At 37.3% G+C, this 144,179-nt stretch overlaps 4 protein-coding genes across 4 annotated transcripts; all 4 read right to left on the bottom strand.

The window, feature by feature from the left end:
* Positions 1-14,954: 14,954 nt before the first annotated feature.
* On the bottom strand, positions 14,955-24,926 carry LOC139729244 (N-acetylglucosamine-6-phosphate deacetylase-like). The gene is made up of 9 exons (XM_071640174.1): positions 24,845-24,926; positions 23,894-24,180; positions 23,014-23,153; positions 21,823-21,877; positions 20,919-21,128; positions 19,180-19,268; positions 17,431-17,575; positions 16,016-16,145; positions 14,955-15,204 (listed from the first exon to the last, which is right to left on the bottom strand). The coding sequence occupies exons 2-9, from the start codon at positions 24,111-24,113 to the stop codon at positions 14,955-14,957; spliced, it is 1,239 nt and encodes a 412-aa protein (XP_071496275.1). The 5' UTR covers positions 24,114-24,180; positions 24,845-24,926.
* A 5,862-nt stretch (positions 24,927-30,788) lies between these two features.
* Positions 30,789-41,692, bottom strand: LOC139729251 (short coiled-coil protein B-like). The gene is made up of 4 exons (XM_071640182.1): positions 41,234-41,692; positions 39,679-39,801; positions 35,069-35,207; positions 30,789-33,062 (listed from the first exon to the last, which is right to left on the bottom strand). Exons 1-4 carry the CDS (start codon positions 41,259-41,261, stop codon positions 33,029-33,031), a joined length of 324 nt encoding a protein of 107 aa, XP_071496283.1. The 5' UTR covers positions 41,262-41,692; the 3' UTR covers positions 30,789-33,028.
* Positions 41,693-45,911: 4,219 nt separating this feature from the next.
* LOC139729236 (steroid receptor RNA activator 1-like) lies at positions 45,912-56,040 on the bottom strand. Its single transcript, XM_071640167.1, has 6 exons — positions 55,958-56,040; positions 51,506-51,646; positions 50,108-50,442; positions 49,556-49,664; positions 47,621-47,691; positions 45,912-46,934 (listed from the first exon to the last, which is right to left on the bottom strand). Exons 1-6 carry the CDS (start codon positions 55,977-55,979, stop codon positions 46,626-46,628), a joined length of 987 nt encoding a protein of 328 aa, XP_071496268.1. The 5' UTR covers positions 55,980-56,040; the 3' UTR covers positions 45,912-46,625.
* Positions 56,041-114,719: 58,679 nt separating this feature from the next.
* LOC139729246 (solute carrier family 35 member G1-like) lies at positions 114,720-115,838 on the bottom strand. Its single transcript, XM_071640176.1, has one exon. It carries the CDS (start codon positions 115,836-115,838, stop codon positions 114,720-114,722), a length of 1,119 nt encoding a protein of 372 aa, XP_071496277.1.
* Between the last annotated feature and the right edge of the window lie 28,341 nt (positions 115,839-144,179).

Raw genomic sequence — 144,179 nt, forward strand, 5'->3', positions numbered from 1 at the left:
TTGTCAAAAGTCAAAAGTCAAAGGCCAAAAGGTCAAAGGTCAAGTGAAAGTGTTAAATTTCACTTCTGCTTTAAACTTATAAAAGGGTCAAAAGTTGGGTACAAATCCTCAGATACCTGCACTCTTATTAGACAGTATAGCCATTAATCCAAATAAACCTAGTTCAAGGAAAGCGAACATTCAATGCATGTGTGACAAACCTGTCATTTTAATATTTTGCCAGTTATGTGAAACTGTCATCACACATTGTCAAGACATTGTGCTTTAGACCTATTTGGAAAACCATGCATTATGGCGGAGGCATACCAGTCGCCATAGCGACATTTCTAGTTCTTTTTCTAACTCACGGTCAAACACGTAAACATCCAGATCAGATCTGTAAGTCCCATTCGCCTGTATATTATTTCTCCCTATCTTTTTCTCAATCTCTTCGTATCTATATAATCAGTTGAACAATTCTCGTATTGTTCTTTTTTTGAGGTACATGTAGATTCAAATATGAAGAAAATGATTAAGAACTTACACTGTTGGTTGACTATCAATAGGTCTTTTATCCTTCTTATTTCTTCGCGGATTTTGCTTGAATGCTCAGATAAACAAGCAACACACACACACACACACACACACACACACACACACACACACACACACACTCACACACACACACACCCTACATTATTCCTTTTTATGAGTACATTCTGCACAATCACATGAATGCATTGTATATAAACATCTTTCTCGCAAGCTATCCCTCAGGAAATTAACGCTAAAGACCACCGGAAACAACAGTTAGATTATCCCTAAAGTGTTTGTGTCTTGAACGCGATGCAGTATAATTATAATGCACCACAAAACCATCACCATGTTTGAATAATCACCGCAAGACTCAGGTGGAAGGGCTTACACTGACACTTAAAGGGAAGGTACAGTTTTGGTTGAGATGGGGCTTCATGTTTTCAACATTTGAGGATAATTTATTGACATAATGACAAACCTCTTATGAAATACGAAAGAGCTTATAACTCTGAGAGGAATTCAAAGTTCATTTGATAAAAATTGGTTTTCAAATGACTTACTGTAGATATCCAAAACAAATCAATCCTAATGAAAGGTAGGACCAGCTCTTATTAGGATCGCTATGTTCTACTTTGTTTTTGGATATCTCAACCATTTCAAACCCGATTTCTATCAAATAAACTTGGAGTTCTTCTCAGAATTGTATATCCTTTAACATTTCACGATGTGGTTTCTCAGTAGGCCTATCTCGCAAAAAGTTAAAAGCTGAATCTTCACCTCAATCGCCATCCCTTTAAGTCAGTCGACAATAACAAAAATACCAGATATAGGGGATATAAATGCTTGATCGACCGACAGGACCATGGTAAAGTGTTTTGCTTCAGGACGTATAGAGTTGATGATATCGATAATCTAAGCGTGGTTACAATCGCACGTGCGTCTGCATATCGTGGCAGCGGAAATGATCTAGACGTGAATCGTCAAGTCGGGCGCGCCCTCCCGTGTTTGCCAATTACATCATCGTAATTCCATTGAAGTGCACTCTCGATGGGTGTGGGGGGGGGGGGCATTGGTTGCTAGGATCAGACTTCAGAGTTTAGGGAACTATCCTTGTCAGTCTCTAATGTAAAAAAAAAAGAAGAAAAAGCCCACACAGAATCTAATCAAGGTGCATGAAGAAGAGAAAATTGCTACCCTATACAGCGCAGTCGAGATGCACTATCTGTTATATGTTTCATGGCTGTATGGTTGTGTTTGGTTGCATCGTTACATCAAGAACACGGTTCACTTGATTTTGAGGTGTGATCATAATCAAATAACTAACCAAGACAACCTGTGATGTTGGCCACACGCAGTGACTTTCATACTTGCTTGGGATTCCGTTATCAGGTTATGATGATCCAATGATTTCAAAGACAGTGGAAGGGAATTAGCATCATGAAATCATGTTGCTTAGTATGAAAACAGAAAAAAAATGTAGAGAAGAAGATCTGTAAAAATTTCCGAACCCCCCCCCCCCCGAAAACATTACAAGATTTATGATTTTGATTTGATTTGATTTGATTTGATTTGATTGATTGGTTCCTGTATCATCATTGTACATGCACACTCATGTACATACAGAAACATAAATTGTTCACATAATATTTTTCTTCATCGCCTTTACACAATGTACATCAAAAACGTATAAGTAATACAACAATAAATAATACAGTGGGGCTACAGCATAAGCGTGGCTTAATTTAAGTGCAGCCCCCGTACATAATAGACATCGGAAAGAGAATAGGAGGGAGGGATGACTTGCGTAGAGATAGGATAGTACAAAGGAGAAAGGTAAAGGAGAGGTTTGTCTGTTCTCACTAAAGGCCTACACAAAGTAAGTTCACCTGTATCACTGATCAGCAAGGCATGACAAAATATTTTCTCACCGAAGTACAGGTGAACAGTTAATACAGTTCATGGTCGGTTACATGATAACGTAATAGATTAAATGCGTCAATATTTCTGAAAATTTCGTGTATAATACACTAACAATGACAATGAAATTACTGATATCCAGAAAGCAACATTGTTTTTACAGCTTTCCTAAAAGAGTACATGACTTTAAACTTCGAATTTCAGAAGGAAGAGAATTCCAAACATCGGGTCCGGTGTGTCTGACAGATTTCAGAGCCATTAATTGAAATAGTGAGAAGAAAGAAGATGGCAACTGACCGTTATGTAAGCGAAACACAAAGAGTGAGTTTTGCAAAAAAGTAATGTCATTTAATTTTCAGTTTTTAATTCTGCGAATAAAGGATCCGAATGGTCTCGATAACCTGAGTTGGTGCATAGACGTATAGCTTTCTATTGTAGAAGTAATATACTATGTGACTTTTTGAAGTTGCCCATACAATTTTAAAAGTTTATGGAATGATACAAATTGGCAATCCTCTGTAATTGAGGAATCAAGCCCATTTTTCTTTCGACTCGAACACAAAAATTAACAGATTTTCATTTTCTTGCGGAGAGCATTTTTCATCAGACCTGTTTTTGGTATAGATTGATGCTTTTCTGAGTGTCCTCCTCTGGGGAAAATGTACGTGCCCTAATTCTTGAGAAAAATAAGAATTAGTGAAAGTTTGCATACAAAAAAGAAAATGGAGAGTTCTTCAACAACTAGATTACACACATTTTCATGTTTTCACTCAAGTCAACATTTTCATAAGGCAACATGATATCAGCTTGGGCTTTAACACGCTTTTAGAGTTACGAAACAAGAGACAAAAAGGTCCTCACTGAAATGTACGCCTATGCCAACACAGTATTGTTTGTCATGAAATCCAGCTAAAGAGCAGATTAATATATCATTAACGGCGTAATAATATAAGTGATAATAATGACAGTATTATTGTTATTATTATTATTACTATTATTATTATTATTATTATTATTATTATTATTATTATCATTATTATTATTATTGTTATCATTATTATTGTTGTTGTTATTATTATGATGATGATGATGAAAATGATGATTATGCTAATGATTATTATCATTATCATTGTCCTTGATAAGGATGAAAATGATAGTACTGATAGTAACAACAGCAATGGTAATCAAACTACTAGTCAAAGACTGAAATACTGGTAAAAACTAGAATTACATTGTAAACTACAGCAATGATGGGAGCAAAAGAGAAAAGTAAAGAGAAGGGGGGAAAGAGGAAGAATGAAGAAGGAAAGGAATATGATGGTGATGCAATACCAGAATTTGCGATTACAATGATAGGATTATGATGTAATTATGATACCTTCGACAATTATAAAGAATCATTCAATCAACAAGGTTGTGTATGTGTGTGTGTGTGTTTTGTATTACAGTTTCGTTCATTTCAGCTCCCCTCTCATTTTTATTGCTGAACTGAAATGTTCTATGCATGGTGGGACCAGATATCCGCGAAACGCATGATTCGAGACACACATATATCCACACACACACGCAAACACACACACACACACACACACACGCACACACGCACACACACGATGCACACTCTCTCCCTCTCTCTTTTTCTTTCACACACAGGTACATAAACACACAGACAAAAAGGAAAAAAAAACCATTAGTAACAAGAACGTACAGGAAAAAAACCAACAAAGGTAATGGGCGAGAGTTTATTCGTCTAGACTGTTATCAACATCATGTCAAACGCCACCACTGATGCCATGGAAACAGATTTGAGTTCAGTTTTGACGTGTTTGATAACTGAGAGAAGGTTGATGACTGATGACCCCCCCCCCCCCCAAAAAAAAAAAAAAAGAGAGAAAAGAAAAAGAAAAAGACAATTACATCATATGCTGTCGTTTTCTCTAGTTAAACACAAGACATTAGTTGAACGAAAGATGACACCATTCTGGCGCCTTAGTTCAAGCAGAGGCTGAAACGCAATTATTGCTATGTCGCAAAACGTTGCTGTACGCAAAGTAAGATCTGCAAAAATTAATGTTTGAAGAAGGCAGAACGGCGCCGAGATCGTCCCGTTTCCGAAACGTGACGGCTTTGCGTGAAAAGTGCTGTGGCGCATTAAAAGAAAATGCAATTCAAAGGCTTGCATGCCATCCAGTGCTCCACTATAACATGCAATGCACATAAGATCCCAACTCGACAAGATTTGACCAACACGGATATGGATGCTTTCAGTGGTCAAACATGAATTAATGATGACAAAATACATGCAGAATCACGAGTTTACAGAGCGGTACACCGGTCTTACTCCGTGCGGAAGCATGCTGATTTCGAGCAATACCAACGAACAGGTTTTTGACGAAACCAAGTGTTATGTCGCTTGCAAAGAGATAGAATGAGCATTTGTGGAACAAAACCATGCCGTCGGCCGTGTATGCGTTTATATCTGCCTCCAGTAGTTATGAAAAGTTCTTTTTTATGTTTCATTAGAGATTCTGGTTGGATTTGTCATGAGAATTGAATATTACCACTATGTGATTTTCTACAGTCATGCACTGACAATATAGAGTAAATCACTTACATAATGAAACCGAGTAGTTTCTTGTCACGAAGACTGAAAATGTCTAAGATTATATTAGGAGATGAGGGGAAAATAAATAATATGAATCACTGCTTCTTTCTACTTCAGGACTTATATCGATGCAGAATTCAACATATGCTTTTGGGAATTCTACATTCCCAAAATAATTCGCACAATATCATGTTTGTTAAGACGGATTATATAAGAAGATGTGATGCGAGATTGTTTATTTCAATCTCTTTTGTTTTGTTTTGTTTTGTGTTGTTTGTTTAGATTTTTTTTTTCGTTTTCCCTTGTATCATTTTGCTTTGCAAGCAAGCACAACGTCTTGCTGCGATACGCAGGGAACTCAATGGGCTTATTATCTTGATTACATGATACCGACAGTGCCGAAAGAGCATTCACTCCACTTGTCGATGAGTTCACATTCTTCATCTGTCTTTGCTGTTGATGCTTGTTATTATTTTACACCCTTTTCCATCTTCTCTTTTCCCTTTTGTTCCACCTCATTCTCGTCTTCCTCTTCTCCCTCTTCTTCACTCTTTCTTCTCTTGTTTCTTCTTCGTCTAATTATGTTCCTTTCTTTCTATAATCTCTCTCCCTCTCTTTCTTGGTGTCTTGTCTACCCAGGGACCCTCATTTGTTCCTCTCTTGTTCAATTAGCTGTTTCATAACACCAAAGATAGTATAAACATGTCAAATGGTTATGTTTGCAGCAGTTGGTGAACAATGACATCTATATACCTCATTTACCCATAGGGCTACATCCCACGAAATTGTGAGCAAAATAATGTTCTCTCATGGAATTTAAGATCTTTCTAATCGCACTAAATAGATATTGGCACACGTTTCACTGTCCGTTGATGGCAGTCATGTCAACATTCCATTTGGTACAACTGATTACAAAATTACGCAACACGACACAGCATCATAAAGACGTAACTCTTGATTAACAAATTGCTATAAATGGTGGAAACTAATCAAATTAATGCGACTTGAATAGTAACCTATACTCGAGGCACTATTTGTTCATTTTCAGGGACTGCATTTAAGCCATTAACGTGCATAAACAACGTTGATACTGCACACAATCCGTGTTCAGAACAATTAGGTCTTACTAGGACCAGCACTCACATAGCTTTCTCATAATTAGCTCCGGAGAACTATAGCATTATCGCCCGCATACAATCTACTTTTCCTAAGGACTACAAAAATGTCTAACTCGAATGCATTTCTTTTTAAATGAATAACATGCGCTCGTTTCAAAGATCTGGATATGATTGGATTAGACACGTTAATATAATCATTATGTATTATTATGTAATGTATATCAGCACTCACCAGCACTCACCTCATTCTCTGTACATAATTGTCTATTCAATTTTTGTTGTCGCAATGTGATGCCAGAATGACTCTGTTTTTTTTCTTTTCTTTTGTTTTCGATAAGTCTACATGATGTATGTTTTGCCCATTTTCTTCTTTTTTTCCGTTCTTTTAAGGCTGTCGTGTCTTCAAGCTATATGCTTATTTGACGACAGTCTTCAGTATTCACACTCCCAATACATGCGCCATAATTCAGTCAGATCATTTGATTCACTATATCCCGAATGGTTCCCGTTTGACGTGTTTTCTTACACTTTTCTTCAATTTATCTGCGCACGTTTATCTCAGTTATGTTTGGGTGTACACACTGTGTGATTTACTGTCTTGAAAATAAAAAGAAATTACTGTATTTCATTTGTAATTCATTCAATGCAGAAAACTCTTCATGAATTCCTTTGAACTGAATTGAATTGAATTGAATTGAATTGAATTGGATTGAATTGAACTGAATTGACTTGAATTGAATTGAATTGATATGAATTAGTGTTCATTTTAGGAAATGGTGATTATCATACGAACAAACAGACTAACAAAAACAGGGTGACTGTATACATTACCACGACAACACCTATATGCTTAGAAGAATCATAGAGGGGGAGGAGGTAGATGACGCACTCATTCATATGGCAACTTTTCCTTTTGAGTAGCTGTTGTAATCGATTCGCCAGTCTCCTTGACAATAGGGAAAAATGTTATATCTATTTATTCATTAGTCATGTTTTTACTGGGTGGCTCCATCAGTTTGTTGCACACTGTAAAAGTCCTGCATATATTGGACAATACACACATGTATTCGCATAAACATCAAAACAGCATAATATCAACAAAAACAATCATAGAACATGAGTGTAACATACATAACATGTAGAATGAAACAGTAGTTCTGAAGAATACATGACTGCAAAACGTGTGTATAAATAATTCAATATTTCTGGTTCCTGATACGCCACGCTATCATGATACCTCCCTCCTCTAAGAGAAAAAAAAATCCTACGAACTATCATTATTCTTGAGCAGAATGAAGGAAGTGCATGCTCTCCAGAATTGTACTAAACAGAACTGTTTTAGTGATGAAGCATGCCTGGTATTCTTCGGTAAGATTTTATATTTGGAAAACGATTGTCTTTGAGAGTAGGGGTGATTTTTTTTAAGCAAACATAAGATTATAAGAATAAACAACTTGTTTCTGTATAATACAGGAAGAGATCTCTAATGTTGGGTTGCTTGTTCATGATGCTCGTTTCAGGTGACTTCCGTTTCACGAAACGTGTAACAAAAGCGAAAAAAAAATTTCATTCACCTAAAGCCATAGAACAACAGACGATGGGACTAGAAGACAGAATAAACACACAGAAAACACACGCGCACACACACACACACAAACACCTACACACGTCACGAACATTCACACGAGAGACACGCGGTCAACTGCCTCGTGTTCATGGTCACTGGTAGCAGAAAAAATCCTAACAAAACAACAAATGAAGCTCGTGGGCGGATGGGAAAATATCATTCTGCCATCTTACACCTGCTGCAAAGTGCCTGCAGGCTTTCACGGTAAACCTACCGGACCGCATCCTCGTTTCAGACGACACCGTGTGGCGGCTAGAAGCGCCTCTCAGCGGCCTTCGATTCCACTTTCTCCATGGCGATACCATTATCGGCTGCCTTGCAGTCACCAATCGGTATCGTTGGGATGAACACGTTTCATGATAATAGGCCACTGCCGTCGCCAAGGTAACAGAAAACGCTCCCTCCCATCTCTCCGCATTTACATAAGGATCACGGCCTTATGGACACGTACTCTCCTTATCTTTCTCTCTCTCCCACTCAATTAAACGTTGCTGCATAAGCTACTGCAACGAACGTTTTCTCCGTTCTCAAAATGGATTAACTGTAGCTACAGTAATGAGTTGTCATTAATCCACCTTAAATACAAATTTGTGTAGATGTCTTTTTTTTTTTAGTCAGTATGTCACATACATACAATCTGATAAATTGTTTATGTCTCGTCTCTTAAAAAGCCATTTCGTAAGGAATTCGTGGCTCTGATCTATACACAATAGTTTATTTACAATAATAAGATGACTGCTTTTGAACATTATTGACACCAATGATCACATATTACCACTAAGGCTACCTGTATTTCATTTTTATTACGTCCACTGGCAAAGGACGCTGCCAGGCGCAACTTCCAGTCGTTCAGACATCCCCTCGAATTTGAAGAATTTCGTATCCTTTCTGCATCTGTTGTCCTTATGGCCATGACTTTTTCAGTTTTATTCCTAGGCTAAATTTACTAAAACTTCTATGCACAAGGTAAATTTTATACCTGTTTGCTGACCCAACCAATGTCCTATTTTATGAGACTGAGAGTAATCCCAGGTCATTTTGAGCCACGAGCCAGTTCGAAAGTACATTCTGTGCATGAGCAGATCGTAATGTCAAGTGAGAAAAATAACAAGAGACACAATGTTGCTGTGAGCAATGTCATGGACAGCACCTAAATTTCCTCACGTTGCTGCGAAAGAACACTGATTTGTTTTTCTAAATATTCAAGGAGCTTGTTAACATAAAATGTTGGATAATTCAAAGTATCTGGATATCTAGCTTTACGACATTTCGTCTCGGCAGTTTTAAATATTTGCGGTCATTCGAACCATTGCCAACTATCCTGTCTTCGCAATTACTGCATCATCAAATATTGACATACAGCTTCATGAAATAGGCAATTCATATGTTCCCATTATGATACTGCTTACAACAGATATATCTTCCAGGGTTGATAAGATCGCATTATGATCCATAATTGTAACAATAATTACTGCTAGGCCTATTACCATTATTTGATTGCTATGATCATTATCAATGTCTTTATCAATACGTCATTTGCATCGTTAGGTTATGAGTCTTATCATTATGATTACACGTAGAATTGTTGATTCTCATAACATCACTACTGGTATGTGGTGTTTTTGTTTATCACTTCAAAACGTGTAATACCATTGTTTGGCAGCTGTTTTACTGCGTTGTTGTGATTTTATCTTCTCGATCTCTCCCTGTTGATCTCCTACTCCTATTTCTCCCTTGCATTCTTTAAACTGGATGAGCTCTCGCGGGATATCAGCCGAAACAGACGAGAGGTAAGCCGTGATCGAAGCCTCGAAACTGTCGATCGATTTTTGGCGCGATATCCATTACAAAAGAGAGATCTACGCCGAATGTTTCTACTGGGGGTCCTGCGTAACATGGAGAGCTCCACTTCAAGTGCTTGCAATGAAGTTGTGTGACCAAAAAAAAAAAAAAAGAAAAAAAAAGAAAAAAAAGAAAAAAAAGAAAAAAAAAGGATATTCGAGCGCGAAGAGGGAATATCGGAGGAAGAATTAAAAAGATCAAAACAGGTGCGGCGAAAATAAGATGGAGGGAAGAGTACTGGAGTGCTCACAGGGAGTGAAAATGTTGACGTCATCGGAGTTTTAGCAAAAGAATGGTGCAAAGTGATAATACATACCGATACAAAAGAAAATGATTTGAATTACCGTAATATCAGAAACTAGATATATCGCTACGGCGACTGATATGCCTCCTCCATAATGCATGGTTCTCCTAATAGGGCTATAGTACAATGTCTTGACAATGTGTGATGACAGTTTCAAACAATTGGCAAAATATTAAAATGACAGGTTTGACACAAATGTGCTGAATGTTCACTTTCGTAGAACTAGGTTCAATTGGATGAATGATTAAAATGTCAGAGTGCAGGTATTTGGGGAACTGATGATTTTTACTTGACTTTTGACCCTTTTATAAGTTTATGCATAGAGTATTTTTTCAAGGTATTGAGAAAAAGTATAATTTCAGTATCAAATGGGAAAATAGCATTATCTAAACCTGGCCTTTGACCTTTGACCTCACAGTTCCAAAGAGAATCACTGTTAGGTTGAACATGCATAAATATGTAAGTTTCATGATGATACCTTGAGTTACTTTTGAGATATGGAGGAAAAAGTGCAATTCAGCACTTTCACTTGACCTTTGACCTTTGACCTTTTGGCAAGAAACTTCCCACAGAATATATATTGAGTAATACATGTATACATCAAGTTTAAAAAAAAACCTTCATTCATTGCATAAATGTAAGGAAAGTAGTGATATTTTGAGGAGTTGACCTTGACCTTTGACCCCTGACCTTTTGACCCATGACCCCCCAACTTCCCTAGATAATCACTGCCCATCGGTACAAGCATATATACTAAATTCCATGAAGATACCTTGAACCATTTGCGAGATATGGAGAAAAACATGAAATTTCATTTTTTTTTCACAAAATAACCTGTGACCTTTGACCTTTGACCCTGTGACCCTAAAATCCACACAAAGTATTATCCCCCAAGGATATACCCTCATACCAAGTTTGATGTAAAACCACCTGACGGTTCTTGAGATATCGACAAAAACAAAACGGGACGGACGGACGTACAGACGGACGGACGGACGACCCGAAAACATAATGCCTCCGGCCACTTCGTTGCGGAGGCATAAAAATTAACGAGATTTCACTGCTTTGAGGCCTAATTCTGTCCGAGACTCATCATTACCTTCGTCAAAAAGGTTGATTTTGCAGACGTTGGTTCGTTTTGCTAAACAAATCAAATATTTATGGTTGGACTGCGATAAGGATTTCATGAAAAGTTGATACATGTTATGACACAAGGAAGAGATAATCAATATTTTGTAGTGCTCCAGATCACCATCTAGATCCGGGATTTTTTAAAAGGATTCTTCACCACTGGGGAATAGGGTCACATTGTGCGGAGGAAGTTCTCTGAGTGCTTGTCTATTTTTCAAAGTCGTGATTAATGTCTTTCCGTCATGCGTTTTAATCTCTCCCTCTCTCGATCTCTCTCCCTCTCTTTTCCTCACTGTCGATGTGATTTTCACACTCCACGAGCACTTTATTGCGTCTGAGTTTACAACCGTGAAATTGATTCCCTTTCTCACTTCGTTGAAGACATGGATGGGAAGCAGTGTATAATACAAGTAGTGTTTACACGTACATAGTGATAACAACAAGATTTCAAACGACTACATACATGCAGGCCCACTCGATGCAAGAGGTCCTTGAAATTTGTGTGTAGTGTCTTTGACACTGCCTAGTCCATGTATTTCATAATCTCCCTACTCAGCAGGGTTCCATTCGTGGTAATGCCTTTTGTTTCAGCTCACAATCAAAATGTGTCATTAACATTACGTGGTATTAAAGCCCACGCATAGTTTCATGACGTAATGCTATTATTACTCTGAGGTGTGTTCCGCCTTATTGCTATTGTACTTGTATATGGATCCGTTATGGATGACGAGGGTATGTTTATTAGAAAAACAACAAAATACATACATGTAGTATACCCCTTTAGTAAAAGCCCACATAAAATGACTAATATCTTTGAGCTTTTCAATTATGGTTAGTTGTTTCAAATCAAGGGCCAACGGGAAATCATGTATCTAGATTTTCAATTGGGCGTGTTTTGTTTTGTTTTGTTTTGTTTTGTTTTTATTTCAAAGTCATTTCACAAGTTTCACCTTTCAAATTCTATCTTTCCTAGCATGATCTATGATACAGCTATAAACTAGGCGAGGAAACATTTTCGCTTACTTTCTAGAAAACTGAATGACTGATAAAAGGTATAGAAAGTGAGAAACAGAAAAGCTAAGAAAAGTCAAATTTTGCGTTATAACTTACTTCATTAATTTAACAAACCTGCATTTTATATTCATGGTATTGAAGAATAACTAGTACCGGCCTCGATCTTTTTGCTTTTTTGGTCAAACTAAAATGCCTTGAAACAAAATTTTAGACGGTTAAAGCATGTCCCGTCACTGTGTTTTCATGCAAACAGAAAAGTGTGTTAACATCATTCCAGTCGACTCTGTGACAATGAATATTCATCATTTTTGTTTTTGTTTGGTCTGATGAAGTGTCATGTTTGTATTACATTTCAACGACTATTTTATGTGTGATCTATTCAAATGTATTTTTCTGTGTGCATTCATTTCATTATTTTGATCTGTCTCCTTGACAGTTCAGTAAAAAATTGCCAGATGGAAGCAGTCTTTGACTTCAGGAATAATAAAACAAGCCCTAATTAACACAAAACAAATGCGTTTTATATACAAACATACTGATTTTGCAATTGTGCTGCTAGCATAAACTGTGTACAGCTGTATCAACCTGTTGATGAGCTGATTTTGTTATAACATGTATTCCCATAGACACCTACCGGAGCATACTCGGGACTTGAGTAGTCAAGAAAAGGTTATCTTTAGTCATTACTTTTGTGCTGCATGGTATGCTTTACAGACCATCAATTGCTGAATTCTACACTTACTAGAAGATGAGTGTTCCCAATTTTCTTGTTTAATGCAAAAACATGAATGCATGTTCCAGAACACAGGGAAATCTCCTTTAAAAAACGTAACGTAAAAATATTACAAAAACATCTTTATACAAGCATGCTGACACTACACTGTCTGAGGTCCACTGCAGAGGGCTTTATATTGCACTTTTATTTGTTCTCTGGCATAGCATGCTTTACAGTATATTTCTATTGACCCTTATTGTGAATTGTTTGCCAATTGACACAAGTGACGGAGTGCCTTTTTCACCTATAAGCAAGTTCGGGGTTCCAGTCTGGGTATGAGCAGAAAAAGGTCATTTTGTACTGAGAGACAGGTTGGTTTTTATATTCACTGAGATAAGCATCTGTGATGTTATAATTATTCATGTAATCCCTATGGATGGTGCTTGCCAGTACATCCAACTGACGGCAAGCCTGGTATTTGGCAATGTTAAAAGAAAAAGTTTGTTAATGCACTTAATATAAAACAATGAAATGACTGCTCCCCTGAGTATTGATCGACAAACCATTCTGGTCACCTGGTCGATGCAGGTCCATTCTTTGTTTGAATACGAATTCCATGAATTGCTATGTTGAGCAAAGCTGAAAAATCATGTCGATTTGAATCAAGTAAAGTGCCTAACCAACTGAGAAAAAAGAAAGGTCATTTGTACCCATGAGCACATGAGCTATCTCTGAACTGGCTTATTGGCTAGGATGTCTGGAAACTATCTGTTAAAGAATAGAGACAACTTAAGAAATAGGTCACTGTGGCCTTCTTGTTGAACTAAGGCACATTGCTACAACTGAGTGGGCTTGTTGACGTCACAATTAGGTCAAGCTTGAATTGATAACTGAATGCTGAGGAGAAAAAAAAAAAAAAAAAATCTTAGCAAGTACATTAAACTATGAAGTGCCTTGGCACAAAAAGGGCTTAAACACATTCTGTGCTCATGCACCTTTCTGTTACTTGCTGTAAAGTTTAATGTCATTAGTCCAGTATTCACCTGAATAAGAATGTGACAACCCATCAAACTATCACAATGACAAAGTCCTAACTAAAGGCTGAGTTTAATACATGTAGCACACCAGGAATTAGGGTGACTAATTGGCATCTATTCCCTGACAGATAGGCTCAGGACGTCTGCCACGATTGGTTCCCACAGCATGCCAGATAATGTGCTCATTGACACCTGAAGTAAGGTGCAGGTTGTTATAGAAACTACATGTCATGCTACATGTTTTGCTTGAATTGACTGTCACTTTTAAGACTCATGAGTGTCCTTTAGTGGAGCAAGTTTATTCTGTCTATCAATATTTCAAAGGAGAGAACTGAAGACAGACAAACAAAAAGAAAGGACATGGAAAGACTTGACAGCACAGGTGGTATACGTGTCTATCAAAGTTTACTAATGCCATCTCCATGAAAGCAAAACAAACAAAATATACCTGAACTCAACAATGTGTGAAAAATAAGTCTTGAAGACAGAAAGAAGTTTGTGTATAATATTATTATGTCCACATTTCAGGGATAATCTATCATACACGAAGAACTCCAGCAAAAATAACAGAAAGCTGCACAAGGATGTAATGATGTAATACAGGGGAACCTCGTTAAAGGAGGTTGGATATAGCAGGCAATTTTGCACGTCCCATTCCTTTTACATTCTTGTTTCATATCCCTGATAAAACAAGATCAGATATAATGAAGAAATACCAGTGGTTCCTAGCAGCTAACGAGGTTCCTGTTTACTTTGAAGAAAATGAATGCATACATACTGTAGTACTGGCAAGAATATAACAACATCAGAAGGTAATACACAATGTATCGAACAAATAGTACTACCACCATGCTCTCATTTTGACAAGCTCTTGCAATGCATAACTTAGTCCCTATAAAATGCTCTAACAAACAAAGTTTGCTGAAGCTACAAATGTCAAAAAATATAATATATTGTAACTCCACAAAAATAAAAGATATGTCGGTGGACTCTCACCCAAGAAGTGTCTGTTACATCAGACGGTTCTTATTACATAATGTATATATTGAGCATATTGGTCATAGAGCACTGTCTTTTCTAATGTCAATGACTGACGGGACTCCATATTGATACGGAAGGGGGTTAATGTTAGCCTGGTTTGTTCATCAGGCCGGACTTGCAATCCCAAACCAACTGTCCTCCGATATAGGTCCGTTTGACATTCAAGTCATCATCCAGAAACAGGAGGTCTGCGTCCGACCCGTAGTCCAGTGTCCCCTTCTGGTCGGTGATACCTAGGAGCAGTGCCGGGTGGAGAGTTGCAGCTTCTATTGCTGCCACAGTGCTGCACCGAGTGGCGGTCTTTAAGAATCGCACGCAAGATGACATCGTTGCAATGCTGCAAGGACAATGTGAATTTAGGCATTGCGGTGTTATTCCAAAAATGTCAATTGTCTTTTGACACAATTATTGAATTGAGTTCAGCTTCATCATTTATGAACACCTGGTCCGATTTTGTAGCAAAACCACCTTACTGCAGCTTGCACAATGATAATAATGGTTTTTAATTCATGTTATCAAATCAGCAAATGAATGTAACGCAAGACAATCACATTATTGAGCAACTAAATGAAATCATTAGCATCAACATCAAACCTTCAGAAAATAATACATGTATCTGGTTATTAAAATTTGTACTCTCTCAGAAGGAAAAATTCCATGTTATTATCAGGTGCTGTTCATTCACTTTAAACTTCATCGATTTTATTTATCACCATCACACCTGACAAATTTCATTTTTTCAATCACAAATAAAGTTTGGCTTGCTATGAATTGATTATGAAAGGTCTGTAAATGCCCTACAGTATCACAATCCAGTAATAATACACGGTAAAAGAAAAAAAAAAAACTAATAGTGAAGCATTCACATCTCCCTATTTAAAAAACCCCACAAAGTAAGGAGAAAAACATACGACAACATAGGATTTGTACTGAAAGAGGCTTATGATATCCTTCCATGGCTTCAGGACATTTCCTAATCTGTTAACCCATTGAGGATGAGTCCCAAGTATACTCGGGCAGGGGTCTATGGCAAATGCGTGTTGTAGCAAAATCAGTCCGTCCTCAATGGGTTAAGAGTCAAGCTGTAAAACTTCAAGATAACCAGATTGCTGATTTCAACCAAAGAGGGCAGCATTGCAGAAACTCACCTGCCGCTGAGGGTGTTTGTTCCAGCAATGTACGCTGCCTTCTCCGTGACTTCCACTGGTTGGCTGCCCAGCTGGTGGTGACCAGGATGCAGTCCCATGGCTGATATGGCATCCGTTACCAAGACAACACCTGGCATCATCAGGAAACAATGAGTTCAAGGATAAATATGATTCAGAATGAAGGCCAGTTACAATCACATGACAATAACAATGTCATAATTTATTATTGGGAAATGAATCATTTGAAAGCCATTATGATACACCATTGACAATAGGATAATTACCTGAGTGTTGGATAAAGCTCTACTACCTTTTAATTTCCACCAAATGCATTCTTCACAAGATTTTATCCTTCAGACTGGCTCCATATAAATTGAATCTCTGTTTACTAATACATAGCCGAGCTACAGATATTACATCGGCAACCAGTACATCAGAACACTTACAGTTAGAGGTCATTTTTTAAAGATAAGCAACATCTGACAGCATAGCTTCACAGCAAATGCTGGCAAGTTATGAATATAAGAAATTATCAGAGCTTTTTTTTTCCATGTCAGGGGAAGATGAGACAGTTTAACTTTACAACTTATGAAACCTTATTGAGTTGTTTTGAAGTATCACATGAGTGTTTACACCGACAACATGAAATCAATAAAACCCAGTACCCTACGAATGTTTTTTTTTTAAATGTTTTTTTCATGGGGGGGGGGGGGGGGGGGGGAGAGGGAAGGAAGGGGGAAGGGGAGGGGAAAGAGAGCATGAAAACTGCTGTCCAACTGCTTGTAATACATGTACATTCAAACAATGCTTGCCTGTGCACATAGTTTGAATACATGTTCAATCACTAGGCACACTATGATATTCTGAAATCCTTTAAGGCTTTGCACTGGACTAAACACGAACAACTGTTTGGATTTCACATGCATTATGAAGACAGGAGAGGCCAATTAGAGAGGTGATAACTCTTTTTTTTAATCCTTTCAGGAGGAGACAAACACTCAGCAAAATTTGATAATACTTTGACACCTACAGCATTCTGTAATTTTCCACCATGTAGAAAAACTTTCACAGGTTATTGTTCAATTAGTTCCTGCCCATGGTGAACATTGCAGTGAGGAGATAGTCACAACTCATGAAAATTTCTGAAGATATTGATCAAAGTATGTATGTAGAAACCCTCATCGCATGAAATCACATGCACAAGAAATTCGGCTGAACACAAAAAAAGAAAAAAACAATCAAACAAGATTCAATTTAACAATAATTCTGAATATCATGTTCAAATCACTGAATGCTTAAAATTCTGCCTTTAGAAAGGAAAAGACAACAAAAAAATATCACTCTTTCAAAAACATGCAGACACACACACACACACACACACACACACAAGTGCATGAATTTCTCTTATTACTCACCATCTGGATGAGTCTTTTGTGCTATTCTCAGTGCAGCAGGGTGGGTATGTATTCCATCCGCTATGACACCATAGTACACACACCGATTAGCTGGCACAGCATTACTTGCTAATAGACCAACAATTCCTGGATCCCTGTGATGGAACTAAGCAATCAAAAGAAAAAAACGAAAACAAAATCAGAAGTTTGTCATTGCTATAAGCCAGTTCGTAGTTCCACTTTGCGCATGGGCAGAAAAAGGTCATTTGTACCAAGAGGCACGTTGGTTTTTAAATTCACTGAGATAAGCATCTGTCATATAATGATTATTCATGTCATCCTTGTAAATGTTGCTTGCCAGTACATCCACCTGACAGCAAACATGGTATTTGGCAATTTGAAGAAAAACATTTTTTTATTTAATGCATTCAAAGCAAAACAATGAAATGGATGCTTCCCCGATGGCTGATTGACGGACCATTCTGGTCACCTGGTCTATGCAAGTTCATTTATTATTTGAACACGAATTCCATGAATAAATTGTTACGTCTGGTAAGCATCCCGGTACCAATGTCTCTTTGAAAACGATTAAAGTGCCTAACCAATTGAGAAAAAAGAAAGGTCATTTGTACCAACGTGCCCATGAGCTAATTACGAACTGGCTTATTGGCTAATAATGAAATGCACACTTACACACTGCAACTCAATTCATGAGAAATGAAGACATCTCAGCGCAAATCTGTGCACCTGTATTGATGCATTCAGCATTGAGCAGCACTTAGGACTGTTAATGCTGGGTATACATCAATGGGATCACAAAACCATGATGTTCCAAAAATCATATCCAATCCGTGTGGTGCATCGTTCCAGGTGTCGCTCAAAAGTGTCAGTGCCCTTCCCTATTGTGGTTACATTACAGAGTCTTTTGTTTGGTTTGTACATGTATGCATAATATTGTACTTTAATCAGATCTGTTGGTGTCTTGTGGTTTTATTCTTCTGGTTTCAGCACTTTGTGACTTAACAGTTTTGTGGGTTTGTTTGTTTAAAGGGATGGTACAGTATTGGTGGAGATGAAAATTGGGCTATAACTTTTTTGCGAGATACCAAGAAAACACTTATGAAATAGTACAGAGCATACCATTTTAAGAGGAATTCAAAGCTTATTTGATGAAAATCGGGTTTGGAATAGCTGAAACACCCAAAAACAAAGTAAAACAAAACGATCGTAATAAAATGTGGGTCCCACACTTCTATGAGGATCACTCTGTTTTGGATATCTCAGCCATTTCAAAATCAATTTTCATCAAATAAACGTTGAAATCCTCAAGGAATTACATGCTCTTTCATATTTCATAAGAGGTTTCTCACTATGTCACCAAAAATGATAAAAACCTGACATTAAGTCTCAACCAAAACTATATGATCCCTTTAAGTGTCTGCTCCCTTCCCCTTTTAGATGAACAGTGGCTGGCACTGAGCTGACATACTTTACATTAAGCCCAGATTAATAATCAAATGCATGACTACAATTAGTACGAAAACAAGGATATGATTTGATGACGAACACATTAATAGAGAACCATTTCAAAAGCTGACAAAACAGAGTAAACAATGTAAATCGGGTCAACACCTCAGGTTTCGCAGCAGAAAAAAGAAGAAGAAGAGAAGATATTTTGAGAGTAGTCATACTAGTGGTAACTATCAAGTATACATGTATGTGACTGTAAATTTCATCACTGATTTGAATTTTGGGGGAATCCCCACATACTGGCAGCATGGCATTGAAGAGGTGAGTGATGAAGGAAGCTCCAGCGTGCACACTCTTTTCCGCTGTTGCAAGGTTTGCTGTGGAGTGGCCTGTGATAATGAAACATTTACCATAAAAACAAGTACCAATAAAATCATTGAGGAGGGCAGCTGAGCTGGGGGGCGTTTCATCAACGAGTTCGTCGGAGTTTTCACCGACAAATTTGCTATCAGCCAATCAGACGCAAGGATTTCATTAGCTTTTAATAGTTGTCAGTGTAAATCCTTGCGTCTGATTGGCTGATTGCAAATTCATCGGTGAAAACCTCCGACGAACTCGTTGATGAAACGCCCCCTGGTCATCAATGTCGAATATGAGCAAAATATTTTACAGATATACAGTTAACCTCATCAAAGGGATCTGAAGTAATATGTTCATTCAAACAAAGATCAAGTTTCATAACTCTCTTTACTTCTATTGTCATTATTAGCCCTTACCATGCTAGGTTCACAGATTGGCACGCACACTGGAATTCTTTCTTTGCCAATTGACACAGATGTCTGGAAAACTGATAATCAGTGAACAGAGATTACCTAGTCCCTCTACAATGTAACACTAATTGTATCATCACGGCCTTGCTGTTGGACTTAGGGTGCGTTCGAGCGCTCTAAAGCGAACCAAAGTGAACTGAACCAAAACGTACCGTACCGAACTGTGCCAGTTTTGGAGCGTTCGAGCGCTCTGTCGAGAAAGTGTACCTCACAAGTTATTTTTAGAAAAGGTCACACATTTTGTAGGAAGAATGTCATCTACCTGATGCTTGAACTACTTGCACCTGTCCCAAACAAAGAGAATGATGTCTTTGCATTGTGACGTATGCGCATGATTCGCGCATGCTTTACAGCAAACTTTTGGTACGCTTTTGGTACGCTTTTGGAGCACATCGGGAAGTGGTCCACTTTTAGCTCTGTACAGTATGGTACGGTACACATTAGGAGCATTCGAGCGCTCGTCTGGCGCGGGTACGGTACGGTACAGTTCGCTTTAGGAGAGCGCTCGAACGCACCCTAAGACTCATTGCTACAACCAAATGGGCTTGCGAACTTGACAACTATACCAGGTCAAGTTTGGATGGATAACTGAGTGGTGATGACAAAGCTTGAAGCTAGCGCACTCAAAGAGTGGAAGCAAACTGAAGTAGAATCAATATTTTTGATGGCATAAACAAGCAAAGACTCAAGCTGAAATTGCTGAAGACTGAATTAAAGGGATCGTATACTTTTGGTTGAGACCTAATTTCAGGTTTCTAACATTTTTTGGTGAGATAATGAGAAACCTCTTATAACATATGAAAGAGCATGTAATTCCATGAGGAATTCAAGGTTTATTTGATGAAAATTGGTTTTGAAATGGCTGAGATATCCAAAACAGAGTGATTCTAATAAAGTGTGGGACCCACCTTTTATTACAATCGCTTTGTTTCACTTTGTTTTTGGATGTTTCAGTCATTCCAAACCTGATTTCCATCAAATAAACTTTGAATTCCTCTTAAAATGATATACTCTGTACTATTTCATAAGTGTTTTCTTGGTATCTCGCAAAAAGTTAAAAGCCGAATTCTCATCTCTACCAATACCGTATCATCCCTTTAAGCTTTATGAAATCATGCTGCCACGACAAAACTGCAAAGGCAAATTGGCAACTATTGCCAATTTGGCTGCTTCTTGTAAACTTGCTGATATGCTGTGAACAACACTGACCCACTGACACTGTTATTCCCCTCTTCACCAGGTCTCTCACTGTCTGCTCTGCATTGTCCAGCTCCAGGGCTAGTGTCACTATGGAAACATCATCCAGGCTGGTGTAAACGTCCAGCATGTCCAGGATGCCTCTATGAAGAGGACAGATCAGATTGGCTGGATGAGCCCCTCTCTTCTCCACGCTGATGAACGGCCCTTCTAGATGGACACCTGTCAGCAACATAGTTGGGAGGAAAGAATGAAAAATATCCCATACTGCCAAGACAGTAATGCAACTAGCTCTATGAATCATCCAACACCTGCTTAAAATATAAGAGACCTGTGGTCTGTTGCACAAAAGTTAAGATCAAACATAAGTCTGTGAATACTTATAATTCTGATTGGCTGATGTCTGATTTATGTTTGATTGCATCCCTTTATGCAACAGGGCCCTGGTTTGATGCTCCGAGGAACCTATTGATGCAAACTTATGCATCTTGTGCATGCAAGCCTTCAAGTCTACAAAAAAAAAAAAAGAAAAAAAAAAGATAATATTTGACCCATGGGTCTAGATGCATTCTTCACATGAAGGTCAATCATTCTGCATTTTCAAAGACTGGGTAAGAATGACACAACTACATGTATGATCTAAACATAGATTTGCTGAGCAAGTTTTAATGGAGTCCTGTGACAACAAACTGACACCACACAAAATGATTTCTGAACAACAAATATTGCTCTCTCATACTGTGACTTATTTCCATCTGAAACACTTACAGACCTGATGGTTCTATATGTCTTTCTTACACCTATTCCTGTGTAAAAACAAACAAAACAAAAACAAAAATAATGTACATATCATGCCTAATAATGGCTCTGTTTGAAATGTAATGTAAATAGAGAGAATTAAGATAACAAAGCTTACCCAAAATACCGGCACCACATTTTCCACCCTTGGTTTTTTGGATGAGGGGAAGTATCTGCAGAAAACAAAGAATATATAAATCTTTACATATTGTACATAGTATGTACATGTATATGTTCACCTTATCACAAGAGCACACAGTTTGAGAAGTGAAAAATAATAACGAATATTATGCAGACACATTCCAATGTGCTGCAAGAGTTCCACTGTTTACCTGATATAAATGAACCAGGCTATAAATTCTGGTATTGTTGAAGGAAAAAAAAAAAACAATACGTTTCCCACTTGACTGATCATGTGTTCCATGTTGTGTGATACAGTACAGCCGCTGCATTTCTGCAAGCAATGTCTATTTGCTACAGTGTCTGCACACTATGAACACTTCATTCTGTTGTGCCAGTAGATGAATGAAATGAACCTTCTTGCACGACTCTTTGTGAACAAGCACCAAGAATGCTACAGGGGAACTGACTTTGCACTTCACCTGCTTGAAAAGGAAATTGGGGCTGCCCTGGAGTGTTTCAACAAGAAACTACTCTGATCAAGATCTACTTAAAATAATGGCATGCTGTGTGTGTCTCCGGTGGTGTTCTAACTTCCAGATGAAAGTAAACATTTTGGAGACTTCTACATGTAGCCATTGATATACAAAATTAAATTGGTGAAAAAGGATTATTTTTTCTGTAAATTTTGTTAACAATTTGAGCTTGATAAAACTGAACTACGGGACCAAAGGCATACCATAATTTCAATTTGATCTTAACTTTTACGATCGACTTAGATTCAATGTGAAACACTACCCTGAGGACAGAATATCACATTCATTTGCAGAACATCCCTTAAATTGCAAGGAATTGGTATCCCCCAAATCACATAATTTATTGAAAAGTCTTGTTACCCATCTTTCAAAAAAGGATCACAAATTACTGTATACGCCATATATTTAGCAAGTCTAAATTTTTCGCAAATCGGGGCTTCCAAATGATTTAATGAGTGGTTAAATTTGTGATCTTGGAATACCGCTGTACTGAACGGAGAAATGTATATGTGTGCATCACATTCATATCGGGATCAGAGTCATTATTTTCGAGTGTCTTTAATTTCGCCAATAGCACCTGACTTGTGAAATTTGCGAAAGTAAAAACCTCGCAAAAGAAGAAAATCATTGATAACAATGTACACACATACTACCTCTTTGTAGGTGTCTCGGTTTGATGTGATAACAGTGGGGCAGAATGAGGTCACTCCATGGGCAAGGATTCCCTCGGCGACCCTCTGAAGGCCTTCCTTCACTTGGCTGGGTTCTGAGGAGAAGTCATAGCCAAAGCCACCTGCCAGAGAGAGCAGCCATGTGAAATCAACCCTTTTGTGCTTTGGTCACCCATTGTAGTTGCTTTGCATGATTTCCATGAATGTATGGAAACTACTGATCCTTAATGAATAGAGATTGCCTAATCCCCCAAATCCTACTACTTCACCCAAGGGTTCCTGTTGGACTGACGCACACTGCTATTATAAAGTGACGAGAAGTGATCCCCTCGTCAAATCAAAATGGATGCTAAGATCCAGATCAGACAGTAGACTCCCAACTCACATCCGAGGCATCATGCAAATGTCCTTTCCCAACTCTTATTTTGAAGGATGGGATGACAAAGAAAGGATACAGCTGTATTTAAAGTGGATGTGGGAAAACTAAAATAAATTATGGAAAATCTGACAAAAGAAATGTTTTTGCACTTGATATGCAAAACCTTAAAGCTAAATGGTCAAGTGGTTCCTGTAGTCACTTTTTCATGATTTGCAATAAATGATGTAGAGAACTTTTAAAACTGCTTGCAAGACAAATTTGCAAATTTATACTAATTCTTCTTTTTTTTAAATGGATGTTTTACGGATTAGGAGATATTGCAATGAATGATGTCAAGCACTTTTTTATATACAGCTTGCAAGACAGATTTGCAAATTTATACCAATTCTAAAAAAAAAAAAAGAAAAAAAAAAGAAAAAAAAAAGAAAAAAAAAGAAAAAGGATGTTTTCAATACTGATTAGGAGATAACTACCACACCCCACCATTGATTTGGACATCAATGTAGCCAGGAACAATGAGTGCATTATGGCAGTCCACCTGGCGGTCAGCATACCCTTTTTCCTCCCAAAAGAGCTTCCTGGGATCAAGGATTTTGCCATCCCTGACCCAGAGGTCATCCCTGATGATCTGCCGCTGGTGAAGAATGTAACAGTTCTTGAACTGGGTGATGGGAGATGAAGACACGCTACCGTTTGAAGGCATCTTGATACCAGCTGATGTTTCCCAAAAGCCACTTAGTTAGTCACACCCAAGCAGATACACTTGTATACTGAAATGGAGCAAAAATGAACAAAAATAATACTCAACAGTTCTCTATGAATTAGGAATGTGGACTGTCATTCAGTTTTTGGAAGGACCATATTTTTTTATTATTATTTTTGTTTTAAAACATGCAACTGCACATTCACATAAGCACAGCACACACACACACACACACACACACACACACTTAGATCTACTTACGGCCTAACATTTATTAGTAATAATATACCGGCAACAGTTCCTAAAACCCTACCCCCGAACGTTAAAATTAAGAGGGCTAACATTATTCTTTACAATTCGGATAATAATGATTAAAAAAAATAGATTCTTAAGTTATCAGTTACAGACAAAAAAATTGTGTCTGCACGAAGTACACATGGCTGTCAACAAGTCATCAATCATCCAGAATTCCTACATAAACTTTAATTCATGTAAATTTATTTCGGTCTACTGTCTAGAAGGTAGTATGCCAGAAGGTCTATGCCGAAGGAAGAAATACCAGGAAAAAAAAAGCAAGTTCCTCAACTAACATGAATTTCAATAGGTGGGTCTTTTCTCAGGCACTCTTAAAAATAATCATGTAGAAGTGTACACCATGCAAACCTACCATTCCCTTTGTGATTTGTCGTGCAATTTCTTGTGACTATCACGGATACTAAGATGGATCATACCTGATGACTTCACGGGATTTCATCGATCACCAGGGAAGAAAAGTAGATAATTCCGACCCCAAAGTACGTCGGTCGTGGGCTGCTTACGCCGAGCTGGCGGAGTTATCACCAATCGATTATAGTAATGTGGACAGTGATTAATCGATTGTTACAGTCTGAACTTTGCTGCAGTCTGGAAATGTGAATTTTCTAGGAAGGTTATGGGAAAAGTGTGGTACTTTATCATTATTATTATCATTTAATATGTTAATTTGCTACAGTTGAGTTGGGAAGAGATTTTTTTTTTTTTTTTTTTTTTTTTTTTGGTATTGATTGACCAGGCAAAGGAAACGCTCAATTAGTTAATGATGTTACCGGTATAACTTTCAATTGGTGAAGAAATTACTTTTTTAGGAAAATGAACTAGAATAATACACCACCAACAGAGTATTTGATTTTAGAACAATTTTAAGTTAGTGGAAAAATTAGCAAATATTTTACACCTAATACGCTTCCAATGCATTTGGGAAAGTGGGAAAACTGGAAAAGGTCTTGAGATTTTGTTTTGGCCTATTACACATCCACCAGAAAATGCCTTTCGACACACTCAAACTGTGTATGTCATTCAGTATTTTAGTTTTATGTTTGTGGAATTGTTTAACAGTTTTTTTTTTAATGTTTTCTTTTTGAAGAGGGGATGGGAGTAGGGGTAGGGGGGTAAGGTGGGAGGGAAGTTTTTAGGGGGTATCAATAGTAGGATAGTCTGTTTTTGCATTGTTCTTGTTCTTTAAAATAATAGGAATAAAACAAACAAACAAACAAACTAACCATTTCGTGGTCACTGGTATATAATACAGGTCCGTCAAAAGGTGGAAAGGGTGCAATACGGTAAGAGGGGGGTTTCCTTGCTTTGTAGTCTGCTACTGTCACTCTTGTGGCCATTGTTGGTAGGGTCTATCGAATACATTTACATGTACAGTGTTAAATTTTGATTGTCACTGTTTGTGGGTATCATGTATGGATGTATGACTCAAGTGTGATTCTTTCTTCCTCTTTTTTGATATTTCCATAACGGTAGTCATAATGTTGAGTTTAGGCTCCACAAAAAATGACTTTTTTTTAATGCCATAGTCCTGCACGAGCAATTAGTATGAAAATAATCATTTTCCTCTGAGCGACAGGACAGCTATCAAACGTACATCTATATTAAAAACGTAAGCAACAGACTCATCTCTCTCTCAAGACAACAAATAACCCAGTAACAAAGACAAACAACAAACGCCTAATATATGATAATGTCTATATGAAGATTTTGTTCGCAAAAGTCCATATTTGCCAAATGGAGATATTTGCGATTAAAGGTCAAGAAAAATAAAGAGAATAGTAAGAAAAATTTTGCTTCTTTTGACCATAACTTCAAAAACGTACCTTTATATGTACTGACCAATATATCATTTAAAAGGTATTATTTTGTACTTTATGACAGAGACCGTACTTCAAAATTTTCAGAATATAATGGACTTATCAGTTTTTGCGAACAAACTCTTCATATGCCTATCATAACTACTTGGATTTGATTTGAAAACTTGCATTACATGCACTCTGAATACAAAGAACTCAAGCACAGGCACACACGTACATACACACATTGTACTACAAGATTTCTAGGAAAATGAAACTACGTATGTACAGTATGTGGATTGAGGGAATGCAGCACATCAGTGAAGTTTCATTGAAGAAAATCTGACAACCTGTTGAAAAGTTATGAACTTTTAAAGCTTTGCTGCTGCCAAAGCTGGATGAGAAGACTATGGTATTTGGAGTTGTCATGCATGGACAACAAATATAAACAAAAATATAAGGAAGTTCAACATACATGTATTTCACTTTTCTAGCATAATGAAAGAGCACTTGCTTTAATACTTCTTTCAGAAACGGGGGGGGGGGGGGGGGGCAATGCTACCTTTAAACTTACAATACAAGGCTGAGGTAATGTGTACTTTTCATTTGAAAAAAAAAGGTGGAATTCCCTTTATACATTTTTTTATATAGTTGTCCAGTCATGGCATCAAGAACTGTAGTAGTCTTCTCATCCAGTGATGACAGCAACCAAACTTTACAAATTCATTCATTTCCAGAGGATTGTCTAATTTACCTAAATCTTCCCTGATGTGTTCCGTGTATATTGCTGCATTCACTCAATTCATATGTACAAGGTGTATTTGGATTTCATTTCCATTTCAGTACCAAGTTAACATTTGTGAGACAATAATTATTGATAAGCATTTATAGCACAGACAAATTGATAGGCAAGTCCAAGTTTATTCAGAATCTCATCTACATTGCAAGCTGGTACATGTATAGCAGGACTACCATAGTACATCTCTGTGACCACTAGACAATGAATCTATTGTACAACATTGGATAAATGGCATACAATAATAAATATGATCTATAGTTCTTTCACAAATGGTCATTATCTCTGCAAGTTTTTCAACATTGGCCATCTGAATACACTAGAGTACGCCAATGAGATCAAAATAAAAGTGAAGGGGTTAATTCTTCTGTACAAATTTCAACTTTCCATTGGTCACATCTTTGAGTCACAATTTGCCATGTATAAGTGATTATCTGCTCCTTTGACACAACTAAAAAAAAAAAAAATGTAATCAGGTTTGTTTCACCCTTTCTCCAGTTGCCATGATAACTACAGCTGACTGTTTAACAATGCACACTATAAAATGTAATTCTATATGAAACAGCAAGTATTCATCTGATTTATGCAGTATTTTTAATGCAATTCATTTTGACTTTAGAGATGAGATACTTGTAGAGTTGTACACAACAACGAGGGTCATGGGATATATTGAAAATATACAGTATGACAAGAAGAATGTGTTTCAAAAACGATCACAAAAACAAAATAATGATGAGTGACTGAGTTGGTTTTAATCTAAATATAAAGTAGAAACTACTAACTCAAGATAAAATATTAGGATTGCTTGTCGGCACTGTAACAAATCACTGAAGTATTAGGTACATTGTAACTTAACATATTAACTCTTGGCAACTGTGTTTGATAGCATTAATTGAATGATTACATGGATGAAAAAAAAAATGACACTTCATTTGATTTTACTTCAAGCATCTCATGTACTAATTCTTTAATATTCTACATTTAAGATGTTCATTATTCTAAACAATCTTCATATACCTACTGAAATAGTGCCAATGTATCTTGAACTTCTGCCAGCATCAAAATATGAAAACTTGGGGCAAAAAGTTACAACTTCAACTCTGTACTGCATTATCAAATTTCAAACCTGAACTCAAAAACAAATAACAATAACTAAATCATTAAGGTTCTTAAAAAGAAAAACTGCACTTGACTTGTCATAGTTACATTATTCTATTCACATCTGTCTAAATCTTCAAATAAGAAACTAACAGTGTTTTGTTTCATCTATCAAGTGGCTACCAATACAACTGTATTAAAAAAAAAAAAAAGACTCCCTTGGAGAAACTTGTGTCTTGCATCTTCAGCTACCCTTTTAGATCTTGCTCCTGTGTGACTTGACCCTATGCACTTCATCTTGACAAAAAATAGAGGTCCAGAGATGCAGTGTGGATAGACATGTATTCACTGAAGGTAATGCAACTGTGCTGACTAAGAGTTGTATGTTTAAATAAGTGACATGCTACTGAAGTTTGAAAAGTTTGTCACATGTATTACAATGCACTGCATGATTATACTTTTGAAATGCCGATGGAGTTCATTAATCAGCTTAAATTAATGATGCTTACCAATCCAAAGTGTGCTTTAACTGCACAGTGGTAAAATACTCATGCACTATGTAGCACACATGGTGATGTATTACACAGTGTGGTAGGGAGATACGCATTGATGCAAATGTTCAAACCAGAAGGTATTTTCGCTTTTGTCAGTGCCAACTACAACGAGATACATGTATGTATGACCCTAATATACTTTGAGGAATATGGATATGCATCTATCCAGTACAACTCATCAAGTGGAAACATACAAAAGAGTAGGCTGACTAAACATATGTAAAGAATATTCACATATAAATAAGTGTTACTTACAACACACAGGCATTCATTTACATTATTTACACATGATATAGATACAACAGTCTTCCAATATTACATATGTAAGCTTTTCACAAATGCTTCAAATCAATGTAAAAAAAAAAACAGGAAAAAAAAAAACAAATGAACAGTACAATACAGCTGGACAAAGTACAAAATCTTATCTTAACATGATGAAAATAATATTCTATGTCACATTGTCACCGCAAACAAACTTTTCACACATTGACCATTTTTGGTAGGATGCATGCTCAAGGCAAAGACAGTCCATTGTCTGGGAAAAAAAATACATCTCACAGACAAATTGCTGCAATATGCCATGAAGATGACAATAACAGGCAGGAAGAAATTGAAAATGAGTAGACTGTCAAGGGAGACAAAACCATTATCTAGTTACATGACAGAAAATATATATATTAAAAAAAAAGACAGATACATAACATACAGCACAGACTAACTGCCATATTTGAGTTTGATTTCATCCAAAAAGAGCAAGCCATTGAGACTAGAAACCTGTTACAAACAAGACAGAAAAGGAAGATAATCAAAAATGATTCAGAGATAAAGAGTGCAATGTGTCTTCATGGCAATTGCAGGGTGTCTTGTTGTGATACTAAAGACTGGACTGATCAAATCATCTTGAATAAAAAACAAAATTAAAAAGTTACACAACTAAAATGCTGGTTAAATGTCCAATCAAACATATTATACTTACACAATGACATACTTATTTATTAAAGTAGATGTAGTTGATTAGCACACAAAGTTACATAAAAACAGGAAGGGGAAAAGACCACCCCTGCATAATACGAGCTAGATTTCCACCACTCTGTTTTTCATCTACTAATGTAGCAGCCTCCGTTACATTATGGCAAGATGATTTGGGTGAGCATAAAATTGGCAAATCATAATCAAATGAAAACTTTGATGACATCAAGATGAATTCATGTTTTCCAAACAGCACATTATGAAGTCATCACCTCCATCCTCTGCTTTATCAAGATACACTTCTGAGATACCAGCTTGAGTAGATAACATGATTTTTTTTTTCACTGCAAACATCTTCAGCTATGGTTAAAATTCCAATAGTTTTAAGAATGATAAACATTTGGTGCTACAGTGGGGCTTATAATATCCTACATCTAAAGTCCTGAGGCTATATGCTGGTTATAGTAAACACTACTCATTTATTGAAATATTACTCAGTATACACTTATTGCTCAAAAATATAACGTATGCAATGAATGAATGAATGAAAAATGAATGAATAAACAAGATTAATCTTAAAGCAGTTTATGCCAAATTCTGCATTTAGATGAAAGGGGTATGCACAACTAGTTCCAGAAACTACAGGATACAAGATGTACAGGCTTCTCTTTATGTCCTTTTTCTAAATAAACATTAAGGAGCTATTCAGTAAGTAAGTGTTTCTTATAGAAGGGTGAGGATTTACATGATGTAATAATGATTATTACTAGCAATAAGCAACTGAAAGCCACACACACACACACACACACACACACACACACACACAAATCATCAAAATTGCATTTCTTCAATCATAAAATGTCAGTTTGCTTTACGCATTAGCAGACAGCATTACAATATCAAGCAGAGTAAGTACAGCGACATAATCTTTTTTCTTTTAAAGAGAATGCTAGCAATTAAAAAGTACATCCCAAAAATGTAATGTTCTTACAATTATGCTTGTGGTGCTCTTGGATACTGCAGATTCTGTATGAAGGAAGCCAGAAACTACGCACCGTACAGAATGAACAAACGTGTAGTATTGAAAGCCTACACCACAGCTGCTACATTGTAGATTCTCATCGTAATCTGCCAGCTGTTACATGTATGTCTTGCCTTTGAATCATGGTGTAAACGAAGAGTTTCATAACAGTACAATTCCAGACTACCAGTGATATCAAAGTGCTAAAGAGAGTTGATTCTGCCATGAGGCACAACACAGGTCTGAGTTCGAAGTGGTAGCACTGTAAATTCCCATGCTGATGTCAGAACAAAGAATATAATAAAATAATTGTTTATCCATGCTGATTTCTTTACATGTTAAGAACTCTTCAAACAAGCAGATGGAGCAAATAACACTCAAACTCATTTACTCAAATTCTCATGAAAATTTAGGTACTGTGGGTACAAAAGCAGAACACGCATATTTTGTGATGCAGCAACATGTCAGGTAGCAATGTACAGCTGGATACATGCGGAACGTATGGACAGGACTGAAAGCTCCCATAAACTACAAACCACATAACACCTGCCTACTGTACATTATACTTTCAATGCATGCTACAAGAATATACAGCATACTCGGATAAATCTATCACATCAACATGATTTATGGAATAAGTGTACATTGTACACTGTATAGTCTAGCACAACAGAGCACTCTGAAACAGGTGTAACGATAAACAAAGCAGAATATCAGTGTTTTAAACATTGTGCTCGAAGTCAGCGCAATATTGAAATTCATATCAGTGGCAGGCCCTGTATGGAGTCCCAAATCATTTGTCATATTGATTCTCAAATGGCAATCATTAAATGTGCCAGCATTCTCATGCAACAGCATTCTCATGAAACTCCTTTGCATTCTTACTGAGTAAATGCATGCAAATGGTTGACTCTGATGGACAATGGTGACATTTCAATCATGCAGCAAATGTCTGCATATCTTCATCTTTTGGCAAGATCTCGCACTAGTAACATCAAACCTATGTTAAGGTATTTGTTAATTCCCCACAAAACTTACGTAAGCTCGATAACTCAATTCACGTGTAATAACCTGACAGTACAATACAGCAGCCACTGTGATACAAATGAAGCTCACAGAATTCATTGACAGTCAGGTTTAAGGACATCTGTACTGTAAGGTGAACAGAGCATAGTACATGTACAAATATGAGCAATTTTACGCAGGAAGGGTTGCTGTATTACAAACTAATTAACTGTAAAACCAGAAACATTTGGGGCACGAAACTTTTGCAATTTGGAACCCGCAGCCTCTTTGGCAGCATGAAACCTTCACTAATTGCCGACTGTGGTGTTGCACAGCTGTGTACTGGCCTTCGATGCTTTGTGTCGACAAAAAACTTTTGCATGCATTCCACTTCTGTGAATATTGGCTCCTCATAAAGTTTGCAAAAGTTTCATGCATGCAAAAATTTATGGCTTTACAGGACATATGTGTCTTGCATTTACAACCTTCTTTTTTAAGAACTCTTCTCAAATGCATCATAAATACAACACTGTTGAAGTAGAAGAAACCAAAAGAAAGGTGAACCTAAGAGATAACTGGAGCAAAAGCAGACATACTTTGTAATTATGAAAGAAGTATAAAAGAAGTTATGACTGAGCGAATGTCAGGCAGAAACAGGGAGCTATGAGAGGAAAGTTAGTGCAATTCTGCATTAAACTCAACTTGGAAGTTGTGTCCCTATGAATTTCAGAGACAGAGGAAGGCAACACTTTCACACAACTCTAACAAAATGAATTTAAAATAAAAACAGAATGAATCATATTCCTGTTGTTCTGCAGACTTAGCAAATGGTGAATACTCTGCAAGCAATGTAATACACTTGTGAGAAAAGGATAGTTATGTTGAAGAATCAGCGGGACATAATATTAAGATGACTTAAATAGTAATTGAACAGCCTTGCATCAGAACTATATTTCTCTCAGGAACTGCATTTTGGTCAAATTCTGGCTGATCTGCTGAAGTAAATGAAATACACCTTATTGTATATCTACAGGGTCACTGACCTCTATACGCACAATTCACTTGTCTAGAGCAACATCAGTCGCTTTTAAAACAGTTGAAATAAAACCATAAACAGCTAGTTACTGTTAATAAGTTTCTCTACAGAAAAAATTATGACACATGTGGGACATGCTGAACAGCACTGCAGATAGAGTGCAAAACATTCTAATATTCCAGAAGACTTTGCGGCGGAGGAGACCAGCAATTTCTAATGACAGACATATGATTGACAGCTATAATGATTTGCATATTAAAACAATAAAAATTGCACATGAAATAAAGAGCCCAATTTCCGCCCTTTGTCAGGTCCATCAGTCGTCTCACTTATCTGCCTTCTTGCTCTTGCTGCCCGACCTGTATCGGAAAGACAGAAAAAAGAGAAAGGTTTAAAGATATCAAATAGACCACCTGTGAACACGAGTTCTCCAACATGTAGAATATTCTGAAATCCTTAGTTTTTAAATAAAATGCTGTGCATTCAGTATACCCTTAAAGGCTTAATTTACCATTGGCAGATTAAACAAAAATTCAGCATTAGTGCTTTAAAATAGTTCTAAAATGTGAGTTAGGGATAGAAACAACTACTGAAAAAAAATTTTAATCCATATAATCGATGTTAAGTATTCCCACAAAATGTGAACAATAATTATAATAAAAATGTTTCCAGACTATTTGAAAAATCGTCTACAGTTATGGTTTATTGAGATAAATACAGATATCTTCTTATATTTTTAATAGGCTTTATTGCAAAAAATTGATATAGTACGATGTTTTGTGATACAACAGACCTACACATATGCATCAAATGTGATGTCTTGAAATTTTTTTAAATCACTGCTCCCAAAGGTAAACAGCACCTAATGAGTATCATTGAAACACTGAAGTACACGTAGTAAACATCAGAGCAATATACCAGTATGGCAATGACTGAAAATTCTTTCACTGTAAAGTTTTTGTACAATGTACAAAGTTGTGGCACTACTACTTGTACATATGTGACCCTGCACCTCAAAACAAACAAAAAGTCGCCAGACATGAATTTTTAGTTAAGATCATATTCTGAAATAACAGACTTTAAGCTTTAAAATGATGTATAACTCAAATCAAATGGACTCTCCTAACCTATCCAAATATTGGAAAGAAAGCACAAACTCAGGAAAAGTGTGTACTGAGAAAAGAGGCTCTGAAGTACAGTGTCTATTCAAGCGCTTAATCTTTTCCAAACCGTGCTGGCTGTGCGATGAATGGGACAAAAAACAGGAAGTAAACCACCAGAGTAACAACAATGAAGGAATTATCAAATTAAAGTGAAATTAAGCATGCCTCATTAACACATTCTGTCCATAATTAATGCCAACTTTCAAAGCAGTAGCATTATCCTTGTAAAAGTTATTAGAGTTGAAAGTGAAGAGTGTGGACAAGGTTTTTCAGAAATGAAAAAGGGATTCTAAAGACACACGTAATCACACTATTCTACCAAAAATGTTCGAGATAAACTGCTAAAAAACACACTTTCTTGCCCGTTTTATGATACCAAATTTGAGCATAATGTAAAAGAAGACCCGCTCTTTCAGAAAATATGAAAAAGTCAAGTTCGGCTAGGTTGACCCATTTCACTTATTTTCAGTCCTCACGCAAAATCAGTGTGTGCGACTTTATGTTCGTTTTGAGGTGCACAGTCACATATTAACAATCATATTAACCCATTAAGGACGAGTCCCGAGTATACTCGTGCAGGCGTCTATGGGAAATGCGTGTTGTAGCAAATCAGGCCGTCCTCAATGGGTTAAGAATAAATTTCCTGGGTGAAAATGATATTTCACAGGTTAGAATACAACACAGTGTAGACACACTCTTTTTTTCTTTTCTTATTTTAAAATGAAGGGCTGGTGATTACAATCAAGGCACTGCTCCTCCTCAACCTACACACACACAATATCATACGATGAATTTTTACACTCAGAGTGTCTATGTATCATGGAAGCTCATACCGTACTATTGTCAATGAGTCAAGAAACCAAAGATCATCCAGAACCATTGAATTTTGGCACAAGAGATCCATGTGAACAGTAAGATTTCAATCACTTAAGCAGTCATCTGCTATGTAACAGGCCCTTAGTGATAAAATCAATGACATTTGTTTCACTTTAAAATCACCAGAATCAATGATAGATTTGTGTTGCATCACATGTTTTTAACCTGTCTTTCCAATGTTCATCTTTACCAACACTCTAGCAACAATATCTCGAGGGAGGGCATACACATTTTGTATACACTCCCGTAAGATAATGCTGCTATATTATAAGGTACCAGTAGACAGTTCATATGGTGATAGAGGAGTCTTTTACATTAAAGCTTACTTTTTCTTGTTCTTAGGTGATGTGGACTGAAACATGCTGGAGGCTGACATGAGGTTCTCAATGTACTGGCCCAGGACCTGGTTCTCTGACTTCAGTTTCAGGTTCTCCTCCTTCACTTTGTCCACTCGCAGGGACAGGTCTGGGAAATTAGGTAAAATACAGGACATGGTTTACAGTGTATGTGATACGTATTGCATGACCTTGAGTGGGTCGAGAATAACCTGCAAAGACAGTGGCACAGCATTTGCTCAGTGCAACAATTGCTCTGGTCTTATTTTCCCCAAGGACTTGTCCAAGGACAAGGCTGTGACAGGGTTTAGGTTTAGTTTGATGTGAGGATTAGGATTAAAGGACAAGTTCACCTTCATAAACATAAGGATTGAGAGAATGTAGCAATATTAGTAGAACACAATCATTGAAAGTTTGAGGAAAATCGGACAATCCGTTCAAAAGTTATGAATTTTTGAAGTTTTTGTGCAGTAACCGCTGGATGAGAAGACTACTGCAGTGTGTGAAAAACTTAGATGTCACATGCGTACAACAATATAAGGAAAATATAAAGAGAATTTCACAAAATTTCATCTTATGAAAAAAGTACACATTCCCCCGACTCGTTACCGACAAATGTTATGGGTAATATTATTCCCCCTGCCTTTAGAAAGAGGCAAGTCAAGTGCTCTTTTATTATGCGAAAAAAAGTGAAAATATGTTGAATTTTCTTTATATTTTCTTTATACTGTTGTACGCATATGACTCACAAGCTGTAGTAGTCTCCTCATCCAGCGGTTCCAAAACAGAAATTTTAAAAATTCATAACTTTTGCATCGATTGTCCAATTTTCCTCAAACTTTCACTGATGTGTTCTACTAATATTGTTGCATTCTCTCAATCCTTATGTTTATGAAGGTGAACTTGTCCTTTAAGGTTGGGGGTATACAAACGATTTGTGGGTAGAATTTATGTTTAGCTTTCTAATAGCGCGCAGACATTCCATAGCCATGGAGCAATTGTTGTAGGAGCAAATGTTACGGAACCCGCAAAGACACACGGGGAATACTAATTTTCCTGTCCATAGATACTGTGTATGCCATTATGGGTGAAATTTGTGCACATTTGACTCAATGGCAAAGAAAGAGTTTAAAGGACAAGTTCACTTTCAGTGACATGTGGGTTGAGTGAATGCAGCAATATTAATAGAACACATCAGTGAGAGTTTGAGCAAAATCAGACAATCCGTTCAAAAGTTGTTTTTTTTTTCTTTGAAGTTTCTGCTCAGTCAAGGCTGGATGAAACTAGAAATATCACTTAAGGTGATTAATACCCCCGCCCCGTGACGACAGTCTTACCCAAGGAATGATCTTTCCTTGATCTTCTGCCATTTAAATGCCGTTACCATGGCAACGCAGCTTCCGACACGTCCGAAAAATATGTCTTGCACATCTTCCCACCAAGACTATTGTGTGTGCCACATTTCATAAGCTTTTGTCAAAAACTGAGGAAGTAGTTCAATCCACAAGATCTTTCCTTGATCTTCCACCATTAATATGCCGTTACCATGGCAACGCAGCTTCCGACACGTCCAAAAAATATGTCTTGCACATCTTCCCACCAAGACCAATGTGTGTGCCACATTTCATGAGCTTCAGTCGAATACAGAGGAAGTAGTTCAATCCGCAAGATCTTTCCTTGATCTTCTGCCATTTATATGCCGTTACCATGGCAACGCAGCTTCCGACACGTCCGAAAAATATGTCTTCCACATCTTCCCACCAAGATCAAGGTGTGTGCCACATTTCATAAGCTTTGGTCAAAAAACTGAGGAAGTAGTTAAATCCGCAAGATCTTTCCTTGATCTTCTGCCATTAATATGCCGTTACCATGGCAACGCACTTTCGGGTACTGTCAAAAAATGCGTCTTGCACATCTACAACCAAAGGCACACATCTGTGCCAAGTTTCATGGAAATTGGGCAAAAACTGAGGAAGTAGTTTGCAACACAAAATTTTCCATCATTTTGGCTCATAATATGTGAGCTGTTACCATGGCAACATACTTTTTGTCACTGTCAACAAATGTGTCATGCTGACCTATATCCTAAGACAAACATTCAATATGAATTCCATGAGAATTGGAAGAACACTGATGAAGCAGTTTTGCCATGAAGCATTTTGCCCTATATTTTACCAATAACATGCCGTTACCATGGCAACGCACTTTTTGCCACTGCGGAAATATGTGTCTTGCACATTAACATATTCAGAGGAACATCTGTACCTAATTTCATAAAAATTGATCAAAAACTGTGGGAGGAGTTCGCGACGCAAGATTTGTACCCATTTTTGCCCATAATATGCCGTTACCATGGCAACGTACTTTTGGGTACTGTCAAAAAATACGTCTTGCACATCTACAACTAAAGGCACACATCTGTGCAAGTTTTATGGAATCGGTTGAAAACTGAGGAAGTAGTTCGCGACGCAAGATTTGCAACGGACCGACCGCCCGACCGCCCGACCGCCCGACCGACCGCCCGACCTACCGCCCAACCGACCGCCCGACCGACCGCCCGACCGTCCGCTGATTCCTATATACCCCCTTCAAACTTCGTTTGGCGGGGGTATAAAGACTACTATTGACCGATTCTGTGACGCGCTATGTGTATTTTTGGCATGGGCAGCGCCATACTGGGTGTATCATCCGACCCCCCTCCACACTCCCCCACCCCTCTCCCTACATTAGCACGCGCGCAGAATGAAAAACTGCGTTAGCCAATGGGCGTCTTGTACTGAGTGCGCGAATGCTTGCTAGTGCGCGAACCTTTGTTACAAGTGCGTGATAAACATGTTGCCCGGGGGTGGGGGAGAGCAGGGGGGGTCGGCTGATACACACCGATACACCCACTATGGCTGCGCCCTGTGCCGTAAAATGTCTGCTGCCCTCAACCAACCCGAATCGGTCAATAACTTGTGATGTCACATGAGTACAACGATATAAAGAAAGAATAAAGAAAATTCAACATATTTCCATTTTTCTCGCATAACAAAAGAGCACTCGACTTCTCTCTTTCAGAAGGCAGGGGGAATAATATTGCCCTTTAATAACATACGTCAGTAGCAAGTCGAAGAAATGTGCACTTTATTCAAAAAGTAAAGTTTAGTGAAATTCTCTTTTTATTCTCCTTATATTGTTGTACGCATGTGACATCATACTTAGTCTTCTCTTCCAGCAGTGACTGCGCAGATACTTAAGATATTCGTAACTTTTGAAAGGATTGTCCAATTTTCCTCAAACTTTCACTGATAATGCGTTCTACCAATATTGCTGCATTCTCTCAATCCTTACACGTGCATGTATATGAAGATGGACTTGTCCTTTAATGATTCATCATCTCTCTTCAGTGAGAAGTATTAAAAGGTGGTTGGGTAACTGTCAGCAAAGTTATGCCTACTGTACATGCAGGTCTACATACTGCTTTGCAGTCTACATACACTGCATGTATCATGTGCATCGGTGGATTTAGCAAAAACAACATACATTATATATACAGTTGTAGTATCTTATTGTACACAAAATTTGATAGAACATTTAATATGGCATAAACCCTAATTCTTTGAATTTGATTTCATGATTTTGGTTAATTCATGTCATCCTGCTATTCAAACCAAATTTATAGCACTGTGTTTGAACATATCAATCCAGCAAATCAAATGTCATCATCTTCAATGTCCCTGAAAAATAAAGACCAGCAGAGGTATTCAACATTCACAGATCGAAAGAGCATGCAAGGAGACACTTGGGTGTTGCAATGTATCTCAGTGGGTAAATGTAATTCCCAATTCAGGAAGTGTCATAGATAATCAATATGTCATGTCAAGTCATGAAGCGACATTCAAATGCACGGGAGCCTCCAGCATTATCAGGTTTAAGTTAAAATTTAGCTGCTCTACCAGAGAACACTGCTCAGCATGAGCACACTTGACAACAATAGTGTACAGCTGTATGTTTAGCTCTGAACAAACTGTCAGGTTAGGCAATGATTATTTGAAGTAAATAAGAAAATTGCTCCTGCACTCAATAACACATGACAGGACATAACAACATGCCCATTCACTCAGGAGTAAACAATTTTTGCATAAAGCTTTGAAAATTGACTTTATTTGGCACCAGGGTACGTTTAAAAACAAACAAACAAACAAACAAACAATAATTTGGCTGCAAGCAGCACTGTCAATCTCCAAACTGTGCATGCCTTAACAAGGACAGAAGTGCCACTCCAGGCACCCTACTGTGAGGAGTTGCATCATGGGATTGACGAATATTTTTCTACATGCCCTTAACATGCAATACGCTGGGCAAGTAATTGTGAAGGTTTAAAAAACAAACAAACAAACAAACAAACATAAAAAAGAGGGACCTATTTCTGCATCATATAAAGGCAGATTGTGAGAGTAATAATGTTGCTTTCTCCACACTAAAAAATGAACAGCTTTCGCATCACGTTGCAAAAATCAATAAAGAAATAATAATTGTGAGTGTGTATATGAGTGTGTGTGTGTGTGTGTGTACTAGAACTGAACCAGCTACAATGACTGTGAGGACTGCCATATTACCATCCAGAGTATTCTGGAGTTCCAGGACCTGACAGATGAGTCTTGCCTTCTCTTCAGCATCCTCCCCGTCATCTGCTGTACAGTCCTTGGCCCTGTTGACATCAGAGGGAAGGGTAGCCGAGTCTATTTTCAAAAGAAATGAAAAGAAAACATTGCACGATATCAGAGTATTAGCCAAGTAGAATACAGAAGAGATTTTTCTGTAGGAAGTATACAGCATTTCAGTGCGTTGTAATCACACCTGTATACATGTGACTTCTTTTAAAAATGTTTACTGTTTTCTACATCATTATCAATATTGATAAAAAGCAATCATCACAAATCATCTCAACTACTGTACAACGGTATATACAGCTTGTAAATATATAAAGGAAATGGAAAATAAAAGCAAGAGTATTGCACCAAAAATAAAATCAACTGAACAAGCTAAACTATGCAAGGTGTGCAGCTACAGTAAAATATGAAGATCATACATGACTCTCCTACAATTTGTATTCCATTATACAATCCTTCTTTTTCCCCCCGACAGTCTTGTGCTGTACAGGTCAGCCATGTATCCTCTGCTACAAAGTTGTAGTCTTGGATGACTACAATAGTCACAGCTAGGTTGTACATACATTGACCTTGGCTTGGTATACCCTCTACAAAAAAAGAACAACAAAAAAGTGTAACACAAAGTTATGAATATGAGTACCAAATGAGTGCAGTGTAAATGCATGTACAAGGTGGGATGTTCACAGTAAATCATACGCTTTCCGTTTTGTAGCTATTATTCAGTGTACAATTACAAATGTAATTGTGTATATGCTCATACACTTTGTACAAGGTTTATTTAATAGACGCTTAACTGTAACAATTAGATTATGTGTGTATCATCGTTTGTTGCGTTATGTACGACTTGTACAAGGTATGTGGACACTTGTGTAGTGTACTGCTACTGGTACTGTATACAGTAACGTTACAGGTTACAGGTGTGTTGACTGTGTATCAGTAGCATGTGTTCAGTATCAACAAATTCAAATAATTACATGACCAGACAATTGAGACATGTTTACAATCACCATGTTTACAAGCCAGGCCCAGGTTTCATAATATTCCAATAACAGACTGTGGGAGTCTTCAGATGGTCTTCATGGGAAAGTGTTTGAAGCAAAAAACACCTAAAGGATGTAGATGGTTACAAAGATAGTGGCTGCTGCAGTAATCAGATGGGATGGATTACAACTGCAGGTGCCCTCCAACATACTGTCACTATTTTAAAACTGTAAGCTGTTCCCACCCAGGCCCACAGATTTTATAAAAAGGGAAGTGTTGTAAATACAACTACATGTATACTGTATCTGATGTAGAACTAGACCAATAATCAGGCCTTGATTCGGAGGGGGGGGGGGGGGGGGGTCGATTTGACGATAAGTAGATTTCTAAGTCTACTGTAAATAACTGACAATCACAGCATACAGCGTGACACGTCCAGTACTGCAGTAGGCCGGGCCGACCAGAAAAAAATACAATGTTTTTCCATGCAATGTCTTCACCATGTTCACTGAAAACTCACCGTTATCCTCTTTGGTCATATTCGACATTGCTCATAGATCAGCACAGCAGTGAAAATTCTGTTTTTATCTGATGATAAAAACAGGCAGAGCGACTTCTCTCCAATCGACTTCTTAGCTATTCTACGCGGATCCCTGATGGCTCCTCCAATCTTTTCAGCCCTGCTCAGAATTACACGTCTTCAACGTATGAAGACTCCGGCAGCAGATGCAGTGCGTGAATAAGTATACACGGACACGCCTATAGTGTAGAAATGAATGCTGGCGACGAAACAAGGCAGGATCAAAGCCTTAGACAGGAACAGCTTCCTAGCATCACAAGTTCACCACCCAAGTCCTCCTTTGCTTTAGCTTTCTCACTACAAGAAGATCAAAAGTAAACGTTCAACTGAACCAATGTTGATTCAGTTATTTTTGAGAAGTATCGGTCATATGTTGGTTCTGTATTACGCCTATAATATACCAATAACGTACAGGACATCACCATGTACATACATTTGCCGCAGAGGGCGATATGTGAGGTTCATGCACAGACAGTTCATTCGAGTACAGTATTGAGTACTCCGTAGTTTAGCAGTCAAGACTCAACTGGTGCCATCAATAACATCTCTGCATGGAGCGAACACAAGAGATTTACTTTTATTTGGACAATTTTGTCGCCGGAAATCACATACTTTTTGACACCGTTTATCTGTAATCTTGGTTTAATTGTACTTTGTGAAGGTAATGAAGACTTATAAGACATAAGAGTGGATTCTATAAAAGTGTAGCATGTGAGTTTTACAAATATAATTTGCACTAGTATAATATGCAGCACGAGAAGACACTACAACTCCTTTTCAGTTTCTCTCCTTTCATTTTTTTTTCAGAATCTCTTCCTAGAATCTCTTATTCTTACACTCTCTTTCCATGGCCACTCTTGTCCACGTTTTCTTTTTTACTGTATTTATTAGCGATTTTTTTCAGTATGCTTTCAGCATAACTTTGCTAATTTTGAAAGCAGAGTGTGTATAGAGCTGTTTAATAGATATAATACTTCCTCTTCCTCCTACATCAACTGCTCTTTTTTTTCTCTCCCCCCCCCCCTCTCTCTCTCTACTTGTGTATTATTTGAATTCTTTTATTCTTTCTTCCATACAAAAAAGAGTGTGTACCAGGTACACATCAAACGTCATTCAATAATTAAATGCATGGATATAGGTGTTGTACATGTATCATGCTTTTATAGTCTCATACTATTTTATTCAAAATAAACATCTTCACAATATTATAACTATTTTTATGTATAAATAAAATGAGACCATTTAGTTTCAATACTTACTCATGACTTCAGTGTGAAACTGTAAATGTATTCATGTACAGATGACATTTCCTACAAACAAATACAGTTGTGGTAATTATAAGCAGGTGAAATTTCAACAAAACGATAAATCTGATATAACAGTCACATGATACACCTGCAGCGTTTCAAGAATACAGCACACTCCCATTACAACAGTCTTCTGGACCGGCATTTTTCTTTCGTCATATCAAAATTTCATTACAGTCAAACAATTCAGCGCAAAATAAAGATGCACTGCAGATGATAATTTTGGGACCTGAATTTTTACTTCGTTGTATGACTAAGAATTTCATTATAACCATGTTCGTTATGAGGGGAGTGCAATGTATAAAAATAGAAACACAAAACCGTAAAACACAGAATCAGGGCTGCCAACACCTATCACTATATCAAACGCTGAGACTCAGAGGTTTCATAGAGATACATGTATCAAAAAGATGCCTTCATGTTACTTACATCTCCATGCTTATAACAGTTTTCAAATCAGGAAGCCGTACGCTCTTGACATGACATGATAAGTTATCTAACTATTTTCAGAGATAAACTTTCAAAATTAGGAGACTTGGCAAAACCATTGATTAATTCAGCACTGTCTGAAACAGACATACATGTATTACACTACTACAGCTCTTCATCTACATGTGTATAATTCAAACACAGGCAAGTGTTTCAAACATTTTCCAAATAATGGTATGAGAATAGAAAATACATGTGCACTGTACCTCTACCAAAGTAATATTAAATGCTAACACTCTGGGCTTCTAATTTTAAGGCAAACTTTCCATGGCACCCTTAACATGAACGGAAAAGTGTTTTTTTGCCTTTCTTCCTCACAGATCATTTTACTTCACATTAAAATGTATCATCCTCCATGAACTAAATTAATTTCATCCTTTACTGTGCAATAGACACAGTGATTGAGACCCATGCCACTGGTAGCAGAGACTCCAACTCTCCCGTTTTCGACAGGAGATCTCCCGCCGAAAACCCATTTTTGCAAAATCTCCCGTTCTCCCGCTTGAGATTTAATTTCTCCCGCCCTGGCTCTGTGTTTCCCGTTGGAAAGGATTTCATACTCATTGCTATTGTATGTTGAAAAAATAAGCCTTTGATAACACCAGAGACCATCTAGAACCCTAGGAACTTCGTGCTTCGCACACATCAACATGGAGTCTCCCGTTTGCTAGGGGTTTCAGGTGGGAGAATCTCCAGATCAAAAGGTGCTTTGGGTTGGAGTCTCTGTGATAGCAATGCACACACATCAATAAAGAACTGCCAAATTTCACAAAACAAGATCTGGAGGGTCCACGAGAGTTATTACAGAGATACAGAACATAAGTGCATCTCAACATGCGAAAAGAATTCAAAGGTCAGAAAGGCTTCTATAACTTGTCAGGATATGAAGAGATAGTTATGTTTTCACAGAGCCTGCAGGTGAATCAGGTAGACTTGGTAGCTCTGATATTCCCTACACGTTACAGAAAAAAGCAAAATATCACACAAATAGTAAATGGTCATGAGTGCAATACCCATGGTACAAAATTGAGGAGTAATCGACCAATCAGATAGCTACATTTCTCTTCGGTGTTGTATGTGTATACATAATGCACACAACATCATGTTTAAGATTTCTGAGGAGTTTTGGTTCATCCACTCCTCCAATTTGTTTTAACTTTTTAATTGCCATGGTATAAACCCCCTGTGTGCCACATTATTCTGAGACTGCAACAAAGTTATGCTTTGTGAAAAGGTTCTGTTTTTCAAACGTATGAAGCTTTTATTCATTTTTGTTACCCTGGACATTATAAGGCGTAACGTTGGAGAGGAAATGCCACGCTTTGTTTTTTACGTAAATTGCATGACAAACCCGTGATTGCTTGTGATCACCAGTAGCTACATTATTGCAAAAGCATGATTTTTTTTTTGCACACAAAACAGTGACAGAAACTTAGAATCTACTTGCAAATCCAGTAGGGACACCCATTGATAGTCAATCACCACATAAAATATTAAAGCTACACGTGAAAGGAATGGAATCACAAGAAATGCGTTTATTGTACTGCGCGGCATTTGGCGATTTATCGATCGGTTTGGGCGGGTTTTTGCTTTTGAGCAGAATATTCGATGTTGGCTCGCCGTTGACTGAGTTGGGCGGGCGAACGTGGCACATAAAGAGTTAATTAATCTTTTCTGTGCCAATGACTCAAATGCGAACAAATTTCACAGACAACCCTAAGGACAGGGTATTTATGTAAAATGTGCATACAAAGCTGTAGTCTGTAATATTAGTACAGTGATACTACATAGCTCCAATGAGGAGGTAACGTACCCTTTCAATAATATCTTGCACACACAATTTTCTATCACAATGCCACATTGTCAATACCCAAGTACAAACTTCAAACTTCATTGTTCCATATAAGTTCTATTAAATGGATGGTACAGTATTGGCAGAGGCGAGAATTGGGCTTTTAACTCTTTGTGAGATATCAAGAAACCGTTTGTAAAATAGTACAGAGTGTACCTTTTTAAGAGGAATTCAAAGTTTATTTGATGAAAATCGGTTTTGGAATGGCTGAGACATCCAAATATAAAGTAGAACAAAGCGATCGTAATAAAGCTGGGTCCCACATTTTATTAGAATTGCTCTTTTTTGGGTATCTCAGCCATTGCAAAACCAATTTTCATCAAATAAACGTTGAATTCCTTTAAGAATTACATGCTGTTTCATATTTCATTAAAGAGGTTTCTCATAATCTCACCCCAAAATGTTAGAAACCCAAGGTTAGGTCTCAACCAAACTATATGATACCTCAAAGACAAGATACATTGATGTTACTATATGTATAAAAAAAAATAAATAAAAAACAAACATACAACAGACAAATCTAAAGGTTGATTGTGATATACACCCACACATATTTAGAGTATCTGCTAGAGTTTGAAAGCAGCCCTAAACATAGTTTACTGTAATCTCTTGATCAATTTTTCTATTTTTCCTTGTACGGGTGCTCCAGTGTTTACAGATATATATGAATTATAATTACATGATTCCTACCCCAATTCACTTATATGTACCTGATTGACTAAAAACGCATTGTTTAACTAGTTATTGGGATATGTGGTTTGCTGCTTTTGCAGTTTTATTGAATTATGTAGATCAATGTGAAAACCCACAGAGGAAGTGCATTTAAGGATTCATTATTTTTGGCTGGCCTCCCCCCCCCCCCCCCCCCCCCCCCCAAATTTTTTCCCCTTTTTTTTTACCCCGGATGTGCCACTAGAAAAATGTGTTTAAGCTTTTGTTGTTTTTGCTTTCAAGCAAATTAATCCTGGAAGTTGGACCATAAAACTTTCACTGAAGGCCATTTTAAATTATGTTGTTGTTGTTGTTTTGTTTTTGCTTGTCAGCTGCTGAAACCCAGAAGTGGCTGGTAAGGCCTTATTTTTTCCCTTTTAAAAAAAATGTATTTATTAATAAATCAATTTTTTTTTTTGCTTGCTAGCTAATGAAAGCTGGTAGTGGCACCAAAAATATAAAATGCCCCCTCCCCCTTGAAAAACGTGGTGCTGGCCCTGCTATGTTGAAAAATGAAAATATAAAAAGCCACAGAAATGTGACTATGGGGACTATAATGGGTGAACTCATTTAGTCCCTGTAGGCCGAATGTAACACTGAGTGCCTGGCTATTATTCGATAATTATTACGGTTGGGCCCACCAAGAGAACAGTGCTATACTGGAAAAGGTACCCTGGTTACAAAATGAGACCTTCACAATACTACGATCAGCAGTGTATCATCATTCTTTCATTCTTATTACCACCAACATTATTATCAGTACCATTACAATAAACATGATCACTATCAAAATTATGATGATGATTAATAATAATGATAATTTACTGCAAAATTATGATTTTAAGGATTTGCCACAAGAAGACCATGAAGCTTCATGCTTCTCTCTTCGAACTAAAAAAACAGTCTATCGCCACGATGAGCAGGATACGCAGCATATCTTTTATCCAAGGTTATAAAGAAGAATGCTGCTCTTTCAGCTCTTACAGACATCCATCTGGCTCACTCCTTGGGTAACAGCTTCGTCATCATTCAACGTGGGTGCAGCTGATGACAATGCCTCTTTCATCTTTGCCTGGTCTACCTTTGCTGGCTCCTGACCATTGTCGACGCCATCCACATTGGCTGTGACCTGGGTGTCATCAGCATCGCTTCGGGACTCCAGATTTGTGCCTTCCTCCTTCTGGAGGTCATCCCCTTCTTCCAAGTTGGTTTCTTCCTCCGGCGGGAGGGCAGACCTTGCCTCTTGGATTAACCTCTTCACCCCAACCATCCACTGGCTCACCTACAGGGTTATCAGAAATGACAGAGAAACTGACACAGTAAACAATATGAAAAAGAAGGCAGAGAACATAAGGCAAGAGATTTGAAATCTCTTTAAAATAGTGGTCATTCAACATCACAGCTTTTGGTAGATTCCTCTCGATTGTTGGCTGGTATGTTTTGAAAGTTATTGATAGGCTATGACCTGTATTGGCCCTGTAATACCAAATAGTCAGCAACAGTTGCTTAAAGCACAGCATACACGTATCTTTACTCCTTCCCCATTCCATTTGAACTTGTTATGGAGGGTTTAATTTGGCTACAACACGCATTTCTCATAGATGCTTGCCCGAGTATACTCAGGACTCGTTCTCAACCGGTTAACTTGTTCAATCTCAATCTCGCCCTTTTCCCCAGCATTAGGTAAGGCTCTCCTCATTGATTCACTTTGCAATATGTTTTCAATGAGCTTCATATCCCAATAGGGATTTTTTTCAATGAACACTTCTCCTTCAAATACGGCAGAGGAAACATATGTCGCTACAAATCACAACACATTACGCTATGCTGAATCACACTTGGTATTTACACTGACTTGAAGAGGTAGTACAAATGATTATCTGTAATAATACGGTACAGCACCTATCACAGAAATACAGTCTAGTGTAGAAAGGATTTGGGAGGTAAATCTCCCATTTTATTTTATACCTCACTTATATGATTCATCATCAAGGACAAGTGTAGTTCGTGGGCAATGTCATAGCGTCTGGCCTGGAGATCTGTAAATCAAGAATACATGTCGATTCAATGTTTGAACAATGTGCTCGGAGCGAGTCACACATTACATCATTGCATGAGGGTAAAGACTTTCAAACACATCACATGAAATTTGTATACATTATTTCATGCTACATCCATGTAAGGCACTTTTGCGGCACAATAAAAATGCATATTTTCCTCTACCTGACTTTCATGAGCAATATCAGAATGTATTTGTAGAGACTCCAACTCTCCTGCTTTCGACGGGAGATCTCCCGCCGAAAGCCCATTTTTGCAAAATCTCCTGTTCTCCCGCTTGAGATTCAATTTCTCCCGCTTGAAATGATTTCTTACTTAGTGTCATCGTATGTTGAAAAATGAGCCTTAGATAGCATGAGATAGCATCTAGAGCCCTAGAGCTGGACCCCAGCCACAAGGAACTTTGCGCACATCAAGTTGGAGTCTCCCGTTTGCTGGGGGTTTCAGGCAGGAGAATCTCCAGATCAGAAGGTGCTTGGGGTTGGAGTCTCTGTATTTGATAAAACACACAGGCTAGCGAATACCCAAAAGGCTACTGTAGTAAATGACTATGCAATAATACACAATTTGTCTCATCTGTTGAACAAATGCTTGCCGAGTGTGCAAACGCTTGCTATATGTGCCATCTCTTGCTACAATTGCGTAAACTCTTGCGACAAGTGATATTCACTTTTTGTTTGTTTGTTTGTTTGTTTTTTAAATGCAGAGTCTACTTTATATTCTGGTAACTACACTGTAGAACCCAATTTTTACACTTCTACTGGTCTTCCCTAGATAATGACAATTTTTAAAAAGATAACCATAATTTTATTGGTTGGCTCTATTCCATGAAATAACAAAGGATATTTGCATTTGTGAGGACCAATATTCCCTGGTAACCCACTCACTGTCAACCCATATTATTTTAAAATTGCTAAAGCATATTACGGAGGATTATTATTCCTTAAAAATCTGTAAAATTTAGTTTCAGTCACTTGTAAATATTCCTCATCCCATCAAAGGAACACTGCCCACAAGTGATGACGCAAACACTTTCAGATATGTTCTTTGGCACATAGAAAATATGAAGTACTGAATAACCATGGCTCGACACTAACTTTTTTGTTTGGTGGCCCGATGGGGCCACCAAAATCCTAAATTTCAAATTTTTGGTGGCCCAAGAGAAAAATTTGGTGTCCCGAAAAAAACAAAGAACATTAAAAGTCCTTTTTTTTAATGAGTCAAATATTTAAGATTTATGATAGTAAGAATTAGAAGTTGGACATATCTACTTATAAATAAACTTCAACAAACTTGCAACACTCACTCTCAGGCATTCATTCAGTCCTTTTCATCCATCCTTTGAACAAATTCAACTGCTAATTTCCGGCGCAAAAAGTTGCGAATTTATTGACATACTTTTCAAAAAATTTTGGTGGCCCGAGGCGGGCCACCAAATTTGCCCTTTTTTGAAATTTGGTGGCCCGACTTTCATTTTTGGTGGCCCCGGGCCACCGGGCCACCGTTAGTGTCGAGCCCTGATAACCATGCACAATTGCTTTTAGGGGAGTCTGAATGTGTAAGTCCTTTCACTAGCAAAGCATCATATCTCTCAAATTAATATACATGTACAATGTACATCTACTTGTATATTAATATCAAAACTACAAGTGAATTCATTTAAAGACACTGCAACTTGGCATAGCTATCACAAAGCTCTATAATTGCCCAGCTGGCTTTTTATGTGATATACAAGGATTCCAGTTTTGTTTTAATAATGGTGAATACTGAACAGTATTCTCATAGTGTCTGTCAATGCAAAATCCTTCTAAATGTAATGAGCCAACAGTAATTGGTATACTATACCTTTGGCTAGTTTGGACATCATCTGTTGCACAGGACGAGACATTTTCTGATTCTGCCAACTGCTTTTCAGAACTGTGAATCTCCTCTGAATATCTGCCATAACTCGTTTCTGTTTATAACAGGAATTGAAAACATGGATAGTTTGATACATGCATATCATCACATTCTCCAACATATCTAGAACAAAATCACCTTCATTCTTCAAATAATCATCAAAACGCTCTAACACTGGCAAAAATATAGTTATTTTTTATGTAGATGCCTTCATTTAAAGACAGAAGGAACAATACATGTATGAACGTTCTGGAACACAACTGTATTTTCTTTTGCTTGTTTGTTTGTTTTTTTTTTTTTTCAGCCGAAAACTATCATGATGGAGACATAAACTTCCTTTTTTATGTGCCACAATAGACCCACAGGGGTTTAAAAAAAACACAAAAAAACTTTTTACTTTTGGAAACATTATTCCCTCAGTTGTAGTATTAATTCCACAGTGTGGGGAAGCATTGTCACAGATGTTAGTATTGGTTTCTAGCACCACCTGTAACATACCTGTAGACAATGTTTGCAACCCTCCAAAACTTCTTGTAACCTGGCAAGAGTGGCATCGCATGAAATCTCCTCCTCTGTGACTGCATCTCCGTCTCCGTTGGTACTCTGTGATGGAACCTGACCCCCCTTGATCGCTCTAATGGGTCCACCGGTAGGAGTGCCTGCTTGGGGTGGGGGTCCCTGGGGTGAGGGTCCCCGAAGTGGGGATTCCTGAGCAGGTGGTGGTCCTGGAGGAGATGAGTGATGGTCGGTAGATGGCTGAGTCAGCCTTGGAGGGGGAGAAGACAGGTCACCTGTTGTGGGTAAGCCTTCCGGGGACGACTGATGCGACTGATCTACATGTAAAATTGGGTGGGAAAAGAAAATGGTATCAGAAAAGGCTGCTATATCATCAGTGTATAATCTAATCAACTCCTTTTTTTTTTTTCTTGTTTTGGAAAGTGAGGGAGGCTGGGGGATAATCAATCTTTTTAATATACTGTATATCGATGGTTAATTGCACACCCGTTTTATTGCCGGGGGGAATTAATCTATTTCACATCTATGATTTCCCAGTGTGCATGCATCACATGAGGGAAAGTTAGAATGGAGTGCCGTTAGCTAGCTCAGAGGTTTCCAACCAGGATTCAATGCCACCAAAGCTTCATGACAGTTTTTACAATTTACACCTACTATGGAGGGGGTGGGGGTGATCTTTTTGTAACAGTTAGCTACAATGTATGCTACCTTTTTAGTGCACAAACTACATGGTACCTATATTTTCTTCTCATATTCAACCATCATTCAAAACACCACAATCTTATTCATATAAAGAACTTGTGAATGCAAAGCAAATTATCCTACTCACATCCAGTGTTTTGTTTGTTTGTTTTTCCAGGACTGGGGTATATTCTGGACTACATGGCTTAATGTTTTTACCTTGCATACCTACAAAAAACTATAATGGGCCTATGTGGCCAAGGAGATACACTGTAGAGCTCTCACTTCCTCACAAGCACTTACAAATACCATACAGGTTTATACTTGACTTCACTTTGAAATCAGCTTTTAAATCAGTAGTTTAAAAGCAGGTATGTTGCAGTTCCAGCATTCTTTTTTTGATAGAAAAATAATGCACATCCTTCTTTTCTACTATATCATATTTCAGTTTCACTCAAACTTTCAACACATAAGACCAAACCCCTCTGATTGTAAATTTTCAAGTCTTGAGTCGTGAGAAACAGACACTTGAAATGTGCTACATCTGTACAGACACATCCATGTTTACAACATATGACAGTCCTGTTTGTAAGTACAATGCGTTTTATTTTAATGGACGGTCTTACTGTTACGAAAGCTATACAGGGATTGATTGCCTGAAGGCTGTTCAGTTAATAAAGACTTTAAAATTCCAGCCACCTTTAGCCTTGGGAGTTGAGTAGTCCTGAGGCATAGCTACCCGCTGATTTAGCAGTGGTCTTCTTGGAGACGACAGCTGACCCTGTGTCCCTGCATTGTATGCAAATGATGGAGGATCATTCCAGCCTTTGTCACGGTTACCTGAAGTTATGACACAAAAATGACAGGAAAAAAGGAAGCAATTGTGAAATTATTGTTAAAGAACAACAAATAAGTACAATGCCACTGGAGAAAAGCTCTTTGCAAATTCTGCTTCTTGTCTGAATTAATAGGGGAAGTGTGGGAGAGTTGAGCCACTGGGAGAGTTGATCCAGGCCACCTCACATCTTCATAGTGACTGACAGTAGTCAGCTGCTACCATTTCTTGTTCATGCCAATGATTAACTTTATACAACGTCCAAGTAGATCCTTGTAATTTGATTGGAGGATTGTCGGTCACGTGATATTCAATAAGTACTCCATTCAGCGCGCCGTGCAATTTTGGTTCTATTTTTGCGTGCAACTTGGTTCGATTTTTTCGTTCTATTCCACGGTTCGAGAAATTGTACGGTACTGCGTGTACTGTGTGTTGCATATTGAGGATCGCATGCAGCTAGCGCAGTGTATGTGTGCGGTACATGCATGCGCGTACGTAGGCCTTCGTAGTGGTAGTGTACGTGTATGAGCGCTAGGCTGTGACCTGTATCTAAACGCACTGATTGCACAAGCCAGAAAGAGAATCGCAGTGGATCCACATGTAAGTATGGCTATGTTTTTCATACATATAACTTCTAGGCCTACTTAGACCAAAAAGATCTACTTGGACGTTGTATAAATCAAATAGTGTATGGTCTTTACTCGTGCAATGGAACGAGATTTCGCACTCGGTGAAAGATGAGGCGCTCTATCTTTCACCTCGTGCGAAATCTCGTACCATTGCACTCGTGACCATTCACTATTTGTATAATAGTGTATGAGGCAGCCACGCTGGATGAAGCATGACAAAATAGTCAAAGACTAAAGTGAATATCCATTTGTCAGATATGTGGTTTTCTCTCACACCTATGGTAGAGGATAATTGTGAAGCAGTTAGAGAAGCAGATAATCTGTATATGACTTGTTTCTTTTAGCAAATTTCAACGGGTGTGGTGTGGTCACTTTCGTAGGCTTTGAGGGTTAGTTTAAATGGCGGCTGTGGGGAGAGTTGAGCCAACGTGTCGAGGGAGAGCAGTGCCATGGCTCAACCCTCCATTCCATGGCTCAATGAGTGTCATTTTTTGGTAAAAAAAAAGGGGTCTGCAATTGGATGAGGTGAGGAATATTGGAAAGGTATGTGGTGTTCTCGCCAGGGGTGACGCCCCACGGGTGATTTCTTCTTCCTCATACCAACAGTTGACTTGAGAGAACATTTTATTCAGAGGGGTGAAGGTTCAGGTATGAGTTTCTTCAGTTTGTCTCCCTCTACAAGTTAAATTTGTTAAGATCGCAACTGCTGATCTGTAAATTACATTTTTGTAACAAACATGTTGGAAAAAAGGAACCAGTGGGACTCGAACCTGTCATCTACTGCTTTCCGGGCAGCGACACTACCACCAGGCTGTCCCTGGTTGCCGGCAGTGACACGATGAACATGGAACAAATACCCAAGCTCCGAAATTCTGACATTGTTATGTTAAGGAGTCCAAGGCGTCCAAGGCATAGGTTAAATGAAAGAAAGATATTATTCAGAGGGGTGAAGGTTCAGGTATGAGTTTCTTCAGTTTGTCTCCCTCTACAAATTAAATTTGTAAAGAACGCAACTGCTGATTTGTAAAACAGATCAGCAGTACAGATCAGCAGTTGCGATCTTAAACAAACTGAAGAAACTCATACCTGAACAGTTGACTTATTACGCAAATCCACTCAGGGTGCATCTAGAAATCCTAATCATGTGATCGTGGGTGGACCCCAACAACATCCACATTATCCATCTGATGACCCATAAGTCGAACAGACGCCCCTGCTACCTCTACCATTACACCATCCTTCCTTCAGATAGGTTTCCATAGTCATTTTCCTTCATAAGCCTGAACTTCTTGATATGATATGTACAAATGTAGGGCCTATATCATAATGGCTCAACTCTCATCACATCCAGGGAGAGTTGAGCCATTTTGCAAAAGATTTTTGTTGAAGTGTCACCACAAGTTGTTTGTGCTAGGTGTCTTATTGGGCTATCATATTATGCCTGACTAGATGTAGTTATATATCAGCGAACAAATTACTCATAAATTACACTGTATGTATAGTTATTGAACAGTATCACTAAATGTAAAAAATGGTTCAACTCTCCCACACCTCCCCTACATGTAGTTACAGTAATGTAGCATCAGTTTCTACCTGAATTTGAGGCAACTTCTCTGGTGCAGAAAATTGGTTGTGTTGACTCAAGCAAGATCAAGTGTGTGAGTGGTGATGATGTGGAAGTTTGTATGGTGTCTCAAATTTGCAACAGTTGAGGTGTGAATTTTGGGCTGCAATTGGCATTGGTCAAATTTGACATGCATAATGATAATGCAAATTGAATATATCAGGCTTAGACATAAAAATCAACAGTGATTGGTTATTACAGCATCCATATACTGTAGATATAAGTCCTGTAATAACACCTAATGGTCAGCGATGAACTGGTCTGAAAGGGAAAGCAAGGTAGGTCAGCAAGCTACAGTAGTAAAAAAGCGTGGAAATTTCCCGTCTTCTCAGGGTGGCAAACTTTACTGAAAAATAAGAATCTTCCAATATCACTACTTTACTACAGGGCAAAAATAATGCAAGAAACTGCATAGATCCTTACAAATAGCAACAATGCAGGACATACTAAAAATGAGAATAAAACTATTTAAAATAAAAGTACTGCTACAGCCCATTGCAAAGGAGCCAGGCCGGAGCCAGGCCTGTACGCGTGGCCCCACAGAAATAAATAGGTATTATAAAATGGGTTCAAGAATGTAGCCAATGGGAAGCGCTGAAATGAGTCACGTGTGCATGCATTAATTTCTCACTAACATGCACGGCCTGACGTCACAATGTTTACACTAGCAGTGCGCACTCAATCAGATGTTACAAGTGCGTCGCGCGCTACTATATGCGCTGTCAATCCTGTAAACAACTTCTAGTTCGGGCTTCCGGCCGGCCTCTCTTGTGTGCCAAACGTGTGGCATACGTATACTCTTATACGTACAGTACTTATATGTGCGGGATTTCCGAGTGCGACGTGCGTAAATGTTTGGGACGAACATCTTCGGACATCGATTCTTGAGCGAGTGCTACATGTAGCTGACTGGTATTGAACCACAAAGGTACGTGAAAAATGCTGTTAGTTTTCGACCCGTTTTATAAAACAAATGATGCACAGGATTATTTCGTGGCGTTAGTGGAGATGCAGCTCACTCTCGGGTATTTACAATGTAGTGCAACATGCACTCGGCTTCGCCTCGTGCATGTTTCACAATTGTAAATACCCTTGAGTGTGCTACGTGTCCACTAACGCACTCTATCCTGTGCATCATTTGTATAATTTAGAATGATCAAGCCCATTCACAACCCACGCGTAGCTTTATAGCCAGTTGCGCACACATTACATGCCGCCATTTTGATTAGTCTTCTGTTACGTCACGGCTTGCGATGAACAGGGGGAGGTAAAAAAGAAGAAAAAAAAATCAGCGTAGCAAACCTTGTTTGGCGCACGCAAACCGTGACGTAACACTAACAGAAGACTAACCAAAATGGCAGAGAACACGTGTGCGTGCGCTGGCTATGCTTTCAGACCCTGTGACTTGATCATTCTAGATCTAGAAGTCTAACGTTACCTACAATGTACAGTAGTCAGTACTTGTAGTACTACTAGTATTGTAGTTCTAGGGGTTTAGACTATATTGTCCAACGTTAGAATAGTTCTGTGCGTAGCCCCCCACCCCATTTCACAATTAAAAAAAGCCAGGCCATGCGCCTGTACATAGACCCCTATTTCACAACTTAAATCTGAGTCTCCAAAAGTCCAGTACAAGTTGAATATTTGCCGTTCTGTCAATGAATGTCACTCATTTCTGCTTACACCTGATTGAGTAGTGATGGCTGGAGCCTGGAAATGAATCATTTAGCTCTGCTCTGCACGAAAAAAATAGTCACACCTGGCACCTGCACCTTACCCCTATGACACACACTATCACCAAGTTCTGCAAGAATCTTCAAGGTTGAAGGAAGCAGACTACTGACAAGAAGAAGAAGAAGAAGACACGATGTACGTACACGTGCACCAACGCCACACTGCACCAAATCACAAACATGAAATTGGGTGCGTCGGACTGATCCCTAGGCTCTAGCATTTGGCACCACCATGGCGCACCATTCAGTCCCCAAATACTCACGCTCGAGTCCGAGATCTTGAACTTTAACCATTTTGAAGAACAAAGGTGCTGGTCGGTAAATACCTACCTAGTCTAACTTTCTCTTCCATACTGCCGTAAATTTTGCCCCCTCTATCTGTTGACGAGACACTCTGCGGCCTCAATACGACATCCAGCCCAGCCAGCCACGTCGGCGTTGCGTTACAGAACCCAGGGAGGAACCTGCAGCGCAGAACCTTACCTTACGTTGTGTCACGTACGTGTGTGTGTGTGTGCGTGTGTGAGTGTGTGTGTGTGTGTGCGTGTGTGTGTGTGGGGGGGGGGGGGGGGGGGCAAGTTATTTAGAAAGGACATAAAATCTTTAAATAGGTAACAGTATATTTTTGATGAATTCGGGAAAATAAGCGGTTTAATTGTAAATAAAGGAAAATTTAATTTTTTTTTTTGTGGATGGGTAGGGATAGGCCTACAGAGAAACCTGTATTATCTGTATCTGGAAAATATGTTGATGCAGTTAAAATTTTGGGGGTGAATTTTGCAAGAGATGTGAGGGGGAAGAATGAGATTAATTTTAAAGAAATATTAAGTAGAATAAAAAAGTTGTTAGGATGGTGGAAACAGCATGATTTAACACTCATGGGAAAAATTCATTTGTTGAAAACTTATGCATTATCAAGGTTAAATTATGTTTCATCACTCATAGTTGTTCCTCAATGGATTCCTGAATTGGATAAGATGATTTTTGAATTTTTGTGGAATGGTAAAGACCTGGTAAAAAGGAATAATGTATCAAGATTATGTTAATGGGGGACTGCGAATGATAAATTTTAAAGGACAAGTTCACCTTCATAGACATGTGGGTTGAGTGAATGCAGTAATATTAGTAGAGCACATCATTGAGAGTTTGAGGAAAATCGGACAATCCGTTCAAAAGTTATGAATTTTTGAAGTTTCTGCTCACTCAAGGCTGGACGAGAAGACTACTATAGCTTGTGATATCACATGAGTACAACGATATAAAGAAAGAATTGTAGCGTTTTTCCCTAGTTGATGGTGATGGCGAGGGTGTTAGGGAACAAACGCTATCAGAATAATTACTATTATGCCCTAATTAATGCTACAATATAAGACACAAATGGCAAATATGCTCAGCGTCTATAACTTACCGTTTCTGAGCAGCTGCTCCAATTGCCAAGTGCAGGTACAAGGTAGTGAATACTTGCAGTAATGGCAGTGGACGGGGACGAGGGACAGTCGGGGTCAAGGGAGGTCCTGAGCCGTTCTCTGTCCTGTCCTGGGTCCGTCTGTCTGTTGGTCTCTATTTTGCCCTCCAGGTGAACTTTCCGTGCGTGCGGCTGGTGCGTGCGTGCACGTTTGTTGGGGGTTGTGCTGTCCGTCAGCCTGTGTTGGCACATACGCCGATTACCGGAGTACGCGGCAGTATGGCCATGCATTACTACAGTGTATGCGCGGCGACGGACGGGGCTACGCACCAGTAAACATGTACCGCGGCACCGGTATTGCAGAGACTCCAACTCTCCCGTTTTCGACGGGAGATCTCCCGCCGAAAGCCCATTTTTGCAAAATCTCCCGTTCTCCCGTTTGAGATTTAATTTCTCCCGCCCTGGCTCTTTGTCTCCCGTTGGAAAGGATTTCTTGCATATTTCTATCGTATGTTGAAAAAATAAGCCTTAGATAGCACCAGAGAGCATCTAGAACCCTAGGAATTTCGCGCTTCGCACACATCAACTTTGAGTCTCCCGTTTGCTCGGGGTTTCAGTCGGGAGAATCTCCAGATCAGAAGGTACTTTGGGTTGGAGTCTCTGGTATTGGCTTGTATATTCCCGGTGGCAGATATATTATCGCCGACCGTATACAACATATATTCCTGGTGGCAGATATATTATCGCCAACCTTATATATTATATACTTCCGGTGGCAGATATAATCGCCATCCATACAACCAAACCGAGCGCCGAGCACGGAGTTCAACCTGTCTTACTACAGAATAAAGAAAATCCAACATATTTTCACTTTTCTCGCATAACAAAAGAACACTTGACTTCTCTCTTTCAGAAGGCAGGGGGAATGATATTACCCTTAACATATGTCAGTAACAAGTCGAAGAAATGTGCACTTTATTCAAAAAGTAAAGTTTTGTGTTGTACGCATATGACATCATACACTGTAGTCTTCTCATCCAGCAGTGACTACGCAGATACTTTAAAAATTCATAACTTTTGAACGGATTGTCCGATTTTCCCCAAACTTTCACTGCGGGTGTTCTACTAATATTGCTGCATTCACTCAATCCACATGTATATAAAGGTGGACTTGTTCTTTAAGTTGTTTGTCAAACGCAACGTATTATGTGGTTGAAACGTTTATTGTTTGGTGAGAAGAAATCTGGGTGGAAAATGTATTTTGATTTTAGTTTTTGATCAGTAGGAGGAAGGTTCTTACTTTTATGTGATTATGAATGGTCTAGATTGACATTGACAAATCCAGTTCCACCTTTTTATTTAGAAATGGTTAAGGTATGGCAGGAAATGGATAAATGTAGGAATTTTGAAGATGAAGTGATGAATCCAGTTATATTCAAATATTAGAAAAATATGTATAAAAGGGAAGAGTATTTTTGATTGTGATTTATATGAAAAGGGTGTTTATAATGTACATCATATTTTACAAGGAGGTTTTATTAAACCCGTTGGGTATTTTCGAAATTTAGGTATCATGGGAAATGGTATATTTAAGATAAATAATATTTATAATGTTTTTCCAGAAAAGTGGAAAGAGTCCACAGGGAGTGCAAGGTTTCAGCAAATTAATGTATGAAATTATGATATACAGGTGAAGATTTTTGGTAAAATATTAGAATTTCAAAATATCAAGTCAAAAATAGTGTATGAGTATTTTGTTACAGCTTTACAAGAATTGTATACCCTTGAAATAAGATATGGTGAAGTGAAGTATGATTTCAGTGATAAGGAAATTAGAAATGTATTTATTAGACCTAGAAGCACGACTTTACTTAGTAAACATAGGGAATTTCAGTTTAAGTTGTTACACGGGGTGATATATACAATGGAACATTTGTTTAAGTTTGGTTTTGTGAATGATAATCTTTGTTCTTTTTGTCAATTGGAAAGGGAAACTTATTCACATATATTTTTTGATTGTGTGAAAGTAAAGCCGATATGGCAGTTTCTTATTGAGTTTTATGATTTAGTTGAGTTAGAAGAATGGAGAGATATCTTCTTGGGTTTACGAGGTAGTTCAAATCGAATCAAATGCGTGAATGCCTTGATAATTTTGATGAAAATTGTAATATTTTGGTCAAGAGAACAAAATAAGTTACCCAAGAGGGAAAAGATAAAGAAATTTGTTTTGGATTTTATAGAGGAGGAAAAGAACGTTGCGGTTAAAGCAGTTAAACTTGGTTTTCATTTGCAAAAATGGGAGCAGTTGAAACTTTCATAGAGTCAGATGTATGGTCAGTTTAGGTTTTAGCCGTATTAATGTTTAGGAATTGGTATTTGTATCAGCATTAAGGTCACTTTTTTATCCCCCCATGTAAAATGTTTAGTTAGCTTCGGTTTTAATTTGGTGTGTGTCTAACTGTCAAAGAAACAGGTAACCAAGATACCACAAGTATGTAGTGTGATTTGGAGTGCAAATGTTGGTGTTTGTGAGTGCGCACTGGTGGGTATGTTGTTGTTGTTGTTGTTGTTTTGGTTGATGTCTAGTGCATATATGGGTGTGTGTGTTGAGGGAAGGCTACGGGGGGGGGGGGGTATGTTAGTGGGGAAATAGGTGGGGATGGTTAGGGTTATAGGTAGATGTAGTTAGGTAAGAGTAGAGTAATGGTTAGTGGGGAAATAGGTGGGGATGGTTAGGGTTAGGTAGATGTAGTTAGGCAATAGTAGAGTAAGGTTATTTTGTGCTGCACGGGGGGGGGGGGAGGGGTGGTTGATAGGTTAGATAGAAAAAAAATGTTGAGTTTTGTTCGGTTAAGTAAAGAATGCTTTTTTAAATATGTTTCAGGAAATGCTGTATTCTCAAGAGAGTGTAAGAGAATTTATGTAATGAAGTGGATATTGAGCAGTATGATCAAGTTGATCAAGAATTTTTTTCCCTTTTAAGAGTTATACTTTATCTGATAATATGTATATAGCGTGTGCTCTGCCAAAAAAAAAAGAAAAAAAAAGAAGTTAAGTAAAAAAGAGATTGAGTAGCACACATTTCTTATTAGGTGTGTGAGTGATAAGGCACATTCGGATTGGCTTGATTAGGCTGATCAAAATAGTTTTTTTCTGAGAATTATGCAGATTTCTATGTCATTTCTCATAAAAACAGGGTATGATTTGGTAAAAAGAATCAAATATATTGTACTGTATGTTTGAAAAATGATTTAGCAGCACAAGAAAGAAGAATACAGCTGCTTTCTTTTTTGTTGGTAGACGTATTAATTTTATTGTTAATATGGATTTCACATTGAATGAAACTCAAATAAAGAATATTATTTTAAAAAAAAGTTGAGCATAGGGGTAGGTTGAGCCAATGTACAGCTAGTCAGACACTCCAGTCAGTGGTGCCATTAATTTTTGTTGATGACCCCATGGCATCACCCCTAACCCGACCATATCATTTTCCAAATTGACGCAGAAGTTTTTGTTACCTTTGCTGCAGAGACAAAAAAGAGATTTAAAAAAAAAAAATCAAATATTCGACCTTAAAAGTGAAAACGTGTGAGAAAATAGGCTTAGTTCATTTTTCTTCCATCAATGCATCATAGCTACAAGTCATACCACGTTCAGGATTGTGAAGTCCACGTAGGCCTCTGGCCCTCAGGGTATATGTGGGTCTCCTGACCTCCTGACCTAAGCACAGTATTTGTGTATTTCTGTGGTCCTCTTGTAATGTTAGGACTGGGTAAATTGAGTAGTAAATCGAGGCAACCTTTGCCCCTTGATCAGGGCCCTGTTTTATGAAGAGTTAAAATTGATTATATAGTTGATTTCAACTGTAAGTCTATGGCAGCCTGTGTAGTAAGGACATTTAAAATCGATTTTATCTTTTGATAAAACGGGGCCCAGGTCTGGCTATTAGTATTAACCTTGCCAAACATAGGGAATTTATAGTATTCTTGTTTTAGAAATGAAACTATAGCAACCAATAATTTCAAATATGTTGTAAAAAGGGGGAATAGATAAGAGAATATTGATTTTCCCCATAGTTTAGACTTTTTATAAATAGTTGAAATGCAAATCACAGTCCTGCTAGATGTTTTAACTTAATCCAGATATATAGTCATGTCCTCGAGTCGCAATTTTGATATTTTTTTTCATTGTGTAGAAATGTTAAATATGCCCATGTCAATAGGTCTACTAAAACATGGTTGAGAGATGGTGAAGACTGAGGGCTTATTTCTTCTTCTAAGTTATACTTTTGTTTGTTATGCTCGACAAGGAAAAGACATTTATGATGATGCACAGTTAAGCATATCTGAAAATGATTCTTTTAAAGTATATAATTATGTGTGGAAAAGTTACTGATTCTCTTTTTTTACCCCTATAATAGCTTCAGATGATTTAAATTAAGTTTTGAAATTAGATGTAAATGAATTAGCAGGGTATGGTGGATTTCACACAAAAGTAGTAATACATTCTATTGATGCAATTGTGTCTCCTTTGAACAATATTTTTGATGCGTACATGTATATTGAACAAAACATTTTTCCAGGTTCATTAAAGATCGCCAGTGTGTTACCAGTTTTTAACAATGGTGATAAAATGTATAGGTAAATAATCACAGACCTGTCTCCATTTTACGATTTTCAAAAGTAAAGTATTAGAAAAAGAATAGTGTATGAAAAAAATTGACTGTTTTATACAAAACATGACATTTTAGTATACTAGTATCGGAGACAATTTGGTTTTAGAAAAGGGTACTTTACATCACATCCATTTGATTCAGTATATCTAGATAAACTTACTAAAGCTTTTGAAGTTATTACTGTATAGTCAGTTGGAGGGTTTTTTATATTTTATTTGATAAGCTTAGTTTTTATGGTATACGGAGAATAGCAACGAAATAGTTTCAGAGTTATTGAAATGATAGAAAGCAATATGTTTGTATAAACAATGTTAGTTCACATTTTTACAGATATTTCAATTGGTGTGCCACAAGGATCAAATCTTGGACCACTATTCTCCTTAATGTATAGGATGATTTGCAATATGTAAGCGATGTTTTATCTGTAATTCTATATTTGTTGATGACACCAGCCTACTTTTATCCTGAAAATATGTTACAATGATTAATCAGCTTGTTAATAATAAAATGGAAAAAAGTGCAATCATGGTTTTTAGCCAACAAATTAAAGATCCTTATAATTATACAAAGACAAATAATATGATTTTTGAATCTCGGAATGAAACTGTTGATGTAAATTAAATAAATATTGAATAGTCAGGATCTTGAATATTCAGGATATCTTGAATATATTGAATATCTATATCTTGAATATCTATATCTTGAATATCTATATCATATATATATATGATACTGAATATTACTTTTATCACAATTTTCATACACACGGAGTCCTCGACGGATCTTGAGATGCCCTCACCTTCCAGAGTAATTCACAAATTTTACAATCTGTGCGTTTCTTGTGAATTCCTCTTTTCCATGTAGAGTTAAAGAATTAGAATGTGTTGCTTACTTGATTATCTATCGAAACCAGAGTTAATATCATTATGATAATTGCATTCATGTTTTAAACTTACGTGATTCAAAGTTCCTTATACTTATTATGTACTCATATGTAAGCGTTCGTTTATTACTTTGTATTACTTTATATGGAAATAAAGTAATTTTGAATTTGAATTGAATTTGAAATATATAATTAATAATGGTGAGAGAGTTGAATTTATCAACCTTTTTGGTGTTATCACTGATGAATGCTGAAGTTGGAAAGATCACATTAATCATTATTTCTTTTTTAATATCAAACGCAATTTTAGTACTGAATAATTTGAAACATAACATTACCATTTAACATTTTAGTAAATATATACAATGATATAATTTTATCACATTTATCATTATTGTAATTTTGTATGGGGTAATTCTCGATGTATTGAACACAGAGACTTTTTAAACTTCAAAAACGTGTGATACGTACAATAACTAAATCACATTATTTGGCACACACTACAGAATTGTTTTTAAAGTTGCATTTATTGCATATTTATAGCATCAACACATTTCAGATTAGATTACTTTTATTTATCTACTCGCTATTCCATCACGAAAGAGTTACAACCTGATTTTATTTGGTTATTTCATTTATTTTGATGATTATATAATTTTGATGTGAATATGTATGTCACCAGAAATTCCCATAAAATGTATAATCCTTTTTATAGATATAATTTTCGAGAATAGTGATTTCCTATAAAGGTCCTGTAATTTGGAAGAATATATTAGATGAATTTAAACAGTGTTCCACTTTAAGTGATTTAAAAAGGATTTATACATTGTATTTGTTGCAGAAAGAATAATATGCAGTACATTGTGAGGTTATATACATGTAAGTTTTATTGATTGCCTGTAAGTTGTTCGTTCATGTATTGCATGTTATTGTTGTTGTAGCTCTTTAGTTTATTTGTATTTGTCTTCTGAGTTGATTACCGGTAAATCTTTGCCAGTGCTTTTTTTTCTTCATATTCTTGCCATGTAAGATCTGTCTTCCTATACAAACTTTTTTTTTTTGTCTTTCCATTTTCATGTTGCTTCACTGTCTTATTCCTTGTTTCCGTTCATGTTCTTTAATGTGTATTTGTCTTCTCTAACTTTAAAAACACAATTTTTAAAATGGAAATTTATTAAAATATGTATAAGATGCAGTCCACCAACGGTTTGACCTTTGATAGGCCAATGGCCTTTGTCATTCCCTCTCATCTGCTGCAGTTCTTACTGTTTTACTGTGTTTATATTTTACTGTAACTGTCCTTGTACTGTTTGTGTTTTGATTTGAGTATATTTCGGTGTTATTTTCTTTACATAATTATCACACATAATCTATGCATGTGGATTTTTAAGAATTGTGGAATTAATTGAAATATTGAATTGAAATGAAAGAAATTTGCCGGTCCATGTCAAGGACTTCCCGCGATAGCAGAGACATATCAGAATGACGTCAATTTCACGGCAGCGCTGTGGCCAGAAAGACGTCGTAAATTGTCTATACCATTTGTTGTAATTTTGCTCAAATGGCAGACTTAACAAAAGACGTCTTAGACGTCAGAAAGGTGTCTTAATATGTCATTTTGACATTGATAAACAAAGAAAATGGACAGCATTTAGACGTCTTAGGCTGACATCAAAATGTCGTATTTTTGTCAAATAGAAGACGTTAAAAAACCATCATCTATTAGTGAGGTCTGTTTGACGTCCAGGTGGTCATACAGAGACGTCTTAATGACATTTGAATTATATAAAGGGGTACAGAAAAAAAGAGTTCTTTAATTCGTCTGTTTGATGAAAATCGATATGAGCAAATAAAATGTATGTCATTTTTCAGCCGAAACAGATTTATCATTGTATACCATGACAAGATTTATAGTCCAGTCAACATATGAAATGACCCAAAAGTAATTGCAACAGAAACTATTCTACTTGCATTTAATCTGGAAGAGCTATCAAAACAACATATCAAAAGTTCCCTAAAATTCGAGTGGTGGATCCATGCCTAATTTGCGTAAATTCAAAATGCCGGCCGCCATAAAACCTATTAATGCTTATATCTTGGGACATAGAACTCATAGAAAGTCAGTTCTGGTGTCTAAACCTATGTTTTTTAGGTCAAGGAGTACAATCATCACATCAGTAATAACCAAAGAGTATGTCTTTGTACATAACTTGCATAAATTTGCATATAAATGCATTCAAAATGGCCGCCATAATGGCCTTTTAATATCTCCGTACATAAACCTGTAGAAAGTAAATTTTTGCGTCTATATTCTTGTTTTCCATGTCAATAAACACAATCATGATGTCAGTTGTAACTAAAAAAGCATTCCTACATACACAATTTGCATGTATATGCATATAATCATATGCAAAATGGTTGCCAAATGGCTTGTACATGCCCCTATGTCTGATTATTTCATCTGTAAGTGGGTCCCTTTGTGTCTCTTATCTTCACTGCCAGGAATAATTGCTGCAGTACCTAAATTCAATAGAAAGTCAATGAAAATCTGCATATATATACAAATAAAAATAATTATTGAAATCACTAATATGAATACATTTCTACTTTAAGGATATACATATACATATAGCCTGCACTATGTTGATTGTGATGCCTGTATCTATTAATTCAAGGGCAAAGAACGTTTACATTTCACAATCTTAATGAACATCCTTACACCTAGTTGCATGAATTTCCATGAATTTACAAGTAGTTTAGGCCTACTCTACCATCCATGATTTCCTCAAATAAAGCCTCTGGACAGTAATCAATGTAAACAGCATTGAACAGAACCGATATACATTTAACTTTAACTTCAATTTAGCTTCCAAGTGTGCCCAATAGGTACAGAAAAATTGAAATCTTTGAATTGTTTAATGCATATTTGTAACTACAAAATACTTCCTTTTTTTCTTTTTTTTTTTTTGCAAGAAGGAGGATACATCAATTCATTATGAGCATGTTATCTATGAGTCTATATACAAAAGTTACATGAGTTTGGCAGTGTCTCGTATACAATGTAGTAGATGTTTTGGTCATATTATTTTGGTGCCTTGGTCACTCAATGACTTTCTGAACAAGAGACCCATGGGTTCAGAGCTCACCTGAGTATCTCAAGTTTACCTTCCATGCAGTCTTGCAGACTGTTACCTAGGTAGAACACATCACAGTTGGAAGCCTTTTGAGATCTCCAGGGCCCAGAGAGACGTGACATCCATATGTTTTTATTCCATGACACTGGCAAAAACACCTGCCACGTCTGCAGAAAATGTAATCATGCGTTTCAAAAAAGATGAAAACTTACAACTGGTCCCTAATGAATTAGGTATGGCAGCGACCAAACCGGGGCACTCCTGGATCTGCCATGAAACATTAATTGAAAGTACCTTTTACAGTATAGGGTCCCTGTAATCATTGCCTTTATCCTTTTACCCATTTCTGATTCTAGAGGGAAAAAATGTTTTCAAAGATTCCCTAATTTGGGGGATTTTGAGCATCTTGGAGTCAACATGGGGTTCATAGTACTCATGTGACAAAATGATATGATATTTTATCACCTGCAAAGTTCGGTAGCAAAAAAAAAAAAAATGGCCACACTTTTCGTGAAGATGAAAGTGTGAAAATTAGTCCCTAATTTAGTACAGGCCCAAAGGGGATCACCCCTGAATCTGTCATAAACAATCTTACGAGTCTATTCACTGATGTATTTACTCAAAGCACTTCTGCCTTTATAGAAGTAGATACTCTAACGCTATTTCTTTCAGTGGTTGATGGCCCGCTTTCAGAATGTTTTCTCAAAATTTCCCGGTCTCCCTCCAGAGTCTGTAGTTATGATTTATTGAGGACCAGTTTTAAGTTTTGATCTTCTTTTTGGAAACACGGATGATCACATTTTTATACAACTTTGTCAAGTGTTTTCGCCAGTGTCAGAGAATAAAAACCATATAGATATCATGTCTCCCTGGGCCCTAGAGGTCTCCAAAGGCTTCCAACTTTGGTGTGTTCTCCCAAGGTAACAGTCTGCATGACTGCATGGAAGGTAAACTTGAGATGCTGGGGACCTCTGAACCCATGGGTTTCTTGTTCAGAAAGTTATCATTGAGTCACAAGGCACCAAAATATGACAAAACAATTTCCACACCAAACTCATGTAACTTTTGATTATCAACTCATAGATAAATATTCTCATAATGAATTATTGATGTACTCTCTCTTCAAAAAAAAAATGCATGTATGCATTAAACATAAAGGCAAATTCTCACATTGTACACAAATATGAGACATTTAAACAATTCAAAGATTTCAATTTTCGTGTACCTATTGAGCTAATTGGAAGCTAATTTGGAGTTAAAGTTCAGTGACGATTGGTTCTGTCTGATAATGTTTACATTGATTAATGCTCAGAGGCTTTATTTTAGGAAGTTATGGGTATAAAGTACTTGCAAAGTCATGCAACTATATAGGTATATAAGATTATATATCATTAAGGTTGTTAAATGTTAATACTCTTTGCCCAACATTGTATGTATAAATGTATGATAAAAAGAAGTGTATTCAACTTTCAACTTTCAACTTTCAACTTTATTTTCACCTCCATCAAAATGAACAAAGAAATTTATGTATATTGCATATACACGGGATATTTGTGATACAGAACAAAATTTGAAAAGGTACATAAGAAAATTATGAAAATGAAAAGTAGATGTGATTACATCTTTGTTAAATACATAAAGCGTATAATACAAGTCAACTAAGGATGAGGATGGAAGTGGAGGGTCCCACTAAGAAGCAAAGCTTGTACGATATGGGACCCTCAGAAAAATACACAAAACATCAATATAAAACACAATAAATGAACCGATGTCAACTGACATCAAAATGATTGGGAAGAGGAAAAAGAGAGAAAAGGAAAGGAAAAAAAAAGAGGAAAAAAAGAGAGGGAAAAAAGGGAGAAAAAAGAGGGAACTACAGCATGTGCCATCGTGGACGCAAGCAATCTGGATTTCATAATGTAAAATAAGTGATAAAATACAAGCTGGATTGAATGTAATGCAAAACATTTTTTATACGTAGTTATGTTGGTAAGAATGCAGGAGAAAAAAAACCCACATCGTTATATTTAGAACACAGACAGGGACATAGTTTAATAGGAGGACTTATGTAAAAAAGAATGATGACTTGACTGAGATGATAAAGGGAAACTAACTCTGTTGGATGTTGTAAAGTTTCAATAAAAATGATTTTAATTTATTCTTAAAGGAATTCAGAGATTGAGCTGTAGTAATGTTACTGGGAAGTGAATTCCAGTACTTTGGCCCGTCGTAAATAAATGTGTTTTGAGCCAACAAAGTTCTCAGAAATGGCAAATGGAAATCATTTGATCGCCGTGTTGGATAATTATGAATGGATTGATTTCTTTGAAACATTGTTTCAAATATATTTGGGAGATTATTTTTATTATAATTATACATAAATTGTCCTAGATTAAACAAATACAAATCATTAATTTTCAATATTCTATGCTCATAAAAGAGTGGGTCAGTATGGGACAAAAATGCAGTATGACATATAACACGGAGTGATTTCTTTTGCAATAAAAGTAATTTATCTAAGAATGTTTTATATGTATTTCCCCACGCGAGAATACCGTAACTTAAATATGGCAATATTAAGGATGAATATAATACGAGCAGGGACGACAAAGGAAAACAAAACTTAAGCTTATTAATTATACCAATATTACGTGAAATAATTTTACATATACTGTCAATATGAAATTTCCAGGACAGCTTAGTGTCAACTGTTACTCCAAGAAATTTTATATGGGAAACATTTTCGAGTGGAGTACCATCTAAAACGATATCAACAGGTAATGCCTCAGTAGAATTACTAAAGAGCATATATTTTGTTTTTTGAAGGTTAAGAGATAGCTTATTTGCTTTTATCCAGTGGGCAACATTTTCTAATTCTAAATTCATTGTATTAACAAGGGTAAAAAGATTATTGTGTGAAAAAAATAGATTTGAGTCGTCTGCAAAAAGAATAAAAGAAAGAACATCTGATGATCTACAAAAATCATTTATGTAAACAGTAAACAACGGTGGACCTAATAAACTTCCCTGTGGCACCCCACATTTAATATTTAATATTTGTGAATTACAACCATTTAAAGAAACATATTATTTCCTGTTCATGAGGTAGCTCCTGAACCACTCCAAGGCCTTCCCACGCACTCCATAATGGTGTAATTTGTTAAGTAAAATATCATGATTGATGGTGTCGAAGGCCTTGGAGAAGTCCAGGAACAAACCTATCAAATGAGAAGATTTATCGATAGCATGTGCCACTTTTTCTATAAAACTCAATAATGCATGTGTGGTGCTATGTTTCTCCCTAAATCCAAACTGAGAATTCGTAAATATATCATTAAATTTAAAGAAATTAATAGTTCTTTTATAAATAATTTTTTCAAGAATTTTTGACAATGCACTTAACAAAGAAATTGGTCGGTAATTATTTACATCTAATTTGTCACCTTTTTTAAACAAGGGGATGACTTTTGCTATTTTCATACTTTCGGGGAAGGTGCCATTAAAAAGGGATAGATTAAATATATGAGCTAAGGGATCCGCAATTGACGATATTACCCCCTTTAAAAGAAAATTGCTGATGTCATCGTGTCCAGCACTTTTTTTGGAACTGAAATCAGAGACAATATTAATTATCTCCTGAGTGTATGTTGGATTAAAAAATATTGAACTAGAATTTGGGGGACCCAAAAATTCGGAAAAATGTTTTGTGGAGGGAGGAATATTACTTGCCAGGCTTTCCCCAATTGAAGAAAAATGGTTATTCAAAATATCACAAATTTGTTGAGAATCTTCAATAATTTCACCATCAAATCTAATTTTTGTAATATTTAACTTAACATTTGATATATTCATGGCTTGCTTTAAAACTTTCCATGTATTTTGCATATCATGCCTGTAAAATTGTAACTGATTAGTATAATATTTTTTCTTTTCTATTCGTATAATTTTCATCAAAGTATTTTTGTAACTAGTGTATTTCAACTTTGATTGCTCAGTACGTTTCATTTTAAATCTGTAATATAAATTATTCTTTCTATTTATTGAACGCAGAAGCGATTTTGAAATCCATGGGAGCCTGGGTATTTTTTTTGTAATTAGCTGATTTTTCTCTACGTTTTGGAATACAAATGTCCAAATGTTGGATAAAAATCTTCATAAAATATTCATAAGACAAATTAACATCATCTGTATCAAAGATACAGGACCAGTCTGCGGTGTCTAAGCTAGCACCTAGCCTAGCTATACTTTCATGAGTAATTCTTCGTTTAAATATATTGTTGTTTTTATTATTAACTGTTTAATTTAAAGAAAAACCAGTCGAGATGGGGAAATGATCGGTGATATCTGAGAGTACTACAAAAGAATCAGGAGGAGGAAGAATGTTACAAAAAATGTTATCAATTAAAGAAACAGATTCATTAACTATACGTGTGGGTGTAGATATTAAGGGTAAAAAAGAGGCAGACAAAAATATTTCCAAAAAATCTTGCGACATATTATTCTGTTTTAGTAAATCTATATTGAAATCACCCATTATAAAACAATTTTTATTGATAAAAAGTGGGTTTTTAACCAGATCCGAAAAATAATCTAAAAATGATTTAGTATTCGCGTTTGGTGGTCTATATACTACACCTATGATTATATTTTTGCTGCCTGGAACTGTGATTTCAATAAATAAAGACTAAAAAAAATCAGTCATACTGGTGAACTCATCGCGGACTACATAATCATAATTTTGTTTAACATATATGGCAACGCCTCCACCTACCCTATTTTGTCTGTTATTAACCACTAAATCGTACCCGTCGAGAGCGAAGGGAAGACTGGAGTCATGAGAGAGCCAGGTTTCGGTTAAACCTACCGCCGAGATATTATGCATGATGGGACTATTTAAATATAACCTCAATTCTTCAAAATGCTTATTAATACTTCTAATATTAAAATGTAAAAGAGAAAAAGTAGTACTATCATATTCCTTGACAACATTGGTAAATTGGGATTGAGTAAGATATTCAGAAGACGGACTTTGCAATTGGTTCTCTGTGTCAAAATCATAATCTAATTTTTGCGGCGATGAATTAAAACTGTCAGAAACATAATTATCAAAAAAATTGTCATTTTGATTGATATTTGATTCGTTTTGTTCAAAAGAAGGTCCTGCCAAATCAAAAAAGTCATCATCATTAATTGAATTGAATGCTGTGTCTATAGAATTGCGTATTAAAGGGTGAGCGCGTTGTCCGTTGCTTGAGTCCGCGAGGGCACCTGTAGAGGGCAGTAGAGAACAATTTGACTGTGGAGATTGTTGCAATATTGCAGTTACACATTTTATCGTTGTCTCTTAATATAACGTTGTCTACAAAGGAAAATATGATCGTCCTATACATAACATTAATACGATCTAAGTAGGCACAAATATAAAGAGAACAGTTTGTCATAAGCATGAATACTAATATTCAAAATAAGTTATAATAAAACTCCGGTAATTGTTCTTTATCCGATCAATAGAAGGAACACATGTATGTAATACGTATTGTGTTATGACAGAAGAGAAGACATCTCAAGTCTCATAGGGACCGCCAACCGCCAGTATATAGGGCAAATACTAGGTTGCCAAGGGCAACTCTAGGAAGGAAATCCTTACCCGAAGAATCAATTTTACAAGAAATGAAAAAAAAAATAACCGTTTTTATCATTAATTCTATACGGATTCCTCCTCTCCCATAACTGCAGCGCAAAAGATCACCCATCCCTATGCCCCAAAAAGACCAACACGCTGGGACCGCCGACGGCCAGAATATTATATAGGGCAAATACATGGTTGCCAAGGGCAACTCTGTAACGAACAAGGCACACACCAAATTCGAGCAAGTTACAAGTTGACATAATATATTGTAATAAACTGTATTAAACTGTGCAGCCGGTCCACTGCGTGAGTGGAGAAGAATACAATACTCGGCTGATACTGTCAGTTCTGATGGCACCCGTTGGCAGATGCCATCCTGGACAAAAAGAACATGTAGGGCAAGTACACGGTTGCCAAGGGCAACTCTATAGCGAACAAAGCACACACCAAATTCGAACAAGTTACAAATTGACATAGTATGTTGTAATAAATTGTATTAAACTGTGCAGCCGGTCCACTGCGTGAGTGGAGAAGAATACAATACTCGGCTGATACTGTCGGCACCCGTTGGCAGATGCCACCCTGAACAAGAAGAACAAACTGAACAAATCACCCTGGATAACTATACAACCTGTATAAGATGCTTAAGCGTGTTTCAATAATGATAATGAAATTTAGCTTGTGTACGTTGACTGCTAAAAGGTTGAGTAATTTGGGAGCATACCTAGATATTTAAAACATCAGCTGATTGAGTTCTGAATTGGTATGCCAATTAATCAGAAAAATATTTCGACCAAGAGAGAGTGAGAGAGAAAAAAAAAAACACCCAAACACATTTTATTAACTTATTGTCGTTATCGTAAAGGGTATATATCAACAACAACAACAAAGTATTAATTGCAGTCAGTTTTAGTCAATATTGAAAATATTTCTTGCATAGGTTATGACATAGACGTGGATTTAGTTGCGATGGATCATAACCCCGTGCAGGCTCTAAACGCAATAAAATGCCGAAAATCATAACATATTTATCACATGGATTATGATACAAACATATACGATTTGGTTACAACGAACCCTTACCCCGTGCAGGCTCTAGATTACAATAAAGTGACCTGACCACCATCATGCCTGCCGGGTACAGATCTCAAACAGCTACAATCTAAAGGAGCCCATGCCCGAGGAATCCATTTGGAGAGAACAGGGGAGAGAACCAGCAATGGGCTTGAAAACAAGGAATGTCTACGAATAAACCGTATTTATCATTCATTCTTATACAGATTTCTCCTCTCCCACAGCTGCAAAGCAATAGATCTCCTCATCCCTATGCCGAAACAAGATCCACACGCTGGGACCGCCAACCATTATATTATATAGGGCAAGTAACAGTTGCAAAGCGCAAGGCACACATCGAATTCGAACAAGAGACAGGTTAACATAATCATTGTACTGTAATACACTGTATAAACGGCCGGTCCACTGCGTGAGTGGAGAAGAGTATAACATTCGGCTGATGCTGTATGCAGTTCAGATGGCACCCGTTTGTAGATGCCATCCTGAACAAAAAAAAAAAAAAAAGGAACAGACTGTAAAATTCACCCTGGGTAACCATACACTACCTGCATCAAATGCTTAAGCGTGTTGCATTAATGATAATGAAATGTAACTTACATACGTTTACTACTAAATAAAGTTGAGTAATTTGGGAGCATACCTCTCATTTAAAAAAAAAAACAAAAAAAAAAAAACCAAAAAAAAACCAAAAAAACAAAAAAACATCAGTTGTTGGAGTTCTGACTGAGAATGCTAATTAATCAGAAAAATATATCGACCAAAAGAGAGAGAGAGAAAAAAAATCCCAAAACTCATTTTTTATTTATTATTATTACATCATGAAGATATTTATCAACAACAACAACAAAACATTAATTGCAGGTAGGTTTAGTAAATATTTAAAATCATAACAACTCGCATGTATTATGATGTGAACGTGGATTTGGTTGCATGGACCATAACCCCTTGCAGACTCAAATCACAATAAAATACCGAAAATCATAACAGCGTATTTATCACATAAATTATGGTATGAACACAGATTTGGTTAAAATAAACCATTACCCTGTGCAGGCTCTTGATTACAAAAAGTGACCTGACAATCATCATGCCTGCCGGGTACAGATCTCAAACAGCTACAGTCTAAGGGAGCCCATGCCCGAAGAATCAATTCGGAGAGAACCAGCAATGGGCTTGAACACAAGGGATATCTATAAATAAACCATTTTTATCATTTATTATTTTAAGGATTTCTCTTCTCCCATAGCTGCAGGGCAAAAGATCACCCCGTCCCTAGTATGCCCCAACAAGATCCACACGCTGGGACCGCCAACAGTTACTACATAGGGCAGGTACACGGTTGCCAAGGGTAACTCTAAAGCGCAAGGCACACGCCAAATTCGAACGAAATGCAGGTTAACAGAATTATGTAGGGCCTATTGTCACGCCAATTGTATTATAATACACTGTGCAGCCTGTCCACTGCGTGAGTGGAGAAAAATATAGCATTCGGCTGATGTCAATTAATCAGAAAAAAAACTATATCTCAACAAAAGGATATAACTTACTATCATTATATCATAAGGGTATTTATCGACAACAACAACAACAACAAAAAAACTTTAATTGCAGGTGGGTTTGATGAATATTGAGAATCATAACAAATATCTCTCACATGGATAAAGCGGTAGGCGTGGATTTGGTTGTCACGGACCATATCCCGTGCTGGATCTAATCGCAATACAATTCCGGCAATCATATCAATATATTTATCACATACACTATGATATAACCATAAATTTAACTACAATGAATCCTAATTCCGTGCAGGCTCTAGATTACAATAAATTGATCTGACAACCATCATGCCTGCAGGGTACAGATCTCAGGCAGCTACAGCGTAAGGGAATCAATTTGGAAAGAACCAGCAACGGGCTTGTTCACAAGGAACATCTATGAATAAACCGTTTTTATCATTTATACGGATTTCTCCTGTTCCATAACTACGGAGCAAAAGATCACCCCATCCCTATGCCCCAAGAAGACCAACACCCTGGGACCGCCAACCATCACTATATGGTGCAAGTACACGGTTGCCAAGGAAAACTCTATAGCGAACAAAGCACACACCAAATTCCAACAAAATACAGGTTAACATATTATAAATACATTGTACAGACAGCCGGTCCACTGCATGAGTGGAGAAGAATATAACACTCGGCTGATACTGTATTCAGTTCAGATGGCACCCTTTGTAGATGCCATTCTGAATAAAAAAAAAAAAAAAACAGACTGGACAATTCACCCTAGTTGACTAAATAATCTGCATAAAATGCTTAAGCGTTTTGCATTAATGATAATGAAGTGTGTATAGCTTGCGTACGTTGACTGCTAAAAGGTTGGGTAATTTGGGAGCATACTAATAGCTCTATTTTCAAAACATCGGCTGTTAAGGTTCTGAATTGAGCTACCAATTGATTGAAATATATATGTGTATACATATATATATATATATGTATTTATCACTTCATACATTTAGATTTGTTTGGGATGGATCATGACATCGTGCGGACTCTAATCACAATGAAGTGACTTGACAACCGTCATGTCGGCCAGGTAAAACTCCTACAGCCTAAAAGGAAACCTATACTTGAGGAATCCATTTGGAGGAAACCAGTAATGGACTTGTTTACCAGGAACATCTATTCATATTAGTGATTTGAATAACTATATGATCTGATTCTGATTTTCTTTCAGAATTTCCTTTTCATACATAAACGAAGTACAAAGTCAATTGAACAAACAAATTGAGCACAGTATGAATTGAATCTGACAATTAAAGAAAATAAATGATTAATTCAAATATTCAAGTTTTTTCTCCTGATATAATTCAAAATGAAAATAAACAATTTTGTGCATACATTTATGCATACATAGGCTGCAGTATATCTCTTGTTCAAAGACAAATCAGGCAATTCTTGATGTACAGAAATTCAGGAGACAATCGTCATAAGCAAGCGCTTGACGAGGACAATGGCCTCAGAAATGATTGTCTAAACAATACAACATTGTAGGAATATAGGTCACCATTCACTGAGTGGCGATAAGGAGAAAGGGAGGGAAGAATGGTGCCAGGTAAAAATGGCAGAGGTAAAAATGGCAGAGGTAAATATGGCAGAGGTAAAAATGGCAGAGGTAAAAATGGCAGAGGTAAAAATGGCAGGGGTAAAAATGGCAGAGGTAAAAATGGCAGGGGTAAAAATGGCAGAGGTAAAAATGGCAGAGGTAAATATGGCAGAGGTAAAAATGGCAGAGGTAAAAATGGCAGGGGTAAAAATGGCAGAGGTAAAAATGGCAGAGGTAAAAATGGCAGAGGTAAAAATGGCAGGGGTAAAAATGGCAGGGGTAAAAATGGCAGGGGTAGAAATGGCAGGGGTAGAAATGGCAGAGGTAAAAATGGCATAGGTAATAATGGCAGAGGTAAAAATGGCAGAGGTAAAAATGGCAGAAGTAAAATGTCAGAAGTAATGAGAGCGATTTCGTCAGATATAAAAAGATATATGAAGAGGTCTTGAATGATATCCTAGTCAGAGCAAACTGTATTTATCGAATTAACAAATCCAAATTGCAGATTTGAAGAATATTGATTTAATTATGTTCTAAAAAGATTAGAGCACTCTCATTATCCTGAGTTTGATTCAAATGCAGTGGCGTAATCTGTCTGTGTGCAGAGAAATGATAAACCAGCTAAGAACCTAGTGGGCCTATGGGAAATTATTTTTATTATTCAGTATTATTAGTATTATTAATAATAATTATTATTATTTATCATTATAAGGGGGTTCCAACAATGCTGCATAATCCTACGTTGTTTCGCTCAATGAAGTTATCACACACACACACACACACACACACACACACACACACAAACCCACTTTTGGTATAAACATATACGCAGATATGCATACTCTCACATACACACTCTCACACAAACGAATTCCGCTCACGTCCAGGCTAATATATTGTCATTACTTTTCATTTTTTGAACTGTTTAGTGTAAAGAAGTGAAGGAGACATAGTCGAAGCAAACCGCTAATTTTTCACCTGTTCAATATTATTTTCTCAGGTTTTTTTTCAGGTTTTGTAGGAGCCTATTTATCTCACAAGGCCTGATCACGACATAATGTAGAAGTAAAAATACAAAACGCAAAAAACAAACTACAGCAGATGTATCGGCAGACATAAGTAAGCTCTTGCAAAATATTTTATTACATTGTTCAAGTATCACATGGCGCAAAAAACAAATATCTCGAAGTTTAATGAACACTTTGTGGTCACTTTACAAACTTATGCCTATTAAAACTGGAGAGGAACTTTAGCAATTAACTGTTCTAGTGAGAGTAAAAACTGATAGTTTGCCATGGGATTTCTTTCAATCATTGTTGAACGAATCCGCAGGCGAAAAATGTAATGTTTGATGCCTTTAAAACTTAGCTGTTGCTCCAAAGTCAGATTCCATTATGTTATCAACATGGTGTGTTGCTAAGGATTGGTAGATTCAGCCACCGAAAATGACGTTGTCCCCTCGTTATACAACAACAGTAAGAAAATCCAATCCAATCCCATCCAGGTAGATTGAAATCACCGCCTTTGACTACCATATTATGATCGCGATTCAATTTACACAGGGATCGCTGAAGCTCTGGAAAACTCTCTTTACATGAGCCGCGGGGAGAAATGTAACACTGCCCTTTTAAATTTCTCCTAGTGGTAACAGAAACAGTAAAAGATCCCTGCCAATTTTTCGGGTGCTGTTCGTTATTCCGAAGGTTTGCTATTCCAAAGGTTCGTTATTCCGAAGGGTCGTTAATCCGAAACACGCAAATTCCCTATACGTAGAGGTTCGTTAATCCGAAAATGAAAAAGCGTTCGTTAATCCGAAAATTTGTCGCGTTATTCCGAAGGTTCGTTTTTCCGAAGATTGGTTAATCCGAAAATGAAATTAGGAAAAATGAACCTTCGGAATAACGAATCTTAGGAATAAAGAGCCTTCGGAATAACGAACCTTCGGAATAACGAGCTGTAACCAATTTTTCATACCTGCATGTCTGTTATCAAGCAATTTTATTTTCAGAAGTTTGCACACTTTTTAAAATACTTATTAACATAGTATAGGACCTACCAGATCTAAAGTAAGTTTGATATTTTACTGACAAGATACATGTAGAGCTGTATAGTGGTAATATGTCCATTTTCAGGTGTACCGAGGCTCATCTTTTTACTGATATAATTGGATTGTTGACTGGCCGAGCATTTTCAAGTTATGAGTGTCCCATATTTCTCCCCGTGTCCCATTTCTCCCCGGTCTCCCCCATGCTTTATTTCAGGAAAAGACAAGAAAAGCGCGTATTGCGAGAAAGGTGTCAGAAACATGAAGAAAAAGACAATCTCTGTCACTTTTACCTCGTCCTCTTGCATTTCAACGACTAAATTTTCATCAATGACATTTTTTATCTCTTACATTTTGACCACTGACATTTCGACCACTGACAACTTTACCTCTGACATTTTTACATTATTTATCTCTGCCATTTTTACCGCTGCCATTTTTACCTCTGCCGTTTTTACCTCTGCCATTTTTACCTCTGCCATTTTTACCTCTGCCATTTTTACCTCTGCCATTTTTACCTCTGCCATTTTTCCCCCTGCCATTTTTCCCCTGCCATTTTTCCCCCTGCCATTTTTCCCCCTGCCATTTTTACCCCTGCCATTTTTACCACTGCCATTTCTACCTCTGCCATTTTTACCTCTGCCATTTTTACCTCTGCCATTTTTACCCCTGCCATTTTTACCCCTGCCATTTTTACCTCTGCCATTTTTACCTCTGCCATTTTTACCTCTGCCATTTTTACCCCTGCCATTTTTACACCGAACCGGAAGAATTAGGGCAAAAAAGTGCAATAATTATTTGTATATTTATGCAGATTTTCATTGACTTACTCCTCAATGTAGGTACTGTAGCAATTACTCCTGGCAGTGAAGATAAGAGACACAAAGACTAAGAGACCCACTTACAGATGCAATAATCGGGCATACACAAGCAATATGGCAGCCATTTTGCATATAATCATATGCATATATATGCAATTTATGTATGTAGGAATGCTTTTTTAGTTACAACTGACATCATGATTATGTTTATTGACATGAAAAACAAGAATATAGATGCTAAAATTTACTTTCTACAAGTTTTATGTACGGAGATATTAAAAGGCCATTATGGCGGCCATTTTGAATGCATTTATATGCAAATTTATGCAAATTATGTACAAAGACATACTTTTTAGTTATTAATGATGTCATAATTGTACTCCTTGATCTGAAAAACATAGGTTTAGACACAAGAACTGACTTTCTAAGGGTTCTATGTCCCAAGATATAAGCATTAATAGGTTTTATGGCGGCCATTTTGAATTTATGCAAATTAGGCATTGATCCACCACTCGAATTTTAGGGAACTTTTAATATGTTGTTTTTGTAGCTCTTCAAGGTTAAATGCAAGTAGAATGGTTTCTGTTGCAATTTGTCTTGGGTTGACCCACTTTTTTCATATTTTGACTGGACTATTAATGAAGCTGTGGGCAACCTTATTTACAACCTTATGCATCTATAAACTTAACCAACTCCTAAAGTCCTAAATCCTATACGTTATACCTATACCTATACCTATAGTATATTATACCTATACCTTTACCTATACCTATACAAAAATACGCATACCACCTATATATACGTAGTTACTGGACTGTTGTATGACGTTTAAACAGGCAAAAAGGTCAAAATTTTGTAATCAGCCTGATTAAAATATGAAAATATGTCTTCATAACACAAGTTGAAATTAGTTTGACAGAGATAAGAAAAAATGTGAATTTCTGACATAATTTATGTTTAAACTTAGCATAAATACTGTAATTAATAATATTTTTTCTTATTTCCTTTATTTTTTGGCATACTAGATTCAATCTAATGAATATTCAGACAGCAAACGTATGACGTCGTTATGACGTCTTTATGGTCACAAGCATCAAGACTGATGAAAATCATCTCATATTAAAATATGAAAGTTGAAGCAACAACTTAAACATGTTTAGCATTAACTTCTAGTATTACAATGTCTTTTTATCTATTTCCACTTGTTCCTAAATTACAGATTCTCTCTTATGTTGTTCCAATATGATTATATATCGGTTCAGTTCAGTTTTTATTTCTGCATTTCAAAATCAATACAAATCAACAAATCAACAAAATACTTACATAGTCATTTACAGAGCTAATATTCGTAACGTTTGGATCATACATACATTTTCTTTTTTCGAGAACGAATATCATATACAAAAGGAAGCAACAAGAAATAATAAAAATGAAATGCAGGGGACCATCATCATAAGCTAAGCTTGACGAGGAAGATGGCCCCAGGTAAAGAGATACATAAAGAAAATCTTGCCACTCACTGAGTGGGGGGTAATTGTGCGAAGGGCACAATATATTTGATATATATTTGATATATCTAATATATTGGCACAATATATTTAGTATATATTTAATATATTCAATATATATTTATATATTTAATATATATTTAATATATCTAATATATATTTAATATATATCTATATATTGAATATATTTATATCTATCAATTTTATCGGTTCCATCATTCATTGACTGCAAATCGAGCATGTCGTTATTGTTTGCTATAGCTATGTACCTGACATTTCAAACATCTTACAAATTAGTACAAAATGAATATTGAGACTATCATTGTGTTTAATTTCTCATTCATAATTATATACGGCACAAAAATATAGTACACAATAATTGTATGCACATACTAGTTCCTTTTTATGAAAATGTATATTCGACATAAAAGCAACAGAATCCAAGTTCCAAATGGCATTAACTGGTATAAGATTTCCAGTTAGGTTCATGAATGTACAAACCGCCGACTGACACAAAAGAAAGGAAGCCATGCGGGATTTCTTGTCTCGAAGTTTGTTTTGTTTTGTTTTCTTATTTATTGTTCTATATTTAAACAAATGAATAAACCATAAACATAACAATACAAAAGCATGGATGAATAATTGTCAAGGACAGCATTAACATGTGAAATACGAGGAATCTACGTAGAAGCATTGCTGGTAGGGTGTAGGTTCCCAGAAGTCGTGCAGTTTATTTATTTTTATTCATTCTGTCTTCTTTATACAGGGTAGTCTCTTCAGTACATAAAACTGCTTTACAAGAGAGCCCTGTATTACATAAAAATATTAAAATACAATTTACAATTCGAAACAAATTTGAAACAGTGTAATGCTACAATCTATAGCAATATATCACAGAAAGTACAATACAAAATAGGACGGCAAGTTAAAACGGCAACCAAAGTATGAAACTGAATATGATATAAGTTGAATAAAATGTACAACAATGTAAAATTAAGATACGTCTTACATCTTACATTCAGGATAACAGTATACATTTATTATAACCAGTAAAACATCACCCATGATTGAAAAAACAAACAAACAAATACAATCTATCTATTATCCCCTATCCCCACCCCGCACCCCACCCCCTTTCCGGATAATACAGTGTAGTTGCTGCGGCAAGATGTTTTTGGGTAGAAAAAAAAAAAGGTGTATACGGTCGGCAAGAATATGTTCAGCTAAAATGAAAACAAAAATCAAACTCTCATATTTCCATGATTTCTTTGAATATTCAAATTACACATAAATTCGTATATAAATAAATAGTCACTGTTTGGTTTGGGTGAAAACTCAGATGGGAAAAATATATAAAAATTAAAAAAATATATAGAAATTACAAATCAAAAATCAAAACTTCAACCTTTACACTGTTTCTTAAAATTTTCAAACGACACAGAAGTTTGGGCTTGAATAGGTAACATATTAAAATACAATGTGCCTTGATACGAAAATGTTGATCCCAAATATTCTGTACGTGGTTTCGGAACAAAAAGAGGATTGTTTGCAGCATATCTTGTATAATAATATATCGGTCTATTGGAAATTAGTTTCTTTAAATACAAGGGTGTACGATTATTGATAATTTTCAACATCATTATGCAATTATTGAATTTAATCCGTTGTTGCACTGATTGCCAATTAAGCAACCTTAATAAATTATCAATTGATGTATATCTATCAGCATTTAATATCATTTTAGCATATCTGCTTTGAGCGCGTTGTAATCTTATTATATTACATTTTGTCGTATTCCCCCAGATAATGCTACAGTAATCCAAATGAGGAAAAAACATAGTATAATATAAATCAATCAAATTCTTCTGATTCAAATATGTTTTAATTCTACGTACATTTACTGTTACCCATGAAAGTTTAATCACAAGGTTGTCAACATGTTTTGTCCATTTGAATCAAAAATAACCCCGAGGTATTTCATTTTATCTACAATTTCCAATCTGAAATTATTACATATGATATCAATGTTACAATTTCTTTACATACTTTTTTAATAGAACCAAATATCATAACCTTCGTTTTGTCAACATTAACATACATTTCATTTCTATCCATCTAATCAACTATCATATCAAACTGAGATTGTAATATAATCTGTAATTCTTCCTTGGTTCTTGCTTTGCAAAAAAAATTACAGTATCATCGGCATATAACGAGAGTTTAGTCAATGGCATATACTTCATTTCACAGATATCATTAACATACAAACTGAAAATCAATGGCCCAAGGGTGGAACCTTGGGTGATTCCTGTTTTCACCAAAAGAGAGTCACTCAATATACCTTCGAATGAAACACATTGTGATCTGTCTGTAATATATGACTCGAGCCATCTATATTCTGTACCCTTTATACCATATAACCACATTTTCTTTAACAGTTTATTATGAGGTATGACATCAAAAGCTTTCTGAAGATCTAAAAATACGCCACCTGTTATAAATCCAGAATTCATGTTTTGTAAAATATGTTCAGTTATATCAAGAGTACAAGAATTTGTAGAATGTAATGGTCGAAACCCGGATTGATTATTGGCAAGTAAAGAATTTTCATTCAAATATCCATACAACTGTTTATAAATTCCTTTTTCTAAAATCTTACTTACTATTGACAATACAGATATAGGTCTATAATTCAAAGGGTATGTTTTATCACCGCTTTTATATATTGGAATTTTTTTGGCAGATTTAAAATCTTTTGGTATACTTTCCGTTTTAAGGGAACAATTAAATATATAGGTCAACACTTCCCGCAGCTGCTTTGAGTAATAATGGGTGCACTCCATCAAGACCATAATAATGTTTTACATACATCAATACTCTTCGATTCTTTTATTACAAATTCTTCTGTGATATCCGTAAAAGACAATATGCTGTCAGTTACAGTTATATGCTGTCAGTTAGCAAACATACACAAAAGAATAGCGTATGAATACACATAGAATGTGATGAGATAATAAAATAGATGAAATGTATTACTTAAGCATAACCGTGAGAGAGAGAGAGCAAATAAAAAAAAAGCACCCAAAGCTCTGATTCCCAAGTAATACACATTGATGGAAGCGACTTGAAGCGATCGTTTTATTGTGAGCTGTCATTTTTTGGCGCAGGATATTTAATTTTCGTTTGGTAATAAAAAGAAGAAATTTACTAGACATTATCCAAATTTAAGATATTTTCATCAAGTTGGAGCATCAAGCACCACATAAGAGTCACAAACGCCATACTGACTAGTTTTGATAATAATGATTTCATAGGATACCGTGACATTTCATTGCACATTTGAATGATGACAGCCATTATGGTGCTCTATCTATTCCGTATACGAGAAAAATTACCCACCCATCCCCCGCCTCCAGTGCAATTATCCCACGGCTAAATACTGGTTACTGATAAGGTTAGCGTAAAGATTAGAGTTAGGTTTAGGTTTAGGGTTACAGTTTCGGTTAGAGTAAGAATTAGGTTCAGGATTAGGATTAGGGTTGGGTCAGGGTAATGGTCCAGGGTGATTGCCAAGGGGGTGATAGATGACGATTGTGAAGTTCAGGTAGGTCTATATGGGTCTTTATTCTATCCTAGCCTTTTAAATAATAGACGCACACGATTTGTGTATTTCTGTGGTCATCTTTGTAGATTTATGCGTTTCTGAGGTCCTTGTGTTAGGACTGTGGTAATTGTGCAAAACCCTCAGCGCTTGGGTGATCATCACATTCCGGGTTTTATGCACACATGCATTTCACGTCCTCCTCGAGATTATTCTCCTGCCTAAATTCCAATTAATTGTCTGCATTGGCCAGTCGTTTTCAAAGCCTGTTATCTCTTATATTTACTCATTTAGGGCGGTGAGCGTTTCGATTTGAGTCCGAATTTCTCCTAAGGAGCCTATAAGACAAACGTACAATTTTCACGCTTTACGTGGGGCATCAAAAAAAGTTCAAACCCAACTCTAAGAAAGAGTGGCCTGTGCAATCTTTGCCTCGAGAAAATCATAATCATCCGCAACAAAAGAGCGCTTAACGAAAGGTCCGAATTCATATCAAACTGTAGATACCAGGGCCCCGTTTTATCAAAGGATATAATCGATTGATCCTTTAAACACAGCCTGTCATATACTATCAACTATATCAATATATTATAATCAATTATATCTCTTCACACACAGGGACCAGAACAGGCAGACCTATGCACCCAAGCGTCAAGCCAAATCACCGCCGCACACAAGTACATAAAAACAACACGATGAGAGTTAGTCTGCCTGAAGATCGCCCCAGCGTGAAACCGTCTTTAGGGACAAGACTCCTTAGCACAGGTACGTGTATAATACATTATTACCTATAGTCTTTAAGAGGTAGTTTTGCGAGCTAGGCAATTGCATTTGGTATTTTGCAGGGTCGTGGAGTCAGCAGGCGACATTTATCACGAGTATCCGGGGCACCGTTTCATCAGTTGGCAGTCTCTGACAATTACCATAGTTATAGTCAGTGACCAAAGCTTCTCAGCCAATCAAAACCAAGGATTTTATTGAAATCGTCAGCGCTGACTATATTAGTTACGTTCAGACGGCGGGCCCTAACCTCGAGGTTAGGAAACCTCGAGGTTTAGCTCTTGCCCCCTAACTACGACTCGTGTCCACACGACGAATCTTAACCTCGAGGTTACGAAACCTCGAGGTTAAGCTTCTGCCCCCCGTAACTACGAGTGGGTCCCACTCGATGTTAAAACCATAAAACCGGAAGTTTCAGCCCACACTGCTAACAAGGCGTCTATTTATTCTTTAGTCCAACCCTGTCGGACTCGCTTACAGGTACTCTTTTTCTCTGTCATGGTATGCAGAGATAGCACTGCACTGATGACTTTATGCCTTTATGAAGATATTCGTCGAAAACATTTTTTTTTTTTTTTTTTTTTTTTTTAGCGTCGGAGAAGAATATAGAATACAGTAGCGAGTTCGACGTGTTCAGTTTCAGAGATCAAGCGCATGGGAAGAAAAGATGATGTTGTTGTGTCGTGCGTCATAGGTTTTTCACGTGTAGTGTATTTGTGGTGTACGTTTGGGAGGTTGACCCGGAAACAGAGGGAAATTGTGGGGGCTGGAGTTTACGGCCAGGTCACTCTTAACTTCGAGTTCGTTGTTTTTTGTGTCCACACGGTGCTTAACTACGAGTGGGGACCCCCCGCGGCTCGTGGTTAGAGCGCTAACCATAAGATTTCTTGTGGCTCTTAACATCGAGCTAACCTCGAGGTTATAGCTAAACTACGAGTGCGTCTTCACGGTCCCTAACTACAAGCTCTAACCTCGAAGTTTCCTAACTTCGAGGTTAAGGGCTCCCGTCTGAACGTAACTATTGATGAAACACCCCCGGGTTTCGCCAATCACTTTACATGTAAACATTCGTCGCTGCATGTCGGTTACACGCACGGCAGAAGAACGCCGATAAATCAACTCATACAAGGTCGACCACTTCCAGCACCTCAAGGTTAAGGCGTGTCGTTTGAACGTATTAGTAATAGTTACGTTCAGACGACACGCCCTAACCTCGAGGTTAGGAAACCTTGAGGTTAGAGCTTGTAGTTAGGGACCGTGAAGACGCACTCGTAGTTTAGCTATAACCTCGAGGTTAGCTCGATGTTAAGAGCCACGAGAAATCTTATGGTTAGCGCTCCAACCACGAGCCGGGGGGGGGGGGGGGGGGGTCCCCACTCGTAGTTACGCACCGTGTGGACACAAAAATCAACGCACTCAAAGGGGCATGATTTTAACCTCGAGGTTTCGTAACCTCGAGGTTAAGATTCGTCGTGTGGACGCACGTCGAAGTTAGGGGGGCAAGAGCTTAATCTCGAGGTTTCCTAACCTCGAGGTTAGGGTTTGTCATCTGGACGTAGTCTATTTGAGCTCAATAACTGCACAGTGACAATCAGTTATTACAACTCTCCAAATTGAAACAGAAGCAAAAGTAAAGTGTAAAAACGTTGAGATGTTTGAAGTTCGCCTGTTACAACTGCATAATATCTTGAAAGTTGGAGTTGAATGATATACATTGATGAACAATTTTCAATTATTCGAGATGTTGGTGATGATCGACAGGTATATGTGGCTTGATCTATATCATAGTGTATGTGGCTTGATCTATATCACAGTGTATAGCCGTATTCACATATTTTCCTAATTAACCTAGGGGATAGATAATTATCATGATATTGACTGGCCTTGAGGGAGATACCAGATAAATATTGCCCTCATTGAAAGAATATTGACTGGTATCTCCCTCGAGGCCAGTCAATATTATATGAATATTCAACGTGTATATCTTGAAAATTTGTATGCCATGTTTGTTCATTGCAATTTGTTCTAGATTTTGAAAATATTCTTATTCTTCATCCCAATTATCACAAATTCTGAAACTTTGTCCTCAGTATAACTAATTTGTAGTTGTTCAAATGTAAAAATCTGAAAATCATCCGGAGGTTTCTTTTAAGTACTGGCGGACACCTTCCCCTTGCTGGCCGGTGCTGCGTTGGGATTCCCTGGACAGCGCCCCCATGGCTGCTCAAAACACTTGGTATCAACAGCCACTCTTTCACTCTAACCCCCCCCCCCCCCGCCATTCCCACCATCTCCCCAAGCTTTGCCAACTATACCCATGCAGATCCTGTATCCGCTGCTCCACTTATCTCCACCTTTCTCCTCCTTGGTTCCCTACCACCTACTCCCATCGCCCCGACCCACCTCCAGTTCCTTACCGATCGTCCAGCAAATCCTCTTCACCCTTTCCACAGTATGCAGCTTCGCTCTCCACCCGCTTTTCTCACACTCCTCTCAACTCAGCATACCTATCCAACTTTCTTTCCCTTGCCTCATCCATCCTCGTCTCTCAAGGCACAGTCAGTAAAAGTCACCGTGGTACAGGTAAAATAGAATGTGCCCAGTCTCCATCACATACTTTGTACAACAGGGATTCACTCTCATCTACTGTATACTACAACCCTGTACTAGATGACTTTTTGAAGGAAGGTGTTTGCATGGTGTAGTACATAAGTCCTCACTCATGAGGACGGACAGTCAACTGTCCGAAACGTTGAGTCCTTCCTAAACCCTTCTATTTTTCTTGGTTCACAGTCCTTTTCAGGACTACACTCACTCCAGAAAGAATACTCTTACTCAATTTCTCACCTCTCATCCGACCTTTCTATTTATCTTTCTCCTGTCATTCCAACAGTCCTTGTAAGGACTATACATGGTGAACCGCAAACCGAGTGTATCTTAAAGGGGATGGCTAGTAACTGATCAGTGGGAATCAGTGGGAATGCTGGAGGATGATTGTTCCAATCCTTGTGGGGTTCATTTAAGAGTACATTATATATCTATTCTTGTGTGAAAATTATTTGCTTCAGAATGGTCTCATATTCAAGTAATGTGCAGTTTAATGTTTCCAGGTAAGCGTCCCTGGTCAGTGACGGGTCATTAATCTACACATTACTTGAATATGAGACCATTCTGAAGCAAATAATTTTCACACAACAGTAGATATATAATGTACTCTTAAATGAATCCCACAAGGATCGGAACAATCATCCCTCAGCATTCCCACTGATTCCCACTGATCGGTTACTAGCCATCCCCTTTAACCCTGTACTAGAAGTTCTTACAAAACTAACATGGCTTTGCAGTCTTATTTACCATCACAGTCACAATCTTTTTTCGAATTTTCATCATTTAGTACAGCAGCTTTGCTGGTTCAGAAAATGGTTCATAGTGATTGTAAATGACGACGTTTATTATGAATAAGCTCTAAACGCGTATGTGAAAAATATACCCACAATGCAAATGAACACACCACCTTTCACGCGGAATATGGTGGATGCATATCCTTTGAGCTTCCCCTGAAGACGGTGGAGTTCACGGTTTCTGTGATATTGATATGACTAACAAAAGACATGACGAGGGAACACGCAAGTTATGCCGAGTCGAGGGGAAGGTGCATTCCAATGTCTTTTGTTAAACATTTCAGGACGTTAGCAATGATTGACAGATGTGGTCCATGGGCCAGGCCAGATATTGGTACCATCTGAGGTGGCAATACCTTTTTGGTGTCATTTTGTTTGTCGGGCATAGAAATGCTTATCAAGCTATGATAGCATTTCCAAATGAGTAGCTTAGTCATAGTAAATGAATTTTAAACCAATTTGGTCTCGTTGTTATATCCCTGTACTTCTGAATCGAGACCAACCGCTATACAAAGAAGAGCACTGTCTTCTGTATGTTCACAGGTGTTCTGTTGTAAACGCGGTGCGCTTAGTCTTTATTCAAGGCAGTAAAGGGAATATTCAAGGGTTATGATGTCCACAGCGCTTAGTCTAATATTCAAGACTGCGAAGGGAATATCCAAAGCTTATAATACAGTGTATATCCTTTATCTAAAAACAACAACAACAACAACAACAACAAAGCAATTTCTAGTGAATTCTAGCGTATTTTTCAATTATTTATCATTTTCCGGTGAAAACGCTACAGTGAAAACGCTAATACCACGCCAATGTCGCTTTTTTTTTCCATCCAACAATGAAAGATTATGCAAAAACAATGTACCGGTATACTACAATACATGATAATTAATAATGTTATAAATGAACAGAGTGATTTTTTGTTTAAAACTGATGTATTTGTTGAGAGGGTGGTATAAAAACAGTATAGATAATCCCTTTTATTAGGAACTTTAAATATGATTAACGGTACATTGTTCTAGATAAAGACTAAGCGCACCGCGTGACAGCTGTGGACATCATAACCCTTGGATATTCCCTTCGCTGCCTTGAATAAAGACTAAGCGCACCGCGTTTACAACATAACACCTGTGGACATGCAGAAGGCAGTGCTCGTATTTGTATAGCGGTTAGTTTCGATTCAGAAGTATAGGGATATAAAAACGAGACCAAATTGATTAAAAATTCATTTATTATGACTAAGCTACTCATTTGGAAATGCTATCATAGCTTGATAAGCATATCTATGTCCGACAAACAAACTGACACCAAAAAGGTTTTGCCACTTCGGATGGTACCAACAACCCATTTTTCGGCTCTTGGCCCATGGACTAATGAGGTCATCTGAGGAATATTGGTTTGGAAGGATTTTTTGCTGGAGTTCCAAAGTAATCTGGAGAAAAATAGAAGAAAAAAAATCGTTAAAAAATATATGAAATGTTTCTAGAAAAGTGATGTTGCGGGTATCATAATTCAACATAAATCAACATGCATTTGGATTTTAGGGGTCCTTTAAGCGCTTAGACCCTGTACTTCAGAACCTCTTTTCTCAGTTCAAACTTTTCCACAGTGTGGGCTTTCTTTCCTATATTTATATAGGTTAGGAAAATGCATTTGAATTGAGTTATACATCATTTTAAAGCTGATCTTTTAAAATTTGTCCTAAACTTAAAATCCATGTCTGGCGACTTTTTGTTGCTTTTGTGGTGGAGGGTCACATAGGGAAACGCAAATGCTGTAAAGTAAACAACGGATATGAAATAAAAAAGAAATTCGGATAATGGATACCATTCTGTAGCTTGTACTTACGAATAGGACCCCCTAAATGTATAGAAAGACCTTATCGTGAATTATTGTGTCACTGTTGAAATCTATGCATTCGCAACCTATTTTTGTTTTCAATGGCGCACTATAGCAGACAGGTTATTGTTTTGTTTTGTTTTGTTTTGTTTGGTTTATTTCTGCATTTTCTTTCTCCGAATACAATTGCAAATGAAAACAAAATGATACAGATACATACAAATCAATACAAAAAAAAAATCATTCGCGTAACAACATTCAGTCTGAAGTGGCATAATTATGAATCAAAATAACATATTAAGGCTTACTGTATCTAATAACAAAGGAGAAATCAATACAGGGGACCGTCATCATAAGCAGAGCTTGACGTGGATGAGGCCCTATCTGAATATGTGATACCAATGTAATACAACACCAATTATATATGTACTCATAAAACTCTTAATCTTAATACACAAAACACATTTTGCTACAGAAAAAAAAAACAGAAAAGAAAAATAGTGACTTGGCGCTTTAGAACAAGAAAAAAAAAACAGCACGCAGCACCATTGACTGCTGCATGGTATAGTAGACAATAAAAGTGTAGGTGTGTGCGAGTGACAGTGCGTCGTGTGTGCAGGTGACAGTGCAAGAGAGAATAAAGGCTGTAGCATGCCTATTTTGGGGGTAAGGTATACGCTTTAATGAATGTATGCAATATCATTATCAAAGAAAGGAAAGGAACGGGAGGGGGAAAAAACACTTTGCATGGATCAGGGCTTACTGAGACTTCAGAAAAAAAGAAGAAAAAGTACATTGATCAAAAACTACTAACTGGAGACATATTTCAATAATAAATACTTTTTTAAATGAGCTTTAAAGGAAAACAGTGAAGTACACTGCTTTAATTGATCAGGTAGGTTATTCCAGACATCGGGACCGTAATGTCTAATTGATTTCTGAGCTAAAACAGTTTTGGGGTTTACAAGGTGAAAATCTGTCGAACGGCGAGTTGGATATGTGTGTATATTCGAATTTAAGTGAAAAATATTATGAAATAAAGAGGGAAGTTGATTTGTTGCATACTTGTACATAAATATACCTGTTTGTAAAATGTGGATGTCCTGAAGCTTCAAAGTATGCAAACGATGAAATAAAGGATCTGTATGAGATAAATATGTGGAATTAGTAATAATACGAATAGCACGCTTTTGGAGTAAATACAATGAATTCAGTTTAGTAATACTACAATTTCCCCATACAATATTTGAATACAATATATGAGGCAAAATTAAAGAATTATATAAAATAATCAGGGATCGTTCTGATAAGAGATCTTTCAACTTCCAGAGTACACCAATATTTCTTGATAGGGTCCTTTGTAAACAGGATATATGTTCGTTCCATGTTAAATGAGAATCGATTGTAATGCCTAAAAATCTAATAACCTGTTTCTCGCAAAGAGAAAACCCATCAATTGATATGTTGACATTAAGATCCTGTGAGTAGGGTTTTCTAAAATAAACGAAATTTGTCTTATTAACATTCAAAGATAACTTGTTTGATTTAAACCAATTCAATATATTCAATAATTCAGTGTTCAAACGATTAACAAGTGTCCCTATATCATAATCTGATGTAATAATGGATGTATCATCAGCAAAAAGTATAAAATTCAAAGATGGAGAAGAACCTATAATATCATTTATATAAATGTTAAACAACAGAGGCCCTAAAATGGAGCCTTGAGGTACCCCACATTTAATATCAAGTTTGTGTGATTCATAAGACTGAAAACTAACATACTGTTGACGGTTTTGCAAATAATTTATAAACCAGAGCAGAGCGTGACCTCGTATACCATACGTATTAAGTTTATGTATCAATACTTCATGGTCGATGGTGTCGAATGCTTTCGACAAATCCATGTATATACCTATAACATGCTTTTTATCAGCAAAAGCTTCAATCATTTTATCACACATGTGAGCGATTGCATAGTCAGTAGAATATCCACTTCTAAATCCAAATTGATTGGGTATCAATAAATTATTGGTTTGTAAAAACTGATATAACCTTTTATACACAATTTTTTCAAGAACTTTGGATATACTTGGTAATAATGAAATTGGTCTATAATTACTCATTAATTTAAAGTCATCTTTTTTATGAATGGGAATAACTTTTGCAAGTTTGAATGAGTTCGGAAAAATGCCTGTTGAAAGAGACATATTAAATACGTGAGTTAGAGGGCTTGCAATGTAAAAGATTATTTGTTTCAATAAATGAACACTAAGACCATCATGCCCACTCGATTTAGTTGTTTTCAGATTCTGAACAATATTAATTATTTCATGGTCATTGGTAGGCGTGAGAAATAATGAATTTTCACAAGGATTGGGTAAATAATCAGTAAAATGTGTATTATATGAATTCATATTAGATGCTAAACTAGGACCAATATTTATAAAATAATCATTAAATGAATTGGCAATTGTGGTAAAATAAGTAATTTCCTCATTGTCAATGATGATAGAGTTGGTAGTTTCTTTTACCGTCTTTCCCATAAGAGCATTGACAGTTTTCCACAATGAAAAAAGATTATCCTTATTTTTTTCTATATTAGTTGAATAATACAATTTTCGGGACAATCTTATTACTGATGTTAATTGATTTCTATATTTCCGGTATTTCATAAATGAGTTATTACTTTGATTCTTTATTGCTTGCTTATATAACTTATTACGGGTTGATATAGACCGCATAATACCTTTGGTAATCCAGGGTTGTCTATTTTTCTTTAAAGGTTTCCGTTTAACCAAAGGAATATTTCTCTGATAATAATACAATAATCTGCTGATAAATTTTTCATAAGCAGTATCAGCATTGCTTTCATCAAATACATCGTCCCATTCTTCCTGCGCTAAATCAAATATCAAAGAATTTATATTACTTTCTGTTTCCTTATAATACATTTGAGATTTTTTATTTTCAAAATATTGTTTTATTTTCAAAGAACTATTGTTGATGGTAAAAACAGGTAAATGATCGGATATATCATAATAAAATATACCATTTGTGAATTCTGTGTTTATTACATTTGAAAATATATTATCAATAAGAGTTTTTGATGTACTAGAAATTCTTGTTGGGTTGTTGATATGTGGTTGAAATGAGAAAGTTGCTAATAAACTTAGCAACTGCATTGTATGATTATCAGAATTATTTAAAAGATCAATATTAAAATCTCCCATTATAAAAGTGTCTTTCTTTTCCTGAGAAATAATACTCAGAATTTGATCAAAACTTTCTAGAAAACAATCAATGTTATTTCTTGGGGACCTATATATATTACCTATTATTATATTTTTTGCTTTACTGTTCACAATTTCAACAAAAATATCTTCCGTACCCTCGATATGTAAGTCATGCCTGACTTTTATATCAATGTTATTTCTAATGTAGAAAGCAACCCCACCTCCCTTGCCTAAGTAACGATCAGAACGATACATTCGATAATGCTCTAAATTAAACATTGGTGGTGAATTTGTATTAAGCCAAGTTTCTGATATGCCAATTATACTAAATTGAAAATTTTGTAAAGAGGAAAGAAATGATTCTATGGAATCAAAATTCTTATTTAAACTTCTGGCATTGATGTGAAGAAGACTAAACAAATCCAAAAATGATTGAAATTTATTTTGTTTTATGAGTACATTAAACTCGGCAGTTGTGTAATAAGTACTTTCGGAGTCATTCAAACTTTGATCATCAAAGATCATACCATGAGGGATCATTGTCGGTGTGGGGGTATGAGTAGAAATTGAAGGGTTGTGGGAAGAGGTTTGAGTGCAAGTGCAGGTGTCTGTGTGTGCATGTGCGCTGAGCGTGCGTGCGTGTGCATTCATCTTGAGTGTATGTGATAAAGAGTGAAGCGTCTAAATTATTTACTTGAAACTAGAGTCACCGTATACAGAACTAGAAAAATATACAATGTCTGGAATATGCGGGAAGAATTAATGGGTAAAAAAAAAAAACCTACAACAGTATTTGGCAGTCTGCCAGGGGTACCAAAATGGGTAATTATATACAGCAAATATTATCTCAATAATCACTTTTTATATATTTACGAGAAAAAAAAACCAAAGTGATTGCGAAGAGAATCACGATACATACGAGTCTCATTGAACCCAGAGTGATTGAGCAAGAAGATGACAGGAGCAGTGACATTGGTGTATTGACCAAAATTTAAAAAAAAAAAAAATCCAGCTGGTATAACAATCTCAGCTCTGGAGAGGTACAAAAAAAATGGAATTTAGCAGTAAATAGCCTTGTGTGAAGTACTGAAATTATTGTGAGCTATTACGAAACCAAAGGAGCTAACAGTATACAACTTAATACGGTTAATGAACTTAGAGAAACTTGGTGGGCTTAAAGTCATTGGACAAGGGTCGTCGTACTGGACTAAAATTCCCGTGCATATTTTTTATTATCTTTCAAAAAAAAAATCAAATTTATGGCAGTTAAACCAAATCGGTGTTTGCAGCACCAGGGATAAAATAAACGCACTGACATATTCATGCAGAAACATGCTGTCTTTAAACACTGTGAAAGTGCTAGTTGTTTCATTACCCTCTTTTAATAGAGGGTCACACACACAAAAAAAGAAATGGAACAGAACCTGGCTGCACATACGGATGTATATTCGTATATAATGTGGAATGACGATCGAGTTGTCGCCTCAGGATTGGAATATTGCTATGTGGCATTGAACAACGTACTGAGTTGAATTCTCCAGGAAAACCCGGAAGACCAGGAGTCATTAACCGTAGGCTGGAAAATAATATAACACCTGACATGTTCGCATTACTTTGTGGTTCAACATTTGGCTAAATGGATGTTTGTGAATAGGTCTACCAGGATGGAATAGAATAGTAAGACACTCTCGTTCAAATGTCTTGACAATCTGAGCCTGGATAAACTTAATTGTAATGGAATTATAATGATTGATACGAAATAGGGACAGCCACAATGGGCAGTGCATACTGTGAAAATCCGAGTTGTCTCAATACTTTGTCATTTAGAGGGGCTCACGAGAACAATGAAACCATGCCGCATGCACTGGCGGGCGGTTTTGTGCAAAATGGGAATGACAAACGAGTTCTTGTCTGATGAATTGAAATAATAGAAGTATAGATGACTTAGTTAGTTGAATGCAAAACCTGGTCGAGCCAGTCATTGACCGTGGGCCAATAATAGAAGTACACACAGTATCTTGTCGGTCAGTGAAAAAAAAAAATCTCTCAGATTAAATTCAGTTTATCTAAATAGATGTTTACCAAATACCATAGATGGAACAGAACACTGAACATTCTAACTGATGCATACTGTATCCAAGTCTTAAACATCTTGTCTTCACACGTTGTAAAGGCACTAGTTGTTTCATTACACTCTCTTTAGAGGGACACATAAAAGAAGTGGAATGGAACCTGGCTACACATAACATCGTATATAATGTGGAATGACGATCGAGTTGTCGCCTTAGGATCGGAATGTTGCTAGTTGGCATTAAACAACGTACTGAGTTGAATTCTCCTGGAAAACGTGGAGGACCGAGAGTCATTAACCGCGGGCCAGAAAAAAGATAATATAACACCTGACATGTTCACATTACTTTGTGGTTCAACATTTGGCTAAATGGATGTTTGTAAATACCAAGATGGAATAGAACACTAAGACACTCTCTTGACAATCTGAGCCTGCATGGATGAACTTAATTGTAATGGAATTATAATGATTGATACGAAATAGGGACAGCCACAATGGGAGGTGCATACTGTGAAAACTCGAATTGTCTCAATACTTTGTCATTTAGAAGGGCTCATGAGAAGAATGAAACCTTGCCGCATGTATCGGCAGGCGGTTTCGTGTATAGAACACTAAGACACTCTCTTGACAATCTGAGCCTGCATGCCATCAAGAATTTTGCTACGTTCCAAGGTCGCCAGCCACCAATTCCTTTCAAAGTGTTCAATAGTCGCGCAGAAGTTATCATTACGTAAGACATGCATACGTATTGGTGCAGATGGAGGCATGCAAAGTGTAATGGAGCGTATTCCTTTAAACCTATATTGTCGTGATATCGGGGTCCTTCATAATAGTGGTCCTGTAGTTTCTGTGGTGAAAATCGCTTTCATACGATCGACAGCTCGCGACTGTGACAGCATAAAAACAATTCTGCACATCGACCTACCTGTATAGAGGTAGGCCAGACAGTTCTGCTTGTTTATATTTATCTGCTCTGATACCAGTATGTCGAAGTTTTAACTCTATATATAGTACGGTTGTGGTCTAGTAAGATCTTGGCCTGTCGGACATTTGCTGTAATCATCACTTGAATATTTTAGTATACTATGTATTACTATACCCGCTTTGGCTGGTATAGTAATATTATATATCCTTACATATAATATCTTATTATATATATATATATATATATATATATATATATATATATCATATAGCATGATCATCTTAAGGCCTCCTCTCCTGCGTGACGATTTTGTGCCATTCTATTTCATATACATTTCTTTTGTTCTATTATCACCTCGTCAACACTATATCATAGTACTTCTCGGTTTTATTTTCATGGTGATCTGCAGACACGTACGTGGCCCAAGTAGGCTTATACACGCTTGCTTTACCAATTTGTTCTAGGCCTATGTTTATTTCAGTAAGTCTAATTTTCAATCGTTCTTTTTTTCCTGAAGGGTTTAATTTCTTTTGTAGTACAATTTGGTCTAAGAAAGGTCTTTTGAAACCCTGCTTCAGCTGATCAGCACATTCTCATTTCTTAAAATTACCATGGACCCGTGCAATCACCAATACGGCTCCTCTCGTTTTGCGTATCTATAGAGGTTGCAAGTACTATAGGTGGATTTGTGCGAGCTTCATGTACCATGCAGTAGAGATCATTATTTAGTAACATGCGTCTTCTTTACGTTGTGCTGTATGGACGTAAATAGACTGCAAGCTACAAATACGATACAGATCTAGCTTTATTTGATTCTTATCAATTTCAATATGGCCTTTTTGAGTCCAAATGAATAGTCTTACACGAATTCTCTCTCACATACAATATGTAACCCTTTTACCTCCGATACTACGATGCGTAAGATTTTTATACCAAATGTGATTAGTAAGGTTTCTACTGTCTATTACAATGACAGTCCTAATAGATGTCTTCCTTTCTGAGGCAAAACAAACAATCAAACAAACAAACATACATTCGAATTTTTGTAGTGGAATAATTTTCTGACGTAATAGATTATCACTCAACATTAAAATCGACATTTTTTTTTCATTTTCATAATAAGAAGCATACAAATAGCATTATCATTTACATATTTCTAACTGATGGATGGTATATTATTGGTATGTAGATAATGTCAGTATTTCAGTATGAAGAGTTCTTAGAAGCGACTGAAAATCACAATTGGAACAGAAAAAGTTGGTGTCATTGGCAAACAGAGGTAGATTGCAGTGACAATGTAAATAGATTAATTTGCAATATCCTCTATAATATATATATACAAATACTACTACTACTAGATAATAGCTAGTGGCGGTCCCAGTATGGATCCTTGTGGGACGCCACATAGTATAATAGGTAATACTTCAGAGTTAACAGATCCATCGTAGACATACTATTGCTTTCTATTCGAAAGCAATCTTTAAACCATTCCTATAGAATGTTACGAACTCCATAGCACTGATTTTTTCGTGTATATAAGGATAGTGTGGTTAAGAGTGTCGACTCCCTTGCTTTAAGGTCCATGAACACACCGATGACATGTTTTTTTCGTTCAGCTAAGGCAGTCGACGACACTCTGTCGTACAATTGAGCTAGTGCCATATCTGTAGATGAAAGTTATTTCCTGAAACCATATTGGTCTTTGTTCAGTATTTCATTTTGTATTAAGAAAAAAATCATACAGTCTGTTTTAAACAAACCCCTCTATGACCTAAGAACGACTAGGAAGACGGTATTCGAGAGAAGAGGGGAGTAATCTATAATTTTGAATATTGGAATAACTTTTGCAATTTTGCATGCGTTCGGAAATATGCCAGTTGAGAGCGACAAATAAGAAATATGTACTAAAGGTGTCATTAAACTACAAACAATTGTTTTAAAGGAGACGCGCTCATTTCATCATGACCATTTTTATAAGTATACACAGTACTTGATTTTAAAGAATGTACAATGTCAAGGATCTCATTAAAATGTGTTGGTTTAGGAAACAATGAATTGTCATTTGACGTTCCTATACAGTGCGTATCAAAAAAAAAAACCGCAACAAGAGTTAATTTCAAATTTGTGAAGATTGTGTTAACTTTACACCAAGGTGAGTAGCAACATCTTAAAACCACATATTTCATCTTTAAATGATATCTTATTTATTCTTACACGGGCATGGATGGCTGAGTAATCATTCTTTGTGGACAATGGGTCAAATTAGACTTGGGACCAAGTTTTAGTTAGTAAGACCACCATAAATCCTTTTCAATTCTCCTTTTTTTATTTGGAATGTTCAGATAGGTGAGACACATACCTAGGGCCCTTCTTCTTTCAAAACAACATGAACGGAAATGGATACTTACAAATTTTAAATGAACATGTGATTCCTGAATTAATGGAACATTTTTCTGTGCAGCAAAGGGGTGTGTTCAGACGCCTATGGTGGGCACAGGATGGCGCACCAGCCCATCAACTATAGTTACAGTAAGAAACAGATTGGCTGAGGTATTTGAAAATCAGGTGATTACCTTGTATCATGACGTGGAGTGGAAACCATAGTCCGGATCTGACTTTTTTTACTTTTTTCTTTGGGGTTATCTCAAAAGCAAAGTGTTCATTACCCCTCCACCTGACATTGGAACTCTGAGACAAAGAATCACTGATGAGTCTGAAGCTCTACACCACCAAGCCCCAATGATTCGCAGGGCTGTGCGTGAGATGGAGAAAAGAGCTAATCTTTGTGTTGAGAGGAATGGTGGCCATGTTAAGGGGCATGGGATGTAATGTTAAAAAGAGATATCTGAAAGAAGACAATGGTAAGTTATTACTAGTATTAATTTCATTATTCCATTTGTTAATTTCATTATTCCATTATTCCATTTGTTAATTTCTAATAAGGTGCATTGATTCTTGCAGTGTCTAAACTTAGTCCAAAGTCCAATTTGACCCATTGTTCAAAAAGAATGATTACTCAGCCATCCATGACCGTGTATGAAAAAATAAGATATTATTGGAAAGAGGAGATATGTAGTTTTAAGATGTTGCTACTCACTTTGGTGTAAAATTAGCACAATCTTCACAAATTTGAAATCAAATCTTGTTGCGTTTTTTTTTTTTGATACGCACTGTATAATAATTAGAGAAATCTATTTGCGTATAGAATCGATTTTTGAGCTTGAATAGGACCTAGATATCGGAAGACGTTCTATATGGTCTCCACACAATCGACCAGGGTTGGAATTCGAATCACGTGTTTAGGATCAATATGTCAATATTGGCAATTTACCGTTCCCTACTGAACTTTCGCAAACGAGGCAGGTATAGTTGAGCGTGCCGTGTGCAAAATTTGCTTCTGCGCGTACTCAAATCCGAAATACAGTCAGGTCACGATGTTGGGCACATGATAGCAGCCAGCCAATCAGCGATCTTGTCGCTACGGCTGCCTCCACAAGGAAAGGAAAACTGCTGAAAACATAGGGACGAATGTCCGAGTGCGGGAACCGTTCCATGCAGCTAATTGCTTCCCGTCCTCTTTGTCGTCTCGTCTTGCAGCGAAAGTCGCATTGCTGACGGGTTTCGTAAAAAAAAAAATGAATAAAACAAAATTCAAGTTTACATCAGACGGCAGAAGGGGAAGGAGAAGTAATATTGCATCAATGAAACAAACAATGAGTATCTAACATAAGGAAGATTGATACACCTCTAAACGTTGTAAAACAGTCAAGTCTCCTTGATTTCTCAGGAGGTTCTCTTGTATAAGTAACAATGTCTCCTCATGTCCTCACAACAGAACAAAAATATCTCTCGATATAGATATCATTTTCTCTAATGGAGATGCATACACGTATAGCCCTGATTGTTCATGGACCTCCCAATTTCCGAAGTGTTTATGTTCAGACGCTCTGCCCTCTGTCTGTCAGGGACATCAATGTTATAATTCAACACAAATACTTATTGTGTAGCAGTATACAAAATTAATTGCATGTAGATTTGTCATGATTAGTCTTAACTGTTGTGTGAGCACAACTACTGAAATTAATGTTTCTTATCATGCAGGCTTTTCAAAATGTCGCGGAGGAACGAAGTACAGGAAACCAGAGAGGGAAACCTAGAGCTCGAGACAGCACAAACGGCCTTCCTTAGAGGATCGGAGGTTAACTGTCATTCTCGTGCAGGGAAGAAGCAGCGCACTGGATCGATTGAAGGGAGCAAGGGCGGGCTGTTTTCAGTCTTCAAACAAGCCACAGACTGCTTGATACAACGTAAGGGAATTCTCTTCACTGTCGTGTCTGCGTCTTCGATTTCATGTCTGGTTTTGATGACTAAATTCCTGTCCAACCGCGTCTCGGCAAATTTAGTGCATTTTTACTACAGCATATCGTTCATCATATACGCAGGACCCTTCCTGGTGTCAAGGAAAATATGGAAATACAAACTGACGAAAAAGATGTGGCTGTGGGTGTTCGTTCGTGGAGTTTTGGGAGCTACAGCTGGTGTAATGTATTTTTACGCTTTACAATTACTCGACATCTCTACGGCACAGTGCCTCATTTATCTCATGCCCGTTTTCACCGCCATTTTTGCTCGTCTGTTGCTGAAAGAGAGCTTCTCTTTACCTAAAATAATTTTCTCTTGCGCCTGCGTCATGGGTATCTTCCTCGCTGTTCAGCCCAGAGCAGTCTTTGGGAATGCGTCAAGCCATAGTGGTGAAGCGAAAGACAGCGCAAAATTTTCGACGGGAATTGCTTGTGCAATCGGGTATGCGTTACTTCACGGCATGGTAGTGACTACACTTCGGAAAATAGGGACAATTAATGTTGACCCTCATCTCGTTTTGTTTGTGTATGGAGTCTGCAATTCGTGCATAAGTGTTGCCATGACGTCAGCGCGTGAAGAGTGGAGAATCCCAGACTGCAGTGGGGATCGCCTCTTCCTTCTCATGATCGGAATTGCAGGCTATGTAGAATTGTTGGCGCTCACGGTCGCACTGCATACGGAGAATGCAGCTGTGGTGTCTGTAGTTCGTAGCATTGATATCGTCATCACGGTGGTGTTGGATATCATCGTACTGAATGCGACAGCCAACGTTCTAAAGATTGGAGGGGCTCTTCTGGTCTTAACAAGTTCCACTGGGATAACTGTGACTAATTACTTTCGCGCCAATTCTCCTCCTGCAATGAGAGACAAGTAGGCCACATTCAATATGAGCCCATCAACAGTCATTGATACATTCGCTGGACCATTAACGTTAAAGGACAAAGAACGTAAGGTTTAAATTAAGAAAATCATGTATAAAAGGTATCAAAGCAGAGGGAAATGTCTCCTGAAAAAAGATTTTCAATATGACTTATTGAGAGATATCCGCGCCACTGAGAAATAACGAATTAAATCTGATCTATTCACTTCACCGATTTTCACCCCGGAACAGCTGTCTTTTTCGAGCCTTGAATTATGACGTCACGAAAGGCTCAAAACACTTTACGAGTGCAGCGGTACATTGAGGCCGTCATTCAGAAATATTGGCCTTGCACGTCTATACCGTTGGCTTTAGATCTAGATCATGTAGGCCTATGTGACTACAAGTAGCTATGGTTCTGCAGAGGTAGCTTCTGGTTCTAGTTCAAGTAGAGCGCCCAGGCCTACGAGTCGTTTGAGAGGCGTGACTGAGACGCAAAAGCGCAAGTACGAGAAGTATAAAAAGATAACATCTGTATACTTACTATATATTCTTAGCTAGATTCAATAAATAACGATTTTCAAAAATTATAACCAACTTGTACCTGATTATGTGAAGAATAGACTTCGCCTCCTACGCAGGTCATGCAGAATTCAAACTTTGAACTGCGGCGCTGCGTAACAACAGCGCATCCCATTCGTTCCTTTGCGTGACGTCATCATTTCGGTCCCCAAAATTTCGCTGTCAGATCGGGTTCTGGGTATCAGGAAAGGGTCTCACAACACCATCTCTCCATCGTTCTAGAGAAGATTTTACGTTCTGAAACTTACTTATTCATATTCATAGAGACTTTAACTTATCAGAAATGTATAATTCACTTATGAATATCAAGCTATTTTCTGCGTGATGACTACACTTTAAGTGAAAATGCTCAACACTCTTAAACATGGGATTCTGCATTTGAATCTATAGGCTTTGTCGAACGAAATACTTTCCTCCATTATACAACTATGAAGAAAAACATTGGTCATTTTGCTACGGATGGATAGTAATAATGGCAGGGTCATTCAAAGAGCATGACATATTGTGTACATTATGAATGCTTTATCTGTATACTTTTGTATTGTTACGTTATTACGTCAGAGATTTATTTCGACTTTAGTCAGTGATCAGAGTGTGTTCTGCTTGTCCTGGAACTTTAGTTTTTGTATGTTTAAACTTCCGTTTTGGCGCAGCCTTGATCGTTATTCTAACTATCGGGGATAGTGAAAACGACGGTGTGTATATACGTATTGCCATGATTACTGAAGGGGAAAAATCATCGGAAATGGGACAGGTAATCAAATATGGTTCACTTGTACAAGAGTATATCTCTTCAGATGCCCATTTTGCAGTCACTGAACTAATTTCTTAATCTTGCATTGCAGAGTTTGAGCTATTACATGACAACATGTATCAACAGAGTTTTATTTCAAATTATTGGGTGGGGCTTTTCTACTGTGATCATAGCGGTATCATACCGGTGACCCAGACCGTGTGAAATGATGAGTGGATAGATTAAAACATTGTTCAATAGGAACACAATTTTGTTTACATTACAGGTAATTGAATTTGATGTACGAAATACGCTAAACATTGACTTGATCGCGCCAAATTAACTTGCAGGAAACACATGAATCGTATACTCACGTATGTAGGCCTATACTCCCGTATAATCTCGTATGTCCCATGGCAGAATGTTATCTCTTTTTTAAAATTTGATTTATATACATTCAGATTTGTTATTGATGGTAATTTGTAATTGATATTTTTATATTATTTATAACTGATTGTGATTGTCTCTGTTTTTGGTGGAAGACTTTGATTTGGTCGAATGAAGTCATCATTTACTTGAGCTTCAGCATGTATATTTTACCTCACTTTTTAATTCATTGTTTTTTATGTATCCAGATATAATTATGATGTCGATATCAATTAGCGTGTATTTCAATGATTTTCATTATTTCCGTTTTTTGGTATGTACACGGTGTACTCACTCACTCACGGTTATGATGAATTCCGGTTACAACGAAGTAAAAATCAGGAAGCAACATTATCCGCTCTATGTTTTTTAATGTTTTTGTTATAACGGGAATTCACTATACTTGAGTTGTTTGGTTTTGTTCTTGTCTCCTTATCGTTAATAATTAATTCATTTGCATATTTAAAAAAACTATACCCATTTGCTCAAAATGTTCTACCTTGTAGGTTTGTATTGCTACTCCGCAATTCAGTGTCTTGGCTGCCGAGGAGGTATCTATTGATAAACCAGATTGATTGAATGAATGAATGAATGAATGAATGAATGAATGAATAAGTGATTGAATGAATAATGCTTAATGAAGAAAAAATAACGCTTCGATGAAGTTATGTTGAGGATCTGTAGATTTCTGTGAGAATTTGGCATATCGTATCACCAGCCAGAGAGAGAGAGAGAGAGAGAGAGAGGAATCTACAATAAATTATGATACTAACTCATTGTTATACCATTATGCAAAGTGAGTAGGAGATAACATGTAAAAGAACTCAATGGCTTACTTCTTTTCACACGCAATGACGTTGGTGCTTCAAATACATTATGTATCTACAATCCGCCGTCCCTGCACCCACTGCAGATAAATTAATGAATATTACAATTGAGTGCGTTCTGCGGGAATGAAGTGTTGAATATTTTTCTACTAAGTTCACATTCATGTAACACATACAAAATAGAAAAGTTGATATTAGAGATTATACGTATTTTAGCGCAACCTAGTGTAGAACATGCAATAAAGAGGCCCATTATGCGATAATAAGTATAATAGGGTTAAATCATTGTTTATGATTACTTCCACACGTAATGACGATTATGATAGTAGTAACGACGGTGTAAATCATTGCTCTACACAGTTTTATAAACCATAACAGTTTTGATATATATTTTGAATACTTACAGTAACAGAATATAAAGGACGTTGTATTTTCTGGCAGATGCCCGGTGTTTGCTTTCCCGTATAATACGAAACCCCATTCTCCTGTTTTAGTTCGATGTAACTGTACTTATCAAAGGAAATTTTAACATGAATGTACATACCTATTGACGTTTACAGATAGTTTCTATAGTATAGAGATAGTGAAGTTTACAGCTTAAATGCCCACGGTCTGAAGAAGATCATTTTACATTAGGGGTGATAGGGAAATCCACTTTATAGTTGTATTTAATGCAGTGAATGCATACATTCACGATCACATCAATGATGAAGGAAAATCTGACGAGCCGTTTAAAAGTTACGAATTTTATATTTCATTCTAAAGCAGTATGCAGTTATCGCATTGATACTGAAGCAAGTTACTACAATTAGTGATGTCACAGTACTTGAAAGACCTATAATAATGCATAATGGAGAGTTCCGTCTATGTTTCAATTATTTCTAGAGCATAATAAAAACACTTCATTTACCCACTTTACAAATTATGGTATCACTTTACACACACACACACACGCACGCGCACACACGCACACACACACACACACACACGCACGCACACACACACACACACACACACACATACACACAATATTATAATAGATGATGACTGGCGGGGGAGGGGACATACCGAATGTTCCACCCGAAGGGTTTGAAATGCTGTTGATGGAGGTTATAAGTCCCGAGACGAAGTCGTGGGACTTATAGCCTCCCGAAATTTATTTCTCACAGAAATTTGAGTTTGCTGTTTGTGAGGAATTACAAATTATGAATGATACTATAGAGTCCTTGTTTGTGGAAATGTCCATTCCACAAAATAAAAACATTATTGTTGGTATTGTTTATAGACCCCCAAGTTCTAATCCTAAAGATTTTTTTATTTGTATTGTAAATCTATTAAAAAATCCCCTTTTGGCAAATAAAAATATTTTTATAATGGGTGATTTTGATATTGATTTGATTGAAAATGACGATAATACGTCACAAGAATTTTTTGAAATATTTTTGTCAGCCTCATATTTGCCATTAATTTCGAAACCCACTCGTGTTACAAATCATTCCGCCACCCTTCTTGATAATGTTTTCACTAATGTATTGCAAATTTTAAACTCTTCTATTATTTTATCTGATATGACTGATCATTTCCCTATTATAGCGTGTTTTGATCTCGGGTATTCGGTAAAAAATAAATTTGGTTTTTCTCCAACCAGACGTAGAGCTACACCAGAAAATTTGGCTAGCCTTGGTGCTAGCCTAGAAAGGGCTGATTGGTCTAGTGTTTACGATAGTGATGACGTTAATATATCATTTAACAATTTTTCAGGGATAATTAGTAATTATTTAGATGAGTATATACCTAAATCAAAAGATAAGTTAGTTAATTATAAAACATCCCCCAGATTTCCGTGGATATCGAAATCTCTTCTTCGTTCAATCAATAGGAAAAATAGGCTATATTATAAATTCAAAATGGAAAAAAATGAGAAGTCAAAAGAAAAATTATACTTCCTATAGAAATACTTTAACTAAGATTATACGGTTAGAAGAGAGGAAATATTATATGTTTCAGTTAGAAAAATATAAACATGATATGAAGAATACATGGAAGGTTTTGAACCAGGCCATGAATATATCAAAAAAGAAATCAAATATTACAACAATAAGATATGGCAACAAAATATATGAAGATCCAAGTGACATAGCTAATATTTTTAACTCTTATTTTTCAATGATTGGGGAGAATTTGGCTAGAAGGGTACCACAGTCAAATACGCATTTTTCAACATTTTTAGGTCAACCAAACCCAAGTTCTATCTTTTTTGTTCCAACTACGAAATATGAGGTTACTGATATTGTTACTGCAATGAATGACAAGCGAAGTGCTGGTTATGATGACATAAGTAATTTTATTTTAAAGGGAATTATATTTTTAATCGCTGACCCACTTTCACATATTTTTAATAGATCTATATCAAGTGGTGTTTTTCCTGATTTTATGAAAATAGCTAAGGTTTTCCCTTTATTCAAAAAGGCGATAGTTCTGATATGAGTAATTACAGGCCCATTTCTTTGCTTTCATCTTTATCTAAAGTTTTGGAAACATTGATATTTACAAGAACAATTAATTTTTTAACTTTTCATAACGTTTTTACAAATTCTCAATTTGGGTTTCGTCAAAAACACAGTACCATTCATGCCCTTTTGAAGTTTATCGACCACGCAGCGCATACTATTGATAATCATTCTCGTGTTATTGGTATATTCCTGGACTTCTCCAAGGCCTTTGACACAATAAATCATGAAATCTTATTTTACAAGTTGTCTCATTATGGGATAAGGGGGAAGGCCTTGGAGTGGTTCAGGAGCTACCTGCAAAACCGCAAACAATACGTATCTCTGAACGAGAACGTTTCAAGTCTCGAATTCATTAAGTGTGGCGTCCCACAAGGTAGCTTATTAGGTCCTTTACTTTTTATCATTTATATCAATGATTTTTGCAGATCATCCGACGTGTTGTCATTTATACTTTTTGCTGATGATTCAAATGTTTTCTTTTCACATGAAAATCCAGATGAACTCGTGCACATTGTTAATTCCGAATTAAAAAAAGTGACCCGATGGATAAGAGCTAACAAATTATCTCTTAATCTTTTGAAAACTAAGTACCTGTATATGTTATTTAGTAACTCTATAGAAGTTTTACGTAAAGAGATTATTTTTGATGACATTCAAATAGAACGCGTATCTCATATAAAATTCCTGGGGATTACAGTAGACGATAAATTTTCATGGAGGCCACATATTATTAACATAAGTACAATAATATCACGTAATATTGGAATCATTAATAGACTTAAGTTTCATATTCCATTGTCTTCTTTGCTGACGTTATATTTCTCTTTAATTTTACCTTATCTTAACTACGGTCTTTTAGCATGGGGTAACGCTCTTCAAACTTTACTAGATAGATTACTGGTATTACAAAAAAAAAAGGCACTTCGTGTTATTTGTGGCGTCCCGCCACGTTCCCATACAGATCCATTATTCACTAAATATAAGATTTTAAAAATCAAAGATTTGTATTTTTTTCAACTTGGACAGTTTATGTTTAATTTCAACACAAATGCACTTCCCTGTATATTCAATTCAATGTTTGCAAGGAATCAATTTTTCCATAATTATCCCACCAGACAATCTTCTGAGTTTCATCTACCTCTTCTGAGAACATTATTGGCTCAGAATACATTTATATACACAGGCCCTAGATTCTGGAATTCATTAAGTAGCGAAATAAAAAATTCTCCTTCTTTGTATTCCTTTAAGCGTAAGTTGAAATCCTTTCTGTTAAACCCTCTCTGATGTTCGTTTTTATTAATCAAGTTCCAACAACCACAGGGTTTATCATCCAACCATCAATCAATTGATTTCTGAATTCATTAATTTATGAAATAGCCATTATAATTTCTACACGGCTGTATGCAACCACCGGCTGTTTAAAGAATTTCTTCAATTCCCTCTACAATTCTCTCTTTCGTTTCTTTGATCAGTGTGTAGGCATTCTCTTTCTTTCTTCCTTCCTTCATTTCATTTTCCACCTTTCTGTCTAGTCGTGTCATGTTATTGTGTGTCTCCCGTTTGTTTCCGTCTTGTGTAAATCATACTTGTGTCCAGCATATACAAATAAGTATTTAGTTAGAGTTTCTTGAGTGGTTCACAATCTACAAGCTTGCTTTTTAGTGGACCTCTCAGTTCTCCTTTTTTTCAACTGAAACAAAGACTTGTATTATTTTGCGTATACATAAAATGTTACTTTATTATTGTATTATTTGATATCATTTGTAAGTGGTGTGTATACGATTGTGATAATAACCTAATTCATACTGTGTTGTGTTATGTTGGAAAAAGGAGAATGAAAAAAATGAAATGAAATGAAATAGCATTTCAAACCCCGGGGGTGGAACGTTTGATACATGTTCCCGACAACAAAAGTCATCATCTGTTATATTATATGGGAATAGTCAAATACCATCAATAATCGGTCATCTGCTTTTTTCAAATTGTATGTAATAGGTAAATTTATCCTATCGATTGCGTGAAAAAATATGATCGTTCAATCGTTTGATATCGTTTGTTATTTGTTAGGTGAAAACGTTTTCCTATTGGAGAACATTACAAAAATGTTCTGCCCATGGGCGAACATAACTATAACATCATTAAAGTCGCTGCATTAGCTATAGCAATATATTTTGGTATATGCACCTTGTCATTACCGGCTCACAAGCGCGCAATAGAGAGATGTTTCCATGCAATTCCACATCTTTTCTTGTCCTTAGGGGCATATACACTAAACAAAAAAAAAATAATAACAAAAATAAAAATAAAACAAAGAAACATAAACAAAACAAAAACCACACAAATAATAATGACAACTAAACAGAAAAAAAAAAAGGAATCGGAAAAACCATAATTTTTCGATGAACTGTTTTCAGTGCAAAAAAAAAAAAGAACAAACAAACAAACTCAGAATCATTCAGTTGTTTGTTTTTGTTTTGTGTGTTTTTTCCTTTTGTAGAAACTGCTCATGCGCAGTAAAAACTAGAATACTTTAGGTTTTTTGTTTTGTTTTGATTTGTTTTTTATATATAAGTAGTGTGCCTGAGCAACTTGTCGCTGTCTTTGCATGGAGGTCACTAATCTGTGGGATTCTCACATGGAGATCAGTGCTGTAGACAAGCCGGATGGGGATCCCCACGCCTATGGTGGACGTCACGTGACCAAAAACAGGAGTCCAGGGGCGTAATGCCAAGGTCATAATGCAAGCTAACAGGAAATATTACAACTAATGCAATAACTTTCCACGCATATATTGCAAAATGCAATTAGTTGCTATACAGTATGTCCCCCCAAAAAAATTACAATCAGATTTTCGCATTGATAACACCCAATATGATTAAACTGTCTAAATGCTACTTCAAGGTTTCAAAATATAACATCTTAGCTCTATTTTTCAGAAAAACCCGTTCAATTTGGTAAAGCGGTCACAGAGAAATGTGGATTGTTGTAAAGCATGTCATGAGTCTGATTCTTCCAAGTTTAGCATTTCGATGCTCTCGTGTGTCAATACAATAGACAAAACTTGGAAGGAAGAGATTCCTGAGATTCTCTACAAAATTCCTCATTTCTCTTTGACCACTGAAGCAAATCGAATGGGGTTTTCTGTAAGATGCGCGTAATAAGTTATAGTTTCATATCCCGAATGTGTATTTAGATTGATTTACGAATTTGTAAAGATTTCGTTGCGGAGGGTCCCGTTGTATCTTTTTTTTTTATTTGGACATAGTGTATACAGGAAAGAGAGTAGGCCCCACATCGGCACGAAGCTCAAAAAAAAAAAAAAAAAAAAAAAACAGTAGCAGCCCGTGTCCTGTACAGACAAGGCTGACATCGACTAATAAGAACAGTTGAACTGCCACACCCTGTTTATCATGAACTGCACGTTCCTGCAACAGTATTGACCGGTCTATATATCTTGTTCTCTCCAAGGGATTAGGGTTAGGTTGTGATAGGGTTTTAGGTTTGGTTTGATATGAGGATTAAGATTAGGATAAGGGTTTTGCTTCTAACAGCCCACACTATGATTCCTTCAACAAGTTCAATTCAATTCAATTCAATAGTTTATTTATTTCCATCATCACAAAGAAAAGAAAAGAAAAAGTTGACATGATCCAAAGTGATACAATCTTTTTTCATTTCTCTTACACTCGTCTGATAAAGGATTTTTTCAATATAATATAAAATATATTATACACGAATGATGTCGTAAAAAAGAAACAATACACTTTGTCATGGCAACAAAAATAGTAAATAATCACAATGATGGAAAACAGTGTTCCACTAAAAAAGCCACGCTTGTGAAACATGGAACACTGGAACAAAACAACAACAGCACCAATTTGTTATACCAATAAGACATATTCATTTTAAATTCTTCTACATTTTACTCATTGATATAATGATGTTGATACTATAATGAACAATACTTACTAGGATTTTAGGATGCAAACGTACAAACTTTATAACATATCACATTTGTGGCACAGACACTATGTGCCAGGTGTGCCAGGAAAATTGAACGGAAAGGAAGAAAGGAAGAAAGGAAGAAAGGAAGTTCAAATATTAATACATGTAATTGATATTGATAACTACTAGTAGTTTTGCTAAAAGCAAGGTCTTGACTCCTCTTGAGTATTTAAGGCTTCAAGTGACCAAATTTTAGTAAAAGCTCTGCCCATCATGGAGGATGTAAAGGGGGGGGGGGGTCTGCGAGATCTGTTGAAAACTGTTTCTGAAAGTGAGCCATTGGAGCAAAATGGAGTCACAATGGACCCGATGACCAGATAAAGGGTGAATCTTCGTAACAGGCATGCCAAATGCGGTCATCAGGTCATCACACGAGACCTATACACAGAGCCTTCTAAAAGGCTATGGACCTACGGGATGAACAGCGCCATCCACATGTCAACAGTATACTGTATGTATGTAACTGTTGACCGATCAGATTATGAACGGGAAAAAAAAAACCACACATAAATCTAATGACAGACAATGATACAAAGAAAAAAAATATATGACACTTTCTCACGAACACATACTGAATCAATGTATAACTTTGCCTGTTTTGCATTCATTATTTTGTCTACAGCTTATTTTGATCTAAAGTTGTAAAGAGACTACAGAGCGGCAGCGTATTAGGCAAAAAATAATTTGCTAAACGATTTGAATCATATTCAATCATATGCGTTATGTACGCCACCTTAATTACCCATACAAATGCAATTATTTACAATATTACCCTCGAAAGTATGACGGAAATGCACCGGACAGTATGTTATTTTCCCCTTTTATGTTATCAACGCAACACCTTATACAGTTACATACATGTGGTTGAAATTTAGATGGCGCTGTTCATCCTGTCGGTCTCGTGGGCTTTGTTTGCCTTTTCTTGAACCTTTGAGAGTAGTGTTGAACTCATGGGCTGTGTGACTTGCGAGCTGTATAACTCATGGGCTCTATGACAAGTTCAAGTTTAAGTTCCAGTTCAAATTCATTATTTTTCATTTCCATAAGATAAAGAGAGAAAATGATATACGTTGGCTGTGTCACAGCCGGTGAAAGCGTGTGATGGCTTGTTGATCCAGTGTTGACTGCTTAAATACGGTGCTCAGACAAAGTAATACAAAACACAATAATTCCGGGAATGTATAAGTTCAATTCTGGTCTTATAATGACACCTCAACTTCCACGGCTTACATGCCGGCTTCATCCCAACCTCTTAACTATTCATACTGCAGTGAAAACCTAACAACTGCTTCAAAAAATGGCTTTAATTCCATAAACTTCATTCTAGTTAATGACCTAGGTTTCCACCTGCCTCTTTAACACAACGCTCGCAATAACTCCTCTGTCTTTGAATAAACTAAATCGGTGGATACAATTTGCAATCAGGGTTTGATTAAAGTGCAAACTATTTACCTTCCGAAATAAACAAAACCTAACAGTGTCATGCGGTTACATCCAATGTCGTCGAACGTGAAACAGTTCCCGACGGTCACCGCGAATGCAGAGTGCTCAACTCCTCGTCGAGGCGACGGTTTCCAAACGTGCAGTGTATGGTGGATTCCTTTCCTGTCCCGAAGTGGCCCGAGATTATATATTCTCACGAGCTGGAGTTTCCTTACACGGGTTGTCCAGATTGACCCGCAATTGATCGATCCACGTTAACGCCATCTACAGTAACGAGATCACCACGGCATAAAACTACCTACCGTGCCATTCATACTAATATCACTCAATATCAATGAACATCCAAAATGATAAACCAGTGCAGTTATCATTTTGATGCCTACAGAAACAAACAATTTCCAGATGCTTTATAGTCTATGTAAAAAAAAAGATCTTACTCCACTTGAGCATTTATTACCTTTTTTTTTTACTTAATAATGCTCCCTGCATTATTACAATAACAGTATAAAAACCCTTTAGCACTTGACTTGAAAATAAAATAACCATTATGTCAGTAACCACCACAAATACTGTCTACTATAAGTTCAACAAGATGAAGTAGTGCATTTACGTTATCACATAAGATATATAAATCAAGCTGTCTTCGAATAACTCGCACCATAGTAACAATGAGAGGCTGTTCAAATCAGATATCTCATCATTTCACTAAAACCACTTCACCTTATGGCAGCGTACTGTTACAAAGTTACTCTGCGATAATTTACGACAAAAGGAATAATAGATCTGTACAATAAGTTATTATTCACTTACAGTTTGACTGATGACTAGAAGCTGCTGGTACCTGACTTTATCGCAAGCCGTCATCAGCAGACCCTAGCAGTATAGCTGCTGTATCTGCTAAAGACCCTAAAATAACGGTCTTGCCCCTCCAAAATCTCAGCTTCAAGTGACAAAATTTTCCTACTACTACTGTCACGTCCTTCTCAAAAAATCCTGAGCTACCACTGACAAAAAAAGGGAATTATCTTCACCTGGATAGGAACATGCCTGTGTATAGAAATCTGGCCTAGCAACAACCAAGGAGGTTTAAGAGATGGAGTTCCAATTGGCTGTAATTATTCAAACAGTTGTCACTTCTCTATTGATGTACAAAACAAAAAATCCACAGTTGCATCTGTGACTTTGATGGCGAGGTTTGATGCCGCCGTCTTGCTGAGCAATCTGAAGATTCATTGTGAACGTTATTTTTTTTTAATAGTTTGATAGATACTTTATTTTCTGCAAATCAATAAATCAATCAGCAAATTAATATACATAAGTTACATAATCATGAACATATGGGAAATATACAAAGTAAATTCAAAACAGAGTCGTTTGACTTGCATAAACAACGATATAAAAGGAAATTAATGATATAATATACAGTATGCATGTCTATGCAGCGTGGATTACATCAACAATTGTAGTTAAGAAGCGATTATGCAGAGGGCCCCCATTGTAAGCATTGCTTGAAAATATGGCCGGCCCGTGTAACGTTAACTTAATGTTGGCTATATGCTTTTTTATCTATTAAATGAAACGAAATCTGACTTAATAACAAAGCACATTAAACAAAGGTCAATCCCTTCCAGAAATATGTGCACAAGTGTAAAATCAGAGCTGTATCATGTGAAAGTGTTTAAAACTGTACCCTCCTGGAAAGTAGGTTTTATCACCTTTCCTCTTAATTCCGACAAATAAAACTTATATGGAATAATCTTCAAGTATAATTCTTTATGAATAGATTTATCAGAATAGTGTCCGGGCATGGCCAGTTGAATAATTTTCATACTCATTTAATCATCTTTTGCTCAATCTCTATTCGCGCATCCCGTGTCTTTACCATTATAGATTACCTATCTTTTATAAGTAGGGATGGCGAAAAGTAATCACCATCACAAAGACATTATCTTCCTTAGAAAGTGGCTGATGATTATGCAATGAGACAGGAGTCCGTTGTCTTTCTCCTATATCTACGCGGCAGATCCAGTTTGCCACATGTTTCAAATACTTTTGAGTGGCAATATCAAACCTGGCTTCAAATACAATATGACAGTTGGGACTCATTTCTCTTGAACCGCTTTGGTATAACTTTCATTATAAAATGTGTTGTTGTTTAGTTTGTCATTCCTTTATCTTCCTCGTTAATTAAATGTTATCGTCACAAATAAAGTAATGAGAGCTCCGTTCTGTCTAAACTTTGGCCATGGATGCCAAATCCCGAATCTACAAAGCTGTAATAAAATGCACACATTCTCTGATATTATGGGCTAGTTAGATGGCTAAAGATGGCTGACTATTGAAACATTATGAATTTTAAATGGTAATTCCTCAGAGTAGAAATGAAATTATATGGCTTAACGGAAAAGCAGCCCAAGATAATGTCTGTGATGGTTTTGTTTAATCACAGAGTTCTGTGCGATGGAGTTGTAACAATCTTTGATGCCAAAATACTAGTCAATTGAAGATAAAAGAAGTGCGAAATTGCAAAAGCAGAAACAAAGAACTGAAGAGAAAGACAAAGCGTGGCAACGGCAGCAACAGCAAAACAAACACATGAGGAAACAAAACATTTCTGCTGTCATCTAGTTGATGTGGATGTAAAATGTACCACACTGCTGTTATAAACTGTCGTAGTGCCATTCTTAGTTGTTCCAGCTGAGCATTAGTCTTGTAGCCTTTTTTATTCTGGACTATTGCCCGAAGAAAGTTAATTTATGGGCATGGATGGTATATGGACTGAATTAAGCCAAGTCTCATACATTTCATGTCGAATGCCAAATAATATATATATATATATATATATATATATATATATATATATATATTTCTTTTTTTTTACATGATAAAATCTTTACTTTGCAGCAGGTGTAATAACCTGACATTAGGCCTACATGAGCACGGTATGATGAGTGAAAATATAGGTGCCTAATACATTACCGAAGAACCGAAGCACACACACACACACACACACACACACACACACAAATACACGAATACACTTTTGGCTTTACGAACCAGTAAAAAAAAAATCAACCCATGGTTATACCGTCATAAGGTAGGGTTACATTAAGGTAGGGTTACATTAAATCCACTATGAAGTAACGAAGCTCCTAGGACTCTATCTAGAAGGCAAGTGTCGTTTGTTATGATCCCGGGTAGCTACTGGTCTTGGTCATATGATATTTGTATATGACGCAATAGTTATGCTAATCGAACTTGCCACCACCAAAACAGATCCAAGAATTGTCCATATATTTGGCAGCGTCTTTAAGATGATAATATCTAGGGCAAATGTAAACACGACATCAGTCGTACGTAGGACAGACACTAAAACAGTGCTTTCTGCTCGCAATGCGATAGTGAATAAGCTCACTTCTAAGTAACAAGTTATTCCGGTCAACAAGAGGAAGAGACGATCGTTACCGCAGGAAATATTTCGCCATTCATCCATTGCGGTTGCTATGACAGCGCTGACACTAGAGGTGACGGCACCGAAGACAAACATGATTAGGTGCACGTCAATTTTCACCTTCCCTGCTTTCCGTAACGTGATATAGATGAAAGCGGCGACCAGTGCCTGGCCCACAGCGATACAAACACCAAGAACGAAATCCTTGTCCTCTTGTCTTCCAGTTGTACCGATGTTACCAAATATCACGTTTGGTTGCACGATGAAGAGGATTCCTACAACACTGACACAAATAGAGATAACCTTCAAAAGGGAACAGCTTTCTTTCAAAAACAGAGATGCGAAGATTGCCGTAAAGATAGGCGTGAGATAAAACACGCTTTTCGCAGTAGATAAATCTAGCAGAGCCAAGGAATGGAAATAGAATATTCCAGATAAAGTTCCAAGTACTGCCCGCAAGAACAGAAATTTCCACTCTTGTAATTTGATTTCAAGTAATGACGTTTTTGTCCATACAAGTATTGGGGCAGCATATAACATCAAAGACACATGGCAGAAGAAATTTACTACATTGGCTGAAACGTTGCCTGATATGAACTTGGTCGTCAGACTTGAAATTGAAAGTAGGATTGCAGATGTCAGGGTCAAAAGTACTCCCCTGCAGCGCAAAAGGCATGCTAGATGGCAGGCAGTCATTTGAGGCCAGAAGCGGCTCTCTCTCTCTCCCGTAGAGGACCGGACAAGATTGGTCGGGGACACAGTTATATGGTCCGACGGCATCTGATGTCGATTGCTGCTTTCCTCCGAATCCTTGCCTTGTCCGTCTATCTGTGCCAACTGTATCTGTTTTCGTCGCGGTCTCTTCGATCGACGCCACGACATGATTATTGTTCCCTGCATTGACAAGTATACAAAGTATATTACATTTCCCAAATTAGTTGTACAGTGCACTCCTGTTATAACGAATACGATTAGAAATCACGAAATTCCTGTTACAAAGAAATAGAAATTCATGCCCCAATATTATTTGCTTTATTTTTTTATTGTATATTCGTTAAGGTATAACAAAATTTTTATATGACGAAAGAAATGTGCCGGTCCCGACGACTTATAACGGGACGTTATAACGGGAGTCCACTGTATACGGCATTTTACATTGTAGATGGAGCAGTATCTGCAGTGCAAGTGTGTGGACTATTGTAGGCCTATGTAGAGCAGTAGTTCTTCATATAATTGTGAAAGCGATGGTACAAGAAAGAGTGGTGAAAATCGCACTTGGTCATCAGTACAGGATTGTCTTACTAACCACCTTTCGCTGCTGCTTGCAATACGCTCTGCTCTTCAGCTTGTTAAATTGCACATAATATGAATCAGATATTTGGGTCATCACGAAAAATTATATACAAGAATTCCTATATCATGTATATCATGTAACCACTGATCAGAGGTTTTTCTTTGCTCGTGCAAAGTAAAAACTACTGATCAGAGGTTTCTAACTCTGCATGCACGAGCAAAGAAAATCCTCCGATCTATGGAAGGCCATGTGTTGCAAAAGTCGGGGGAAACCACTGGTCAGAAGTTTTAAACCAAATAATATACTTGTTCACGAATTCAAACAGAATTAGAATACACTTAGAATGTACTTTGAATGCAACACGAATGTCCTGTGTGTGTCAAGAATGCCACCGGAATGGTCTCCAATAAGGTATAAAATGGTGATGGATCTTGTATTTTCACCAGGCTCAACCCGATCATCCGTGGACCATGTTGCTTTGCTACAGAAAGCAGTCCTCCAGCAAGACCTCCTTGAAAGAGAGTGTCTAGGCCAATTACCCCAGACCCTTCCCGTGACCCTACTCCTAATCCTGAACCCAATCCTAACCCTTACCCAAACTCTATCTCTAAACCTAACACTAACTCTAATCTTTACTCTAACCTTTTCACTAACCAGTATTTAACTGGGGGTAATTGTATGAGCATTTGAGATATTCTGGCAGAATTTGAGGTGCAACACCGTTCCGATTCTACCTCAAAATGATGTCAGATTGTTTCAAATGCTGTAAGAATGCCGTAGGAATATTTAGAATGCAATCTGAGTCCAAATAGAATACCCTTCGAATGCAGATCGATATCTCTCCACTTCGAATGCTCCTCGAATGTTTTAAGCATGGGTAAAACATTCGGACTGGCCACAAGAATGGGCCCGAATGTTTGGAACGCACTCAGAATGTTGTCAATTTTTTTAGAATGCACTTCGAATGTGCAGGAATGCAGGATGAATTTTCATTTCAACGGCATTCCGGCTCATTCCGCCTCTAGTGTGACGGGGGTAATAGTGATTGCGTATCTAGTGTTCGGTGAGATTGGTCTGCAAATAGTGATGATTTGTAAACTTACAACTACATACTGACTGTCATCGTTTGGAAAGAAAGGTTTTGAATCAGGCCATGGTAAAATGGGGATGAAATTCGGCACTTTCTGCTTTCTACAAGCTGTCGTTCCAAATATATAGACCCTTGACAGAGCCTACATTGCCACCTTCTAACAACATAAATGGAAACAGCGTGATTTGATTTTTTTTTTCCATTGGGAAGGTAGATGCATACTGGCCATGAAACCCAGTCATTGTGGTTTCAACATTTCCTTTCATTGTATTGCATTTCTAACAACACGAAACATTAGATACACAATGTAGGCCTAACACAAAATCAGAGCAATGTTCTAATAGAGAAAATACAGTGAATTGACGTTACGGTATCAAATAGTATGGCCCTTGTGATTACACTGAATCAAATCTATTTTTTTGGGGGGGGGGGGAATGGAGGAGACATGTTGAAAAACAAAGCTTGTATTTTGCAGTCTTCTCGTGGACAATAAGTAATTACTGAACAGAACTAATAATCCTACGGCAAATTGCCTAAAGAAAGAAAAAGTTACATGTACACACACACACCCATATAAACAGACAGACAAAGAAACTCATGTAAAGAGAGAGGGAAAGACAGAGACAGAGAGAGAGAGAGAGCTCTTAAGAAAGAGGAGCATCCTCCCAAAATGTCGAGAAATGAAACGGCGACTGTAAATGTTGCCAAATTGTTGTCTGTCTATTATGCTTAATATAAATATCTACTTCATGAAAAAATCAAGGCAAATCAAATCAAATCAAATGAAATTATCGAGGAGAACACCCACCTGTTGATGAGTATAAACTCTTACTATGACTAAGCACACGCCTTTTCTCTCCAACAGATGAAATAGAGCGCATCAAATGAGGACCAGAGAAAGATGGGCATGATACACGGTCTTCTGATCAGAGGTCCATGGACAGAGAACTTTTTTTTCTTCTAACAAAATGACCGCCAGTCCATTCCACAACAGCTATGGAGCTACACGCGCTATTGCTATTATATACATCTTCTTTTGAGAGAAGTACAGGGCAGGTTAAAAAAACAAAGACCACCACCACCAACAACAACATTGGTCCATTAAAAGTCTTACAATTAAAACGGAAGCTACATATGCCAAAGAATCCATTCCGCCAACACGGCCTTGATACTTCCTGCCTTTTAGCCTTAGAGGTATAATAGCGTGAGATCGTTAAAAACCTGATAAAGTGCAATCAACGTTAATAATGTTGATAAGGACAATGAATCATCACCATGAAATAAGGTGAACGAAATTTTGAAAACGTTCAGTTCATTTTCACGTATAGCACGTCAATTGACATAATGCGGTGATGACATCTCATAAAATTCTTCTGACAGTGTGTACTGGAGTTATTTTGTTATTGAGATTATATCCCACAAAAATATGTTTGACCAATGGGATTACTAATTTAGAACACGTGACAAAAAGATGTTTTTTTTTTTTCTCAATCTTCATGTCGTGGTATACGATCACATAATAATGTTCTATACTTTTCGTTAGCACTTTTTGCAAAGCCGGAATCAATAAAGGGTATCCCTCGCATCTATCAAGTTCTAGGCGCACACATCCGTACACATCGCACAATTATCGATACATCAGTATCACTTGTTTTTGTCTTAGATCTACCTGTACGTCTCGTTCGTAGCGGACCGTGGTTGTACCGTCTGTGTTGTAATATTCCGCACGATAACAAAGTAAAAATCTGCCTGCTTTAAGTAATACATTCTTTTTTTTTTCCAAATCTCAAGTTTGTAAATCGATTGGAATATAAAGCAAATAATCATCTCCTGTATTTCGGGCAATGGATACAATCCAACATCACCGTCGCACTCGATTGTTATTGCTTATTATGTATTTAGTAGATACACAAACACACACACACACACACACACACACACACACATTTCACCTACGAAAGGGCCGTAATTGAAGGTTCTTGACGGGAACTATATATAATAAGCTTATCTGAAGGATAGATATGTACGTCTCTTAGGGCAGCTTTTTATCTACATCCGATGGCTCCACCAGGCCTAGAAAGCTGCTTATGAAAAAAAAAAAAAAAAAACAGTACTGAAAGCTGAAATATCTAACTGGATGAACATTAAGTAATACGATTCTATTAATCCAAAATGCGCAATAAGTTTTGTGAATTGTATACGGGCAAACCAAATACGTTTAATCAAATCACGTGTAAACGATGCAAAAAAAAAACAACAACAACACCAAAACAAAACAAAACAAAACAAAACAACAACAACACTAAAATCATTCTTAATGTAAGATGATGTGTTATTCAAGAAAACTTCCAAACACAGATGATAATATGAATTCAACATGAAAAATAGGAAGTTGACTATTAAATGAAGTAAACCATAAAATGGAATCGATTATCATACAGATATAAATGAAAAAAAAGTAAATGATCCCTCTGATATTGCACATGGTTTTAACTTGTTTCTCCACTACCACACCAAATTGAGCTTTTAAGGTAAGCCTACATCAAAAGGAAATGATGGAATTTGCATGAGGTTATTCAAATTAGCAGTTTAATCGATTGCATTTCTTCTGAAATAACATGCACAATATGTTTTTATCGTGTGAAGTGTGCCCGAACTTTCTAAAGATTGTGCGTGTAGTAATGCAAATATATATGTATAATTTGTATAATACATATATACATATACAGAGTTGTACATATACCTTTACACATACACATACATATACATATACATATACATACATAAATGACAAATAATAAAACATGGGTAACAAATTCCTCCCCCCCCAAAAAAAAAAGAAAAAAAAAAGAAGAAGAAGAAGAAAAAAAAAAAAGACCGGGGTGTCAGCCGGGACTGCAGCCGCAGTTAGCGGAGCCAGGTTCCGTGACAGCCCAGCTGGAAGGCGATGCCTACCGTCCTCCAGCTAGGTTTCAGGTTTTTGAAGCTAGGCAGGAGGCAAGATTTGAAACATTCATGAAAGCATGTATAGAATAAAGAGCATGCGGGGCTGACATGGGTAACAAATTCCCCCCCCCCAAAAAAAAAAAAAAAAAAAAAAAAAAAAGAGCGGGGTGTCAGCCGGGACTGCAGCCGCAGTTAGCGGAGCCAGGTTCCGTGACAGCCCAGCTGGAAGGCGATGCCTACCGTCCCCCCAGCGGTGCCAGGTAAAAATGGCAGAGGTAAAAATGGCAGAGGTAAAAATGGCAGGGGTAAAAATGGCAGAGGTAAAAATGGCAGAGGTAAAAATGGCAGAGGTAAAAATGGCAGGGGTAAAAATGGCAGGGGTAAAAATGGCAGGGGTAAAAATGGCAGAGGTAAAAATGGCAGAGGTAAAAATGGCAGAGGTAAAAATGGCAGGGGTAAAAATGGCAGGGGTAAAAATGGCAGAGGTAAAAATGGCAGAGGTAAAAATGGCAGAGGTAATAATGGCAGAGGTAAAAATGGCAGAGGTAAAAATGGCAGAGGTAAAAATGGCAGAAGTAAAATGTCAGAAGTAATGAGAGCCATTTCGTCAGATATAAACGTATGAAGAGGTTTTGAATGATAACCTAGCCAGAGCAAACTGTATTTATCGAATTATCAAATCCAAACTGCAGATTTGAAGAATATTGATTGAATTATGTTTTAAAAAGATTAGAGCACTCTCATTATTCTGAGTTTGATTGAAGTGCAGTGGCGTAATCTGTCTGTGTGCAGAGAAATGATAAACCAGCTAAGAGCCTAGTAGGCCTATGGGAAATTATTTTTATTATTTATTATTATTATTATTATTATTATTATTATTATTATTATTATCTATCATTATAAGGGGGTTCCAACAATGCTGCAAAGCCCTTAAACAGTATAATCCTACGTTGTTTCGCCCAATGAAGTTATCACACACACACACACACACACACACACATACACACACACACGAACCCACTTTTGGTATAAACATATACGCAGATATACATACTCTCACATACACACTCTTACACAAACGAATTCCGCTCACGTCCAGGCTATATAGTATATTGTCATTATTTTTCATTTTTTGAACTGTTTAGTGTAAAGAAGTGAAGGAGACATAGTCGAAGCAAACCGCTAATTTTTCACCTGTTCAATATTATTTTCTCCCATTCAGGTTTCGTAGGAGCCTATTTATCTCACAAGGCCTGATCACGACATAATGTAGAAGTAAAAATACAAAACGCAAAAAACAAACTACAGCAGATGTATCGGCAGACATAAGTAAGCTCTTGCAAAATATTTTATTACATTGTTCAAGTATCACATGGCGCAAAAACAAATAAGCTCTTGCAAAATATTTTATTACATTGTTCAAGTATCACATGGCGCAAAAACAAATATCTCGAAGTTTAATGAACACTTTGAGGTCACTTTACAAACTTATGCCTATTAAAACTGGAGACGAACTTTAGCAATAAACTGTTCTAGTGAGAGTAAAAACTGATAGTTTGCCATTTGATTTCTTTCAATCATTGTTGAACGAATCCGCTGGAAGAAAAATGTAAATGTCTGATGCCTTTCAAACTTAGCTGTTGCTCCAAAGTCAGATTCCATTATGTTATCAACATGGTGTGTTGCTAAAGATTGGTAGATTCAGTCACCGAAAATAACGTTGTTCTCTCGTTATACAACAACAGTAAGAAAATCCAATCCAATCCCATCCAGGTAGATTGAAATCACCGCCTATGACTACCATATGATGGAATTTTTATGTATAAGTTGGAATTTTGGAATGTTGGAATTTTTATGTACAAGTTGAATACTGGTGATCTTCCAAGTATATTTTCAACAATGTTTGTTAAAAACAATGATATTCATACTTACCCTACAAGACACAGTGAATCCTATCATTTTTCCCCTGTTCGTACAGTTTTAGCCCTCAAGACAATAACATCAACCGGCCCTTCTTTCTGGAATGAGTTAGATTCGGTTCGGTTGCAATCAAGTTCTTTAAGTTCCTTTAAGCAAAATCTCAAAGCCCATTTTCTAAAATCCTATGTTTAATTATTTTGCCGTAACCATTTGAAAATGTCTGCATACTCAAATGATGCCTAGCTCGGATGACTTCAGTAGTTTGATTAACTTGCTACTTTTATAGTATTTATATCATAGGTTTAGTCAAAAACATAATACCATACTTTGTGCATTCCGTAAACTTTATAATATTCTCGATATCTTGTATTTTTGCATGTTACGTCACTTTTGAAATTGATATACTGTACTAAAAGCCTGTTACATTTTTGGAACCCACATCCTACAAGCTTTGCTTTTTAGTGGGTTCCTCATATTACACGCCAATTATACGTCCTTATCCATTTGTGCAATTTTGGTTCAAACTGACCATTGTGTTAAAAACATTTCTTTTTCAAAATCAAATGGAATATATAATTTGTATGAAATGTGGAATATGGAACATGAATAAAAAAAAAATGATCGCGATTCAATTTACACAGGGATCGCTGAAGCTCTGCAAGACTCTCTTTACATGTGCCGCGGGGAGAAATGTAACACTGCCCTATTACCGATTAATTTTCTCCCAGTGGTAACAGAAACAGTAAAAGATCTCTGCCAATTTTTCATACCTGCATGTCTGTTATCAAGGAATTTTATTTTCAGAAGTTTGCACACTTTTTAAAATACTTATTAACATAGTATAGGACCTACCAGATCTAAAGTAAGTTTGATATTTCACTGACAAGATATATACCTGTAGAGCTGTATAGTGGTTAATATGTCCATTTTCAGGTGTACCGAGGCTCATCTTTTTACTGATATAATTAGATTGTTGACTGGCCGAGCATTTTTCAAGTTACATGAGTGTCCCATATTTCTCCCCGTGTCCCATTTCTCCCCGGTCTCCCCCGTGCTTTATTTCAGGAGAAGGCACGAAAAGCGCATATTGCGAGAAATGTGTCAGAAACATGAAGAAAAAAAAATCTCTGTCACTTTTACCTCGTCCTCTTGCATTTCAACGACTAAATTCTTATCAATGGCATTTTTATCTCTAGCATTTTGACCACTGACATTTCGACCACTGACAACTTTACCTCTGACATTTTTACCACATGATTATTTACCTGTGCCATTTTTACCGCTGCCATTTTTACCTCTGCCATTTTTACCTCTGCCGTTTTTACCTCTGCCATTTTCACCTCTGCCATTTTTACCTCTGCCATTTTTACCTCTGCCATTTTTACCCCTGCCATTTTTACCTCTGCCATTATTACCTCTGCCATTTTTACCCCTGCCATTTTTACCCCTGCCATTTTTACCCTCTGCCATTTTTACCCCTGCCATTTTTACCTCTGCCATTTTTACCATTTTTCTGCCATTTTTACCTCTGCCATTTTTACCTCTGCCATTTTTACCTCTGCCATTTTTACCTCTGCCATTTTTACCCCTGCCATTTTTACCTCTGCCATTTTTACACCGAACCCCTCCAGCTAGGTTTCAGGTTTTTGAAGCTAGGCAGGAGGCAAGATTTGAAACAATCATGAAAGCATGTATAGAATAAAGAGCATGCGGGGCTGAAATTAGAGTTTTAAGATTTTACAGACACAGTGACCAACCTAACTTTGACACGACATGAGGCTTGAGCAGAAAATTGACGAATTAGAAAACAGATCTAGGAGGAACAATGCTGTGGTGTATGATGTGCCCGGGAGTTCTGAGCCGGGGGCAGACTGTGTCAGAATCGTATCTAACTTACTGGCTACATGCCACTATCCAACGGGCCCACAGAACGGCAGGGGCTAAACCTCCTAGTGATTCTGTAGCCAACCCTCGCCCACGGTCACGCCCTCGTCCAATCCACGTTGCTTTCTCAAATTATATCGAAAAAGTGCAGAAAAGGTCTCGCGTCTTATTTCAAGGACCACACTTTCGGGGACATCACCAAGTAATTTGTCTCAGATGACTATTTTCGCCGAGTTTCGCAGGTGAGAAAACAGAAGCTATCTGCACTAATCAATTTGAGGAAGGAAGGAAAGTTTGCTTCACTATCATGGTATATCCTGCCACAATCCGAGTTCGTGACTCCCGCTAACCCTAACTGTTACTGTATGAAACACTACACTGTTTAAAGGAGTCTGGATGATTTTCAGACGTTTACATTTGCACGACTACAAAATAGTTATACCGAGTACAGAGTTTCGGAATCTAGAGTGATTGGGTTGAGGAATAAGAATGTTTTCAAAATTTACAACTAATTGCAATGAAGAAGAATGATAACATGGCAACCTCACCATAAGAATGCATGAGTTGAGGCTCATGAAAGCAGAAGATAAGAAGATGACATGCATACATTCTACACAAATGAACTTGTTAACTCTTTATGTGCCACGTTCGCACGTCCGACTCAGTCGACGGCGTGCCAACTTCGCATATTCTGCTCAACTAACAAAGCCGCCAAGACCGATCGATAAACCGCTAATTACTGCTAATCCCGCGGCACAATGAAAGCGTTTCTCGTGCTTTTGTTCCTCTCATATACGACTTGCATTCTATGTAGTGGTCGACTATCAAGCGATGTTCCCAACTAGACTTGCTCGTACATTCTAAGTTTCTGTCACGGTTTTATGTGCAAAAGTCATGCCTTTACAGTATTGTAGCAACTGGTCAAAAGAAAAATTGAAAATAGATTCGTCATACAAATTATATCGTAACAAAGCTTGACATTCCTCTTTGACTTTGCCTACTATTATGCCCATCTTGACAGAAATTTGTAGAAGTTATACAAATCGGAAAAACAGAATTCTTTCTCAAAGCATGACTACCTTCGTGTCTCAGAATAACGTGGCACACCATGGCACATAAAGAGTTAAAGGGATAGTACAGTATTGGTGGAGATGAGAATTGAGCTTTTAATTTTTTGTGAGATACCAAGAAAACACTTATGAAATAGTACGGAGCATACCATTTTAAGAGGAATTCAAAGTTTATTTGATGAAAATCGGGTTTGGAATGACTGAAACATCCAAAAACAAAGTAAAACAAAGTGATCGTACTAAAATGTGGGTCCCACACTTTATTAGAATTGCTCTTTTTTTGGATATCTCAGCCATTTCAAAACCAATTTTCATCAAATGAATGTTGAATTCCTCATGGCATTACATGCTCTTTCATATTTGTGACCGTGCACCTCAAAACGAACATAGAGTCGCACACACTGATTTTGCGTGAGGACTGAAAATAAGTGAAATGGGTCAACCTAGCCGAACTTGACTTTTTCATATTTTTTGAAAGAGCAGGTCTTCTTTTACATTATGCTAAAATTCGGTACCATAAAACGGGCAGGAAAGTGTGTTTTTTAGCAGTTTATCTGGAACATTTTTGGTAGAATAGTGTGATTAGGTGTGTCTTTAGAATCCCTTTTTCATTTCTGAAAAAAAAACCTTGTCCGCACTCTTCACTTTCAACTCTAATAACTTTTGAAAGGATAGTGCTACTGCTTTGAGAATTGGTAGTGATTATGGACAGAATGTGTTAATGAGGCGTGCTTAATTTCAGTTTAATCTGATAATCTCTTCATTGTTGCTACTCTGGTGGTTTACTTCCTGTTTTTTGTGCCATTCATCACACAGCCAGCACGGTTTGGTAAAGATTAAGCGCTTGAATAGACACTGTACTTCAGAGCCTCTTTTCTCAGTTCACGCTTTTCCTGAGTTTGTGCTTTCTTTCCAATATTTAGATATGTTAGGGGAGACCATTTGATTTGAGTTATGCATCATTTTAAAGCTTAAAGTCTGCTCTTTCAGAATATAGGCTTAACTAAAAAATCATGTCTGGCGACTTTTTGTTTGTTTTGAGGTGCATTGTCACATTTTATAAGAGGTTTCTCATTATCTCACCAAAAGAGGTTAGAAACCTGAAATTAGGTCTCAACCAAAGCTATACGATACCTTTTCGTCTTCTTCTTGCTTGTTCTTCCTCCGGTATTCGGAGATCAGCGGTTATCCGCGTTGAGCTGTGATATAAGGTTCAGGCGTGCAAGGTGAATTTTGAGAATGTATCGGAGGCAGTGGGTCGTAATATCAGCAGAGAGAGAGAGGTAGGTAATGAGAGACAGGGAAACAGAGTGCTAGTGGTGAAGATGAAGATGTCATTTGCTGTGAAATCCTGGATGACTTGGTCTGGAGGGTTGAGTGCACTGATGTGCTGAATCAAAGCAGCTCTATGGGTCTGAAGGGTTGGACAGGAAGCAACAAAGTGGGTTGTGTTCTCCTCCTCCTCTCCACAGAGTCTGCAGATGGGGGTGGAGGACTTGCCTATGGACATCAGGCGGTACTGTGTTGGGTAGGTGCCAGTTGTGAGCTGGGAGCGGAGTCTTGAGGCATTGCGGAGGTGTAGAGGCAGGGAAGCTGGAAACAGACTAGTAGGGGTTGGCAGGCTTCTGCACTGTTTCCATAGAACAAGGGAGTGCCTAGTATCTACGGCAAGGCGAATCTGTGCAATGTGGTGATTGTGGACAGCTTGACGACACAGCCTTCTCCAGCTTTGGTAGTCGATGTTGGGGGTGTCTGAGAGGAGAGGGGGTAAATTCAGCTTGGTAAGAAGCTGCTTCCAGTAGGGGATGGAGGGGGTGTTGCTTGCAAGTGCATGGAGAAGGATCCTGTGCTCGAACCTGTCTGAAGGCAGTGTGACTAGTTGTCCGAGGGAGAGGATAGTGAAGAGATCAGCATGAAGGGAGAGAGGAAGGATGCCTGTCAGAAGGAACACAGCTTCATTAACAGCACTTTTGGGGAGGCCAAGGAGTTTCTTGAAGAGGAGAGCCTGTGCGGAGTCAAGCTTCTCCCGAGAACGTTTGTTTAAGCAAGTGGTGTTGTAATGGAATTTTACTGCTACATCTCTGAAATATGTGAGGCTCCTATGTCATCAACACTGTTCAATGTAATTTGTTTCTCTGCTCAAGGACCACAATAGATTTCACATATCTAGACATGGAGATGTCCATTTACGTAGTACATGGCGTGAGATTATGAAAATCGTCTGGAATGCCCCTTTAAATGATACTTACTGTTACTTTTATTTAGCATTTCCAGAGTTAGGATTCTCTAGTGATTCCAGTTTTGTAGATGTTATCTTTGTTTACTATCATACCACCATTATGTGTACAGCTGTATTCAATTGCAGTATAAGAGTGTGCCATATGTTTTGGTGATTTGGTCAATAAAGAATTAAGGAGTTTTGGTTCAAGAGCCGATTATATACTTATTAATCAAGCAATTATTATTTTTTTTAAAGATGTTTGCATTTAAACCTGCTAAATTTGGAAAATAGAGAAAACACTAATTAACACAAAGAGAATTTGTCATATTTTTTTTTTTTTTTATCATGGCTTCTTAGATCAGCTCAGGGGCGGATCCAGGAATTCCGTAAAGAGGGGGCGCGTTTACAAAATTATGGGGGGGGGGGGGGGCGTGCGCCGGTTGCGGTCCTCCCTGGATCCGCCACTGCAACTTTAAAAAAAAATGGCATCATCGGTTTTTGAACTGAGACTCTTCAATTGTTGAAAGTGGTTAGATTATGTTTTGGTTATTTGTGTATGTAATTCTATCTTATTCTAATGCATGTATTATGAAATGGTCCTGTATTTTTCTTATTATTATTATCATTATTATTATTACTATTATCATTATTTATTATTCTCTCACTGGCTCGGCTGAACCCTTTGCTGTAGCTGTGATACACCTTACGGGTTCAGTTGTTTTTTTTATTTTCCGTAGGCTGTGTTTCTAGTTAATGTTGTGTATGTTTTTGTCTTTAAAGTGTCGTATGTCATACATGCATTTTCTCAGATTTGCCATTTGTAAGTTTAATCTGCATCTCATTGTTATGTCAATTAGTATAAAGTACTTTGTATTATATAGGGTTACAGGATCGTTTTAAAAAGGAAGAAAGTTTTTTTTTTCCATTTCCACATCAGAAAAATACCGATATCATCTTAATTGTTGCAGGAAACTCACTCAACTAAGGATAATGAACTGATTTGGGCATCTGAACGGGTTGGCCAAATTGTTTTTAATACTTATACATCTCAGGCAAAGGGTGTTGCTATCTTATTTAAGCCACACTCAAATTTCAAAGTCTCAAATATTTCTTCTGGTGACAATGGAAAGTTCCTAGTTATTGACATCACAATTGGAGATCTATGCTTCACACTTGTGAACACTTGTGACCCTAATAAGGATGATCTAGACTTCTTCTTAAATGTTTTCTTCAGAATTGATGATTCTGATCAGGCCAATCTTGTGGGTGGAAATTTGAATTTAGCCTTTAGCCCCCTAGATTATAAAGGCTCACGTCTCCATCATGCAAATTCAACAGCTAGAGAAAATAATGTTTAGCAGTATAACTGAAGAATATAATTCAATGGTTGTTTGATGTGTTTTACACTCAAACGAAATAAAATGTATCAGACATCAGCACAATCCTATGGTCCTTTCAAGATTAGATTATCTATTCATTTCAAATAGTGTGAGCTCAAGTGTATCTAGAGTGTATCGAGAGCCCTTTCCAAAGCCCTTGACTGCCTGTACTATTAATGTGCCGCTTGTTTTCTAAGAAGGGACGGCGAAAAGCAATTACCATCACAAAGACACATCTTCCTTTTAGAGTGACGAGTCTTGATACATGCCACATGAATCAATTGTCTTCCTATCTGTGAGACAGCTCCAGTTTAGCACATACTTTGAATATTTCTGAGTGGCGGCATGAGAAACGCATGGTTGCGTAACCGCAGTAGGGCGACCTAAAGGGCTTTCAAAACAGCTTTGCGTTTATCAACTTCGAAGGGCTTTTACAAACAGGTTTCTGATAACCTGTTTAGGAAACCTGTTTGGATCGTCACAAATTAGGGGCTTTCGAAAGGCTTTCCTAAAGGGCTTTCAAAACAGCTTTGCGTTTATCAACTCGTAAAAATTCCTTGAAAGCTGTTTGGGTAACCTGTTTCTGCCGAGAAAAGGAGTTGATAAACGCAGCCTATGGGTGTTTCATCAGGTGCAGTCAAGAGGGGTTCAGGCTAGTGGAAATTGAATTGCTTTTTGCTTCGTTCAGATTCAGAGTTTGTTCAATTCATTAAGCATAAGATTGCGGAGTATAAAGCAGACCAGGCAAGCTCCTCTTGTAACCCCCTAAGGCAGATCAGTTTTTTTTTTTAATGACATTGATATATTCCTCAATTCTCAGAGTCCCAAAGACAAAAACTTAACCAGCTCATTTCTAAGGCTGAAATCTTTAATATATTAAAGTCTATGTCTTTTAATAAGTGTCCAGCTCTTGATAGTCTTCCGGTCGAATTCGATATAGTATTTTTTAATGATATTTGTGACATGTTGATTAACGCTTTCAATTACTCGCTGGAATGTGGGCACATGTCCTTGTCCAAAAGATCAGGTGTTATTTCATCAACGCTTGTCAGCGCTGACAACTGTCGGCGCTGACCAATTTCAGCAAAATCCTTGGTTTTGATTGGCTGAGATGCTCTGGTCACTGACTGTTACTATGGTGGTTCAAGTTGTCAGCGCCGACAAACGTTGATGAAACACCCCCTGGAGTTATTTCTCTTTTGCCAAAAAACAAAAGAGAGGGGCCATAATGATGTGAAAATTTTAGGCCTATATCCTTGCTCACAGTTGATTATAAAATTACTGCAAAATGTTTGACAGAGTAGAACATATGTATTTATTCAAAGTTTTAGAACAGTTCAATAATAGCAATGGTTTTATTAATTGGATCAAAAGTGTGTTTATGAAGATACACAGAGTTATATGTCATGAATAATGACTATTCATCCCCTTTTATCAAACTGAAAAAAGGCTTTTCTCCCTTTTATTTTATCTCCCCCTAACTTTTTGGTTAGCAATTGAAATTTTTGGGATTTCTTACTCGTTCAAAGAGCCAAATAGAAGGCATTAAAATTTTGACCTGAAAAGGGGAAGTATAAATACAGCCTAATCTACTAGTAACTCCAATCGTGTTTTTTTTTCTTCTATTTTTTTTTTTGGGGGGGGGAGGGGGGGGGATTACTCCCGCAGAAAAGACAGCTCAAGAGTAGGCCTAATGATTGATGGGAACTTCGCATGAAGCCAAACCTCCCCTCCCCGCTCTAAAACTAAAAACCACAGAATCCTTGAAACCTTCCTCTGTCATGTGAACGGACGATTATTTTAATCCTTATTGCAATCGTGTTTGTATTCGTGTTTCAAATTAAGCAAACTCGGTATGTCTGTTAAAAAAGCCCGAAGTTTCACGTCACCCTCCATGATTCCAGTTTGTAGTCATACTGCAAGTTTGTTTTTATAATTTGAAACAGGATTCTAGTTTGCTTAATTTTCTCTTTATTTTATTTATAAAGTCTTCTTTAAAAGCAGGGTAGTCCCATTCATTGCCACAAAGGCCTGCTTTACAATAATAAATGAATAATAATAATAATTGTTTTGGATTTAATTTTATTGTCCAAGAATGGAAATTCATTTTGCCCAATTGATCATGGGCCCGGCAGCCACTGAGCAGCGCCAGATCGACGTTGCTCTAACCTTTTCAGCTGTTGAACGGCAAACAAGGTAGCAGCAACTCCCATCTTTTAACGTCTTTTGGTATGACGCGGCCGGGGTTTGAACCCACGACCTCCCGATTGTGAGGGCAGCCGCTCTACTCACTGAGCCAACACATCGGTATGTAAGGGAGCCCTGCGTTGATAATACATCACATTATATATAAAAAACAAGAACAAAACGAACATAGATATGATACAGCTAAAGAACAATCGGTTCGTGAGAACATAAAACACATAAGAAAGAACATAAAACGAGCAGAGAAAATAGATATCAGAATAATTCATAGCTAGAGCAAAGGGTTCGTATCAAATGAGCGATTGGTGTTGGCGTACACAATTCTTAAATGTTTGCAATGAGGAGGCTGTTTGAATAAAAATGGGTAACTCATTAAATGATTTGCTTGCAGCATAAGTGAAGGAGCATTTCTTATATTCGGTTCTAGGTTTGGGTATACGTAATTGGCAAGAAAGGGCATATCAAGTGGTATACGTAGTAGGGCGTTTGGTCACAAGTTTAACTATAAGGTGGGGCTAAATCGTGTAACTATTTGTACACCAGGACACAGTAATGATAATAATTATTGAACTCTTTGTTCAATTGACTGCCATTTGAGAGCATGAGTAAGAGCTTGCGCTGACATGTAATAACCTCCATTCAATACTACACGATCATATTGATTTTGACAGCGTTGCAATTTTTTCAAATTTGTCTTTGCTAGTGACCCCCATACAGTGCAACAGTAATCAATATGCGGAAGTATGAAAGAAAAATACAACTGATTCATGATTTTACGTGTCAAACACGATTTGATTCATCGTATACACACAATAGAACGAGAATTTTTTTTATGACTACTTCATCTATGTGGGGAGACCAGTCGAGAGTTTGTTCAAAGATAACCCCAAGGTGTTTGAGGCTCGTGACAGTTTCCAAAGGCCTGCCATTCATACAAATTTGAAAAGAATGTCTCTGTTTTCCTCGGCGAGGTCTGAATAATATGACTTTCGTTTTTTCTAAGTTAACAATCATACCATTATCTGAAAACCATTTACTGAGGAGTAGAGTGTCTGCTTGTAGTTGTTCCTGTACTCTGTAGACATCACGTCCTGGGTGAAATATTGCCGTGTCGTCTGAATAAAGAGATACACTGTACTTTAGTCCAAGGACTAAAGTTTAAGTTAGGAACATCGTTGATGAACATACAAAAGAGTAATATGGCCCTAGAATTGAACCCTGTGGGACTCCTGTTTGAACGGGGAGAAAATCGGATCTCTTGCCTCTAAAAGAAACGCACTGCTCTCTCCCTATTACGTAAGATTCAAACAGTTTTGTCTATGCCGAAGTAGGACAATTTCAGCAAAAGGAGGTCAATAGGACATGGGGTATGACATCGAAGGCCTTTTTTAAGTCTAAAAAGACTGCCCCAACCACGTTGCCTTTGTCAAGGTTATCAGACAAAAAATCACTAATTTCTGTCATGTCTGTTAAACACGTTGTGGTTGAGTGACCGGGTCTAAATCCCGATTAGCGTTCCGTCAACAGCTGGCCTTCATCTAAGTAACTGAGGAGTTGCGAGTTAGAATGCTTAAAAAAAAAATTGCTACAGTGGATAAGAGTGAGGTGGGACGATAATTGCGTATATCACTCACAATCTTATTTTTTGGTAGAGGTATAACTTTAGCAAGCTTAAATGAGCGGGGGAACACTCCCGTTTCTAACGATTGATTAAATATATGCGCCAAGGGTGAGGCAGATGAGCGCTAATTTTCAAAAGTTTAGGATGAAGGTCATCCAACCCAACAGATTTTGTACAGTCAAGCTTCTGTAATTCTCTTTTAACAAAATCTGTACTTATTTCATCAAAAGAAAAGGAAGATCGTGCACCCGACGGTTGACATGATTCAAACACTTTTGTCGTTGCTGAGTTTTATCATTCTTGCCATTATTACTACAACATAATTTGCCAACATTACTGAACATAACATTAAACTCTGTTGCAATTCTTGTGAAAATCTTCAGTTGGTTCACCATCAATACATACATTTGACTCATCACAAAGTTTCCTGTTTGGCAATAAATCTGTAAGAACTTTCCATCTTTTCCTCATATCATTACCGCTGTCTGATAATTCATTACAATAATACACCCTTTTCAACTTTTTATTCAGATTATTTGCTTTATTTCTGTAATATTTATATTTTTCCCAAAATGCCATTTTCTTGGTTTCACTGTATTTTCTCTTATTAAAATCACGTTCTCTTGCTATATTAATATATTGATCATTATATCCATGGTAAACCCTTTTACTTTTTACGTACTGTAACATAAGGTGCATGTTTATTGCACATGTCTGAAAACACTTCGTGGAATTTACACCATTTCAGATCAACATCTGCATTTTGTGACAACAATCTATTCCAACTTACAGCAGCCAAATCACACAGAAAGGCATTTTGATTAAAGGATCGAAAGGAACGAAAAGACGAGGTCTTAGGTTTCGACGGCTGTATCTTTGACTTTGTTACTACATACACTACGGAGTGGTCACTTAATCCTAGTGATTGTACACCGCAATGAAGTTCCCCTAATGCCTGCGACACAAAAATCAAGTCTATAAGTGTACTGCTGTTGGGAGTAACCCTGGAGGGTTGTTGAATACACTGAGATAATCCCACCAATCCACTTAGCTCTGTCAGCCTTTTGGAGAGTGGATTTACAGTAGACATGTTACAATTAAAGGCTTTCCTCTAACAGATCAAAGAAAGACGTTTGGCAACTCAGGTTTTCTATAGGCTATCCCAACAAAAAGACTAGCCTCGTTTCTTGGCTTCACTTCTATCCATAGGAGTTCAAGTTCAACTTTTTCAAAATTGTACCTTCTTACGTAAGGAATAATTATTTTCACGAATAAAACAACACACGCCGTCCCCAATATTGATCACGATCTTTTCTTTCAAGTTTGTAACCATATAACTGAACCATACTCGAACTGTTTTGCAGAAATTAGCAAAACTTCAAAACTGTTACAACTTCCTTATTTTTCATCCCATTTCAGTCAAATTTTTGCCGTTGAACTCGTTAGATTTTATTCTTTTTTATCACTGAATATCAGACGAACTTATATTTGGACTGCATTTCCCCTTTAAGAGTTCTATGGGATTTTCGACCAAAGTCGCTTCACCAATGTTCACTGGCAAGTACTGCAGCTTGAGAGTCTGTAACCTATGATCTTTCAGGCTAGTGTTCAAAATATCCCAACTGTTGGGTGAGTTTTGCATGCATTACAATATTATGCAACAGTCCACCGCATCGACCTCAACGAAGTCAATATGGCTTTCCCACGTCACAATCAATGCGTTCATGCAAAAAGCTACGGATTAACATCCATATGACCTGTGTACAGGCATTTATACTACAACGTCCATATGACCTGTGCACAGGCATTTATACTACAATCATACTTCTCACAGAGTCAAAACGTATTTGCTGTTATCATGGCGACAGAACTCAAAATAAAAAGGGACTCTACTGAAAACTGGCGCTTTGTCATCATGATCAGCAAATTTTTCATATTAGCCATCGATGGTGGACTTTCAAAATCCCTGGGAGTGCTACTTCCGCTGATGGTCGATCGCTTCAACTCAAACTACCGAACTGTTGGATTTACCTGTACTTTGCCCGTTACACTGTGGTATCTATTTGGTAAGCCTTTGCTAATTCTGACACTAGATCTATTTCATCAGTACGTAATTATAGGTGAATGCATAAGCACATAATATTATATACTTCAGTATAGAATGTAAGGTATACATGTTTATGTAAAATACACCATCAAAATTCCCCCAAAAAGCTGTCATCAGTAAAGGCATAATTAACCATTTGCCAATAAAACAAAAACCTAGCATTAGTGCTTTTGAATAGTTCTAAAATGTGAGTTAGGGATCGAAACAACCACTGTAAAAATTTGAATCCGTATAATCGATGTTAAGTTTTGTTAAATACACAAAATGTGAACAATAGTTATAATAAAAATGTTTCCAGACTAAAAAGTCTACAGTTACGGTTTATTGAGAAAAATACTGATATCTCCTTATATTTTAGGCTTTATTGCAAAAATTTTATGTGGTATCTTGAAAATGTTTATAATCACTGCTCTCAAAGGTAAACAGGACCTTTACATAGTAAATCCTTGTAATTTATTTATATCTAGCAGGGATTTATCTCGTTCGAACCACCTAGTTTTCTAATTTATCGTACGAAAACTAGGAGGAATACTAAACTGTTTAATTATGATTTAGCTTAAGGGGAATAGAATGATATGTTCAGTATTGCTTTTGAAAGATTAATTTAAACTTCAGGGTTATTATGAAAAAAGATTAACGCTTGCAATAGCATAATTTGGTTCAAGAAAGTTTAAAAAGTCATCATCACGAAAGCAATTATGGAATCAATCAAAAATAGGAATTGTCTTTCCAAATCTTATTTGGAAAATCTAATGACTGAAAAACATCATTATTAAAAAAAAATCCTAACTACTAAAATGGACGCGTCTAGAATGTACAACATAATTTTGTTCGAGTACGTGAAAGGTGAATTGCGTCGCTTTGCCGGGGAAGATAGCAGTGAATCTGCTGTGAATCAAGCTATTTTTTTTCTTAACATACGAGTGAAGACATCAGATTCTGATAACTCCTTAGCGGAAAACTGATGCATAAATATGCCGACAATATAACTAAAAGATTTGTGGTTTTCAGTACTTTGTTTAAAAAAAATTAGAGTGGAGTCAAAAGGGGCCTGAGCTTTCGATCCTAGAAGAATCTTCGTCAGAGGCAAAATGACAAACAAGCAGGGAAAGCAATCACATATAAGGACTTGACACAACAAGAGCATACAGGGACAGGCTGGGTACACAGAACAAAGAAAACAAAGGAGAGGGTGGAAGGTCATGGGTAAGGAGCCCAACAGGTAAAGGAGGGGGATTAGAGCAGGAGGGTTGACAGACAAAAGACAGAGGAGGGTCAGAGATGATAATGAGGATCAAGGGGGCAACCAATGAAGGAAAAGGATGAATGGGGAGGCAACATCAAAGAAGATAAGGAACACCAGAGGGATAAAGAAAGGGAAAGAGTGAAAAAGCAACAGCAAAGGGAAAGGGGGGGAGGGGCTGAGCAAACAGTGAGCCCTGAAAGGTGTACCAGGAGGAGGGAACAAAAGGAAGAAATCAAACATATCAAAGTGTATATATACACACACAGTAATAATGATGACAATGAAATAACAGTAATGAAAAAGATATTGGGAGAAAACTGGGAGAGAGAAAATTGTATACATTGTATGTAGATAAGCAGGCAAGTCATAATAAGCACAAGTATGTGTAAACAAACAAAACCAAGTGTGCGTGTGTAGGTGGAAAAGGGCTGTATAAAAGAGACTCGGACTAGAGGAAGGAATCAATTGGGAATAAAAGGGTCTGCAAATGGAAAAAAGCGCAAAGAAAGAACAAAATGAAATTGAAAAAAGAAAAAGCGAACAATAATGGTAATAATAAAAAAATAAAGGTGGTTAGTCATTTCCCTCCTGGATGTTGAGGCCATGGGATTGGATGGTGTGAAGTCGTCTCATCCAGAGCTTCTCTCTGCTGGTTCTGACTGTGTCTGGACGAGTGCCTAAAGATTCAATGCCCTGTAGAGTCATATCAGTGATGGAATGATTGGGTAGATTGAAATGGTGGCCCACTGGAGTGTCGAGCTTGGCTGTGTTGACACGACATTAGTGGTAATACAAGTGATGTTTCCCTTCGTGTGGTGAGAGAGACCGGAAGAGTTGCTGGTGAAAGAGTCACTCCCTTCTGCTCTTGAACCCTTTCATCTAAAAAGCTCATGGATTCCCCCCAAGAATAGAGTTCCCTCCCTGGAAACGTACATCGAAGCTGTCTCATCTCAAGTCCACTCCGCAGATACCCTCGACATTACATCACATGACAATCTCCCTAGGGAAGAACGCCAAGCTCTCTCATCTCTCAAAAACAGGTCTGACATCATCATCGAGCCCGCAGACAAAGGATCAGCTGTTGTAGTAATGGACCGCCAGCAATACATCGATGAAGCCATGAAACATCTCCGCAATCCTTCCCACTACACACTTCTTGACTTCGATCCCACAGATAATTTCTCCCAACAGATCCAGTCGACACTCGATGACATGAAGGAACATGAACACCTCACCAAGAAGACTCACAAATTCCTCTCCCCCGTTAATGCCAAACCTGCCCGATTTTATCTCCTCCCCAAGATCCACAAACGTGGCAATTTCAGTCGTCCCATCCTCTCTGGAAATGGTTCCCCAACAGAGAACAGCTCCCTCTTTGTTGATCAACACAAAAACCTCTTGTCTCACTCGCACCCTCCTACATTCATGACACACCAGACTTTCTCAGGATACTCGATGACATCAAGGACCAGATACCCGAGACAGCAATCATCAGTACTTTCGACGTCTCCTCTCTCTACACCAATATTCCCCACGATGAAGGTATTCTAGCCTCCTGTGAGGCTTTGACTTGCAGGGGCCATTCCAACCCCCCCCCCCCCCCCATATCTGACATCAAATCCCTCATGTCACATGTACTGACGAAAACAACTTTACATTCATGGACAAGCACTACCTACAGGTGTCTGGCACAGCTATGGGTACCCGGATGGCTCCTTCCTTCGCCTGTCTCTTCATGACCAAGCTAGAGCAGCAAATGTTAGATTCAGCCCCCTGTCGTCCATGCATTTGGTGGCGCTACATCGATGACATTTTCTTCATCTGGACCAGGGAGGAAGAAAGCCTCCATACTTTCATTGACCACATCAATTCTTTCCACAGAACCATCAAATTCACTTCCGATTTCTCCCAAAAAGAGACCAACTTCCTTGATGTCACCGTTAGGAAGGAGTCTAACCATGTCACCACCACTCTCTACACTAAAACCACAGATACCCATCAGTACCTTCACTCAGCCAGCTGCCATCCCCGCCACTGCAAAACCAGTATCCCTTACAGTCAAGCCCTCAGACTTCGCCGTATCTGCTCTGAGGATTCTGAGTTTTCTTTCCATGCCAGGAACCTGAAAAGACATCTCGCAGCCAGAGGCTACGGTACCAGGAGAGTTCAACAAGCCATCAACAAAGTTCGTTCTCTCCCCAAATCTTAAGTTCTCAAACCGAAAACCAACAAGCAGGACATCACTGACAGAATACCACTCGTGACCACTTTCCATCCGAGACCCTCTCTCCACAATATCCTTCGTGATAATCACCATATCCTTCACACCTCTGATCGTCTCTTACAGGCCGTCCCAGATACTCCCATCCTGGCATACCGACGCCCCCACAACCTCAAGGATCTCATCGTCCGTGCTGAAGTACCCTCCTCAACTGACAATTCTTCTCCTTCACAGCATGGCACATTTAAATGTTCAGCCAGTAGGTGCATCATTTGTAGCATACACATCCATGAGAGTGACTCTTTCACCAGCAACTCTACCGGCCTCTCTCACCACACAAAGGGAAACATCACTTGTATTACCACTAATGTCGTGTATCTCATCACTTACAGAGTTTGTAGAATCCAGTGTGTTGGGGAAACCAAGACAACACTTAAAAGACGCTTCTATGGACACAGATCTACTGTCAACACAGCCAAGCTCGACACTCCAGTGGGCCACCATTTCAATCTTCCCGATCATTCCATCACTGATATGACTCTACAGGGCATTGACTCTTTAGGCACTCGTCCAGACACAGTCAGAACCAGCAGAGAGAAGCTCTGGATGAGACGACTTCACACCATCCCATCCCATGGCCTCAACATCCAGGATGGAAATGACTAACCACCTTTATTTTTTGTTATTATTACCATTATCATTCGCTTTTTCAATTTTCAATTTCATTTTGTTCTTTCTTTGCGCTTTTTTTCCATTTGCAGACCCTTTTATTCCCAATTGATTCCCTCCTCTAGTCCGAGTCTCTTTTATACAGCCTTTTTCCACCTACACACACACACACACACACACACACTTGGTTTTGTTTGTTTACACATACTTGTGCTTATTATGCCTTGCCTGCTTATCTACATACAATGTTTACAATTTTCTCTCCCCCAGTTTTTCATATGTGCTTTATTTTATTTCTTTTATCAATATCTTTTTCATTACTGTTATTTCATTGTCATTATTATTACTGTGTGTGTATATACGCTTTGATATGTTTGATTTCTTCCTTTTGTAGCCTCCTCCTGGTACACCTTTCATGGCTCACTGTTTGCTCAGCCACCCCCCTCCCCCCTTCCCTTTGCCGTTGCTTTGTTCGCTCTTTCCCTTTCTTTATCCTTCTGGTGTTCCTTATCTTCTTTGATGTTGCCTCCCCATTCATCCTTTTCCTTCATTGGTTGCCCCCTTGATCCTCATTATCATCTCTGACCCTCCTCTGTCTTTTGTCTGTCCGCTCTCCTCTGCCTTTTGTCTGTCAACCCTCCTGCTCTAATACCCCTTCCTTTACCTTTTGGGCTCCTTGCCCATGACCTCCCACCCTCTCCTTTGTTTTCTTTGTTCTGTGTACCCAGCCTGTCCCTGCCTGTTCTTGTTGTGTCAAGTCCTTATTATGTGATTGCTTTCCCTGCTTGTTTGTCATTTTGCCTCTGACGAAGATTCTGCTAGGATCGAAAGCTCAGGCCCCTATTGACTCCATTTTACTCCATTGGCTCGCCTTTTTTGGATAAGCAGTTTTCAGCAGCTTTTTTTGCTACAAAAAAAAAAAGATAGTACGAAACAAACATCCCACATGATATACATTTCTTATGACAGGTTTTAAAATGCGAAAAAGTACATCAAGCAAATTACTAAATGCATTTCCCCATAAAGGAATACATTTTCTCCATAGTGGGAAAAAAATAAGACGCACAGGCCTTTACCAAAAGGCCTTTATTAATGTACATTTATCTCCGTTTTTCCTCCACTTGGACTACTGCTGTACAGTCTTGGGTAGCAAGACTAACACAAGTACGCAAAGGCTGCAGAGATATGCCAGAATAATTTTGCTCGACTGGTCTGAAATGCCAATGGATTTTTCTCTTCTTCTCTTCTTACAACGCTTCAGTGGCAATTGAACAAAGACCTAAATACCAGCAATGCATTGTGGTATTCAACATCCTGAATAACAGAGACAAGAGTGCAATATAGGCGAGGTATTACCTAGACCTGTATTCCACCACACCAGATGGTATGCAATCGATAGCATATTCTTTGTTCCTACGTCACGGACAATATACATGCAAACTTCTTTTTCTCACCAGGGAAGTCCTATATTGCACAATTCGTCTTTGTATTTGTATACAAACTTACCCTTCGCTTTAAAGATTTGCATGGTTATGCCGTCTGTTCATATATATATATATATATATATATATATATATATATATATATATAATACAGAGCATGCCATTCTAAAGAGGAATTTAAAGTTTATTAGATGAAAATCAGTTTTGGAATGGCTGAGACAACCAAAAAAAAAAAAGAGTAAAACAAAGCGATCCCAATATAAAAGGTGGGTCCCACCTTTTATTACGATATTTTGGATATCTCGGCCATTTCAAAACCAATTTTTATCAAATAAATGTTGAGGCCGTCTTGGAATTACATGCTCATTTATATTTTGTAAGAGGTTTCTCATTATCCCACAAAAAAACAACAAAATGTTAAAGCCTGAAGTTAGGTTTCAACCAAAACTACACAATCCCTTTAATATAGGATCACAACGATTAGCTCGAGCAGGTAGTTGTCTTATCCCCTCAAGTATTTTAATTCTTTGACAGCTCCCATTGCCTACGTTGTGATTAAGCTGCTGAATCCAACCGCTGCGGCCATCCTTGGCGGACTTCTTGCCGCCGTTCCCCTGATATGTGTTCCTCTGGCCAGTAACTTGATGATTTTCGGGGCGCTGATGTCACTTTCAGGTAGGTCAGAAATCAGTAATAAAATAATGATTGATGAAATAAGATTGAACTTTATTGACCTTTATCAGCAGAATTTTCAAGTATTTTGTTGTTGTTGTTGAGTGAGAATTTAATGTTACAGAAAACTTGCAAATGGCATCAAACAGTTCTGACTGATGTTTGGCTGAGCATTTTTCTCATGAGGTCTGTTGAATTAAGCATGTTTATTACGATGCAATTATCACCCATAGCAAAATAATTTCACTAAGATCACAAAGAAAGATTTAAACATATGACATGCCTTCTAACTGCATGATATTAAAATGAAACCAATACATTCCGGGCTTGTGTTTGTACATCAATGGTAATTGATTTTTGTTTGACTAAAGATGACCAAATTTGATGACTATCTGACTAAAAACAGTACGGCTCCATGGATAGATTTATATTTTTTTTCAGTGGGCCGAATGCATAAAACAAGCAATGGCTTGTAATTGCTTAAATCCATGTGCATAACCTTTTGCATGTGCTTATACAATAATAATAATAATAATAATAATGGAGTCTTGTAATGCGCCATGTCTGTCACACAGTGGCACTCCTGGCGCAGAAAGGTAAGACCTCCTCTCACATCGCTTCTTTTTTTATCATACCTTTTGCAATTGCTTGCGTTTTAAACAAAAGTGACGTCACGCCTGTGCGAACACAAGAACAAGGGCGAGTTTGACAGCACGTATTTGAAAGGGCGTGTGTGTGCGGAAACATTTCCTGACATAGCAGAAGAGCTATGAAATGACACTCTTAAATGCACACACAGACGCGCACACACACATCTATACATATATATACATATATATCTGCCAGACAGCACGTGGAGAGAGGTCTCCTTGCTCTCCACCGAAGTCACTCATCCTACCTGTTTTTCATCACATTTTGCGTGCTAACCACTTGACATTCCCGTTGTTGAAACGAAAAAGTTTCTTACATAGGGATAATTTCTTGTAGATTTATACCACTTCTGCACAAGTGTGGTCTTTCTTTTTATGAATATGAAAATGATACTTAAAAGGGTACGTCCCAGTGAAGCAAAAGCTCAAGCTCATTTTACAGAGCTTGGAAAATCGTAAGCAATTGCTAGCAAGAACTAGCAAAGGTATGTTTTATGCTTGGTCTCTAAAGGCCGTGTCACACCATATATAACGCGGGCTTGTGGCGAGGAGGTAGTTTCCAGCACGTAGAAGATTTTCAGCGGGCGAACAAGAATGTTTGCAATTTTCATTCATGCCTTGTCATAACGTACGGGGGAACTTCTGCGGCTTGACTTGCGGGGAAACAAATTTACTACAAGGAGCTCTCCGCAGTTGGTCCGCACCTGACAGTATCTAGCGCGTAGTTGCCCGGAGGTGCTCACGCAAGTCCGATTTAACCGCAGCCAAGTTTTGAGCATGACCAAAACTTTTTCCGGGTGAGTCGCGGGAATGACCGTAGAGGTCGACGCAGAACGCCAGTAGGAGACCCTTAGCGGCAGTACTTCCCAGGCAATTCCCACGGAAAAAGTTTTGGTCATGCTCAAAACTTGGCTGCGGTTAAATCGGACTTGCGTGAGCACCTCCGGGCAACTACACGCTAGATACTGTCAGGTGCGGACCAACTGCGGAGAGCTCCTTGTAGTAAATTTGTTTCCCCGCAAGTCAAGCCGCAGAAGTTCCCCCGTACGGTATGACAAGGCATGAATGAAAATTGCAAACATTCTTGTTCGCCCGCTGAAAATCTTCTACGTGCTGGAAACTACCTCCTCGCCACAAGCCCGCGTTATGGTGTGACACGGCCTTAAGCAATTGCTTGCGGGCAGTAAGTACTTGCTTGTGCTTGCTAGCAGAAGCTTCTGCTCGCAAGCAATTGCGTGTTTTTATAAATAAAAAGATATAAGTAAAACGCTAGCACAAGTAATTGCTAGCGTTTATGCATCCGGCCCAGTGTGTGTTCTGTTTCAGGGGTCCGTGATTATGCTCCGCCGACAATTGCTCCGTCGACATTATGCTCCGCCGGTAACTGCCCCACTGACATTTGCTCCACCGACAATTGCTCCGCCGGCAATTACTCCGGCCAAATTTTCTCTGAAAATGTATTTGTTCCGCTGACATAATATTTGTCGGCCTTATGCCGAAAGGGCACTAATAGTGTACAAAGTCTATGGTGTTAAGGCCCTTTTGGCATGAGGCCATGCTCCGTCGACAATTGCTTCGCCGACAATTACTGCTTAGTAGACATTGTCTTCGAAGATGCGGCTTTTGCTCTCCTGGCAAATGCTTCATTGACTCTGCCGAAGATCGGATTTTCAATGGAATTTCATGCGCTTTTGTACGGTTTTCGTATTAGTCTGCCATAGCAATATCTACAGTATTATAGAAACTATTTTGTACAATATAGTGTTTGTTTTTTTTAGAATGCTTCGATAAAAATGAAATTGTTATACAGTCGAATTAGTAACCATCGCGTCATTAATGTGTTTCATTAGTTGTAGAACCAGAATACGCTGTGATAAATATAGTTACTGGTTCAAGTAATTATCAGGCCAAAGGCACGACACCGGTTTTAAGATCGATCCCTAGTTAAAAGAAAATTAAGGCGGAGGGTTGAAACGTATATTTCTCCACAAATAATCTCGATAGTATAAATAATGACTATTTTGTTTCACACATTCTAATGTATAATGTGCTCATGATATAATTCCTGATTTATTCTTTTTTATGTTTTGTTGGAAGAAAAATTAGAAGAATGAGAAGAATAAAAACTAATGAGTGGAATTGAATTGAAGTATCATTATCGCTGATAGCATCATTATTATTTTCAATATTATCATTAGTATTATCTATTGTTAGCTCACCTGAGCCGAAGGCTCAAGTGAGCTATTGCGATCCAAGGTTGTGCGTCGTGCATCTTGTGTCGTGCATAAACTTTTCACATTTCCATCTTCTTCTTGAAAACCCCATGACCGATTTTCATTAAACTAGGCAGGTAGCATGCCTAGGGGAATACAATTTCAGCTTGTTAAAACGGGCACCATGCCCCACCTGGGACCCCCTGTGGACACCTCCCCCCCCCCCCCACCTCCAAAAAAAGTAAGGAATCTATTAAAAAAATCTTCTTCTCTAGAACCAGAGGTGATAGAGCTAAGTGAATACTATGAGTTAGTACATTGATGACTGTAGTTTCAAGTTCGATCATGACAGAATCGGGGTGCCCCCCCTCCC

Source organism: Diadema antillarum, unplaced genomic scaffold, assembly GCF_040938485.1.
Source record: "Diadema antillarum isolate AM-2024a unplaced genomic scaffold, OU_Dant_1.0 seq00000229_RagTag, whole genome shotgun sequence".
Classification (NCBI taxonomy): domain Eukaryota; kingdom Metazoa; phylum Echinodermata; class Echinoidea; order Diadematoida; family Diadematidae; genus Diadema; species Diadema antillarum.

Bases quoted from the DNA above. Each gene is read 5' to 3' on its own strand.
- LOC139729251 (XM_071640182.1), bottom strand. From the start codon at position 41,261: ATGTCGAATATGACCAAAGAGGATAACG. The intron at 39,802-41,233 runs GTGAGTTTTCAG...TTTTGAAAATAG, and splicing joins TATGACCAAAGAGGATAACG to ACTCGGCTACCCTTCCCTCT. The intron at 33,063-35,068 runs GTAAGCTTTAAT...TTTCCGATACAG, and splicing joins TCACCTAAGAACAAGAAAAA to GTCGGGCAGCAAGAGCAAGA.
- LOC139729246 (XM_071640176.1), bottom strand. From the start codon at position 115,838: ATGTCGTGGCGTCGATCGAAGAGACCGCGACGAAAACAGATACAGTTG.
- LOC139729236 (XM_071640167.1), bottom strand. From the start codon at position 55,979: ATGGAAGAGAAAGTTAGACTAG. The intron at 51,647-55,957 runs GTAGGTATTTAC...TCATAACTTCAG, and splicing joins GGAAGAGAAAGTTAGACTAG to GTAACCGTGACAAAGGCTGG. The intron at 46,935-47,620 runs GTATAAAATAAA...ATAACCCTGTAG, and splicing joins TGATGAATCATATAAGTGAG to GTGAGCCAGTGGATGGTTGG.
- LOC139729244 (XM_071640174.1), bottom strand. From the start codon at position 24,113: ATGCCTTCAAACGGTAGCGTGTCTTCATCTCCCATCACCCAGTTCAAG. The intron at 21,129-21,822 runs GTAAGCTTTGTT...TGTTGCTGACAG, and splicing joins ATGTGGTGCCGGTATTTTGG to GTGTCCATCTAGAAGGGCCG. The intron at 16,146-17,430 runs GTGAGTAATAAG...TGATGATGCCAG, and splicing joins ACAAAAGACTCATCCAGATG to GTGTTGTCTTGGTAACGGAT.